General features: G+C 34.3%; 2 protein-coding genes and 1 long non-coding RNA gene across 3 annotated transcripts; all 3 read left to right on the forward strand.

The window, feature by feature from the left end:
- The first annotated feature begins 15,264 nt into the window (after positions 1-15,264).
- Positions 15,265-77,864, forward strand: LOC141298349 (AT-rich interactive domain-containing protein 5B-like). Its single transcript, XM_073828847.1, has 8 exons — positions 15,265-15,398; positions 20,353-20,594; positions 24,587-24,708; positions 29,551-29,761; positions 37,246-37,298; positions 38,837-38,934; positions 65,799-65,994; positions 74,344-77,864. The coding sequence occupies exons 1-8, from the start codon at positions 15,265-15,267 to the stop codon at positions 76,411-76,413; spliced, it is 3,126 nt and encodes a 1,041-aa protein (XP_073684948.1). The 3' UTR covers positions 76,414-77,864.
- Positions 77,865-129,385: 51,521 nt separating this feature from the next.
- Positions 129,386-132,275, forward strand: LOC141297275 (uncharacterized). Its single transcript, XR_012341347.1, has 4 exons — positions 129,386-130,109; positions 130,384-130,469; positions 130,740-130,829; positions 131,617-132,275. It is a non-coding gene; the product is annotated as an uncharacterized lncRNA (long non-coding RNA).
- Positions 132,276-140,580: 8,305 nt separating this feature from the next.
- On the forward strand, positions 140,581-141,926 carry adoa (2-aminoethanethiol (cysteamine) dioxygenase a). The gene has a single exon (XM_073828707.1). The coding sequence runs from the start codon at positions 140,811-140,813 to the stop codon at positions 141,561-141,563; it is 753 nt and encodes a 250-aa protein (XP_073684808.1). The 5' UTR covers positions 140,581-140,810; the 3' UTR covers positions 141,564-141,926.
- Positions 141,927-144,179: the final 2,253 nt, after the last annotated feature.

Consider the following 144,179-nt stretch of genomic DNA (forward strand, 5'->3'; position numbering starts at 1 on the left):
AAATGTATTGATTACTGACAGTTATATTTTAGTATCATTATATTACTATTATAGGTTTTTTTTATAATTTGACTTAATTTTTAGTTTTATATCTTCCATTTTTACATTTTTATTAATTAAGTTTTTGTTTTTTTAATTTTTATTTTGTAAATAAAAGTCTATAATGTTGTTTGCTAAACAAAAAAATAAAGTAAATAATAAATACATCTTTTTTTTAAGTTATTAAAATGCTAAAATTAAATTTAAAATGAAAAAAGAAATTTAAAATTAAAATGAAAATATATTTTCTTTTTACATTTTTAATAATGTTAAAATTAAATGTAAAATAAAAAAATAAATAAGTCTATCAATTACTATAGCTTAAGTTATATTTTAGTATCATTATATTACTATTATAGTTTTTTATAAATAATTTGAGTTAATTGTTATTTTTATATCTTCCGTTTTTATTAATTTAGTTGTGTTTTTGTCTATATCGTTGTTTGCCAAACAAAAATAAAAAATATATAAATAAATAAACACATCCATATTTTTTTTTCCTTTTTTAAAAATGCTAAACTTAAAAAATTAAAATAAAATAAAAATGAATAAAATTAAATGAAAATAAAAAAAATCATCAAATTCAGAAAAAGTCCATTATTGTTTTTTATTTTTTTTATTTTAATAAGTCTATATTGTTGTTTGCCATAAATAAATAAATCCATATTTCTTTTTTTTTTACCTTTTTAAAAATGTTAAAATTATATTTACAAAAAAAATACATGCTCTATTTTTTAAACCCAAATTGTTGTGCATTTTTTATTAATTAATATTTTGAATTTTTATTTGATGTATTCCATTTTCATTTTACGTTTTAGTTTTGTTTTTATTATTATTATTATTATTATTATTATTATTATTATTATTATTGTAATGATTGTATGTAATTTGTTTAAATTCTTATTTTAGTTTTACTTCTAGTCTTTTAGTACATCAATTGAAAATAAGAAATGTTGCTTTGCCAACTAGTTGAAATAAAATGTGAACAAATTGGAAATATTTCTTCCTAAATTTGCAACCCTATTACTCAACTCTGTCAACTCAGAGATTAATGCTTACTTTTTTGAAGATTACGTTCCTCTTTTTATTGATTTTCTGGTCATTTTTAAAGAGTTTCAGACCCTATTCTCAACCCTATTCATGGAGTTTCAGTGTCAAAATTCAGCATTCAGAGGATTTGGGTCACTCCGGATGTGTTCTTGAGTCCAAATACTGTTCCTGCAGCTCATACAGTACAACTTGGTGCTAGAAAATCAAATATTCAACTGATTTATCAAGCTGTCAGAATAAACATCTCTGTTAATAACCTATATTAAAAACCTGAAAAAATGAACCTACTGCTGTCTTACATAAGTTGGTTAAAAAAAGAAAGATTTAAAAGAGAAATGGATTGCTTTGAGTACAAGTTGAACCTTGAATGCGAACAGATGTCCATAAGTTATCTCTTAATTTAAAAAACGTTCATCTGAAAGCAGCTGCAGACTGGCGCTGCTAATTCCTAAATGAGGCTGTAATATTCCATGTGTCAGAACTGAATCGATTCCATCAAACGGTTCATCTATAGCAGGGGGCGCTGACTTCAAAGTTGCCTTAAGTTTGTGGCAAATATACACGCTCGGTCGGTATCGCGGTTGTCATGGTGAGGTTGCGGCCCGGGCTCTACGCTCGGATGTATAATGGTGATTAGCGCTTGGCTTTGGGCCAGAGTTCTTCAATCGTACACGCAGATAACAACATCTCCTTCCCATTAAAGGTCTCCCTCCATCTTCAGCATTCAGCTTTTGAAGTTGTTAATAGGTTTAGAGTTAAGAATTAATCTGTGCGTTTTAAGCGAACAGGCCTGTTTATTTTTAAATAAAGGTCGCCGCTAAACGTCACGCGCACGTTTCAGAGCGAAAGCATTTCGTAGACTATTACCCCTTACTTATCGGTTAATGAAAATCATGAGTGCTGGAAACACAATGAGAGCTTATGAAATAACCTGCTTTTGTGTTGACTGTGACAAAAAGCACACGCTGTGCTGTGTAATTTTATTCAGTGGAAATCAAAGTTTTGGAGGCAGGCAGAAGATCTTTTCTATGCGGTTCGTCTCCCTGGAAATCCCAGCCACCGTGGAATTCACAGTATATCAGCAGAAATGAACAAACTGCTGCAATTACACCAGCTTTCTCTCCATCTCTCTATATATCTATCTGTCTGTCTGTCTGTCTGTCTCCCTGTCTTTACAATCTACTACACTACACCACTTTATTAGTAGTAATAGTATTTTTAAACTGATTTGATATTTTATAATATTTAGATAATTGTAAAATATCCTCACTATATTATTGTATTATTTGTAGTATTTATTATTATTATTATTATTATTACTATTATTATTATTATTTGTTGTTGATTTTATAATATTCAGATTAATGTAAGATATTCTCATGACTGTAGTATTATTATTGTTATTATTTATTGATGGTTTATATTAATATTTTTGTACATTCTCATATATTATTATTATATTTTGTTGATATTTTATCATATTTAGATTAATATATGATGTTTTCACTACTCTATTATAATTATTGCTGTTTGTTGTTGATATTTTATCATATTTAGGTTAATATAAGATATTCTCAGTACTCTATTATTATTTGTCAATACTGTAGTAGTATTATTATTATAATTTGTTGATGTAAATAAAATATTATCACTGTTATATTATTAATATTATTATTATATTTAGTTGATATTTTATAAAATTTAGATTAATGTAAAATATTCTCACTACTGTATTATTTAATATTATTATAATTATTATTATTTGTTTATATCTTATAATATTTAGATTAATGTAAGATATTCTCAATACTGTATTTTATTATTATTATTATTATTAATATTATTTGTTGATTTTTTTATAATATTTAAATTGATGTAAAATCACTCCTGTTATTATTATAATTATATATATTATTATTATTTATTATTATGATGATGTTTTATATTTAGATTAATGTAAATATATTATTATTATTATATTTTGCTTCATAAATATTCTCACTACTATATTATTAACATTACTATTATTATTTGTTGATATTTTAACATATTTAGATTAATGTAAGTTATTCTCACTACTTTATTAATATTTGTTGATGTTTTATATTAATATTATTGTAAAATTATTATTATTATATTTTGTTACTTTATAATATTTAGCCTAATGTAAAATATTCTCTCTACTATATTATTATTATTATTATTATTATTATTATTATTATTATATTTTGTTGATATTTTATAATATTTAGATTAATGTAAACTATTCTCACTACACTATTATCATTTAGTATTATTAATATTATTATTTGTTTATTTTTTATTTTCTCTCTATTATAATTATTGTTATTATTATTATTTGTGAATATTTTATAATATTTTAAGATATTCCCAATACTGTAGTATTATTATTATTATAATTATTATTATATTATTATTATTATTGTTGTTATTATTATTATTATTATTATTATTATTATTATTATTATATTTTGTTGATATTTTCTAATGTTTAGATTCACATAAAATATTCTCACTACTCTATTATCATTTAATATTATTAATATTATTATTTGTTTATTTTTTAATATTTAATGTAAAATATTTTCACTACTCTATTATAATTATTATTAATATTATTGTCATTATTATTATTTGTTGATATTTTATAATATTTTAAGATATTCCCAATACTGTATTATTATTATTATTATTATTATTATTATTATTATTATTATTATTATTATTTTATATCAACTAATTGTATTTGTTAAATTCTCAATACTGCGTTTATTACTATTATTATTATATTTTGTTGATATTTTCTAATGTTTAGATTCACGTAAAATATGATCAGTACTATATTATTGTAGTAGTATTTATTATTATTATTATTATTATTATTATTATTATTATGTGTTGATATTTTATCATATTTAGATTAATGTAAGATATTCTCACTACTATATTATTGATTTTATTGTAACATTTTATATTTATATTTTTATAAATTTTAATTTCTCATTATTATAGTATATTGTCTGTCACAACAATATGTCAAATTGTGAATTTTTTGGGGGGATTATTTCCTTCATTTTAATTAGGTCCTACTAGTAATTAGTTAAAAAAATTAATTATTATCAAAAAACCAAGAACATAAATGACACATTGACCAGATTAAAAAAAAAAAAAAAACATTTCGCTCCACTATCCTACCCATTATCTACCCAAGAATTATTTGACAATTATATGAATATATTTCATCTCTAATTGCTCACTAACCAATCCACCCATGCCAACATGCTGCTGATCTTAGACAGAGCCGTGAATGTTTAGCATCTGGCAGACATTGTGTCATAGCGCTGCAGTGCAGGCGAACTGATACCACAACATATGAAGTGCCATCTGTAACCTGCTGCATCCCCCCGCCTCAAGACCACCTCAACTAGCCACAATCAACATACACACAAGATGGAGAGCTAGCAGGGATGCCCAGGTCCTTCATGCTTACATAAGTGGACAGATCTGTCCGTCTCTTTGTCTCTCTCTCAGACACACACACACATAAACACTAGGTGAAACACACAAGCTTCCAGCTTAAGAGAACTGTCTGCGGCACATGCTGGCCTTTTATTTTGTCCCCCAGGATGCATCTGTCAGTCGGGCCGCACTTGCGCTGTGCTGGCGGTAATGCGGTTGCATCAGCAATTCTGATGCAAATTTGCACTGCACGCTCTGCCCTCCCCACGGATATCATGCAATTTAGTTTGATGAATTTGCCACAGGATGGTGTGCTTTTTGTCATCTTTTCTCACATAGATTATTGCATTGTTGAAGCTCAAAATCTAGCTGTGAAAAATCATTTGTTTACCTTGTTTCAGATGTATGCCATAAATTAGATCATATTATATATTTATGTTTGATGTAATTTCATTTTTGATAGCAGAAAATATATGTGGAAATGATTTTGCTAGTATATAGTGGGGTGGGGGGTCGTATACATTTGAATATATGTAATATATTTGAAATATATGTGTTTCAAACACACACATAAAATATGTATGTATATTTATGCTTTTTATTTAAAGCCACTTACATGTTGTATTCAGTGCAGAAATATATACTATTATATATATACTGTGTAAATATTATACATTGTACAATGTATATTTTCAATATAAAAAACTATATATATGTAGATATAGATATAATATTTAGCATTTTATTCGTTTTTGTATATCTTATATATATGTATATATATAGAAAAAATGTGAAAAAAATTATGAAGACAAATAATTATAAAAACCTTTATTTATTTATTTTTAATAGTTTGTTATATATTTTATAATTTTAAAATGTATTTTATTTTTTTAATTTATTAAAAATGTTATTTTATTTATTACAATTAAATAAACATTTATTACAATTTAAAATTTTAATTTGATGTTATAAATTTCATGTTTAAAATATATTCAAATCTATTTGAATATGTGTGTGTGTGTGTGTGTGTGTGTGTGTGTGTGTGTGTGTGTGTGTGTGTGTGTGTGTGTGTGTGTGTGTGTGTGTGTGTGTGTGTGTGTGTGTGTGTGTGTGTTTGGAAGTTAGATAAATTTAGAGGTTTAAACAAAATGTATTTTATAATGTATTAAAAAAAATAAATAAATAAATAAATATATATATATATATATATATATATATATATATATATATATTAAAATATATTAAAATATATTATATTATATATTTTAATATATAACAATTTTATACATTTTAATTTAAAATAGTCTAAATAGCTGTTTAAACAAAAGGCGTTTTATGTTTTAATTTTATTTCCATATTATTTCTACTGTATAATTCTGTATAATATATAAAATTATATGCAGATGAGCAGCAATTCATTTAATAGCAATTTCTAGATGGCACAGATCTATTTTTGAGCTCCATCGCTCACCCCGCTTGAATTTATTCCCAGACCGCATTAAAATCCACTGCAACGTAAAGTGCTAACTATCCAATACATTAAACGTCAACACAGATGGCCAGTTCTCGGTCAAACCACAGGGCATATTAGCGTCTTCAATGGGGGGGAGCCGCGCAGAGCGAGAGAGTTAGGAAAATAAATGAGATTTATGAGAAATTGGCATGATGGTTATTACACATTCCTGCGCCAGTGTGAGCGGATCCAGTCTCAGTCTCGGGCCGGACTGTGGCGTGTCTAAATGAGGATGAAATCCAGCACAGGGAAGACACACTAAGTAAACGCCGAGGGGCCGGATCGGGTGACCACGCATCTGTTGTTCAGCAGCGACTGTTAATTTGGATATCTATAAATCCCTCTCGTAGTGTCCCGTTCCACACTTGCTGGCCCGGGGCTTGTGCCAAGACTGACCCCACTCCCACCTCCCCCACGTTAGCGGCCGTGCCAGCAGCTTTCTGGAGGAGCGCTGTCCTGCTGACGGATGCTGGCTAGATTAATGGACACTTGAATAGTCTGTAGTCTCAGCTTTTTATATTTTTGTTCACGGGGCAGTCAGATGTGAGCAGGTTGGGGTGACAGTGACCCAGAGAGCTCATCTTAGTAAGTGCAAGGGTGTACTTATTTTATTAAACCACCCCCACTTGCCCCTAAAATAGACACACGCACACTTCCACCACCCAGGAGAGTGTTACAAAAGCTTTCATGTTAAACTGTGAAGTAGGCAATAATGAGGTAAAGTGCTAAAATAATAATAATAATAATAATAATAATAATAATAATAATAATAAAATAATATTTATTTATTTACATTTTTAGTTCTTACATTAAGAATAAAATGTACGAATATTCAGGTTAGTTGGTTTGTTTGTTATTATTAATTTTATTATAATAATTATTACTATTATTATTGGTGTTGGACATTTTATAGTTAATTAGTATAAAATATTTATAATACTGTATTATTATTTTTAGCAGTAGTAGAAGTATTTATATAACAAATTAAAAATATTGCCACTGCTGTATTGTTGTTATTATTATTAAAATATAATATTTTATTTATTTGTTTGTTTGTTTGTTTGTTTTAATTGCTAGTTATTGCATAAAGTATAACATTTATGATCATTCTGGCTAGTTAGTTTGTTATTTTTATTATTATTACTGTGATTATTATTATTATTATTATTATTGTTATTATTATTATTATTATTATTGGTGTTGTGATATTTTAGAGCTAGATTAGTGTAAAATATTTTATTATTTATTTTAAATATATTATTATTAATAATATTATTTGCATTGCAACATTTTATAAAATTTTGATTATTGTAAAAGTATTGTCACTGCATTATTATTATTATTATTATTATTAAAATATAAGATTATTTATGTTTTATTTAAATTGATAGTCCATATATAAAGTAATTATATTTATATTTGTCGTGATAAATGTAATTTAGTTATATTACTTCTAATTAATTAGAATGAATTATTAATATTAACAATTTATTTATTAAATTATAATAAAATTAAATTAATAAAATTATATATATATATTTGGAAGTTTGAAAATTTTGAAGTTTAAACAAAAATGTATCTTATGTTTTAAATTATTTTTTTTATTATTTATTAAAATATTACAAATTTATTACAATACATTTTTAAAATCTAAGATTATATATATATATATATATATATATATATATATGTTTTAAAATTATCTATGATTATTGATTATATATGAAGTTTATGCAAGATGTATTTTACATTTCAATTTTGAAATACAGTATTAGTAATATTATTTATATTTGTTGTGATAAATTTAAATTAGTTATGGTAATTCTAATTTTAATTATTAAATTATGTTTTAAAATTTTTATAAAAAAAAATTAGATATAATGTGTTTGTATTTGGAAGTTTGAAAATTTGGAGATTTAATAAGTTTAGTAAATGTATTTAATGTTTCAAAATTGTGTACAAATTAATTTAAAATAATAAAATAGTATTTATTTTATTTATTAAAATAAAATAATAAAAATGTATTACAATTTTATATATATAGAGAGAGAGAGAGAGAGAGAGAGAGAGAGAGAAAGAGAGAGAGAGAGAGAGAGAGAGAGAGAGAGAGATTATTTTAGATTTTATTATATAATAATATATAATATTTTTGTTTTAATTTCCTTTTTTTCAATTTTTTTTTTTAAATGTGGAAGTTTAAGCAAGATGTATTTTACTTTTCCATTTTAGAATACAATATTATTACAGTAATAATATTTATATTTGATGTGATAAATGTAATGTTCTTATGATAATTCTCATTTTAATTATTAAATTATATATTTATAAAATTATATATATAATTATATTTAAAATTTGATTAATTTATAAAAAAAATATTTTATTTTATGTATAAAAACAATAAAATGTATTATATATATATATATATATATATATATATATATATATATATATATATATGACCTTAGATTGTAATAATATATAATAATTTTATTTATACATATACATATATTTTACTTTTTTTTTTTTTTTTTTATGTGGAAGATGCATTTCAAGTTTAAATTTTGGAATACAGTATGACCTAGGCATTCAGTTAGTTAGATCACACACTTTTTAGATCATATGTACATCATCCAATAGTTTCATATTTGATTTATCTGTATCTGTAGTAATACCATGTTTCCTCACACCCTTTAAGAATATATATTGAAGGTGTATCTATTAAGTTATTACATTATCTAATATGATGTCATGACAGGAAGGGGTTAAAGTGTTTCTGCTGGATTGGCTGTATTGACTGTTTGTGTTTTGCTCTTTCTGTGTGTGTGTGTGTGTGTGTGTGTGTGTGTGTGTGTGGTGTTAGGTAATACCTCGCAGTAACACTAGAGGGCATCTGGCTGTCCATGAGATGACTTCTCTAACATGATGTATATAAATAATTCAGCGCAAATCTCCAGTGCTGGCATTACTCTTACATCTGATCTTTTTTAATCACACAGTCTGCGCTCACAAGAGTTTTTATTGTTTAATTACGCCACCTCAGGTGGATTTCACAAAAAAAAACTGTCTGAAAAAGTGGATTGACAGGAATGTGTGAAGAAAATGAGAGAGAGAGAGAGAGAGAGAGAGAGAGAGAGAGAGAGAGAGAGAGAGAGAGAGAGAGAAACAAAATGACGTTGGATTATTTTTAGACAGAGATCAAATGGCAGTTAGTCAGAAGTTCATAACAGAAGCTGAGGCAGCATATTAGCATATAGGCATATTAGCATATTGAGAGCAGAAAAGCAGATTGCTGCTGCTGCTGCTAAGAACTGGATTAAGTTTGATTATTCTTGTTGTATTTTATCATTGTGGTTACATTGTTTTGTGAGTCGAATGTCTTGTGGCACTAAATGCTTTTAAATAAATCAGAATGGATTCATTTTTATGGTAACACTTTACAATAAGGTTCATTAGTTAACCATATTAGTTAACATGAACTAATAATGAACTGCACTTATACTGCACTTATAATCTTTGTTAATGTTAATTTCAACATTTACTAATGCATTATAAAAATTTTGTTAACATTAGTTAATGCAGTGTGAGCTAACATGAACAAACAATGAACAACTGTATTTCCGTTAACTAACGTTAATAAAGATGATTAAATACAGTAACAAATGTATTGCTCATGGTTAGTTCATGTTAGTTAATACATTAACTAATGTTTAACTAATGAACCTTATTGTAAAGTGTTACCATTTTTATTTATTTTTGGTGATGTACAAAAAACAACAGGCTTGTATCTTGACTAAACATCACTATTACAATGTGAACTAACTTCATTAAAAATGGTTGCAAAATATATCAATACCATATTCATTATTGGGTAATATTGAAGATTTGTTTGATTGGTAACAGCCAATATTAGATATACAATGTTTTTTTTTCATTTAGATATATAACAAGTAAATATAACTTAAATAACTTTACATTAAATTTTATATTGTTAAATGTAATCTTTAGCAAATCTCAAAATAAATATCCGTTTTTTTGCACTGTATAATACAATTTTGTGTTGCATAAATTCACTGCTAGCATATGAAATGATGCTTTTATTTTATGTATTTATTTATTTGCTTGTTTATTTTTATTCAGGCAAATATATATATACACAATTATATTATATATATTTATTTGAATTTGAATATATATATATATATATATATATATATATATATATATATATAATTTTGTATATTTTAAAATTTGGAAGTTTAAACAAAATGTATTTTATGTTCCAATATATATGTATGACCTTGGATTTTAAAATGTAAAAATAATTATATTTTATATATTTATTTTATTTAAATAATAATTATTTATTTTCAAATTTATATATGTATGTGTAATATGTGTGTATTATATATGTATGTAGATTATAAAATATAATAATTTTATATATTTTATTTATATTTTTATATTTATATATGTATCAGTTTTATATATTTTAAAATTTGGAAGTTTAAACAAAATGTATTTTTTGTTTCAAATTCATATATGTATGACCTTAGATTTTAAAATAGAATAATAATTATTTATTTTATTTTAATAATTATTATTTTATTTATTATTTTATTATTAATTTTAATAGTTTTTCTGTTTGAAATTTATATATATATGACCTTAGATTTTAAAATATAAAAATGTTATATATTTTATTTATATTTTTATATTTATATATGTATCAGTTTTATATATTTTAATTTTATATTTGGAAGTTTAAACAAAATGTATTTTATGTTTCAAATTCATATATGTATAGCCTTAGATTTAAAAAAATATATATTAATAATTTTATGTCTTTTATTTATATTTTTATATTTATATATGTATCAGGTTCATATATTTTAGAAATTTGGAAGTTTAAACAAAATGTATTTTCTGTTTCAAATGTATACTTGTATGACCTTAAATTTTAAAATATAATAATAATTATTTATTTTATTTTAATAATTATTATTATATTTATTGTTTGATTATTTATTTTAATAATAATTATTTTCTTGTATTTTATGTTTCAAATTTATATACAGTATGTATGACATTAGATTTTAAAATATAATAATAATTTGATGTATTTTATTTATATTTTCATATTTATCAATTTTATATTTTGATAAATTTGGAAATTTAAACAAAATGTTTTTTATGGGTTTTTTTATTAATTAATTAATTAATTTTTTCGACCATGAAAAGAATTGTCAGCTATAATTTTAATATAAAATTAATCTTTTAAAACACTAACAATTTAATACTGTTTAATGTAATCTTTATAATACATGATTATGGTGATGCCTAAATTCATGAGTTTAATTGTTTTATGATTTTTTTTTAAATTATTATTCATGTATCAGTTGACCGATATATTTCAAATATATCGGATCATATTTGGCATTTTTAAATACACCTCTAGCATTTTTTAAAATTAATTAATTAATATATTTGTTTGTTTAAACAAGCAAAATATAACAAATTTTATTTATTACTTTATAAGTTTTTAATTTATTATTTAATTTATTAGTTATTAGCCATAACATATAAAAAAATTCCCAGCTTTAACTTTAATATTCAACTTGTCCCACACCATTTGTTGTATGAACCTGAATAAAACCTCCAACCATATGAACAAGCTTTCTTCTTTCCTAACCAATCAAAGTCGATTCTCACCTGCAGAACAATAAAATGGATGAAAAATCTTTGTTAATCATTAATACAATGACCCAAGGCATATCTAAGGTTACGTAAGTGTTATAGAACATCATAGGACGTGGACTTGTTTGACTTTGGCCAATAACCAACCACCTGGAATGACCTAGCAACACCCTAGTAACACCACAAAATACCCTATTAAAGTGACAATGACTTTTTCACCTCTAAACCTAAAGATGGAGTTTGTTGTAAAGTTCTCATGATTTGGCACAGGCCGGCTGGAGTGTGTAAGGAGGGCTCAAGCTGATACAGCGTTCTCCCACAACCACACATGACATAACACCAAACACTTCAGCACAACGGCCTGATGAATAAATAACAAACACATTGTATGCAGCACCAATATGTGAGCGTGTGCCGCAGCTTTTAGTGATGTGCTGTGACTCTACCACTTGCTCCCTCTTGAATTAGCATCTGACCTTGGTGTGTGCGTCATCTACGCGCTCACACCGCATTTCCCCCCCGTGAGGGGACGTGCAGTGACATTGACTCATTGTTTGGTCCAATCTGTTTGCACTGTAAAAAAAAAAGCCTCGCAGAAGTCGCGCTGCTGCTGCTGATTCAGAGACTTCTGCTCAACACTCTCAGCGATTAAAAGATAGAAGTGTTGCCGTTTCGGTGGGGGATTTGGGAGCGCAGCATTATTTAACGAGGGCGATATCATTTATTCATCGTGTATGTTTTGCTCCTTCTGCACCTCACACTGCCATCTGCTGTATAGTGCTGAATTAAATCACACGGAGTGAGGAATTAAATCAGGCCACGAGAGAGGAAGAATAATGGGTGTTCAGCGGTTCGCAGCGACAAAACGATTACAAGTCATTTATTTTCAATGAAGTTGAGATCAAGTTTAAAAACAAAGTGGATTTTTTTAGTACCACTGTAAGGAAATCACAGAAATGATGATGTTCAAACAGGTTTCCAAAAGTGCAACCCATTTGCTATTGAGATTAGGACAATATACACTACCAGTCAAAATGCATTGCTTTTAATGCATTGTGTTTCTGGCTTTTGAAGCATCAGTGAGCGTTTGAACCTTCTGTAATAGTTGCATATGAGTCCCGCAGTTGTTCTTAGTGTGAAAAAATGGATCTCAAAATAGTACAGTTGTTGTTGAAAAGGGTTCAAATGCACAGAAATGCTGAACAACTATCACTAAATTAATAAAACACAGCTGTGGATCATCCAGGGAACAATGCAGTATTAAGAATCAAGCGTATGTAAACTTTTGAACAGGGTTACTTTTATATAAATTCAGCTGCTATTTTCTCTTGTGGACTATATGTAACATCTTTTATGTGAAATATATTATTCAGGTCAGTACTAACTGTAAGGAAATCACAAAAATGATGATTGTCAAACAGCAGTGTTGTTTTTGACAACCATCTTAGATTTAGTCTTAGTCTTAGTCTTTTGGACTAAAATGCTTCTTAGTTTTAGTCAAATTTTAGTCACTTCTATATGTGATAGTTTTAGTCCAATTTTAGTCGACGAAAAGTCAAAAAGGTTTTAGTCTAGTTTTAGTCGACGAAAAGTCAAAAAGGTTTTAGTCTAGTTTTAGTCAAAAAAAGGGAAAAAAGTAGTCTTTTAACACATTAATGTAGGTCAGTAAGTATTTTGCTGTTGGGTAGTGTCACTTATAAGTTCTGAAAATAGCAGATCTATAGTTCAACACAATGTGAGCTTCCGGATCGACTATTTTCAACAATAATTACAATAATGAAGGAATGTTTTAGAACATAAAAGACAAACAAGGATGGAATGCTAAGACGGCTTGCCATACTAGTATAGCAAAGAGTATTTAATGCTAAAACGGCTTGCCATAGCGGCAGATACGTTTTAGGTTTTGATTGGACAATGCACAATAAGCGGAAATGTCATGCATTTTAAACGTCTGACGGACCACCCACTAACATTTTCGTCTATTCTCGTCTCGTCAACGAAAACTCACACACATCTCGTCATGTTTTAGTCATCAACGAGCCATTTTTATCTCGTCATCGTCTCGTTATCGTCATGAAAAAAAGTGGCGTCAACGAAATGATTTCGTCATCGTCATCATTGACGGAAAAAAAAATGTCAAACAGGTTTCCAAAAAGCGATTGAGATTAGCACAGTATACACTACCAGTCAAAAGTTTGTACCCCCCAGCTCTTAATGCATTGTGTTTCCGGCTTTTGAAGCATCAGTGAGCATTTGAACCTTCTGTAATAGTTGCATATGAGTCCTGCAGTTGTCCTTAGTGTGAAAAAATGGATCTCAAAATAGTACAGTTGTTGTTGAAAAGGGTTCAAATACACAGAAATGCTGAAAAAAACAAATATTTTTTCTGAAGAACAGCGGGCAGTTTAACTGTTCAGGACAAACAAGGGACTCATGGACAACTGTCACCATAAAAAAAATAAAAAATACAGCTGTGGATGATCCAGGTAACACAGTATTAAGAATCAAGTGTATGTAAACTTTTGAACAGGGTCATTTTTATAAATTCAGCTACTATTTTCTCTTGTGGACTATATGTAAATGTATTTTATGTGAAATATCTTATTCAGGTCAGTACTCACTGTAAGGAAATCACAGAAATGATGATTGTCAAACAGGTTTCCAAAAAACGCAACCCATCTGCTATTTAAATTAGCACAATATACACTACCAGTCAAAAGTTTTCACCCCATGGCTTTTAATGCATTGTGTTTCCTTCTGGAGCATCAGTGAGCGTTTGAACCTTTTGTAATAGTTCCATACGAGTCCCTCTGTTGTTCTCAGTGTGAAAAGATGGATCTCATAATAGTACAGTTATTGTTAGAAAGGGTTCAAATACACAGAAATGCTGAAAAAACAAAGAATTTGTGGGACCTAAAGAATTTTTCTGAAGAACAGCAGGCAGTTTAACTGTTCAGAACAAACAAGGGACACATGAACAACTATCAGTAAACAAACAAACAAACAAACAAACAAACAAACAAACAAAGCTGCTGTGGATGACCCAGGTAACATCACAGTATTAAGAATCAAACGTATGTAAACTTTTGAATGGGGTTATTTTTATAAATTTCTTATTTAGTTCAATACTAAATAAAAAATAGCATGCATTTTGTATGATCCCTCTTATTTTGGTAAAATAATTTACATTTTGCAGATTCTGCAAGGTGTATGTAAACTTTTGAACTCAACTGTATATATAGGCTTTATATGTGCATCTAATGACCTCTAAATAGTACAGAATTTTAATTTTTGGCACAAAAAAAAGTGCCTGTACAGCTGTGAAACCACTGTATGTGTGAACAAGTGATGAAAGAGAGTCAATGGAAAAGTTCCTGTTTAACAGATTTGTTGCTGTGATTTGTGGATTATTAATATGAATGTGTCTGTCATATATGTGCTCATATAATCCAGTTACCTCACTGACGTGTGCCGGGAGGTTATGAATGGAAGTGCAGCTGGATGATGATGAAAACATAGGCGGGACTAGACTGGCAGAAGTTGGCGTACAGAATGAAGGCAGCGGGTTTCCTAGCAGCAGAGTTTATCAGATGGACGTGTGCCAGAACACACAGGTCATGTGATGAGCGTGACCTTTCAGCAGAGTCTAGCTCTTTCACAGCAGTCAGATATGTCAAACTCAATGAACATCACTGTTAATCATTGAGACTATTGCCACATTGACAGACTATGGTAGTTTATATATATATATATATAAAATTAGGACCTGTAATGTTTTTAAATAAGTCTCTTATGCTCATCAAGGCTGCATTTATTTGATCAAAAATACAGAAAAAATAGTAATATTGCAAAATGTTATTACAATTCAAATTAAAATAATGGTTTTTATGTAAAAATAAACTTTAAAATATAATTTATTCCTGTGATGCAAAGCCATCAGCCGTTACTTTAATCTTAAGTGTTACATGATCCTTCAGAGATCATTCTACTATGCTGATGTATTATTAGAATTATCAGTGGTGCCAAATATTTTTTGGAACCTGTGATTCTTTTTTCAGGATTCTTTGATGAATAACAAGTTAAAAAGAACAGCATTTATTCAAAATATAAATCTTTTCTAACAATGTAAATCTATGATATCACTTTTTATTAATTTAACACATCCTTGGTGAATAAAGGTATTAATTTATTTGAAAAAAAAAGAAAGAATAAAAATGTACTGACCCCCCAACTTTTGAACAGTTCTATTTTAAATAAATGCTGTTCTTTTTAACCTTTTATTAAACTAAGAATCCTAAAAAAAGTATCACATGTTTCAAAAAATATTCAGCAGCACATCTGTTTCCAGCGCTCAAAATAAATAAAGGAATATTAGAATGATTTTTGAATGATCACGTGACACTAATGATGCTGAAAATTCAACTTTAATTACAGATATAAATTCAATTCTAATGTATATTAATATAGAAAAACATTGTTTTACATCATAACAATATTTCACAATATTATTTTGAACACAGCATAAGAAACTTATTTAAAAAACATAATTAAAAAGAAACAGTAAAAAAAACTTTTGGATGGCAGTGTATAGATAAATACATACTTTACATACTTTATTATTTTAGAACTACAAGTTACAAATAAATGAAAATAACAAATGTTGTCTGGTTTTATTTTATATGATTCATAAGTGCACATTATACCAAAAAATACAATGCTTTCCTTTTTAAACATTTCCTGGGAATAAGAATTTTCTGAATCAAATCATATTAAGTTTATCCATCTATGAAATGGCTTTTCTGTTGATGTAACCACAAGCATGTGAGCAGGAAAATATAATAATAACCAATAATATCATAGTCCAACATTTTCCCATTCAATCAGATGTCTAAATATCAAGTAAAAATGCTAGAAAATATCAAGTAAAATTCAATTCTGCCAATTAAAATTATTAAAAACTTTTTTGTTTATTATTTTATTAAGCTATTTTTTAAAATATATAGTAGTAGTTGAGCCATGGAATGTGAGGGTGAATATTTTCCCATACTATATTGAGTATGAGTGTGTGTGTGTGTGTGTGTGTGTGTGTGTGTGTGTGTGTGTGTGTGTGTGTGTGTGTGTGTGTGTGTGTGTGTGTGTGTGTGTGTGTGTGTGTGTACCTGGTATTCATCACGTTATGGGGACCAAATGTCCCCACAAGGATAGGAATACCAGTAGATTTTGACCTTGTGGGGACATTTCTTAGGTCCCCATGAGGAAACAGGCTTATAAATCATGCACAATGAGTTTTTTTGATGAAGTAAAAGTGTGCACAATCTCCTGTGAGGGCTAGGTTTAGGTGTAGGGTAGGTGTAGGGCGATAGTAAATACGGTTTGTACAGTATGAAAACCATTATGCCTATGGAATGTCCCCTTAAAACATGTAAACCCAACATTGTGTGTGTGTGTGTGTGTGTGTGTGTGTGTGTGTGTGTTTTGAGTAGACGGGTGGACGGGTGTGGGTCTGACTTTGAATGAGACTCTCAGATACAGTTCATTTAATTTGGCTTCCTCTGAAACTTCCATCCACCGCAAATGTTTCAGGCCAAAACTCTGGAGAATCCGCAGATATGCTTCAAACGTATTGGCTCAAAGGAAAAAGCACGACCACAGGAATGCACAAGCAGATATTTGATCTGCGAGAGACCCCATAGTGCTCTGTAATGACTTTGGAAGAAGGTAGAGAAGCCCTGCTCGGCTTCAAAGCTCTGGCCACCCTTCGGCCCCCAGCACCATAGTAAATGACCTGTTAAAATCCACAGAGGGAACGCGCAGAAATTACTGGAAACAAAAGCAACCGAGTTGCGGTAATGGGCTTTTGATGTTCGTGACAATGGGAGCCGTCAGTGTATGGGGGAAACAAGAAAAGAAGATGTATAAAGAAGGGGTCAGCTGTTCCTTTGGATAGTTAGAGCTTTGGTTTACAATACAGTGACACAACTGTTTAGTGGTTAAGAATTATAGGTGTATTTAAAGCATGTAAATAATCACACACATGCAAACACACTCAATGTATATTACTTATTGACAAGGGTGTTGGACATACAGTATATATCAGTTCTAACTATAAGTTCTAATATTCTTTTTCTGGCTGTGTAGGAACACTTAACAACCAGTTATCTCAAAATGGCACATTATCACACAATCTCCCAAATATTGGCAGATTATTCAGCCTGGCTGATATTTCGGCCAATTTAGTCCCCATATTGTGTGCAAGAATAAAGGAGAGAGAGAGAGACAGATCGCAGTTGTTATGTCTCATCAGCAGGCTTAGATGGAATCTGGATTTTGGGGAAAAGTCCATGGAATTCTGTGCATTGGAGTTGGATGTAACATAAGTAAATAAAATAATAATGACAGAAATATATTACTTTTGCACAGCAGAACATACTTCTTGAAGTATAAATATTATTAAAAATATTAAAATTTTCACAATTTATCCATGTATTGATTTAAACAGTAAACTTGGCCAAAAATAAAAACAATTGTTACATGTTAATTTGGTTTGGTTTGATCTTAAAATAACTATATTACTGTATGTATATATGACCTTAGATTTAAAAAAAAATTAAACATACATTCACAACATCTGTATGTATTTATGTATATTAGAGCTGTCAAATTGATTATTCACAATTAATCACATAAAAAAAGTTAGTTTACAAGTTAGTTTATAAATGTACATGCGATTAATCGTATCCGAAATAACAGTTTGTTTTTATAATATATGTGTGAGTATTGTGTATATTTATATAAATGCACAGTGCATTCAAACGATTAATCATGATTAATCGCATCCTAAATAAAAGTTTGTTTACATAATATGTGTAAGTGCTGTGTATATGTATATGTATATATAAATACACATAGGGCTGTCAAACGATTAATTGTGATTAATCACATCCAAAATAAAAGTTTGTTTACATAATATGTGTGAGAACTGTGTATATATAAATACACATAGTGCTGTCAAACGATTAATCGCGATTAATCGCCTCCAAAATAAAAATTAGTTTACATAGTATATGTGTGAGTACTGTGTATATATAAATACACATAGCGCTGTCAAACGAATAATCACGATTAATTGCCTCCAAAATAAAAGTTAGTTTACATAATATATGTGTGAGTACTGTGTATATATAAATACACATAGCGCTGTCAAATGATTAATCGTGATTAATCGCATCGAAAAAAGTTTGTTTACATAAAATGTGTGTGAGTACTGTGTATATTTATATGTGTGTGTGTGTGTGTGTGTGTGTGTGTGTGTGTGTGTGTGTGTGTGTGTGTGTGTGTATATATATACACACACACACACATGCCTGTATGTTTAAAAAATATTTCCTTTTATTTTGGATGCATTTATTTGCGATTAATCATTTTGACAATATTATATATTATAGTATAATACAAAAAATATTTTTTTACAATTTAATCATTGATGATCAAATGATGCACTGTAAAAAGTTTTCTCCAGTTTTAACTTAAAAACTTAAGTTTAGCAGCTGCCTTAAAATGTTAAGTTAAATCATTTGTTAAGTCATTTAAACTCACAAGTTAAATCAACTAATTTTTATTGAAATAAGTTAAAATGACTTGTAGTTTTAAGCTAATTTAACTTAAAAAATGTAAGGCAGCTGCTGAACTTAGGTTTTTAAGTTAAATCTGGTGAAAACTTTTTACAGTGTGGAGGACTGCATTATTAATACTAAATAAGCATATTAGAATAATTTCTGACGGATTATGTGACACTGAAAAAATTGTCATCAAGAATAAATTCCATTTTAAAGTAAAAACAGAAAAGTTTTTTAAATGTGAAATAATGTTTTTCAAAGGTATTGGTAGTTTTTACTGTTTTACTGATTAAAACTACAAATATGCAGCCTGAACATTAGAGACTTAATTAAAAAAATTCTTACTATTCCGAAACTTTTAAAAGGTAGTATGTATATTAAATACATAATAAATCAATCCCCAATATATTATTTGTTATTTATAATATGAGAATGAGAAAAAATTAGAATGGTGTGCTCATATTAGAGAGCTCAATGCAGGATAACAAGCGTGAAGTAAAGGAGCTAATGTACTCCGGCAATCATGAGTAATACATTACTCACAGGACTGGAATTCAAATGATTGTGATGTGGGGTGGAAGCTAAAAGAGGAAGAATCGGCAAATGCGAATCCCATTTGAGTGAATTAGTCTAAGGAACAAAGGAAAAGTGACATTTAAGAGAGAAGCGGCCTCATTTCCTCAATAAACGTAAGCCTTTCCTCCGCCAAGCCCACGGATCCCTGCGCAAATGTGTTTGTCATGGCCACAGCAGCCAAGTAAACAACCTGCCTGTTGCCAAGGTGACAAAAAGGCTTCTTACATAAATGTTTATTTATGAACAAATGGACTCATTTGATGAGCCGTTTCACTGACCCCGCTGCCGCATGCGCCAAATTTGATGAAAAAAGGCGGCGCCTTGAGAGAAGAATACGCTCTTCTCCAGCTGATTAGTTAATGCTTTAGTTTCTGTTCTCAGAGTAGATCGGGTTGCCAGTCTGAGCGTTGTTGGAAGATCAAGTGTAGCGTCGTTGCTGCAGCCTTGGGCCCTGCGTAACCTTGACGATGATTTAATCATCAGCGCACGTGGAATGCAGTGGCGGCTGACCTCACTGAACCTGTGCTCGAAAGCACCTGTCCTGGTGTCAGAAGCTCCGCCTGCCTCTCGCTGCTCTGAGTTTGAACTCTCGCTTGTGCTTGTCGTTTTCCAGCTTGATGCTGGTGATGCTTTCATGGCATTCATCAGGTGCACAATGGGCTTTTAGAAACTAGAAATGTGAAACATTTGATTTTCCTTTGACCCTGAATGACTGTTCACTCGGCAGCGTGGGCATCAGGGAATATATTAGTAGACTTGATAAACTGGTAGTTTAATGTAAGTCACAAAAGAAAGTTAATACAGTTATTGCATGTTGTCTGTCAGACGGTTTTCTCTGTGCACACTCATTCAAATAAATGCACTTAATCATCCAATACATACAAATGATGTCAAAATAATGGTCTTAATGCAAGTATATACAGTATATCACAAAAGTGAGTACACCCCTCACTTTTCAGCAACCATTATAAGGGACAATACTATAGAAATGAAACTTGGATATATTTTAGAGTAGTCAATGTGCAGCTTGTATAGCAGTATAGATTTACCGTCCCCTGAAAATGACTCAACATACAGCCATTATTGTCAAAATAGCTGGCAACAAAAGTGAGTACACCCTAAGTGAACTTGTCCAAAGTGTCTATATTTTGTGTAAGCATCCATTGTTATCTGGCACTGCCTTAATCATCCTGGGCATGGAATTGACCAGAGCTGCACAGGTTGAGGATGCCCCACAGGTGTTTAATAGGGTTCAGGTCGGGAGACATACTGGGCCACCCCATCACCTTTACCTTGCCATTCCTGCCATTCCTGCCATTCCGCCTAGATTCTGGAGGGAAGGCATCATGTCCTGCTTCAGAATGTACAGTACATAATGAAATCCATGTTTCCCTCAATGAACTGCAGCTCCCCAATACCAGCAGCACTCATGCAGCCCCAGACCATGATGCTACCACGACCATGCTTGACTGTAGGCAAGACACAATTGTCCAGGGCATCGCCACACATGCTGGACACCATCTGAGCCATCTTATAGTCTCATCAGACCACAGGACATGGTTCTTTTAATTCATGCTCTTGGACAGGTTGTCTTCAGCAAACTGTTTGCAGGCTTTCTTGTGAGCCAGCTTCAGATGAGGCTTCCTTCTGGGAGGACGCCCATGCAAACCGACTTGTTGCAGTGTGCGGTGTATGGTCTGAGCACTGACAAGCTGACCTTCTACTTCTGCAACCTTTAAAGCAATGCTGGCAGCACTCATGCATCTGTTTTTTGAAGCCTTGGGAATTACCTCTCTGAGTCTGTGTGGCGAAGGGATATAGACATGTAATGCAGTCAAGACCTGCCTGGAACTACGTTCGCCATGTGTTTCCCTGAAAATAATTGAGCGTTCATTAACCAATGAGATTCACTATTAAATGGCCCCGTAGTATAAATGTAACGCCAGGCCAGCAGAAGGAGCCCTTACTCACACTGACTGTTGCTGCTCCCTCTGCTGCCTCTGTGGTAACTTCCTGTTTGTCTGCCATATAAGCAGGGCCTAAACCAAACAGGCCTTGCGAAGTATTGATTTGCTATTGCGGACTCTACTAAGCGTTTCTCTGATTTTCTTGCCTTGTTCTTGTTTTGCCACGGTTTTGTTTCTTAGTCATAGTTTTGTTTCATTGCCATAGTTTTGTTTCTTAGCCATAGTTTTACCTTGTTTCACTGTTTTGTTATTTTGCTACTTTGGACTGCTCAATTGGATTTGACCCAAGCCTGATTACTGGATTACGCTTTTGTCTTGCCTTCGTGTTACTGTCTGTTTAGATATTGACCCTGCCTGTCTGACCACGATCTATTCAATAAAGCCTGCATTTGGATCTTCAACACTTCCCTGAGTCCAGCCTTACAATAAATCATAATATTAAACTAAACTAAAAGTTAACTTTAACTTTAAATTACATATTTATATTTCTACTCCAATTAGTTTTTTGAAAATTCTAATTAGTAAAAGTAAAAATTTTAATGAATATGTTATATGGTTCATATTTTTAGAAAAACGCACCTTCAGTTCATGTTCATGTTCACAAGTAAATTTTTCTAGATGACTAACAAATTTATGGACACGATATATATATATATAGTTTAATTAAAATATTGAATAGTAAAAATAAAATATTTGATTTAAGATTTCTGTCACTCCACATTAAACAGTGCCATAACGGTATTTATTCTTTAAATATTATAAAAAAATAGACAGAATTTGAAATCTGAGACTTTGTTTTATATCAAAAGTAACAACACACAAAGCTTATTGCAATTTATTGAATAGGAGGTGAGCTGCAATGTTCCATTCATTAACTGAAAACAGGCTAGAATCGATATTGTTTTATAGAAATGGGAATCGATTAAAATTGAGAAATCAATATTTTTAGACATTCTTCAATGTTTGGTTGTACTTATTTTATTACAGACTAGCTTCAGTAAGCTTTTTATTATAGTTAGGCTAGTATTTGTTTTTGCAACATTAAGCAAAAATAACTATTTTGTAAATTAAGGCTGCAAAACGATTAGTCATGATTAATCGATTCAAAATAAAAGTTTATGTTCACATAATATGTGTGTGTGCTGTGTATATTTAATATGTATATATAAATACACACGTATATGTATATATTAAAAAAAAATATTTGTAGGTATGTATTTTTATGTAAACACTTGTATATAATTTATATTATATTATATTACATATAACTCCTTAATATTTTTCCTTAATATATACATGTATGTGTGTGTATTTAATATACATAATAAAAATATGCAGTACACAAACATATATTATGTAAACATAAACTTTTATTTTGAATCGATTAATCATGATTAATCGTTTTGCAGCCCTATTGTAAATACATTTCATAGCAATACCTAGGGCTGGGCGATATGGCAAAAAAATTTTTTTTTTTTTTTTTTTTTCAAAATGTTTGATAGCAATTTTGATTTTGACAATTTCTGACATATAACTCAGCTTTAAAATTTAAACAAGAAAGGAAACATTTTCTATTAAAAACTATTGCCTGTTTTCAGATTCTCTATTAAATGTCGAGTTGTTTCATGAAACTCTAGATGGCGCAGGTCGTTAACTCAAAATAATAATATTCACAGCTTTAAACTACTTGCCACAAGCTTGCTGCTTTACATTTTAATGGCTGGTTAGCATCCACAAGAGTATTTCGTGACGTGCTTTCAGAGTTACTCTGAAACCCTCCACCTCCCCAGCTCCACCTGTATAGATCTGCTAAGGGTCACTATATATGTTATTTGTGCTGCAGCAGTATGTCTTATTCACAGCACTATACACTGAACCTTTTATGCAGTGAAAATGGTTTTTGGATGTTAAAGTTTTTTTTTATATATATATGACTATAGATGCCAACTAGACCCTTTATTTTTAAGAGCGTAGAAAAGAAAGAAGTGGTGAAATGGCACATGCCTCATGCCAAGTGGAAAGTTGGATTATTAGGAAATATCTAACATAACACAAGTGAGCAAATAATGACAGAATTTTTATTTTTGGATGAACAAATCTTTTAAGGCTGACCCAGTTGCACCACACTCTCCGCTGTTATTTTGAGCCATGATGATGACGTATTAGTGATTTTATTCATTTGCCCTTCAGGTTCTGAATGAGCTTTCCGGTTGTTGACACATCCTGTCATTCTGTGAATTGTTTAACCATTACAATGTGTATTATCCAACATTCTTGCTTGGAGGCCAATATAATGATGAAAATGATGTGGAACTGATGATCAAGAACGCCTGTAACAGTGACAGATGGCATTTTGACCTTTTCTCAGGATAATTAAGTCCTGTAAAAATATCCAGAATGAAGGAGGATGATATATAATTTAAAGCAATGTAAGTCACTGGAATGGCTCCAGGGATCACTTGTCAAGCCGCCAATTGGTGGAACAATGCTGGTTGTAGTGTATGTGGGTCGGCCACAGACGCGGCTTATCTGTTGTCATGTTTCCCTATTTGTGCTATAGTACAGTGAGCAGACGTCAGTGGTCTTTATGGGTTGTGGGTGCACATGGCTGTCAGTCACCGCTCTAACTGTTCTTCTGCTGTCCGCAGCACCCAACCTGAAGGGCCGGCCCCGGAAGAAGAAGCTCTCTATCTCCCAGCGACGAGACTCGCATGGGCAAGGCGGTAATGCCAAAGAGACCAACGGTGTGGAGGGCAAGTCTCTTGTCAAGGTAGGCCTGTGGAAATACACAGATGTTGAAATTCTGGTCACGATAATTATTTTCATATTATGAATGAAATCTAGTCTCACATAGCCAAGCTTTCAACTATAATATAGCACAAGGTCTGGTCCAATTTATAGAAGAAGTAATACAAGAGGTGGCTGTCTAACCATCATGCACTGCAGTTTCCAGGAATGTTGTAGTAATGTGTAGAAAACAGTAGAGAAATCAGAAACTTCCCATTTTAGTCATTCAGTGGCTTATGTTAAAAAAGAACTATGAAAGCTCACTAAAATCCAAGTTTTACATTCATTTTACATTAAATACAAATATCTTAATTTATAAGTGCATTATATATAAATAAAAATTTATATTTAATTAAAAAAGTAGAAATTGATAAAATAATTAACCTGATATATAAAACATTCATATAGAAATTAGAATTTCGCTTATTTAGAATTTAGAACAAAAATTATAATACAGGTAAAAAATAATAGTTTATTATTATTATTTTAACTGCTATAAAAGAACAATATACTGGTTAAAAACACATTTTTTTAAATGAAATTTTATTTTATAATAAATTTATTTTACATAATACTGAATACATAAGAAATTAATTAATTATTAAAATAAATTAATATGCTGCTATAAAAGCTGGATAATTAGGAAAAAAATAATAATAATTTGACATTTTTCATAAATTCAGTTTTCATAAATACATGAATTAAGTAAATATTTTAATTTATAATACATTGGTATTATATATTACTAAATAAAAAAGTAAAAATACTGTAATTCATAAAATAAACTAGTATGCTGCTATATAAGCTGGACAATTTAGAACAAAAATAAATAATAAAATAATAATACCGGTAAAAATAATAGCGTATTTCTTGTGAAAGCTGCTATAAAAGAATAGTGCACTGGTTGAAACCCCTAATTTTTTCATATGTTTTCATGAATTATATAGTAATTAAATATTTTGATTTATAATAAATTGATTTTACATAATACTAAATAAAAAATAAATTAATTACTAAACTAAACGAATATACTGCTATAAAAAGCTGGATAATTTAGAACAAAAATGAATTAATAAAATAATAAAAGCTTAATTTTACAAGAGTTATCATAAATTTGTTTATAAATTAAATATTTTAATGTATAATAAATTTATTTTATACAATACTAAATAAAAACACAATTAAATAGTAAAGTAAACTAATATACTGCTGTAGAAGCAGGATAATTTAGAACGAAATTAAATTATAAAATAATAATAATAAAGGGAAAAAATAAGATTTTATTTATTTATTTATTGAAAATGACTATAAAAGAAGTCTAAAACCTTAATTTTACATATGTTTTTATAAATTAATTAAATATTTTTATTAAAAATCAATTGATATGATATAATACTAAATAAAAGGTCAAATTAATTACAAAAAACGAATATATTGCTATAGAAGCTGGATAATTTAGAACAATAATTAAATAAAATAATAATTAAGGTAAAAAATAATAGTTAATAACAGCATGCTAGTTACATTTAAAATAAATTAATTTAATTCATTCCTTTTGACAATTGCAAAACATTATTATTGTCCAATACCGACATGCTCGCAAATATATAGGTCTTTTCCATTTTTCTGCATGTCTTTCAGTGTGCATTATTATTTTTTTAGTTTTAGTTTTAGAGTAACTTAGTCTCAGTTTCAATCCATCAATCTGAAGCACTTCCCCCCTCCTCCTCTTGTTTGGCATTTAGCGTTACGGTTTCTTCAGTTTCCCATGTTTGACTAATGGGCTCCAATTGTTTTTCTTCTTGTTATTTTATCAACCTTTGCCCTTACATGTCATTTCCTGTCCATTCTCCTGCCAGCATGAGGGCAGTGTTTTATGATCTCCCTCGTCTGGATGAATATTTGTCCGGCAAAACAGCAGCTAATTCACTCCAGCTTTGTTGAGAGCCTTGAAAACATGCTGTGATCTAAACCGGCCCTGGCTGTGATATGATCTAATGTGGTTCAAGGTCTTTCAGAACACCATCAGCTGCTTTACTCAGGATGGGAATCTCAAACTCACAACCCAGTTTTACTTTAAAGAGGCATGATCATCTATGGAACACCATTGGGGTGTAAATCTTTGCTGTGCAACAAAGTAAAAATGAACTGTAATTAAAAACAAAGGGTTTTTTGTCTTAGTTGCTTTTATATGATACTCATATATATATTTATATTTGATACTCACAAAAAGCATGTTACACTGCTTCCAGGGATTGTTTAGTTCAGGTCAGCGTAACCTAATGCTTCAGCATTTCTTTCTTTGACTTCTTTTTTGTATTTGTTCACATATTCCACTGGCCTTGATAACTCCTTTTGGAAAATAAATGCTCTTGATTATCGAGAACAGATGGCTAAACAGACGTGTGTGGGCCAGCGATGACTGCAGCATGTGACAGCATGGTGGGGCTTGAAACTGTAAAACTGACTCCAGAACAGTTCTCAGACACTCACTCCTGGGTCAGAACAGCTATTTTAAGTGTTTGAGAGCTTACAGTGGTTTTGAGGAAATGCACAGCATCTATTTTTATGCCACAATCAGGATGTAAACCAGCGGTTCTTAGCTGGTGGTTTGCAGGTTTGGTTTTTTTTCTGGGGAGAAAATTGATCTGTTTTTATTTAAAAATATGTATATACTACCAGTCAAAAGTTTTTGGACAGTAGGATTTTTAATGTGTAAATGCCTGCATTTATTTGATCCAACATACAGCAAAAGCAGTAATATTTTGAAATAGTTTTACCATTTAAATGAACTGCTTTCTATTTGAATATATTTTAAAATGTAATTTATTTCTGTGATCAAAGCTAAATTTTCAGTATCATTACTCCAGTCTTAAGTGTCACATGATCCTTTAGAAATCATTCTAATATGCTGATTTGCTCTTCAAGAATTTTTTTTAATTATTATTATTATCTATATTTAAAACAGTCAAGTAAAGATCAAAAGATCAGCATTTATATGAAATAAAAACATAACTTTTGTAACATTATACATTATACATTTAAAAGGAACTGACTTGGAGTCAGTATAATTTTTTATACTGAAAGAAATTATAGAAATGAATACTTTGATGCTTTTTGCAACTATGAATTGATGCTTTAAATTGATTGTGACGATAAAGACATTTATAATGTTACAAAAGATTTCTATTTCAGATAAATGCAGTTCTTCTGAACTTTATATTCATCAGAGAAACCTGAAAAAAATTCTACTCAGCTGTTTTCAACATAATAATAATAATACATGTTTTTTGAGCAGCAAATCAGAATGTTAGAATGATTTTTGAAAGATCCTGTGACTGGAGTAATGATGCTAAAAATTCAGCTTTGAAATCACAGGAATAAATTACATTTTAAAATATATTCAAATATAAAACCGTTATTTTAAATAGTAAAAATATTTCAAAATTGTACTGTTTTCGCTGTACTTTGGATTAATTAAATGCAGGCTTGGTGAGCAGAAGAGACTTATTTAAAAAACATTAAAAATCTTACTGTCCAAAAACTTTTGACTGGTAGTGTGTAAATGTAAAAAGAAAAAAATGTGCAAACATGAATTTTCTATTCATCAAAAAATCCAGAAAAAAAAAATGTTTTATTTCCATAAAAACATTAAACAGCCCAACATTGATAATCATAAGAAATATTTCTTAAGCAGAGTGATTCTTGAAAGATCATGTGACACTGAAGATTGCTAAAATTTCAGCTTTCCAATTTCAGGAATAAATTACATTTCAAAACACATTCAGATAGAAAACAGTTGTTTGAAATTGTAATAATATTTTATAGTTTTACTGCATTTTTACTGCAAATAAATGCAACTTTGTTGAGAATAAGAGACTTTTAAAATATTTAAAACATTTACTGACCCCAAACAGTATAGCATACTTCCTAGTAGAGTCTTTAAAATCATAAATTAAAATTAAATAACCTTGAAATCTTAAATTAAGTGTTAAAAATGTTCTAACCCCAGTGGAAATTGAACAATGTTAATGTTTAAAGAAGACCTATTATGCCCTTTTTTACAAGATGTAATATAAGTCTCAGGTGTCCGCAGAATGTGTCTGTGAAGTTTCAGTTTAAAATACCTCACAGATAATTTATTAAATCATTTTAAAAAAGCCTATTTTGAGTGAAAGCAGAAACACGCTGTTTTCGTGCGTGTCTCTTTAAATGCAAATGAGCTGAATTTTCCCCGCCTGCTTTTTCAGATTAGAGCTGGGCCCTTTACAGCTTGTACCTCAGATATTCTACTAAAAAACATCAGTTTGGTTTTGATTATCATGTCTATCGTGCAGAAATCATGCATTTTAAAACATATTAGTTTAAACTTCTGATACACATTTTCAGAGCAGACACATCCAGCATGTGAGTACTAAACTAAGTTCTCTTTCGTGTCTTATTGCGCTTAAACGGTCAAATACCCACAAGTTTATTTTAAAAACACACGAGTTACAAAAACAGTCGGTGTCTGTGAAGGTAAACAGCTAGGAGAGAAATTGCATGTTTATATTAGATCTGTGTGGCAGCTGCATAATGTACAGTAAATAAATCAATACATTTATCTCCATCATATGACTTAAGCACGGAAAATGGAAAACAAGACAATAATACTGATTAAGTACTTTTTTTTGAGTGATAAAAACATGAATGAAACACCACTTTTTGAGAGCCACTGATGTAAAGATGCGTTATTTTTTTTATATTTTTCTAATGCAGTTCTGATGTTATTCGTCAAGTGTGTTTTTCAGCATTTTTAAATGTCTTTTTCCTGTGTTGTGTTTAGATAAAGGGGGAATCAAAATCAGGAGTGTCCAAGCCCAGGCACACCACTAGTGGAAGCAGTTGTAAAAAAGTGACGGCCGATGATAACCCAAAAGTGGAAACGGGTGAGGAGTGTCGTACAGATGAGCAGGCCTTCCTGGTGGCATTGTATAAGTACATGAAAGAGAGGAAAACTCCCATTGAGAGGATACCGTACCTGGGTTTCAAACAGAGTAAGTACAGCTTCTTCACCTCAAGCACTACTTTAGTGAATGACCTGAAGAAATATGTGTGTGCAACTTCCACAAAATGGATGGCATTTGAAAAGTCAAGCATGGTGGAAGTATCTGTTTCCCAAAAATGAAAATTCTGTCAGAAAGTATTATTGCAAACATGATATTCTTTCTTCCGTGAAGCACAAAAGGGTTTCTTAGGTAGAAAATGTTGCTGTTCCCATGCAAGATGGTGATTAATACAGTCTAGCTGTATACTGAAGCTCTTAGATCACATCTGCGGTCACTTGTCATGGCGAAAACCAATGGCATTTGCCATTAATTAAGATAAAATCTAATTTTATGTGTCACAGAAGAAAGAAAACAGTGGGTTTGGAAAGACATACGGGATTTTTCACATCCATTTAATTCACACTAAACACCCTGCAGTGTTCACACTGACCCAAAACAGCAAGAAATGCGTAATTTATATTTCAAAGTTGCAAAGTAGGTCAACATAATCTAAAGAAAGTACAAATACAATTATTTCCAGGCAGCTCTCCAGGTCCCTTTAATGTAACATATCCAGCTCTGACCCACTGTGCGCTGTGTGAATAAACAAGTTGCTTAATGCCCAACTCATAAACAAAGTATGTAAGCAATCTATAACCGTCCAAATGCAGAAAGCAGAGATTGTGTTATTTATAATCTTTCCCCTTGACTTTCAACACAGTTGTCAGTGAAAAACATTGAATCTATCTATCTGTCTATTTATCTATCTATCTATCTATCTATCTATCTATCTATCTATCTATCTATCTATCATGCTAGAATCATGCTAGTAACTTGCTAATAATGCTAGAAACATGTTAATCATGTTAGAAACATGATAGCAAATTGCTAATCATGCTAACAACATGTTAACAACTTGCTAATCGTGCAAGAAACATGCAACTGGGTAATCAGGCTAGAATCATGCTAGCAACTTGTTAATCAGTCAGAAATCATGCTAGCAACTTAGTAATCATGCTAGCAACATGATAATCATGCTAGAAACATGCTAGCAACTGGGTAATCATGCTAGAATCATGCTAGCAACTTGTTAATCAGTCATGGAATCATGCTAGCAACTTAGTAATCATGCTAGCAACATGATAATCATGCTAGAAACATGCTAGCAACTTGGAAATCATGCTAGAATCATGCTAGCAAATTGCTAATCATGCTAGCAACATGTTAACAACTTGCTAATCATGCAAGAAACATTCTAGCAACTGGGTAATCATGCTAGAATCATGCTAGCAACTTGTTAATCAGTCAGGAATCATGCTAGCAACTTAGTAATCATGCTAGCAACATGATAATCATGCTAGAAACATGCTAGCAACTGGGTAATCATGCTAGAATCATGCTAGCAACTTGTTAATCAGTCAGGAATCATGCTAGCAACTTAGTAATCATGCTAGCAACATGATAATCATGCTAGAAACATGCTAGCAACTTGGAAATCATGCTAGAATCATGCTAGCAAATTGCTAATCATGCTAGCAACATGTTAACAACTTGCTAATCATGCAAGAAACATTCTAGCAACTGGGTAATCATGCTAGAATCATGCTAGCAACTTGTTAATCAGTCAGGAATCATGCTAGCAACTTAGTAATCATGCTAGCAACATGATAATCATGCTAGAAACATGCTAGCAACTTGGTAATCATGCTAGAATCATGCTAGCAAATTGCTAATCATGCTAGCAACATGTTAACAACTTGCTAATCGTGCAAGAAACATTCTAGCAACTGGGTAATCATGCTAGAATCATGCTAGCAACTTGTTAATCAGTCAGGAATCATGTTAGCAACTTAGTAATCATGCTAGCAACATGATAATCATGCTAGACACATGCTAGCAACTGGGTAATCATGCTAGAATAATGCTAGCAACTTGTCAATAATGCTAGACACATGCTAGAAACATGCTAGCAACTTAGTAATCATGCTAGCAACATGATAATCATGCTAGACACATGCTAGCAACTTGGTAATCATGCTAGAATCATGCTAGCAAATTGCTAATCATGCTAGCAACATGTTAACAACTTGCTAATCGTGCAAGAAACATGCTAGCAACTGGGTAATCATGCTAGAATCATGCTAGCAACTTGTTAATCAGTCAGGAATCATGCTAGCAACTGGGTAATCATGCTAGAATAATGCTAGCAACTTGTCAATAATGCTAGACACATGCTAGAAACATGCTAGCAACTTAGTAATCATGCTAATCATGCTAGCAACATGTTAACAACTTGCTAATCGTGCAAGAAACATGCTAGCAACTGGGTAATCATGCTAGAATCATGCTAGCAACTTGTTAATCAGTCAGGAATCATGCTAGCAACTGGGTAATCATGCTAGAATAATGCTAGCAACTTGTCAATAATGCTAGACACATGCTAGACACATGCTAGCAACTTAGTAATCAGTAGGCTTCGAAAATATCTCAGTCTTATTAAAAAAGCACTGTTATCTTCATAATATATATTATCTCCATTGGAATCAACTGTAAGCAAGTATAAGCACTTAAAGCTTTGTTTCGTTTCAGTTACCATGCTGCCTTAGAAAGCAGCTGTTTCTGTAGCCAGGAAGGCGCTTCATTAAGTTATGGAATAGATGTGTTTACTGACTGTGAAGCCTATTATTTGTGTTTTATATAGAACAATCATTTACGGTTATCGTGATCAAATAGGAGCATATTTGACCTACGTCAAGATGCACACACGAGTGTAGGAGTCTCAGCGTGAGCTCAGAGAGCAGATGAGACGTACTCTGCCATGTTCTTATTCACACTAGAGACGCTCGTCACTATAAACCTTTTTTTAACCTTGTATAGTGTGACACACACTTCTTGTAGAAGATGATTCATACTTCTATGAAAGCGGTAAGGAAGTGAATCAGGCATCAATCTTCTGGCTTTAAATTGTTATGAGTTGAAAGTACGTTTTAAAGTTCTCTATCCAACAAGTGATGTTTAATGAAGTGTTAATAAAACACGTTGTGACATGAATTTAAAGGGACAGTTTACTCAATAAAAAGGAATTCTGTTAGTTTATTCACATAAAATGTACATTAAATATGGTAAACAGAAGCTTAACTCAACCAACCTCATTGGTTTTCTTACATAAAGCAAGCATGTTTGAGCATCTGTTAACCACAAAACCAGTCATAGGGGTCAATTTTTTGAAACTGATATTTATACATCAACTGAAAGCTGAGTAAATAAACTTTCCTTTGATGTAGGATGGAGCAATGTTTGTCTGAGATACAGCTATTTAATAGTCTGGAATCAGAGGGTGCAAAAAATCTAAATATTGAGAAAATCACCTTTAAAGTTGTTCAAATTAAGTTCATAATGCATATTAGAAATATAAGAAACAAAAATCATTTTGACCCATACAATGTATTGTTGGCTTTTGCTACAAATATACACATGCTACTTATGGTTTTGTGGAAAAGGGTCACATCTGATGTGCTCTGTATTTGTGCACTAATCAGTGTTTTATGTTAATAAAAGGCTAAATTAAATCTGTTTATCATCTGAAAAGACTTCAGATGATGATTTAAAAGTTAAAAAAGTTTATGGGTAAATTTTGGGTGAATTAGGGGTGAAATCTCTCAGATGTCATTAAAAATATCTTAATTTGTGTTTTAAAGATGAGTAAAAAAAAATCATGTAAGTATGAAATTATTTTCATTTTTGGGTGAACTAACTCTTCAATACATTTTATTAAATGTAATAATTATGCCTTCAGAAATGTAACAAGAGTTGGCAATAACAGCATTGATAGTTTTACAGATTAATTAAAAGCTGCTGCCTATAAAATTGAAAGCCAGCATTTCTACAATAATGTACTGTTTGATTTTTAATTGTTTACCAAGCAAACATATGGAAACAGGATTGATATTTCGACATAGTCACCTAAAGACAAAACAAGACACAAAATTAAATGAAATACAGTTAAAGTCAAAAGTTTACATATACCTTGCAGAATCTGCAAAATTATTTCACCAAAATAAGAGGGATCATACAAAACGCATGTTATTTTTTTATTTAGTACTGACCTGAATAAGATATTTCACATGAAAGACTTTTTAAATGATTCAAAGCTGTGTTTTTTTTTTTTTTTTTTTTTTTTTTTTTTACTGATAGTTGTTAATGAGTCCTTTGTTTGTCCTGAACAGTAAACATGATGCATTAAGAGCGGGGGGGGGGGGGGGGGGGCTTTTAGAATTAAAAGATTAGGGTAAATTGAACTAATTTTGTCTTCTGGAAAACATGTAAGTATTTTCTGTAGCTTCTGAAGGGCAGTACTAAATGAAAAAGATCTGATATTTAGCCAAAATAAGAAAAATGTACACATCCTCATTCCGTTGAAAAGTTTACACCCCCAGCTCTTAATGCATCATGTTTTCTTCTGAAGCCTCTGTGAACATTTGAACCTTCTGTAATAGTTGCATCAGTCCCTCAGTTGTCCTCAGCGTGAAAAGATGGATCTCAAAATCATACAGTCATTGTTGGAAAGGGTTCAAATACACACAAATTTTAAAAACCAAACAATTTGTGGGACCTGCATGATTTTTCTGAAGAACAGCGGGCAGTTTAACTGTTCAGGGGACTCATGAACAAAACAAAACACTAAACAAAAAAAAAAGAAAAAAAAAAAAAGCTGTGGATCATTCAGGTAACAACACAGTATTATGAATCAAGTGTATGTAAACCTTTGAAAGGGGTCATTTTTATAAATGCAGCTATTATTTTCTCTTGTGGACTATTATGTAGATGTCTTTTATGTGAAGTATCTTATTCAGTTCAGTACTAAATAAAAAAGAACATGCATTTTGTATGATCCCTCTTATTTTGGTAAAATAATTAACATTTTTCAGATTCTGAAAGGTGCATGTAAACTTTTGACTTCAACTGTATATATGTATACAGTATGTATATATAAATGTAAAATAAAAGAGGCTCCTCAGTACTAATAGGCACCTTTTAGAGGTAGATAAGTTACAAAGTTGTCCCTTTGAGGGTACTGTACCAGTGACAAGCTGTTGTAGCCCAGTAGTATCAGTAGTATTTGTACTATTACTGATGTATCAAAGTGTCATAGAGAAAGCAGCTCTCGGCTGTAAGTTGAATGTCATTCAGCCGACTTAAAAACAACTCGCCCCCGTACCCCGACAGTCCATCAGAAGTAGCTATTGGGAGGAGGCAAAAATCAATACGGCGAGATATGAGGACAGACAAACACCGCTCTGACAAATGCAGTGGTTTTGTGTGTGTGGCGATTGAATCTTGATTGATTAGTCCCCCGGCAGCAAAGTCCTTCATTAATTTCTGCTGTGCCTTATTCATAAATGTGGCACAGCTCTGCTTCATTAAACTGACACAAATTTATTTAGTTTCATCTTTTTTTTTTCATTCTCACTCACTCTCTAAGAGGCCCCTGCTTAGCATTAGCATTCATATGGCGAAAATTAAACGGCGGGGAATGGATTGTTGACAAGCGTTTCAAGTCATGTTTCAGTTTTAATTTGATGTTCAATTGATTGGATGAATGTGTTAGCATGGCTGTGTTCAGAATGGAATATTAGTGTGCTATATGCTGCACAGTATACACTACTGCACTCGTAAAGGGATAGTTCACGCAAAAATTAAAATTCTATCGTTAATTGCACACCGTAATGTCGTTCCAAATTTGTAAGACCTTCGTTCATCTTCAGAAGACAAATTAAGATATTTATGATGAAATCCAATAGCTCACCGACCCTCTACAGACAGCAAAGGTACTAACGTTACCACAGTCAAAGCACAGAAACATAGTAAGGACGTCGTTAAAATAGTCTACATCAGTAATTCAAGCTTACAGAACAAAAAATTTACAGATAATTTACTCACCCCCTTGTCATCTAAGATGGTCATGTCTTTCTTTCTTCAGTCGAAAAGAAATTATGTTTTTTGACAAAACATTTCAGAATTTTTCTCCATATAGTGGACTTCTATGGAGCCTCCAATCCAAAATGCAGTTTAAATGCAGCTTCGAAGGGCTCCAGTCGAGGAAGAAGGGTCTTATCTAGTAAAAAAATTGGTTATTTTCTAAAAATATTGACAGTATATATACTTTTTAACCTCAAATGCTCGTCTTGTCTAGCTCTGCGTCAACTCTGTGTATTCCAGTTCAGGAGAGTTAGGATAGGTTAAAAAACTCCCAACTCATTTTCTCCGCCAACTTCAAAATCTACTTCAAACCTCTATCGCTGTCAATCTGTCAGTTATTTTGGAAAATAACCAATCGCTTTGCTAGATAAGACCCTTCTTCCTCGGCTGGGATCATTTAGAGCCCTTGAAAGCTGCATTTAAACTGCATTTTGGAAGTCTTATGGGTTTGGAACAACATGAGGGTGAGTAATTAATAACAGAATTTGTATTTTTGGGTGAACTATACATTTAAAAATAATCATTGAAAAAACATTTTGGGTTCCCCAAAGAAACTTTCAGTAAACAGTTCTTAAAAGAACCCCCTGGAACTTGATGGAACGTTTAAAATCACTGGAACCTTTTCATTGCACAAAAGGTTCTTTACAGTGAAAAAAATGTTCTTTGGATTATTAAAACGTTCTTAACACTAAGAAAATAATGGTTCTTTGAAAGAAACAAAAATAATTCTTCAACAGCATCACTATTAAAACCTTAAACCATTTTTAGTGTCAAGAACATTTTAACACTACCAAGAACCTTTTCTGCAATGAAAAGATTCAGGATGTTACAGTTTCTACATCACAAATTCAAGTAGAGAAACTTTTTTGTACTGTATATACCGTATACTGTAGCAAATCCCAGCTGCTTGAGTGTTTAAATTATTGCAAAATGTAAAATATTGCCCAGCTCTAATCTGCTAAAGCGACTTTAAAACCTGAAGATATTATTATAAACATTAACATCATAATTTTCTGTAAAGCTGCTTTGAGATGTGTTTTGTGAAAAGCACTATACAAATAAAACTGACTTGAATTGACAGTTTTAAACAGTAGTATGTTACACTGATGTGACACAACCTCATTATTTTTGCCTGAAAGTGGCGTCTAATTATCATTTCCAAAATTAAACTGTATTTTGCCCTTTTTAAATTTAATTTAGTGTAAAACTTACCTTCTAGCAGTCGGATCAAATAATGAGTGAAATGAGATGTTAAAACCATGGCTGTAATTACTTCCAAGCATATGACCACACTTAAAATAGAGGGTCAAGTTGAAAGGTCATAGCAATGTGGGATACAGTAGTGCATACTGCACATTTTTGCATATAGCAGGTCATCCGGGTGTTTTGTGCCTGGGAAAATTCTCATAACATGCGTAGTATGCAGTAGTATGCCATCCCGAACACGGCCGATGTGAACGCTTCCCTCTGCTCTCCTGTGGAACTAATCGTCATCCTTGTTATCCTTCTTACAGTAAACCTTTGGACTATGTTTCAAGCGGCTCAGAAACTGGGAGGATACGAGGTGGTGAGTGTTTACAGAATTTGTTTAAAATCCACTGCCGTTGGCAGCCTGCTTTTTCCTTTGGCTCTGAAAGATTCCTGAAAAACAAGAGTTTCGCTTTTTTTTTTCCCCGGCCTGCCGTGTAATGTGTGTTTACTAGACTCTGGCCTGGATGCGGAACTCTCTCAGATCCAAATTTGGCCAGAGCGCTCGCAGTTGTTATAAAATCTACAAGTGGAAAACACGTGTAACCCTTTTGCGGTGGAGGAAATTGTTTGGGGCCTGTTCACTACCCATGTTGAGGCTCTTAAGGGACCATTATTGTGCAACAAGCGAACTGCGCAATAAAGGGAATTCACTTGGCAGCTTATCTGACATCTGCTCTGCGCAAGTATGGTGAAAACATTAAAGTCCTTTCTATTCGATATTTTCGGTATTCATTCATCAGCGCTGAAGCTGTTTAGATTAAGAGCAAAGAGGAAGCCACTTCTTTGCTCTTTTCATCTGGCGTATTGATACCACTGCCCGCCTTTCTCAGTCATTTTTATGTCCCCTGGCTGCTCGAGTTGCCACAGAAAGCTTGGCTTTAAATGCAGCTGACATCTGTAATGAAAATCATTGTGCAGGAGGAGCCATGATGTCATTGGAAACATTTACATCGCTCAAAAAGATCAGATTAAACTCCTCTCCCGTGGTTGAACTGTACTTGAGTGTGTTTTAATACCGCAACTGTACTCGTCTGCCTCGTACACAATGGCGGCGTTAAAACAAACAGCAGTCGACGGCTATTATGACTAAGGGAGTTTAGAGAAAGCAGCGGAGGCCACAGGGGCAATTCTATTCTCATGCTGTCAAAACTGCAAACGCTTCATTAAACGCCATAGGAGACAGCAGATGCCCTACTCAATGAGTCAAGTTAGCGAAGGAAAGTAGAGCGCATGGTCAACCGTATTTTAATTGAATTGTAGTGATTAGGTCTCCACGGACGTCAGCTCATACTGTATTCCACAACACTGTGAGAATATTGTACTTATTTGTGTTAGAACTACTCTGTGGCGACTAAATCGCACATGCATTAATTTCCCAGCACTTGATGCATGCGGTTTTCCACGGAATGCATTTTATTGAGAGAGGCAGCCATTAGCTGCGGGAAACGGCCATTAAAAATCTTTTAACCCTCGTACGGTGAATGCACTAAAGGTCTCTCATGAATATTAATCGCTGTGTATGTGAATTATGTTAATCGAGTATGTGTTTTCTTTTTTTTCTGTTGAGTTAAGAGTCCGCATACATCAATTTCATTTCAAAAACTCAATCTTATGACCTTGCATGGAACATCATGCGCTTGTGCAGTTTAATAAGTATAAAGCTTACGGTATCTGTTTAATATGCATCGAGTGACCCTCTTATTTTCATCATTCGACAATAAGCCCAACATAAATGTTGAATGCATGAATAGTGGAATGCTAATATCAGTGTTCATTTCATTTCTGCTTTATGCACACATCCATTACATGAACATCCTTGTCAGTCATAATAAGCTTTCCTCTTTCTTCTTTCAGATCACAGCGCGCCGACAGTGGAAAAATGTATATGACGAACTGGGCGGCAACCCAGGAAGCACCAGCGCCGCCACGTGCACACGAAGACACTACGAGAGGTTGGTCTCTTCAGTTTTTCATTACCCAGTGCTGATTTTGAAGAAAATCTGCGGATTTTTCTGGAATTGATTTGAATATGTTAAACGATGCTGGGTATTAATCTTCTGTTGGTAGCTGAATAAATATTTAGACAAAACATTTAATAAAAGAACAGGTGGGAGGCAGAGGATGTGTATCAATTCTGCGAAATCTGCAGATCGTTCTGTGAACTTCTGCTCTTTAGTATGCTTATGCATGATAAGATGTGCCCATTAAAAAACATGCACTGACCCTGCTGTTGATTTCATTATTTACACCCCATATTATTAGCAGCCCCACATGAAAGCTGTGCCTGCACAACTCAAAGAAAGCTCTGCAGATTCTAAACTAATGATTGTTTTTTTATATAATATTCAGAGTATTTTGTTGTCCTACTTCGGTGTTTTTTATCTCTGGTTCCCTTGACTAGGGATCCAGAACAGGAAGTGTCTTTATTACAGTGAGACACTTAATAACAGATGATTCATTTAAGGCATTGATTTGGAAAATAGCTACTACTGCAGCATTACCCTGCAGTATATTACACAAAGCGAGTGATGCACTATTTATTTATACAAAACTCAAAATCGAAAATACAGTTTATTTAATAATCAATTAATTAATGAAATGTATTTAATATTCAACAGTCAAATAAAACCTGAGTTGTATACAAACATTTGAATTGCATAAAAAGGCCTTTTTTTTACACTGTATGTGAAAATTTGGTGCAAATGTTCGGCGCGATGACACTTTTGAATTGAAGTGATAGATCCCTAAGGGGCTATTCACACCAAGTGCAATCATTTCAGCATTAAAAAGCAAGGATTTTTTTTTAATTTTGCATGTCGATTCTTTTTCTCTGTCGCTCCACGATTATAGAGAGTTTGTATTTCTGCAAGAGAACCAAACATTATTTACAGTTGAGGTCAAAAGTTAATATATACCTTGCAGAATCTGCAAAATGTTAATTATTTTACAAGATTAGAGGCATCATGCAAAATACGTTATTTTTTATTTAGTAATGACCTGAATAAGATATTTCACATAAATGACATTTACATATAGTCCACAAGAGAAAATAATAGTTAAATTTAAATAGTTAAAAAAATGACCCTGTTCAAACGATTTTAAGATCCATCTTTTCATATGTAAATATTACAGAAGGTTCAAACACTCACTGATGCTCCAGAAGGAAACGTGGTGCATTAAGAGTCGGGGAGTGAAAACATTTTTGAATTTGAAGATCAGAGTAAATTTAACTTATTTTGTCTTCTGTGAAACTTGTATCTTTTGTAACTTCTGAAGGGCAGTATTAAAAGTAAAAAAAAAATATATATATATATATATATATATATATATATATATATATATATATATATATGATATGTAGGCAAAAATAAGAAAAATGTACACATCTTCATTCTGTTCAAAAGTTTTCACCCCCTGGCTCTTAATGCATCATTTTTCCTTCTGAAGCATCAGTGAGCGTTTTGAACCTTCTGTAAAAGTTGCATATGAGTCCCTCAGTTGTCCTCAGTGTGAAAAGATGAATCTCAAAATCATACAGTCATTGTTGGAAAGGGCTCAAATACACAAAAATGCTGAAAAACCAAAGAAATTGTGGGACCTGAAGGATTTATTTCTGAAGAACAGCAGTGGGCAGTTTAACTGTTCAGGACAAACAAGGGACCCATGAACAACTATTACTAAACAAAAAAACACAGCTGTGGATCATTCAGGTAACAACACAGTATTAAGAATCAAGCGTATATGTAAACTATTATTTTCTCTTGTGGTTTATGTAAACATTTTTCATGTGAAATACCTTATTCAGGACAGTCGTAAATAAAAAATAACATGCATTTTGTATAATTCCCTCTTAATTTGTCACAATAACTAACGTTTTGCGGATTTCGCAAGGCGTATGTACACGTTTGACCTCAACTGTACCTTAATTAAATGTTACATATTGAGCAGTGGACGATGTTAAAATCATATACGAGAGAAAAGAAAAGAAATTAAAATAAAAATCATAAAAATAATGATAATACTGAAAACACAAAATAAATACAACATAGTTATTTAAATTTGAATGTATATAAGCAATTTTACTTAGATTATTAATATTTAAAAAAAATTCAAATGAAATTATTACTATAATAAATTAAATGGATACAGTTACTATCTGAGAAGTGCGATATAACTGTGTTTGTGAACGACTGTTTGAAATGCTGCAAGCAGGGCAGGTTTTGGCATGGGTTTGTTCTTATTCCGAAAGGTTTAGAGGCGGGGGAGACAGTGTTATTGTATTTGCTTTTAAAGCTATTCAATTTGACCTTTAAGGTTTGTGTGACATGTCTCTTTCTTCCGGCTGGCTCATCGAGGGGTTTAGTGGGGCCCGGGCAGGTGGAGTTGGCAGGGATTGTGTTCCTGGCATCGCTCCACCGTCAGACTTAGTGCTGAGTCAATAGCCACCAATAATGTATCTGTTCAATGAATAATAGGCTGCCAAAATCCGATGTTATAACCTTGATCAAACAGACAGGGATGTGCTGATGTGTCCTCTTGTGCAGCTGCTACCAAGAGTAATTAATTGAATTAATTTTCCCGGCAAATGAAGCCATTCTGCACGTCGTTTGCGAGTGAAAGGCCGTTTCGGCCCTGATGACGCACGGCATTATGCCCCGGCTCGTCTTCGGTTTCGTGCCTCGGGACGAGCTGCCTATTGTTCGGCTACAAGCTCTGCTCTTTGGAGCCCAACTCGAGTGGCTTTTCATGGGAGTCCTTTTGCAGGGCTACTGCCAAGTGTAGCCCCGGTCACAGATGGGAATGAAGATGTCTGAGTTTTTTTATGAGTGACCTCACTTCTGAAAAACAAGCCCAACATGCCTTGATCTTTGTGTGTGTGTGTGTGTGTGTGTGTGTGTGTGTGTGTGTGTGTTTCTTTTTTTTTACTCCTTCCCTACTTGGAGTAAAACCAAGTTCTTAAAAGATTTCTGTTAAGTACTTCCCCACCTTTTGAAGGGCAGCCGACTGAACTGACTTTGTGTGGAATTACTCATCTTAGAATGCAGTCTGCAGGCACTCTATTGGCTGAAGGAAGTCATGAATGAGGCATGAAGATGAACAGAAGTACATTCTGATCACGTGGTGCATTGCTTTAACTGCAGCCATGGCCTTTTTCTTGTAGAAAAACTAGTGCGTGCTATAAATGAAACTCAGCATTTAATGGAATAGTTGACCCTAATTTTAGTTACTCAAATCATTCCAAATTTGTATGATTTTCTTCCTCCTGTGGTGCACAAAAGGAGACATTGCAACGAATGTACCGACTGCTCTTTTCCATGTAATGAAATTGAATTGGGAATAGAATTGCCATGCTCCAGAATTAAATCCACAATAGAAGTGTTTTAAAATCAAAGCTGTGATAGCTTGAATGCTAACTATAAAAACATAACAAAAAACTGATGTTTGACAACAACAACAAAAAATTACTTTAGCCAAGCGGAAAATTGCAACATAATTTTTGATTTGACCAAACGAAACAAAAAAATTGACATTGGATGGAGAGAGAAAAAAAAGACAATTAATTAAAAATGGCCGTTAACATTATTGACATTAACAAAATTTCAGCCAAGCAGAAAATTTCAACATAATTTTTGATTTGACAAAACAAAAAACTGACGTTTGATGCAAAAATTGAAATTTAGAACTTGAATTGTATTGACCAGTGTTATTGTAATATTATTTATATACTATTATAGTTTTTATTAGTATTATTATGATTGCAAATTTTTATTATTATGTTTTATTATTTAAAATATTAACATATTTTATTAATATTTTTATTAATATTTTAACAAAGCATCAAATTTGCGGTTGACAAAAAATGTATATATATTGAAATTGATTAAAAAAATTGCCATTTACGTTAATGTAACTACAGCCAAGAAGAACACTGCTACATAACTTCTGCTATCCCGCAGAAGACTTGAAATTTAGAGCTCGAGTTGTATAGTGTTATTGTAGTATTATTTATATACTATTATAATATTATTGTTAAAATATTATATTAATTGTTATTTTTTTATTTAAAATATTAAACTATTTCATTAATATTTGTATTAATATTTTGACGTAACAAAAAAACTAAATTGACGTTTTACAGAAGAAAAGTTAACTTTTTTTGAAAAATTGCCACTGATGAACACAAAACAAAACAAGAAATTGATGTTTGATTAAATAAATATTGAGATTTATGAAAAATTTCCATTGACGTCAATGAAACTTAAGCCAAGCAGAAAATGTAGGGTTGAGTTGTATGGACCAGTGTTATTGTAGTATTATTTATATACTATTATAGTTTTTATAAATATTATTATTAAAACATTTTATTAATTACTATATTTTATTAATTAAAATATTAAAATATTGTATTAATATTTGTATTATTTTGACAAAACAAAAAAATGACGTTTGACAGAAAAAAACTATTTAATTGATGAAAAATTGCTAAGTCAGAATTGAGATAAAACCTTTCTTTTCTCAGAAATGCAAGTTTATTTCTCAGAATTGAGTGTTGTTGAGAATCTCACAATTCTAAAAAAAAAAGTCAGAATTGTAAATGTAAACTCGCAATTGCAAGAAAAAAGTCAGAATTGTGAGTTAAAAAGTTGCAATTTTTTTTTTTCATTTAGTGGTGAAAGCGGGTAAATTTTTTCTCAGAATTGTAAGATATAAACACAATTCTGACTTTTTTCTCAGAATTGTGAAATATAAACTTGCAGTTGTGAGTTATAAAGTCAGAATTGCGAGATAAAAGCTTTTTTTTCTGAGAATTGTGACTTCTCAGAAATGCATGTTTATTTTTCAGAATTGAGTTTTGCAATTTTGACTTCATAACTTCATAAGAAAAAAGTCAGAATTGTAAATGTAAACTTGCAATTGCAAGAAAAAAAGTAAAAAGTAGCAATTAACTTTTTTTATTTTTTATTTAGTGGTGAAAGCGAGTGATTTTTTCTCAGAATTGTAAGATAAAAACGTGTTAAAGTCAGAATTGCGAGATAAAAGCTTTTTTTTTTTCTCAGAATTGTGACTTCTCAGAAATGCAAGTTTATTTCTCAGAATTGAGTTTTGCAGTTTTGACTTCATAACTTGCAATTGCAAATTTATATCCCACAATTTTGAGAAAAATTTTTTTTACTCGCAATTGCAAAAAAAAAAAGGCCGAATTGTGAGTTAAAAAGTTGCAATTAACTTTTAATTTTTTTTTTTTTCAACCATGATATTTTTTTCTTTTTTGTTCCACATAAGAAATAAACTTGTAACCAAGTTTGTAACTGCACGAGTGAGCATAAATATGCAGATATTTCATTTCTGGGTGTTCTCCAACGGCTCCTAATGATATTTGCCATATTATCTGATTAGCTTTTGGCTACTATCTATGTTGTGGGGAAAGAGAAACAAATGTAGATTACAAATTAGGTCATAAAATATGACATCAATAACCTTGAGAGAGACTGCGGCATTCCAGCCCTCCCCTCTCCTCTGCTTTTTAATTATATAGGTCAGTGGCACTGATCAATCTGGCCCTGGTTATTTATTTAATCCTCCTCTTCCCAGAGAGAGATCTTTGTTCCAAAAACGTTCCGCTCGTGAATACTTCTGCAGATAACAGCATTCCCAAACCCTGTTGAGCAACTTTAGTCCCCCTTGCTGCAAGAGGGTCATTTTGTTGCTATGTGAATTTCTACTGTCCCTTTAAAAAAAACACACAGACGGTTCCTAACTGCACTCGCCGCTGCAGAACTAACCAATTCAGGATGCATGCGGATTTGCATAATGTTTGAATAATATTTGCAGTGTCATGTACAAATATTATCTTGCAATATAAAAAACTACTGATGGGTGCATTCATTGGCTTGGAAGGGAATGCCAACTTACTAGTTACTGAATATGTGAATGCATTATGCAATGAAAAACGAAAAGCAGTATTATGTTGCATATTTAATATAATTTTATAGTGCATTTATTTATCGTAAATACAATTTTGGCATGCTTACTCATTGCATGCATACAAAAAATGCCGTTATTGTGGGATTTCTAGCACAGTGCAAGATCCTCGCAGCACTAGATTATTGATTTTTGTATCCCCCCATTAGAATTAATGTTTGCTCTAAATTCAAACAAGTCACGCTTCGCAGAACTCATCCTTGAACCTCTAGCCAGTATGACAGATTTTAATGCAAGCCCTTTAAGTGGAGTTTAATGATCTGGCTTTGAAGGAAGGCTTTTTCCCAGGGAGCATTGCATCAGCTGTTTTCGTCCCCTGAGAGATGGGAGCTTCATTTGAGACTGCAGCTGTAGTAAACAATAGCAATATGCATTTATTATCCTTCGAATCATTAGCGAGAGCGCCGCATAATCCAGCAATATCGCTGCTGCGCGTTCTCTTGAATGCCAGACGATAACGATTGGGGTTCTTAGAAATGCCAATCATTGATCCGCATCTATTTATGATTAGCCGTTTATCTGTATTTACACCATTTGGCTGTATTTACCTAGTGGAAAGGAGCTGTGGTGTGACATTGTGGTTGTGGAAGCTGACAAAACCTAATTAAATCCCTGATTGATCTAATTAGTTTATCATCGCAATTTGCATGTCGATTTACAGGCTCATTTGCCCTACTGAGATTCCATCGTGTTCTTGTTTTAACGAGACAAACGCGGCAGTTCCAACCAGCACACTGTCAGCAAAAAATGTTGCTCAATGAAGATAATGCTCTGAGGTACTTCCATAAAATGCCATATTAAAAAAAATCAAACAGTATTACTCGTTCTATCGATTTGATACCAGAGGGCTGACTGGCTGAGGGCTGCTTTGTGTTTGCAGTATATGATAATGCTGTGAGTCAAAATGGCTGTCTTGGCAAGCTATGAATGTACACACAGGCTATTTATCTTAAGTGAAAGTAAACACATTAATGTCCAAATCTGTGCTTTGTGATCAGCTTAATAAACCTGACTCTGTCTGTTACGTTGATAATATGAATCTAAACACCCACTGCTCTTAATGTTTTGCTGAATAATTACTTGGAAAATCCACAGGAAGTTATTTTTAAAATATCTATTAATATATGACGCTGGACCACATAACCAGTCATAAGCATCAATTTTCTTTTAATATTGAGAACAAATAACCTTTTTTTTAAATGATGTATGGTTTGTTAGGATAGGATAATATTTAGCTGAGATACAAGTTCTTAAGATAAGTTCTTAGCAATGCATCAAAAATTAAGTTTTGATATATTTATATTGAAATTTACTAAATATCTTCATGGAACATGATCTTTACTTAATATCCTAATGATTTTTGGCGTAAAAGCAAAATCGATCATTTTGACCCATACAATGTATTTTTGGCTATTGCTACAAATTTACCCCAGCGACTTAAGACTGGTTTTGTGGTCCAGGGTCATAATTCTGAGTTATAAAGTCAGAATTCTGCGATATAAACTTGCAATTCTGAGAAATGTCAGAATTGTGTGATATAAACTTGCGATTCTGTGAACATTTTCTCCTCAGAACTGGACTTTATAACTCAGAATTGTTTATATCTCACAGTTCTGAGAAAAAAAGTCAAGAAAGAAACAAACGCGCAATTGCAAGAAAAAAAGTCATAATTTTGAGATACAAAGTTCCAATTGCGAGAAAAGTCAGAATTGCAGTGTATTTTTGGCTACTGCTACAAATATATCTTTGCTACTTAAAACTAGTCAAAAGTTTGAGATTTTTTTATGTTTTTAAAGTATTTTCTGCTCATAAAGACTGCATTTATTTGATTAAAAATACAGAAAATATTGTGAAATATTATTGCAGTTTAAAAAATTTGTTTTCTGTTTTAATGTATTTTAAAATATAATTTATTCCTGTGATGCAAAGCTGATTTTTCAGCATTATTACTGTAGTCTTCAGTGTCACACAGTCCTTCAGAAATTATTGAGCTTATTTATTATCAATGTTGGAAACAGTTGTGCTGTTTAATATTTTTTTAGAATATGTGATATTTTTAAGATTCTTTGATGAATAACATGTTAAAAAGTACAACTTTTACTCAAAATAGAAATCTTTTGTAACAATATAAACTACTGTTCAAAGTTTGGGGTCAGTATTTTTTTTCTTTCTTTCTTTGAAAGAAATTAATACTTTTATTCAGGATATGTTAAATTGATAAAAAGTGATAGTAAAGACTTTTTTCTCGCAATTCTGAACTTTTTTTTGCTATTGCGACTTTGTTTCTTGCAATTCTGACTTTTTTTCTCAGAATTTTGAGATCGCAATTCTGACTTTTCTCGCAATTGGAACTTTGTATCTCAAAATTATGACTTTTTTTCTTGCAATTGCGCGTCTGTTTCTTTCTTGACTTTCTTTCTCAGAACTGTGAGATATAAACAATTCTGAGTTATAAAGTCCAGTTCTGAGGAGAAAAAAAAGACTGATATGTTCACAGAATCGCAAGTTTATATCACACAATTCTGACATTTCTCAGAATTACAAGTTTATATCGCAGAATTCTGACTTTATAACTCAGAATTATGACCCTGGACCACAAAACCAGTCTTAAGTCGCTGGGGTAAATTTGTAGCAATAGCCAAAAATACATTGTATGGGTCAAAATTATCGATTTTTCTTTTTTGCCAAAAATCATTAGCATATTAAGTAAAGATCATGTTCCATGAAGATATTTAGTAAATTTTCTACCATAAATATATCAAAACTTGATTTTTGATTAGTAATATGCATTGCTAAGAACTTCATTTGGACAACTTTTAAGGCAATTTTCTCAATAATTAGATTTTTTTGCACCCTCAGATTCCAGGTTTTCAAATAGTTGCATCTCAGACAAACATTGTCCTATTTTAACAAACAATATATCAATGGAAAGCTTATTACTCAGCTTTCAGATGATGTAAGAATCTCAATTTTGACAAATTTACACTTATGACTGGTTTTGTGGTCCAGGGTCACAATTGTGTTTATATCCTACAATTCTAAAAAAAAAAGTCAGAATTGTAAGATAACAGGTTGCAATAACCTTTTATTTATTTTTTTATTCAGTGCCGGAAATGGGCTTCCATACTTACGCCCTCAAATATTAGAAAAGATTTCTATTTTGAATAAATTGTGTTAACTTTTTATTTTTATTTTTATTCATCAAAGAATCCTAAAAAAATATATCACAACTTCTTTCCAACATTGATGATAAATTAGCATAATAAAATTTCTGGAGGATCATGTGACACTAAAGTAATGTGACACTGGAGTAATGGCTGATGAAAATTCAGTTTTGCATAACAGAAATAAATTATAATTTAAAGTATATTAAAATAGAAAATTATTTTAAATTGCAATAATATTTCACAATATTACTGTTTTCCCTGTATGTTTAATCAAATAAATGGAACTTTGATGATCAAAAAACTTTAAAAATCTTACTTATCCCAAACTTTTGAACGGCAGTGTATATCTTTTAATATTAATGTGAATATTAACATATTTTGTGTTCAGTGGCATATTAGTTTTGCTGTAGTATCAGAATTGGTATTAACAATTGTACCAATCGTAAGATATTTGAAATTCAGTGTTTAGTTATAAGGAGCAGGACTGTGGACCAATAAGATTTAACAGTGGGTGGAGCTTCCCAGCAGATATATATATAAACAAAGTGATCAGAAACATTGACAACAAAGCAAAGTTAGTCATTTAGAAGGTGCTCAAATATGTCGCTGACGTACATTAGACATTTCTGAAGGTTTAGTCCTTTACTGCTGCACGATCAGTTTCTCTGAGTATGTATAATGTGGAGTTTAAAAGCTTTTTAAGGCTTTGTTTTGGAACAACCACCATGTTGATGTAGTTTCTTTTTCCACGCACAGCTTATTTATGCTTTATCACTTCACATTGTGCTGAGAGAATAAGTGCTGTGTTTATGTTAGGCTAAAGATTGAGCAGCGTTCAAGCTCGGGCCTCTAATTTAAAGCCTGTAAATCACTACCCAGGAATGTGGCTTTCATTTCAGCCGCATCACAGAACGAATTCCAGCAATAAAATATTTCGCAGGGAGGATGTGTCTGTACAAACGACGTACACTACAAAAACACGGCTCTCATCGCGCATTATTTAGAGCATTTAATAATTAAAGCTGGCTTTTGAACGTTAATGGGTTTTAGCCTGAAGGGAGTTAGTGAGGTAATTTCAGGTCTAAAGGCCAGGAATGACAAAAGGCCTGCTTTGGCGTTCCTTCCCCTCTCTGTTTAACTGTGTGAATCTGGATTAGTTCAAGGGTCGACTTTTCAACAAAACCTTCCAGGCGTCCTGCGAAGCTGAGGGAACAATGTCTGTTTTTTTCTCTCTCTCACACACACATACACACACACGGCCTCACATTTTTTCTCCCGGTCCGTCTCTATGATTAATTCGCTGTTTGCCCCTGCGGAGAAAAGCAGAAAAAGCACTTCAAATAATTTCCCCTTTTTAAAGGGCTAGGTTTGATCCCGGCTTGTACTGATGTGATTATGAACGTGCTGTTTTGAGGTCAGTTTTCTCGGCCGTAACCTCTATTATGTTCAATAACAGGCCTCCGGTTGTTTGTTTAACGTTTATTTGGCAACGAAACCTGCTGATCTGCCATCTAGCTCTGTGTGTCGTTTACTGCGGCTGCGGTCAGAATTTACGGTTCGTGGCATTTCGGCAAGCACTCATTAGGGCCACTTCTGTGGAAGTAAACTCAAGGCTCCATCAGACGGCTTGTTTAATAAGCAGTAATGTCGGATCCCGGGCTCGTCTCCCCAACACCAAAGCGGTGGAATGAGATGAATGAGAAAATGAAATTGTTGATGTCAACAACCATTTGTCTTAGTTATTTCGGTATGTGGCCTGAGGGGTGCCGAGCGAGATGAGAGCAGCTCTGTGTGAGCGAGAGCGCTCAAAGACAAACATGCTAAAAATAGACTTGAAACAGTTGAGGTTGTGATTCTTAGTGTAATGTTTTACTTCCTGTTTCGGGGGCCTCTTACAGCTGGGTATTACGCCATCTTGTGAGCAAGAAGCGGAAGTGCAGCATGAACAGTGCTGAGCTGGTAGAAAAACTATATTTGTCAAATGAGACCACGGTGTTGAAATAAATCTCTGGAAAAAGACGAGAAAAACATTTCAACACGTCTTTAAAAAAAAAGAAAGCCTATTAGCAGGACTGTTGTTTTTTGTGCTCAATTATTCTAAATAGGTATTCTCATACTAATCACTAGGTAATGTTTTATTTAAATTTAATACATTTATTTAATTTTTTTTATTTGTATGTATATATATATATATATATATATATATATATATATATATATATATATATATATATATATACTAATAATATAAAATATATAATATAAAAAACATGTATAAAAATAAGAATTAAAAAAATAAAAGATAATAAATGTTCAATTACAATAATAAAAATTGTTTGGAAAATGATCTCAGCTGTCATGAAAATGTCACAATGCAAAAATAAAATAAAATAAAATAATTAAAATGTCGCAATGCAGAAATGAATAAATACATTAAATAAATTAAAGGAACCGTATGTAGGATTGTGGCCAAAACTGGTACTGCAATCACTTTCAAAATACTGTAGAATGGTGTATCCCCTCTCCCTCCCCCCTGACTCCAGGTTGCCAGCTAAGCTGTAGGAATAGGCTGCTACAAGGAGCTTCCAATGGCAAGTGACGAGTCCTACACAGTAATTTTTTTTCTTCTGTTAATTATGTTTATGCTTCACGAGAGATGTTTTGCGAAGTAATTATGTATCGCAAAAATTTACAGATGGCGATTAGCCAAATATTTCGTAAAGATGTACTGTAATACCACATTTCAGTCGGAACATAGATTGTTTTCATACCCTGCTAGTGGTGCGATATAAAGCTTTTTATGAACGCATTTAGCACGGCCGACCGTGGAAAATCCACTGTGTACGGAAGCAAAGTTAGCCAAACATAGATGAATTCTCCATTTTCAGTCGTCTCCATCTTTCAAAGGCATCTCCTATACAAATCCTTGTTTTATTTCGAACTTTGTCACGACGTATTTCGGATTCATATCGAGGTCTTTTAGGTTTCGTAACGTTATACATGTTTTATCCGACACGTTCGTATAGCTGCAGCTGTAACAGAGCTGGCAACCCGGATGACGAAACTCTACTGACTTCGTGATTGGTAGATAGCTGGAGGGTGGCGCCTCAGACCAGTTGTGGGCTGCAAACTCTCACTTTTAATGACAATATCCTGGCCGGACCACTGTTGTCAGTGTTACAAGTATTTGAAATGAACATGATTTCTTAATGTCTAATGACATGTCAGGGCCATTTTATGATTAACTGGCATAAATTTCTTACATACGGTTCCTTTAAATAATGAAAATGTCACAATGCAAAAATAAATAAATGAATAAAAGTAATAAAATAAAATAAAATAATGAAAATGTCACAATGCAGAAATGAATAAATACATTAAATGAAATTAAATAATGAAAATGTCACAATGCAAAAATAAATAAATGAATAAAATAAAAATAAAATAAAATAATGAAAATGTCACAATGCCATAACTAAATAAAATAATGAAAATGTCACAATGCGAAAATAAATAAATTAATAAAATAAAATAAAATAATGAAAATGTCATAATGCAAAAATAAATAAAAGTAATAAGATAAATAAATTAAATAAATATTAAAATAAAATAATGAAAATGTCACAATAATAAATAAATAAATGAATTAAAAAAATAAAACAAAACTAAACTAAAATATGACCTATACATTCTTGACATTTCTGACAGGTTTCATAAAATAAAATAAATTAAATAAATATTAAAATAAAATAATGAAAATGTCACAATAATAAATAAATAAATGAATTAAAAAAATAAAACAAAACTAAACTAAAATATGACCTATACATTCTTGACATTTCTGACAGGTTTCATAAAATAAAATAAAACCAATATACTATAAAATAAAATGTTTTACTCTGTTATTCTAAATGGTTATTCTCATGCCAAGTACTAGGTAATATTATAATATATAATATAAAATGTATAAAATAAGAATGAAAAAGAGAAAAAAAATTAAAATGTTATAATTCAAAAATAAATACATAAAAATAATAAAATGAAAAATAATGTAAATAATAAAATAAAGAAAATGTCACAATGCAAAAAAATAAATAAATAATGAAAATGTCATAAAGCAAAAATGAATAAAATAAAATAATGAAAATGTCATAATGCAAAAATAAATAAATGAATAAAAGTACTAAAATAAAATATTAAAAAAATAATAATAAACATAATAAATGCTCAATTGAAAAGAAAAAATCTCTTTTCCCATTATAATAATGAAAAATGTTTGCAAAATGTGCTCCGTTGTCAATGGAAATGTCACAGTGAAAAAATAAAATAAAATAAAATAAAATGTCACAATGCAAAAATAAATAAATTAATTAATAAAATACAATAAAATAATGAAAATGTCATAATGCAAAAATAAATGCATTAATAAAAAAATAAATTAAATTAAATAAATAATGAAAATGTCACAATGCTTAAAATAAATAAATAAATAAATGTCGGCGCAGATAGGCGTGTGGTTAGCGCGCCGACATATAGCGCTGGTGCGCTCCGGGCGTCCCGGGTTCGAGTCCCGACTCGAGGACCTTTCCCGATCCCTACCCTAATCTCTCTCCCACTTCGCTTCCTGTCCTATCTGATCTTTCCTATCATAATAAAGGCAAAAAGGCCAAAAAATAAATCTTTAAAAAAAAAATAAATAAATAAATAAATACATTAAAATAAAATAAAATCAAATAATGAGAATGTCACAATGCAAAAATAAATAAATAAACACATTAAAATAAAATAAAATAAGCTTACATTTTTTGTACACAGCACAGTAAAAATATGACCTATACATTCTGGACATTTTTGACAGGTTTCATGTGATTCACCCGACTACTGCCTGCGTCATATTTATTTTTGTGCTGTGAAAATTTATGCACTGGAATTTCCTGGAATCAAATCACATTAATAATGATTTAATACTTGTTTAAAACCTGAAGCCACCCGTGTTTATCAAGTGTCACTTTACATAATATGATACATAGGTATATTTGTACTCGCACTGTATTTCTGATACATTCATACTCGTATTTTTTTTTTTTTAGTTGCTGTGGCAACATTGGATGTCCAAATGTTATTCTTCAAATGCAAATCTATTGGATTATGTAATGTAAATCAACAGGGCTATTTGTGCATGAGCTATTTCAGTGGGCAGAGGAAACCTGAGTATTGATTGCAGGATGTTGTTCTAATAGCAGCACCCGCTCTCACAAGAGTGCCGTGTTAAATATTAGTCATTTGCTCTACGAGTTCGAAAGAAGAGGGAAAAATATCTCCCGGCCCGAATGACTCACTCTTCAGAGAACATCTTTATATATACCGCTGATAAATGTGGAAGAAATTCAATTAGACTTTCTGTTCCCTTATAGTAACTCAGTAAGAGTTCTTTAATATCTCTGTTGTTTCTTTAAGATTACACTTTGAGACCGAAGTCTCAAACTGTTCTCAGTTTCTTAGATTGGCCATTTACCAAGATCTACAATCAAAGATTTTAATATGAACTTTCCCAGTTTGAAAAATGAAATAATTTAAAGCCAGGCTCATTGGAAAAATATGCCTGTGGCGACATTTCTGAAAAATGGTATTAGGTTGTTTCTTGCTTATTTCACAACACTTTTAAAGTGAAATCTCCACTGATTGGTGCTAAAAGGCACTCAGTTTTATCCAAAACAGATGAACGTGAATCTGGCAATGTTTTATTTCATTGGTTGCTGTACTTAATGTTACTGCTCTATCAATATTGAAAATAATGTATCTCCACTAAACCCTCTACAGCTGTTCAAAAGTTTGGCATCAGTAAGATTTTTAATGTTTTTAGGGAATTCTCTTATGCTTATCAAGGCATTTATTTGATCAAAACACAGGGGGAAAAAACTGTGAAATATTATTGTTTGATCAGATAAATGCAGCCTTGATGAGCAAAAAAAATAAATAAAACAATAAAAATCTTACTGATCCCAAACTTTTGAACAACAATGTAATAACAACAATGCAAACCTGAGATAAAAACACATCTGCTAAAACAAACATGTCATTTTAACTTAATTCTACAAGTCTTTGTGCTCTCATACAGAGCAAATACAGTGCTGTATCAGGTGGGCTACAGAGCAAGTTTATTTTACATTAGAAGAGCCATACATACGTTTTGAGGTTATAACATAGTATTGTGGAAGGAACCATGTGAAAATAAGTAGCTATTAATTGATAATCTGCCCTGTAATTATAATTGTGTCAAAGCTGAGGTGTTTTACTGCCACTCGTGTCCATTTCAGCTGGAAACTGCAGTGAATTGTATCATTCTTGCTTATTGTACAGCTCTATACTCTTACTGTACATCAACAGTTGACTCATTTATGTCTATTTTTTATTTCTCCTAAGGACGTCTAGAGACACTTAGATGAAACAAATAAATTGCAACTTTATTCTCTGAACATTTTGACTTTATTCTCGTAAACTCAAAACATTTTGACTTTATTTTTAAAACATTTAGACTTTATTCTTGCAACCTTTCGACTTTATTCTCGTAATTCCGACTTTATTCTCGAAACCTTTTAACTTTATTCTTGTGATTACGACTTTATTCTCGAAACCTTTTGACTTTATTCTCGTAATTCCGACTTTATTCTCGAAACCTTTTAACTTTATTCTTGTGATTACGACTTTATTCTCGAAACCTTTTGATTTAATTCTCGTAATTCTGACTTTATTTTTGAAACCTTTGATTTTATTCTCGAAACATTTCGACTTCATTCTGGAAACATTTTGACTTCATTCTGGATTTTTTTTTCTTTATTCTCGTAATTCCGACTTTATTCTTGAAACCTTTTAACTTTAATCTTGTGATTCCGACTTTATTCTCGAAACTTTTTGACTTTATTCTCGTAATTCTGACTTTATTTTCCAAACCTTTTGATTTTATTCTTGAAACATTTCGACTTCATTCTGGAAACATTTTGACTTTATTCTCGAAACCTTTCGACTTTATTCTTGAAACGTTTCGACTTTATTCTTGAAACCTTTTGACTTTATTCTCGTAATTCCGACTTTATTCTCGAAACCTTTTAACTTTATTCTTGTGATTACGACTTTATTCTCGAAACCTTTTGACTTTATTCTCGTAATTCCGACTTTATTCTCGAAACCTTTTAACTGTATTCTTGTGATTACGACTTTATTCTCGAAACCTTTTGACTTTATTCTCGTAATTCTGACTTTATTTTTGAAACCTTTGATTTTATTCTCGAAACATTTCGACTTCATTCTGGAAACATTTTGACTTTATTCTCGAAACATTTCGTCTCGAAAAGTTTTGACTTTATTCTCGTAATTCCGACTTTATTTTCTAAACCTTTTGATTTCATTCTCGAAACATTTCGACTTCATTCTGGAATTTTTTTTTCTTTATTCTCGCAATTCCGACTTTATTCTTGAAACCTTTTAACTTTATTCTTGTGATTCCGACTTTATTCTCGAAACTTTTTGACTTTATTCTCGTAATTCTGACTTTATTTTCCAAACCTTTTGATTTTATTCTTGAAACATTTCGACTTCATTCTGGAAACATTTTGACTTTATTCTCGAAACCTTTCGACTTTATTCTTGAAACCTTTTGACTTTATTCTCGAAACATTTCGATTTTATTCTCGAAACCTTTTGACTTTATTCTCGAAACATTTTGACTTTATTCTCGTAATTCCGACTTTATTTTTCATAACCTTTTGATTTTATTCTCGAAACATTTCGACTTCATTCTGGAAACATTTTGACTTTATTCTCGAAATATTTTGACTTTATTCTCATTATCTTACTGATCCTAAACTTTTGAACAACAATGTATAGCAAACCTGAGATAAAAAAAAATTGTCTTTTCAACTTAATTCTACAAGTCTTTTTTGTCAGCTCTTTTATCACGATTCTTGTTTGATTGGACTTTTACTTTGAGATCATAACATAGTATTGTGGAAGGAACCATGTGAAAATAAGTAGCTATTAATTGATAATCTGCCCTGTAATAATAATTTGTGTCAAAGCTGAGGAGTTTTACTGCCACTCATGTTCATTTCAGCTGGAGTGAAATGTATGTATAGGTACAGGTAGACAGAGACACATTTTTCCAATGCAACATGTTGAATAATTTGAAATAATTGTTCAATTTAAATTCTAAAATGAAATAATTTGAGCTGTATCATTCTTGTTTATTGTACAGCTCTATACTCTTACTGTACATCAACAGTTGACTCATTTATGTCTATTTTTTATTTCTCGTAAGGACGTCTAGAGACACTCAAATGAAGCATAACTGAGAACTACATTAACTCTCAGGAGCAATTTCCACTCTAGGCAGTTTCAATTCACATCACAGCTACAGCCATTATACTTAGAGTAATTCAGCTGGTAGTTGTAATGAGGTCTGTCGTACAAATTTAGAAAGGTGTCTTTTTAATACCATCCATCTGTGTGATTGCATACAGCCTTGATACTAGTCAGTGTCTAATATTGACCTCAAGTTTACTGTGATCAGACACAAGCTGGCAGGGTTTTCGGTTCCGCCCTGGTCATGTGGTTGCGGTTAAGGGCTGCAGCGAATGAAGTTGTAAGGCTGGCAAGAGTGAGGCCCTCACTGTTCCCCTATTACATGCAGAAATGCCAGTTCTCTCTATGCAGGAAAGCCCCACTGACCTCAGCACAGCTTCTTCCTGCATAATCCCACCAGCCACCGCTGCACAGGAAATTGCAAAACACAAACTGTAGATTACCTTCGTCTAATGTGTCTTCTACAGCACCCCTGTTAGGAAATAATACACCGTTCATCGTTTACATCAGCTTCCAGTAAGAGTTACATAAGCCGGGCCTCCGGTACCACGGTCACATCTGCATTTACTCTTTGGCCCACTTGATTTTTATAAGCACCTCTTTTTTCACTTATGTGGAACACATCCCTGGGCAAGGGTGGCAGGAAAAACAGCACCTCAGTGGAGCATAAATGCTGGTCTTTGTATAATTGTTGCGTTCTTTAAGTATGATTAATTTTAACGGTCCAGTGTTCTCTGAGTTGCTTGTTATGGAAATTAGTGTTATATAAGGATGGACGGGGGGGAGAGATGCTGCAACACAATCTTATTACCCACTCAGCAGACTTCCCAGCGGAGAAGAGTGCGCGCAGACAAAAGCGTACGGGCGCACCGTCGTGGTTTTCGGCAGGCTGCTATCTCTGTGATGATGCCCTTATCTGCCCACATTATACAGGAAGCTTTATTCTCCTCACGATTCGTAAAGCAATTATGCATCTGAATTAATGACGAGGAGGCAGTTTGCACCTCAAAGTCACTTTGTGACTGAATTTTTTTGTGGACAAATTAAGGTGTTCGTATTAAATGCGCCACTTTAGAAGGCTATAAAAAAGTACTTGTCTGTAAAAATGTTGTTTTCAATGGCTTGTCTGTCTATAAGATTCTTTTGAACAGGCTCAAGGTGACACATAACCCAGGTCTGGATTTCTAAAATAAATGATTCATTTGTTGAGGCAGGTTTTTAGTTGAACTTTATAGTGCTATCTGGGGTAAGTACATGTGCTCAAGGACACAAATGCTCTCCAGCAGCCCTTTTTCGCAAAAATGGAGAAGGATCTGCAACCAACAAACAGCATATCACAGTTGTAAATTGAAGTTGTAAATAAAACAGATTATTGGAGCACATTTTACAAGAAAATACTATTTCAGACTTTCTATAAATAAATCATTTATCTTTTTAAAGTGTGACATGCTGTTTTATGTAATTGTGAGAGCTACGTTTTGTCACTTTTCTATCCCAAAAATGAAAATGCTGTTATTAATTACTCACCTTCATGTCATTCCAAACCCATATGATGTTCATCTTCAGAAAACAAATTAAGATATGCATAGACAGCAATGTAACTACCATGTTCAAGTCCTAGAAAGATAAGACAAAAGACTGACATGGAACAGAAGAAATTGTTGAATAAAGTTTTTTTTTTTGTACGACGGTGTCTTAGTGCCACGTGAAAACAAGGAAAAAAGATTACGAGATAATAACGTCGTAATATTTTGAGAATGAAGTCAAAATATTTCGAGAATAAAGTTGAAATTACGAAAAATAAAGTCAAAATAGTCATATTATATAGAAATATAATATAAATATATAATTATAGAAATATAATTTTGACTTTATTCTCAAAACATTTAGACTTTATTCTCAAAATCTTTTGATATTATTCTCATAATTTCGACTTTATTCTCTAAACATTTCGACTTTATTCTCATAATTTCGACTTTATTCTTGAAACCTTTTGACTTTATTCTCAAAAAAAAAAATTTCATTCTTGAAACATTTTGATTTTATTCTCGAAACATTTCAACTTTATTCTCAAAACATTTCATCTTTATTTTTGAAACCTTTTGACTTTATTCTCGAAACATTTAGACTTTATTCTCGAAATATTTAGACTTTATTCCTAAACATTTTGACTTTATTCTCGTAATTTCGACTTTATTCTGAAAACCTTTTGATTTTATTCTTGAAACATTTCGACTTTATTCTTAAAAAATTTTGACTTTATTTTTAAAACCTTTCGACTTTATTCTTGAAATATTTCAACTGTATTCTCAAAACAAATTAAGATATGCATAGATTGCAACTTAACTACCACGTTTAAGGCCTAGAAAGATAACGCAGAAGACTGACACGGAAGAGAAGAAATTGTTGAAAGTTGTTTTTGTTTTCTTTGCACACGAAAAAGTATTCATAAAATTACATTTGTACAACGGCGTCTTAGTGCGACGTAAAACATAAAAAAAAAGTACGATTAGGAGATAATAATGCCGTAATATTTTGAGAATGAAGTCGAAATTACGAAAAAATAAAGTCAAAATAGTCAAAATTATGAAAATAAAATTTGAATATAATATAAACTTTATTTATTTATTTTAATAAAGACTTTATTCTCTAAACATTTCAACTGTATTCTCAAACCCTTTTGACATTATTCTCGTAATTCTGACTTTATTCTTGAAACCTTTCGACTTTATCACAACATTTCGACTTTATTCTCGTAATTTCAACTGTATTATCAAAACATTTTGACCTTATTCTAGAAACATTTCAACTTTATTCTCAAAACATTTCAAATTTATTCTCAAAACCTTGCCTCATAAAAATATTACAACTTTAATCTTGTAATTTTAGATCGTTTTAACTTTGCACTGAAACGACGTTGTACAGTTAGACCACTGATGCATAGACTATTTTAACAATGTCTTTTCTACCCTTCTGGGACTTGAACATAAAATTGTAATTGCATTGCTGTCTATGCAGGGTCAGAATACACTCAGATTTCATCAACAAAAACTTTATTTGTGTTTGAATATGATGTACGAAGGTTTTACAGGTTTGGAACGACATGAGGGTGAACAATTAATGACAGAGTTTTCATATTTGGGTGAACTATCCCTTTAACTTGATTAAATTATTTCCAAACTCATTGTATTCAATATCTAAATAATGCTTATTTAACGGATAAAATTCACACGCAAGATACTCATGAATAAAATCATTGTATTTCAGCCAGATTGCAGTCAGTGCGTTGCAGTCAGTGCGCTGAATAGAGGAACTAAAATAACTTGAGGAGAACTTATGATTACAGACAGCTCCAAACTGTGGCCTGGTTCGTTTTCATGACTTTGCAGCTGCTTTATAAGGGAATGCAAATGTTTTTGTGAATGTTGAGAGTTGAGTCTGATATTAAGTATATATCCGGTCATTTTTTTTTATAAGCAAGGAGGAAAAACTATAGAGTCCCATGGCCTCAGAAATGGTCTGTCTTCAGTGAAGCTTTAGACAGTTGTAATGGACTGACAAGTGAAGTCTGATGAGGAGAAAAACTCAGCATGACACTTGTACATTACTGGCAGCGGTTCTGTTCGGTTAAACTCGGGTTCACGGATGTATTCCGTCTTTGTCGAGATGTTTGGAATGGGGAAAGGAAGGGGGATGAGCCTCGTTTCCAGCCACATGAGGGGAAATAGTCTTGTAAATGGATCGCTCTTGTGGCACTTCAAGTTATTCTTTGTACTCCCACAGTGAGTACACGTTCAGACCATCAAGGAGATTTTTGGTTCATTTCCCAGCGAAATGTATCCCACCACACCATTTGTGACAAAATGGTGCATTTGCCTTTTTTTCCATTTGTTTGTTTTTATTTTGAAGGCCAGCCCTGTCAGCGGTCTTGCTCTTTTCTTGCAAAACCTACTTCCTGGCCTTGATGTGCTTTCTGTCTTGCAGCTTTTTGGGATTGAATATAATATTACCACGGAATGTAATATAAGCATTGCATATCATGTTTTTTATGACATTATTTTATACTTCGCTGCACCCAAAGTTATAGGTGACATCGAAAACAACGAAATCAGCAAAAAGCAGTAATGAGAATCAGTATATATATAAAAATTCAGACACCTTTACATTATCACAGTTTATTTGCTATAGTTTAGAAAATGGTAATAAAATACGACAAGAACTCAATAGTTATACTGTGTCAGAACTGTGTAACAAAACATCGTCAGGTCAAAGTGTCAAATCCAATTTTTGGTCCCAAATTTATATCTATTTTACTGGTAGTCCACTGTATATAGATTTTTTTTGCTATAATATGTCACAGTTTACTTTATTTTGCTATCCTCGCTTACATAAATTAACTATAGTGTCCTGCATCCATTAGTAAAAAAAAAAAAAAAAAAATTATATATATATATATATATATATGGAGTTTAAATCATTTTTGGTTTGACTGTGCGTGTGTGTGTGTGTGTGTGTGTGTGTGTGTGTGTATATAATTTTAAAATATAAAACATAGTTAAATATTGTATAATTATATTTAAAATTTTATAAATATTATATAGTTATTTTTTATTATATATTTTTATATTTTAAAATATAAAACATAGTTATTTATTGTATAATTATATTTACAATTGTATAATTATTATGTAATTATTTTTTATTATATATATATATATATATATATATATATATATATATATATACAATTTTAAAATATAAAACAATTATATATTGTATAATTATATTTAAAATTTTATAGTTATTATATAATTATTTTTTATTATATATTTTTATAGCTGTACGCGGTGAAGAAAATGCTTAGGGTTTTAAATAAAACAACTCAGAAACAGCTGAATTCAGCTCTTGATGTGTTCTGATGGGTGGACTGAATTAAATCGCTCAAATATTTTAATTTTAAAGGCGTTATTTATTTGCATTTTCCACCGATTACAAAGTGAAAGTAGGTCAGAGGATCAGCGATCTCCTGTTGAGTGGAGTGGAATTACTCCTTTAGAGGGCGCATTTTTTTCTCAGCCCATTCAAGTCTATGGGACATTTTTCCATTCGGTGAAGTGGAATTGCTCCTTTAGAGGGGGCATTTTTTCTCAGCCTATGCAAGTCTATGGGACATTTTTCATTTTCAAAAATTAATAATAAATAAACTGTAAGTCTGATCAGTCTAAAAAGCAACAAGCAACATACTGGCACTTAGGGCCCAGGGCTCCGCCGAGTTTGGGCCTTGTGGCATTAAAGCCCTAGGAGGAGTAGCGTTTGGAAAAATTTAGTCTAAGAATAATAATAATAATAATAATAATAATGTTTAAATAGCATAACAGTATGATAATTATTAAATTAAATCAAATCGCAGATATACCCATGTTAAATATGTTGTCCTTTTATATCATATAAATAAAAAACTGCATTGAATTTAGATTTTTTTCTAATCAAAACAGAAATTTCAGCAAATGTGTAGATATTTTCTCATTTCACATTTTCAGGTGGTAGATAGAATTGCAGATCACGTGTAAACAGCAAAATGATAATAATAGTGATAACAAAAGACACAAAAACGTGTTATCCAAATGAATTGCAGAACACTTACATATTGATTAGTATTCTTTGCTTTAAAAAGAACTGATTGTGACAAATATTATTATTGACATTTCACAGTCCTTGTATTTCATCAGCCACCCTAGGCTGTTTATTTGTTGTCTAAAGTATCATTATAGTATCAAAGCCAACATTCATATATCGATCCAGCCATAATTCCCCTAAGATTTGCAAGAAAAACCTTGAATGTGTAAAATTAGCAGTGTGTGTGTACATGTATCTGTATCCCTACCAATGTTAAAACTAAATCTTCATGTTTACTTAGCTCTATCTCTCTCTCATAAAGGGACATTTAATTGCATATTTCCTGTTCTTGGCATCGTGCCCTATAATGGAGTTATACTGCTGTCTATCTGCCAGCTGCTGAGCTCAATGAAAATAACAAAAATTTAAATCTCACAGACGCCCTCAACCTCCTAAAAACATTTTCCCTCCGAGGAAACACTCCATAGCCTAACTTGCAAGGAAAGATTTCCTACAGTTTTTTTTCCCCCTCTGTGAACTGAAATGGGAAGGGAACGGTGACTTTTTATTCCCATAAATGGTCATGTGCCGAGAATGAGTGAGGATATTCGTCATGATTTATTCTCTGACTTCTCACCTTGTGACGGGGGGGCTATTTCCATTCTTATCTCAACTCTCACTCACATTAAAAAAAGTACTCAGACATAAATATAGACAAAATTAAAACAGTAACATCTGAAAGCTATTTTCCCTCCAGCTAATCGAAAGAGAATATTAGGTAAATATAACGTCGCCCTTTGCACGTGGTTTAAAACTGGGTCGTCGTATGAACAGCTTAAGGACTCTTTGGGGGTTTGAAAAAAACTCCTTTAGTTGCAGACGAGAGAGATTTCAGAGGATTAGCTGTGAACAAGATAAGTCATTGTGTGCATTATTATACCTCCATTATGTAAACATGAAGTGAAACATTACAGTGGGAATCAGGTATTTGGCAGCTGCCTGCTATTTTGATTTGACTGCGAGGACCGAGCCGTTTTCCACTTTTAGCAGCTGTAACATGTTTAAACTCTTTTGGTAATGGGATCTGAAGATGAATGTTCCCTCTGGGCTCCTGCTTAGCTTTGCCTCTGGCCGGCCGCCAAACCTCAGCCGGCATAGTTTTCCCGCACAGCCCCTGTCTGAGCGTGCTCAGTGCGTCCCGCCTCTGAGAGTCCCGAACATCCCGGCGTTGAGTAAACAAACGGCTACAAACTTCTTCCCAACAGATCTTATTAAACAGGAATGAAAAAGGGAAATTGACAATAGACCAAAAATAATCACAAATAATTACAATAGAGCAGTCTGTTGCATTTAGAGGTCTGCTTTTTTGCACGAGATGCACGAGATGTGAAATGTATTTGGATTAGGACTGGCGTATTAGAGGGTGTATTTATAATTCCGCATGCCTCCAACTGTTCCCAGCCAGACTCATTAATCACATCGGACACATTATAAAAACTTCAAGCTACAGGAGTAGAAAGGCAGATCATGTTGCTGTGTACCTCCATCCCCAATAACATTCTCAACTAAATCATCATTTCAATTCTGCTGTCATCTTGGCTTTGATTTCATTAGTTTTCTTCACTCTTAGTTTTCTGGATGGTACTGATCTAACATCATGTGGAGCAGTACAAAAAAGGTATATTTTCATTAGGATTACGCATATTATTCACAATGTGTCCCCTATTTGCCTTATTATGTGTTTTTAGTCATACTCAGATGCTGATTGTCTACTAGCATTAACAGATTTTTACTTTAAACTGTCTTGGAAAATGTTACAATGGCTTAATTATTTATTGGATTTTTGCCTTTTTTATAATGCTTAATCGTGATTAATCGCATCCAAAATGAGTTTTTGCTTACATAATATATGCGTGAGTACTATGTATATTTGTTATGTATATATAAATACACACACATGCATATATTTAAGAAAAAATATTATGTTTATGTTAGTGCTGGGCAATGATTAATTGTGATTAATCGCATCCAAAATAAGTTTGTGTTTACATAACATATGTGTGAGTACTATGTATATTTGTTATGTATATATAAATACACACACATGCATATATAAAAAAAAAGGTTATGTTTATATTAGTGCTGGGCAACGATTAATCGTGATTAATCACATCCAAAATAAATGTTTTTGTGTACATAAAATATATGTGTGTGTACTGTGTATATTTATTATGTATATATAAATACACACACATGTATATATTTGAGAAAAATGTTATGTATATAACGCTATATTTTTATTAGTACTGGGCGACGATTAATCGTGATTAATCGCATCCAAAATAAGTTTGTGTTTACATAATATATATGTGTGTACTGTGTATATTTATTATGTATATATAAACACACATATGCATATATTTGAGAAAAATATTATGTACATAAGGCTATGTTTCTATTAGTGCTGGGCGACGATTAATCGTGATTAATCGCATCCAAAATAAGTTTACATAATATATGTGTGAGAACTATGTATATTTATTATGGATATATAAATACACACACATGCATATTAAAAAAAAAAGTTATGTTTATATTAGTGCTGGGCAATGATTAATTGCAATTAATCGCATCCAAAATAAACGTTTTTGTGTACATAATATATGTGTGTGTACTGTGTATAGTTATTATGTATATATAAATACACACACATACATATATTTAAGAAAAATGTTATGTTTATATTAGTGCTGGGCAATGATTAATCATGATTAATTGCATCCAAAATAAGTTTGTGTTTACATAATATATGTGTGAGTACTGTGTATATTTATTATGTATATATAAATACACACACATGCATATATTTAAGAAAAAGTTTATGTTTATATTAGTGTCGGGCAATAAATAATCATGATTAATCGCATCCAAAATATAAATTTTTGTTTAAATAATATATGTGTGAGTACTGTGTATATGTATTATGTATATATAAAGACACACACACATGCATATATTTAAGAAAAACATTATGTTTATATTAGTGCTGGGCAACGATTAATCCTTTAACAGCACTACTTTATTATATAAATTATGAGATTAATAACATGCATTTACAAAATGTACTTTTAATGCTGACGTTAAAATATGGCATTACACTCTAATTTCATTTATTTTATTTAAAAATTTAAAAATATTAAAAAGAGTGGCAAGCTATTTTAATAATTATTGTGTGAAAATTATTTGTAGTTAATTATGCACAAAAAATATTTTTTGCCTTAGCAAAACAAATTAATCATTTTATTGAAAAGGCATTAATGCAATTTCTATCACATGTGATACAGTGATTTGTTGATGGTTAAATATAAACCAGTGAGTATGTTTTAAGAAAGTATATTTGAAGCCCACTGGGTTAATAGTGTCCATATGAAGCAACTGTCATCTACTGTGAACAAAACCACATTTTAGGTAACAGCGGATCCCAGGAAGGAGATTTTTTGTTCCATGAGGTTATGCATGAGTCATTTTCAGTTTGTCTAGGATAAGAGATAAAGCCTTCAGGAAACTGTGCTATCAGTTATTATTATTAACAGTTGAGGAAGAAGACAGGAATGGTTAAAGCAACAGAAGTGCAAACAGATGATGAATCAGTCAGATTCTGCTAACCTGTATCACTTCCTCCTTTTCCTCAGGCTCATCCTACCCTATGAGAGATTTACTAAAGGAGAAGAGGACAAACCCCTTCCGCCCGTCAAGCCGCGCAAGCAGGAGGGCAGTGCCCAGGAGGGCGTTGTAAAAACAAAGATGACGGCCATGAAGCGGCCAAAGGACGAACAAAAATCAGGGCTTCGGTGTGAAAAGGACACATTGGCCAAAGTCCCAGAGCCGGTCAGTCTTTGATTGTGTCCTTGTAGGCTGTTTTAAAGCAACACACAAATTTACAGAATGCATGGTGCCAAGCACACCAATAGCACAAATAATTGTTTGTCATAACACCTCCAATGGCGCTAACGAGTTTGAACGAGAAGTGCCAAAATTGGCCGTAGGTGCATTTATTATATTTTATTTTCAAATCTCTTATGCTCACCAAGGCTGTATTTATTTGCTAAAAAAACCAACAAAAACACTAATACTGGACAATTAAAATAATGTAAAATTGTAAATTATTACAATTCAAAATTACTATTTTCTATGCTAATATATTTCAAAATATAACTTATCCTGTGACACAAATCTGCAATTTTCAAATTTCAATTTGTGCTGCTTAATATTTTTGTGGAAACCATGATTTTTTTTAGGATTCTGCGATTAATAGAAAGTTAAGAATAACAGTATTTAATGAAAAAGCAACCTTTTGTAACATTATAAATATCTTTACTTTCACTTTTAAAAAAAATTCGTAGTAATATTTTACAGTATTAATGTTTATTGTGTTTTTGTAACAAATTAATGCAGCCTTGGTGAACATAAGAATTTCTTTCAAAAACATTAAAAAATAATTATTCAAAATTGGCCTTAGGTGTGCATTACCTGTTTTATTTTATTTTACTTTTTATTTTGAAGTATCTTATGCTCACCAATGCTGAATTTATTTGCTAGAAATGGTAACAAAAATGGTAATACCATAAAATATTATTAATTGTACATATTAAGCAGCACAAAAATGATAATAATAAGAATTATATATATATATATATATATATATATATATATATATATATATTCTCTATTTTTATATATATATATATATTTTTTTTTTTTTTTTTTTTTCAGCAAATCAATGCAGGCTTGTTGAACATAAGAACTTCTTTCAAAAACATGAAAAAAAATTTTATTCTAAATTGGCCTTAGGTATGCATTACCTGCTTTATTTTATTTTATTTTATTTTATTTTATCTCTTCAAAAACAATTTATTCCAAACTTTTCAGTGAGTAATGCCAAAATTGGCCTTAGGTGCGCATTACCTATTTAATTAAAATTTGATTTAATGTAATTTTATTTTATTTTGAAGTCTCTTATGCTCACCAAGGCTGTATTTATTTGCTAAACATACAACAAAAACACTACTGTAAAATATTACAATTCAAAATAACTGTTTTCTATATTAATATATTTAAAAATCTATTTTATTCCTGTGATGCAAAGCTGAATTTTCAGCAGTCATTACTCCATATTATTGCTGCTCAGTTATTAATAATGGTCATTATTATTATCAATATTAGAAACAATTTGTGCTGCTTAATATTAATACTTTTTTGGGATTCTGTGATGAATAGAAAGTTAAGAATAACAGTATTTAATGAAACAGAAACCTTCTGTTTTGCCATCTTTGCCATCGTAGGAATAAATTACATTTAAAATTTATGTATAATATAATCAATCTTTTAAATTGTATCGTACCGTTTTATTGTAGCTTTTCAACAAATCAATACAGCCTTGGTGAGCATAAGAAGTTCTTTCAAAAACACTAAAAAAATAATTATTCCAAACTTTTCACCAGTAGTTTATATTCCTGTCAGTGTGCCAAATTTCTAACAATGGTTTCTTAGGGCTGTCATAGAGTTCAGTGCAGAAAATGCAGAATAATAATGCAGATACAATGTGTGTCTGGTCCCGGAAAAGTTGGCTGGAAGAGCAACCATGACAGACCACTTCAGGCTGGATGCCTTTCCTCTCCTGAACAAATAAGCTGTCACAGACGTGTGAGAATAGCGCTGTCAGGAGCAGCTGGTTTTAACATAATTATTTGGGCTGATTTGGAAGCTCTGACCGCCGCACTACAGCATGGAAATCAAATGCTATTTGTCTGCCTGACTGACTGCAGGTGATTTATACGCTGTGCCCGATTCTGTTATTTTCGGCGAATCTCTGGACTGCAGAGCACGAGGTTTCCCCCCAGTTCCATTTTCCATAAGCTCCCTCTGAGTTTTGTTCACAAATCAAATTGAAAGAGATGAATTGTGGGGGAAATCATGACAGTGCTCCCTTTTTTTTTAATCGACAAGATGTTTTGTGCACAGAGCAGCTGCGGTGGAAATGTTTTCCTATCACGTCTTAGAAACCAACGCATGCCACGGTTTTGTTCTTATAGAAACCGTGTGCTTATTTTTATCCCTGAAAGCCAATAAATCCATGCTGATTTGCAAATGTCTCTCCAGTTAAGCGTAAATATGAAAAAAGGAGAGCGCGGCCGTGGAAGGGAATGAAAATTGAGTTATTATTTTCACATGAATAAGCAAATGATTACAGAGAAGATGAAAGGGCTGTTTGAAAATTTCTCTGGAATTGTCAAATTTAGACACATTTCAAAGCCGTTACACGGTCCGTATTCATTTTCTACCGCACATGAAATGAGTAATAGGTTATAGTGTGGAAACAAAAAGGGCTGTTGTAGGTTCTTTTCCAGCTGCATGCCTAGCTCATCTGTCTGGTATGTTGTGTAATTTGAAAGGCCTCTCCAGATAATTGATTGTACATTGTACAAGGCAGAAAACGAAAATGGAATTCTCTGTTTGAAGCAGAGCCGATATGACAAGACCAAACCGCCGAAAAGAGGAAAAAACACTTAAAGTAGAGTTATAGATCTACGAGAGGAAATTTGGAGAGAGAAAGATGCTGGGAGTTGTCTCGGGGGCCGGCATGTCAGCGGAGTATAATCAGGGCATGTACAAATATAGGCGCGCGGCTCTGCTAAGAATCAGAGCATTGTAAGCGCTGTTAAATCAGTCCCTCCTCAGGCACCAAATACAATCAAGGCTATTGAATGACGCGCACAAAGCCAACGGGCGGTCATGCTGCGTTACAGCTGGCTAATTTTGCCTGCTAGTCACTGGCTGCTTGTGGCCTCAAAAACATTCCTGTTAACTTGTACAAGTGTCCAAAGAGCAATAGAGAGAGCGACCCTGCAGGTCAAAGGTCTCCATCCACACCACGTTTTTAGAGGTGTCTTCTCAAATGGCAGCTTAGAAAGAGACTCAGCTTACTGAAAACCTCACAAATCAGTACCAATTTTGCTACCCCAGCTGAAATGTATGCTGCATTCAAGTGTATTTATAAAAAATTATATGTGACCCTGGACCACAAAACCAGTCTTAAGTAGCACGGATATATTTGTAGCAATAGCCAAAAATACACTGTATGGGTCAAAATGATAGATTTTTCTTTTATGCCAAAAATTATTAGGATATTAAGTAAAGATCATGTTCCATGAAGATATTTTGTAAATTTCTTTCCATAAATATATTGAAGCTTAATTTTTCTTTAGTAATATGCATTGCTAAGAACCTCATTTGGACAAGGCGATTTTCTCAATATTTAGATTTTTTGCACCCTCAGATTTTAGATTTTCAAGTAGTTGTATCTCAAACATTGTCCTATCTTAACAACAAAGCATATTAATTCAGCTTTTTGAGATGAATAAATCTCAATTTTAAAAAAAAGTGACACTTATGACTGGTTTTGTGGTCCATGGTCACACATATTAATATAATTATTAATAAAATAAATAAGAGAAAATTTGTTGCTTGAAATAAACATTAACAAAAAAATTAAGTATTAAAACTTAAAAAATTACTCAAATTAAAACTTAAAATTCTGTAAAACTATATGGAGATTCTAAAAAAAATAGACATAATAACTAATAAAACTGACTAACATTTCTAGAACTTTGAATAAAATTAAAATGAAAATAGAACATACAAAAATAAAACTAATTTAAAATATTTTAAAAATATAGTAGTACCTAGGGGTGGGTGATACAACCAAAATCTTATATCATGATATGATTCATTTTATTTCACGGTAACAATAGATATCACTATATGGTTATTTTTGGATAAATAGGGTATTTATGATATCAAAATTTTTGTTTGCATAGTTCTTGTCACTAGTATCAATATCACAAAAACTAATACTAGCCTAAATTAATTACAAGCAATAGAACAAATAAAGAAATGCTACATACATTGTATAAAGTAATCAAATGTATAAAAACACTTCATATTCTTCACTGTGTAAATTAAATATATATTTCTTCTTACTATAGTTATAAAAATGAATTAGTCAAGAGCAGTAAGAGATTTTCTCTCTTTTGTTGTTTGGTTAACATGAACGACAGACAGCAGGAATATTAGAATGCTGTCACTTTAAGAGCTGCCCGCATCCAATATACTGTTACACGTGTGTTTTCTTTCTTAGCTGTTTGCTTTCACTTAGGACCTAAATTACTGTGTTTATGAGGATACTTGCATAGAGGGGCATTTTGACACATAATAGTGTGTGTATTTAACCAGTGCCTATAAAGCGAGAAAAAAAAAATTAATAATAATATTCTCGTGCTCTATGATCTCTCAAACAGTGCACAAAAATAGCAGACTGAGTTCTCTTTTACTGCTGATTACATTTTAACAGCTTAAAAACACTTGTTTTTAAACCGCAATGCTTAAAATCATGTGCAAACGTTAAGTTTTCGTGACCACAAAGCATATCATTGTCATGTGTAACCATGATAGACCGGTTAATCATGTCTACCAGTATATCGCCCACCCTTAGTAGTACGTTAATTATTTATTGTATAAAAACGATGATGATAATAATAATATTGAGCAATAAGCATTGTTTTAGGTAACTGTTCAAGACCAGAAAATAGTAATAGGTAATAAATTAATAATGAAAGAACCTAATTACAAACAACAAAATTTAAAAAAATATAAGCAATACAACAAATATTCAACAAGTATTCAAGAAAATCACTCTGAATAAAGTCGTGAAATGTAAAATAAAGCTATATATTCTATATATATAGTCTGTATATTTTGGGCAATGTCTTCAATGACTGCACAGCATTGTAACACATGAATACCGACATTACACTGTCAGAGTTTGACATAATACACAACGACAGGTCTATTAGGCTGCATTTATACTGCAAAACCTAATGCACAGATCCGGTATTGGCACGTCTGATTTTCCTTCTGTCCTGTCTGTTTACATTCACTTGAAATAACCAACTGTGTTTACATTAATACCTCGCCAAGCATTAAAGACAAGAAGAGCATTTGACTATTCATGTGTGCAGCTGCTTTTCACACAATGTTTTTATTTTACTATCAACTTAAAGGGACAGTTCTCCCAAAAAAATTAAATCCTGTCATTAATTACTAACCCTCATGCTATTCCAAACCTGTAAGACCTTCATTCATCTTCAGAACCCAAATTAGATATTTTTGATGAAATCTGAACACAACTGACACGTTCAAGGCCCAGAAAGGTAGTAAGAACACTGCTAAAATAGTGCAAAGAAAACAAAAATAACAACTTTATTCAACCATTTCCTCTGTTCTGCATTAGTCTCTGCCGCACGTTCACGAGAGTACCACTACGCATGTGTTATTATTTTTGTTTATTTGCACACAAAAAGTATTCTAGTAGCTTCATAGCATTACAGTTGGACAACTGATGTCACATGGACTATTTTAACAGTGTCCTTACTATCTTTCTGGGCCTTGAAAATGGTAGTTGCATTGCTGTCTATGCACGGTCAAGCTCTCGGATTTTATCAAAAATATCTTAATTTGTGTTCAGAAGACGAACGAAGGTCTTACAGATGAATTAGTAATTAATGACAGAAGTTTCACTTTTGGGTGAACTATCCCTTTGACATTAACATTTAGGGCCCACAGTATAAGTACTATATACTAAATTGTCAGATAGTATATCAAGGCAATCATGCTACTTTCAAGCCTACAAAAACAAGCCGGGACAAGCTATTTGTCTCGGCGCTGTGTAATGTGATGTATGAACATGCGATTATTCACGTGCAGTTGCACATTCATCAGGGTTGAGTGAGGAAATGGAGTGAAAGAGATGAGCCAGCCTTTTATTTGGCACCAGCTGATGTCAAACATCTGTGCGTCTCTGCCTCCAACACTGATAATGAATGGATGGGCGGTGCACGCCTCTCCTCTGCACCGCTGTCGCCACTCTGAAGTTCCGGAAAGCATCTGCTCATTAGAGACATGTGAAGTTTGTCCAAAGTGCAAAACTTGCATCATGCTCTGGATCACGGGGAAGGCAGCAGGTGTCGGCTGTCTCTTTTATGCAATCGTGCTGACTCTGTTTTCTGCTCTCATTGAAGCAGACTGCATTTAGAGGATTTTGGCATTGATTTGTTCAGCTCTGAAATGATGCAAAGCTTACACAGGCTAATCTTTTATCTCATTTGTGTTAAAAAACAGAGAGAAGAGATATTTGCACTGGGAAAGCATTGGGGTATCAGCTTTAAGCCTGCAGCTCAGATCCTAGTGTGCATAAGCGCAAGGTCATCTGTTGATACACACTTATGCGCATCTTGAAAAAGACTTTGATGTTGGCCATTAGCATGTAGATGCTGTTCTCACAGCATTCTTCAGCAAGTTTGTGTGTAGGGTTTTTGCTGCACTTAGAAAGTTTTCTCAAACTCTTAAAATCAAATCAGAACATCTAGAACTAACTTAAGTACCACCTAGTCACGGTGTTCCCACCATTAAGCAGACTGACATCTCTTTGTAGGCAATTATCTGTGGGTTTATTGAGTTTAGCTTACCTGTTGAGATGAAACTCCTCAATCGGTGTTTCAACTGAAACCCAAACATTACACTACATTCCTCCACTATGTAAAAGCAGGTCTTTTTGGCAAGTCTTTGATTTTGGCTTGCACTTCTATAACCAAATCTGAATTTATTGTGTTTTTAATACATCAGCAGTGGTCCCAAAATGACTAAACACCCTCTGGGCACAACCTGCTACAGAAGCCATGGCCCAAACTTTCACTTGGTTGAGCTGGAAAGAGAGTGTTTTGTATACTCTAGGTTTACACGTTTGAGGAAGATAAACCTAAGATTGGTATACTGAAGGTTTACAATCCAAGACAGAAATCTTAAAGTCCAATTCAAACACATGAATAAAAAATACATTTTGAAATTTGATCTCAAAATCTCTCCTGTCTAAAAGCAGTTAGAATTCCTCTGTCTGACTGGTTATAATATCAACAACATGCTCGAAAGTGAATGCTGAATCCAAAAGCAGACTACTCTTAAAGCATTCATGAAATCAAGGACCTTGAAACTCACTTTGAGATAAAAACAGAATAATATCATGCCTTTTCATCAGTCATCTCAGTTTTCACCCTTCTCTTTTCACCTATTCACATTCTGGACTGCGGACGTGTAGGCTATGCATTAGAGCTATATTAAAACTGAGTTTAAATAACGTTTTATTAAAAAAAAAAAAAAAAAAGGAAACGTTGATATCAAAAGTTGCAGTGAGTATAGTGTATGTCAGTATTTGCCAGGTCTTGCTGTAAGAAGATGTTTCCCAAATCTTCGACCAAAGTATTTACAAGTTCTCAAACACATCTTTAGGGGACATATGGTTACATGTGGTTTGCCACCGCAAGGACAATTAGCTGTCCTTCCTGTTTCCCTGTAGCACTGTCTTAGGCATTTTACATTATGGACACGTTTGCGGTACTTATGCCTCCCTGCAGCAGGACTATGGCATGTTCACGCAGGTGATCAGTAACCCTGGGCATCTATCGTCTGGTGTTTTTCAAAATCAGTAGAAAGGTCTTTTTTTAAGGATCAGTTTACTTGCAGAATAATAATTTCCTGATAATTTACTCACCCCCATGTTATCCAAGATATTCATGTCTTTCTTTCTGCAGTCGAAAAGAAATTAAGGTTTCTGAGGAAAACTATTCAGAATTTTTCTTCATATAGTGGACTTCATTGAGAGAGACCCAACGGAATGAAGGGTCAAACTGCATTTTCAGTGCAGCTTCAAAGGGCTCTACGCAATCTCATCTGAAGAATAAGGTTTAAGTAACAAAACGATTGGTAATTTTCTAAAAAGAAATTAAAATGTATTTATGAAAGGTCTCTTGTGATGTAGGCAGAAGGACCATCCCAGTTTTTACAAAGTGAATGTCCAAAGAAAGTCAAACACCTTTCAAAAAAAGGGTAAAACGATTACTAAAAGGTCAGATAATTTTAAGGTTGAAGGTTTTCGCCCTACCCTACCTTTTTTAACCAGAGAACACAGATGAAGAACTAACCAAGCATGTTACACGTTTTAATATTGTATCACCAACCTGACTTAACTAATGTGTGGGTGCAAGTGTGTTAGCATGAGAAGCAATGTATGCTTGTCCAGTTTCTCTGTGTAATTCTGCCATTAAGTATGTTTCTGTGTGTCTTTAGGGGATGGAGGACATGGAACAGCTACAGGAGAAGCTGTTGGAGAAGCAGGATAGCCAACAGTACCAGGCTCTAACCCAGAAGGACAGAGAAGCAGAGAGTCCTCTTTCCGAAGATGAAGGTTTAGTGATCAAGGATGAAGATCAACCTATGCTCCATAACACATACGAGCATGCAAATGGGAATGTGTTACCCTCACTTACACAAGATTGTGCACCACTCAAATCAGAGGATTGTGATGTGTTTCCTGTTGCTGCCATGCCGCTGCACCATGGTCATCCTCGCCCCAACTCTCACACACCAGAGCAATGGCAGCATGGGATCCTGGAATACAAGGTGCCTCCGGGTGCAATAGTAAACATTGAACAGTCTAGGCCAAAAGATGGCCAAAACCAGGTGGGAATGGTGCTACCGACCCTAAAGCAGAAACCACTCACATCTCCAGAAATCCCACCTGAAAGGGCTGAGCCCCCTAAAAAGGAAGAAGCATGCTTCAATTTTAATCCCCTCCTTTACCCTAGGGGTAATCCTGGCATCATGTCCCCGTTAGCTAAGAAGAAGATGCTGTCCCAAGTCAGTGGAACAGGACTGCGTAATAATTACCCATATGGACCGCCACCTCCGTTAGTCAGTAGGAGGTTGTCCAGCAGTAGTACAGAAGGGTTGTCTTCTGGACAGCAGAGCTCCCAGGCTTCTTCCGCCACAGAGACCGTGATCAAACGCCCCTCAGTTATCCAGCATGCTCAAAGTTTCAAGACCAGAAGTTGTGAGGACAGGAGGTGCTCAACAGAGGGCTCTCAGAAAGAAGGGTGTAGTGAGGGAGAACCAATATCCCAGCCACAACCTACCCCGATAAGAGAGCCATACCTCATGAGGGCCGACCCCCATTCCAGCATGGACAAATCTGCTGAGATGCCTCGTCCTGGCCAGGCTCCCAGCTTCCTGAGTGACTTTTACTCCTCACCTCACCTACACAATCTCAGCAGGCAAACCGAGCACCACCTGAGCAAGGAGCAGATAAGCAAGTATCTTAGCAGAGACGTTTACCCTCGGGACTGTGAGACCGCCCAGGGCTTTCCCCCAAGCCAGCATCCCGACAACGTGGGATTGAATTACAGTGCCCGGCTAAGTCAGAAAGAAAAGGGACCTCCTGCAGAAAGGGTAACAGAGGAGCAACCAACTGATTTGAGTCTCCCCAAATCCTCTCCACACAAACTGCCTCTTTCCACATCCTCTCTCTGTGGCATCCCACATCCCACAATACAACAGGACATTAAGAACTCCTCTCTCTTTCAAGGAGGCAACACTCAGAGCTCAAGCATAGATTACCATCCCAGGGCCTGTCGTGTTCCTCCCATGACCGTGTCCTTATCTAAAAAGGTATCCGAATCTCACTCGAAGATTCTGGAGAAAGCACACAACGGCCGAGGAGAGGAAACCTTGGGTTATAAGATCGACGAGATGTCTCGGCCCATTCTGAGCACCAAGAACAGCCCACAGAATATCTGCACTGCACGGCCGCTAAAAAGGACCCTTGAGGATTTGGAAAACGGACCGTCGGAGAAGAAGATCCGGGCTGTGACACCCTTGCACTGCTCGACACAAAGAGATGGTCCGGGGAAACCTAGGACGCCAGAAGCAGACGGCGAGTCCATGAAGCCGGCAGAACCCGCTCACACAGCACACATCAGCAGTTACACATCGGAGGGCCACAAGGTCCCCTTACACTCCCACCTGTTCCAAGGGCTGTATCCAGGGACATTTGTATCTCAGGTCCAGGACATGTGTGAAAGCTTGGGCTCCCACGTTACCCCAAGTTACTCCCATCCACTGCAGTACTTGAAGAACCAGGCTGTTCTGTCACCACTCATGCCCCCCTTCGCTATTCATTCCTTAATGATGCAAAGACAGTTCCTGGCTGCCAATCCCGCCCACATTTACAGGCACCAAGTGGGCACCTCATACGGGGACATTCTGCACCCTGGCCTCTACCCCATGTCGGCCCTTCACCCTCAGCCAGCTTTCAGTCCCCCTCAACTCTCTTCAGTGCACCCCAGCACTAAACTTTCCTAGGTGACGCAGTCTGATATTCCCCAGCCCGTGCTTAACTTAGACTTGATGCTGCCCCGAAAAACCCATCAAGCATGGTCACACTATGTATCCAACGAATAGCAGTGTTTTATAAACGCTTTAACACGGGAGCAGTTCTTTCTGTTATTTACCTTCTTGCCACTCAAGTTTATGATTTGCACATTTCTTTGAACAGGGGCCAACTGGGCTGATTGTGGCTCGTTCTCACCTCACTGTTTGAAAGTGTCAGTTGGCTTGTTTTGAAAACACGTTGCCTTGGCACAGGTGCCCAAGCGGAGATGGGCGCGATGTCCACGGAGGCATCCAAAGGAAAGTCGAGTGACAAATCGGTGCAATGCAACAGTGCTATTTCAGTCCATTCTGAGAGCTCTATTGTCTGAAACACTATGATACGATAACGCGAGAGCTGCCTGGGTAAATGTTGGACCTTTTCACATTACTCTTGACTGTTCGTTTTTTTGTTGCTGTTGTTGTTATTTTTTAAAACTGTAACAGTGCGGTAGTTTTCTATGTTTATTTTTCAATCCTACAAGGGTTAAGCAATGAGATATCACATTTGATAAAGACGCAAAAAAGAGACCCGAGTATTGCAGTTTGGTGTGTTACACGGTTACATGTAAATAAAACAAACTAAGCTTTCCTTGAAGGAATCTTAAACGTCAGTGATACAATGTGAGGTAGGCTTCACAAGCTTCTTTGACCACTGTCTGCCAGCCTCCCTTTCAGCTCCTCTCACACCCGGCCAAACTCGCTCCTGATCACCAGAGCAATGTGGAATGTGTTTGTCAAATGTAGGACTGAGGTGCTTGTACATAACCTTCACAAACTGAACGCATTTTGTATCATGTTCACTCGCTACTGTAAATTCTGATTGCTCTGAACTGCGGGGCTAAAGAGCGACTTTGGACGGTGAGAGGATAAAACGCAGGACTACTTAAGTGTCAGAAAGTGAGTTTTGTATTTGCTGGTGTACACTTGTGATTGCTTACTCAGAGGACTTTTTATCAGGAGATTCAACTGAAATTTAAAACTATGTTTGGGGAAAACACATTTTAGGAGCACTCAGATAAGCCCACACAGGCTTTTCCATCAGTTTTCTGTTTAAGGATAGCTAACAGTTAAAGTTTTAGATATCGTTTGAACTTTAGGTCTGTAAGTGCTGGCAGCAGTCAGATTTGCGTCTGTATTAAATGAAGTGTAACACTTGCCAGAAAAGAGGTTTTAATTTAAAAAGCATGATTTCTTTGCACAAAAGATTTTGGGAAAGTACCAAGAAAATTTGAAAAGCAACACAGTACTGCTAGGGGTAATCAATTATATGTTTCTTTTTCTTCTTCTTCTTCTTTTTTTTTTTTTTTTTTTTTTTTTGATGTATTAGTAGTAGAAACTAAACTTCAAGAAATGTATTTACTCCAACGACGTTTGGAGTAACACTCAAGGTTGCTATGTAACATTTTGTAATGAGTAATAAACAGTTTTATAACTTAACAGAACAGCTCATCCACGCATGTTTTTATAATATTTGCAAAGACACTATTTTTTTTTACAAAAATACTACCTGCCTTAAAGGTATAGTTCACCCAAAATATGAAAATCTGTCATTATTTTTTTACCATCAGTGTTGGAGTAATGTGAGTTATGTAATCAGATTACTTTTTTCAAGTAACTAGTAAAGCAATGCATTAGTTTTTAATTTACAAGAAAATATATGAGTTACTTTTTTAAATAAGTAACGCCAGTTACTTTGTTTTCCAATGTATTGAATGACAGCTCTTTTGTGGCCATGTGTAAACATGATGTTACTGTAGTTCTGGACTAGATTATTTGTCTTACTCGCACAAAAACAGATTCAGTATTCCTCAAAAAACAGTGAAATGCAAAATTATAATATGACGCAAACCTGCAATAATTAAATATGCTAAATAACGCGAATGTGACCATGGACCACAAAACCAGTCATTTATAAAATTGAGATTTATACACCATCAGAAAGCTGAATAAATAAGATTTCCACTGATGGAATCTGAGGGTGCAAAAAAATCTAAATACTCAAAAAATCGCCTTCAGAGTTGTCCAAATGAAGTCCTTAGCAATGCATATTACTAATCAAAAATTATGTTTTGATATTTTTACGGTAGGAAATGTACTTTACTTAATATCCTAATGATTTTGGCATAAAAGAAAAATTGATCATTTTGACCCTTACAATGTATTTTGGCTATTGCTACAAATATTCCAATGCTACTTAAGACTGGTTTTGTGGTTCAAGGTCACAAATATCCTTAATGTATTTAATCCAATTTTATTAACTAATGTCTTTGCTGCTGACCTTTGTTGATCCAATATAATAATACTAATAAGCAAAAATTACTTTAGATAATCCACCATTCATTCTTCATTTTTTTATTGCTGAAACACAAAAGTAACATAACGCATTACTTTCCTCAAATCTTTCACCGTATTGACAAAACTGTTGTATTTTGCAATTAGGGCTTAAAAGGAAAAAGATTTTCTTACAATATTGGTACAGAATAGGTTTGAGTAAATGATGATAGACTTTTTGGCTAAACTAAAGAAGTGTGTACATTCCTCAAAATATCTCATTTTACACATTATTCAACTTAGGGCCTAATTTATGATTAAAATTAACATTTTTGGCTGAACTACTCCTTTAAAGGAGAAGTTCACTTCCAGAACAAAAAATTACAAATAATTTGCTCACCCCCTTGTCCTCAAAGATCCAATTTCATGTCTTTCTCTTTTCAGTCGTAAAGGAATTATGTTTTTTGAGGAAAACATTTTAGGATTTCTCTCCATATAGTGGACTTCTATGGTGCCCCCGAATTTGAACTTCCAAAATGCTGTTAAAACGCAGCTTCAAAGGGCTCTAAACGATCCCAGCCGAGGAATAAGGGTCTTATCTAGCATTACGATCAGTTATTTTCTAAAAAAAAAAAAAAAAAGAAAGAAAGAAAATTCATATACTTTTTAACCTCAAATGCTCGTCTTGTCACGCTCTGCTCTCCTCCAACTTCAAAATCGTCCCACATCACTGCAGAAGTACCAACCCAGTGTTTACAAAGTGAACATGCAAAGATCAAATGCCCTTTACAAAAAAAGGTAAAACAGCAATGTAGGACGATTTTGAAGTTGGAGAAGAAAATGAGATGGGAGTTTTTCGACATACCTTAACTGTCATGAACCGGAGTACACCGGAGTTCACGCAGAGCTAGACAACATGAGCATTTGAGGTTAAAACGTATATAAATTGTAATTAAAAAAAAAAAAAAATAACCGATCGTTTCGCTAGATAAGACTTCTTCTTCGGCTGGGATCACAGCCATTTGAAGCAGCATTTAAACTGCATTTTGGAAGTTCAAACTCCTGGGCACCATAGAAATTCAGTATATGGATAGAAATCCTGAAATGTTTTCCTCAAAAGCATAATTTCTTCACGATTAAAGAGACAAAAACATGAACATCTTGGATGACAAGGGGTTGAGTAAATTATCTGTAAGTTTTTGTTCTGAAAGTGAACTACTCCTTTAAATGGACCACAAAAGCAGTCACAAGGGTCAATTTTTTGAAACTGAAAGTTATACATCGTCTGAAAGCTTTATAAATAAGCTTTCCATTGATGTATGGCTTGTTAGGCTAGACAACTATTTGAAAATCTGGAATCTGAGGGTGCAAAAAAAATAAATATTGAGAAAATCGCCTTTAAAATTGTCCAGATAAAGTTCTTAGCAATGCATATTACTAATCAAAAATTAAGTTTTGATATATTTTACAAAATATCTTCATGCAACATGATCTTTACTTAATATCCTTGCATAAATATGACGCAAACCTCATATTTATGCAGGGGGGGAAAAATCAATAAAGAAAAATCGATCATTTTGACCTATACAATGTATTGTTGGCTACAAATATACCCATGCTACTTATGACTAACTTTGTGGTCCAGGGTCACATATAGGGAAAAAAAGTCTGTACTTTCTTTAAAGTGTCTAATTTTACACATTATTCATCTTGGGGCTTAAATGGTGATTAAAATACATTTTAGGCTGAACTACTACTTTAAATGAATGCAATCACTAAGCCTATTTCTCTGCCCTACTTTGCATACTTTATGCCATAACCATTGGCTAGAAGAAAAGAATGTAGCATACTGGATATAACTATGAATTAAACTTTGTTTAAGAAACAATTTGTTATATGTGACCCTGGACCACAAAACCAGTCTTAAGTCGCTGGGGTATATTTGTAGCAATAGCCAAAAATACATCGTATGGGTCAAAATTATTGATTTTTCTTTTATGCCAAAAATCATTAGGAAATTAAGTAAAGATCATGTTCCATGAAGATTTTTTGTAAAATTCCTACTATAAATATATCAAAATGTAATTTTTAATTAGTAATATGCATTGTTAAGAACTTAATTTGGAGAACTTTAAAGGTGATTTTCTCAGTATTTTGATTTTTTTTTTTACACCCTCAGATTCCAGATTTTCAAATAGATGTATCTCGGCCAAATATTGTCCTATCCCAACAAACCATATATCAATAGAAAGTTTATTTACTGAGCTTTCATATGTTGTATACATCTCAGTTTTGTAAAATTTTACCTTATGACTGGTTTTGTGGTCCAGGGTCACATATATGTACTGATAAAACTTTTTTAACTGTTTATCTATAGCGCAGCTATAAAAAATTTCACACTGCCCTACAGTACTCAAGTGCACATTGAAAAGACACTGTACCAGGACACATCTGCTCTAGTTTACCCTGTTCATTATAATTGTAATGAGCACTGGGAATTTTGTGGCCCCATAATTAGACTGTTTGTCAAGAGCACTTAAAGTGTCTCTTTCAGTGTAAGTCTGTCACAGCCAGCTGCACGTTGGAGGTTAGAGTTCAAACTTGACTGTTCAGACTTCTAAAAATCTGGCCTAAATCTTTTAGCTGCTGCAGGAATGCAGTTTTGCCGCCTTGCTGTTAGGTTAAACACTGGTCCGTTTAAAGCCTCTCCCGCTGTGTTTTACCACATGATAGGTATATATAGCATGCTGTGGTTAAAATAGAAAAAAAATTATATTTCATGATGCATTTTAATAGATGTCACTGTAGTCCCACAGCTGGGCTTTGCTTACAAAAGAGTCATAGGATTAAATACCATCAAGTTGACCGTGGCACTGCAAAACTTTTTGTACCACTTAAAACACTTGCTAATAAATATTTTTAGGAGAGCAAGCTCACCATGAAACAACTGCAGTTCATTAAGATATAAAATACACTCCAAATGTTTTCCAGGCTTTTAATACCCCCTCTAGTGGTTGAATTAAAAATAAGGTGAAAACGGCAACAACATAATTACAGACTGCCATGTGGAAATTTGGCTTTGTGGAGTCCAGGGAAAAACGTCTCAACACCATTTTAAATCTGAATTATATTACTCGTGACTACATGTGCTGGTGACAAGTTATTTGTTTAATGACGCTGTGACCAACTTCCGTTTGGGAATGTAGGTTAAAATTTGGTCTTGGGGAGCGAAAAAAACAAGTATGATTATAAGAACAGCGCTGGTCTCCTCAGCCCCAAACCACCACGTGAGGCAACGTGCCATTAAGTGTTTCTCAAACTCACTCAGACACAGTCGCCTGTTGACTCAGAAAGAAAGGGCATCTGACGCCATCTCGGTTTCCTGCCTTTGAATGTTTCTGTGATTAAAATACACATTTGGTGCAAAATGTGGAAAGCCTTGGCTGTACCGCAAATTGTTTCCACACTGGAACATTTACATTTATATACACGTCCTATTGAACTGTAAATAACTTGATACACTTATTTTTATTGTGTTTCTACCCAACCTAAAAAACGACAACAAATAGCTGACATCTGACTTTTTTTTTACCAGTTGCATTTGTTCTACATTACACATTTGATTATTTGATTGTTTACGTTTAAAGTTCATTCTACAACAAATAATTGTTCTTATGGTTCACTCCAGACTGAGGCTTTATAAAATTGGAAATCTTTGGAACGCTTCATTTAATCTAATCAGAGAATGTGCTGGAAAAATTGCTAACCCAAGAGGCGTCAGTCTACACAACTGAACCATGAAAACAGAAATAAATCATTTTAAATAAATCCTTTGCACATAAACCTATGTACACATGTGCATAAATGACTTGTGCATGGTCAGGCTCACCAGTAAAGTGCATAGACTGAGAAAATGTGTATAGTAGAATGTCAAATAAGAATTCAATAAACAAAGAATCATCAGTTTGATGCATATCGTCTGCAGCACCCTGGCCTGGAGCACCGCTGAGTTTGAGTAGAGCGCCCCCTGCCTGCCACATGAAAACACTCTCAGCTACAACTCTTCTTCAAAGTAAATTATTTTTGCAGTACTTTGCTTAAATTCGCTTGTTGAATGACAACCATTTAACCGATTCTCAGCTGATTTAGCTTCACTGTAAACCTTGACAAAACCTGTTGTAGACTCTGTTATACCTCTGCAATTGGGGCTATGAGTTAATTTGTCACAATTACCTGTGATTGCAGTGACACGAGGCTAAAATTTGTGCCTTATCAGTATTTAACCAGCCCAATGGACAATAACTACAGTGCTGTGCAGAATGGAGGCAGTTCATTGTTTGCTTGTCCCGATGGCACAGCTGTTTGTGTGAGCTCTACCCTCAGCAGCTGTGCTCTGGTAATCTGCTGGCCTGTGCATTATACAGCCAACTATTCATCTGTTCTGCCCACTACAATACACTGCTTCATTTCGCAGTTGTCTTTACAGATTTTTAAACCTTGTAAATCATATATTCATAAGGTGCAGTTGAGGTCAAAAGTTTACATACACCTTGCAGAATTTGCAAAATATTAATTATTTTAGCAAAATAAGAGGGATTATACAAAATGCATGTTATTTTTTATTTAGTACTGACCTGAATAAGATATTTCACATAAGATACATGTACATATAGTCCACAAGAGAAAATATTAGTTAGAATTTATCAAAAATGACCCTGTTCAGAAGTTTACATACACTTGGTTCTTAATACTGTGTTGTTACCTGAATGATCCACAGCTGTGTTGTTTTTTTAGTTGTTTATCAATCCCATGTTTGTCCTGAACAGTTAAACTGCCCGCTGTTCTTCAGAAAAAAACCTTCTTGTCCCACAAATTCTTTGTTTTTTTAGCATTTTTGTGTATTTGAATTCTTTCCAACAATCACTGTATGATTTTGAGATCTAACTTTTTTGACACTGAGGACAAATGAGGGACTCACAGAAAGTTCAAATGAAAGAAAGTTTGATGTGTGCATTTTTCTTATTTTGCCTAATATCTTTTTTTTTTTTTTTTTTTTTTAGTACTTACGTTTCCCAGAAGAGAAAATAAGTTAAATTTACCCTAATCTTCACCCCAACCCCAGCTCTTAATGCATTGTGTTTCTTTCTGAAGCATCAGTGAGTGTTTGAACCTTCTGTAATAGTTGCATATGATGCCCTCAGTTGTCCTCAATGTGAAAAGATGGATCTCAAAAATAATACAGTCTTAGTTGGAAAGAGTTCAAATACACAAAAATGCTGAAAAACCAAATAATTTGTGGGAGCTGAAGGATTTTTTGAAGAAAAGTGGGCAGTTTTACGGTGGCCGAGAGAACTCAACGCACTGCAACTTAAGAAAGCACATGCAAACAGAAAAAAACGACAACAAATTAAGAAAACATCTTCATCAGTTTGACAACACAGGCGCTGCAAATTCTCACAACACAACCAAACTCAGAAACGTGCTGCCAACACACGAACGCGCTGCAAACACAGGAACACGCTGCAAACACAGGAACGCGCTGCAAACACAGGAACGCGCTGCAAACACAGGAACGCGCTGCAAACACAGGAACACGCTGCAAACACAGGAACGCGCTGCAAACACAGGAACGCGCTGCAAACACACGAACACGCTGCAAACACACGAACACGCTGCAAACACACGAACGCGCTGCAAACACACGAACACGCTGCAAATACACAAACTTGCTGCAAATACACGAACGCGCTGCAAACACAGGAACGCGCTGCAAACATAGGAACGCGTTGCAAACACACGAACACGCTGCAAATACACAAACTTACTGCAAATACACGAACGCGCTGCAAACACAGGAACGCGCTGCAAACACACGAACGTGCTGCAAACACAGGAACGCGCTGCAAACACACGAACACGCTGCAAACACACGAACGCGCTGCAAACACACGAACACGCTGCAAACACAGGAACGCGCTGCAAACACACGAACACGCTGCAAACACAGGAACGTGCTGCAAACACAGGAACGCGCTGCAAACACAGGAACGCGCTGCAAACACACGAACGTGCTGCAAACACACGAACACACTGCAAACACAGGAATGCGCTGCAAACACACGAACGCGCTGCAAACACAGGAACGCGCTGCAAACACAGGAACGCGCTGCAAACACAGGAACGCGCTGCAAACACACGAACGCTCTGCAAACACAGGAACGCGCTGCAAACACAGGAACGCGCTGCAAACACAGGAACGCGCTGCAAACAAAGGAACGCGCTGCAAACACACGAACGCGCTGCAAACACAGGAACGCGCTGCAAACACACGAACACGCTGCAAACACAGGAACGCGCTGCAAACACAGGAACGCGCTGCAAACACAGGAACGCGCTGCAAACACACGAACGTGCTGCAAACACAGGAACGCGCTGCAAACACAGGAACGCGCTGCAAACACACGAACGCGCTGCAAACACAGGAACGCGCTGCAAACACACGAACGTGCTGCAAACACACGAACACGCTGCAAACACACGAACGCGCTGCAAACACACGAACGCGCTGCAAACACAGGAACGCGCTGCAAACACACGAACGTGCTGCAAACACACGAACACGCTGCAAACACAGGAACGCGCTGCAAACACACGAACACGCTTCAAATACACAAACTTGCTGCAAATACACGAACGCACTGCAAACACAGGAACGCGCTGCAAACACAGGAACGCGCTGCGAACACACGAACGCGCTAGAAATACACGAACGCGCTGCAAATACACGAACTTGCTGCAAATACACGAACGCGCTGCAAACACAGGAACGCGCTGCAAACACAGGAATGCGCTGCAAACACAGGAACGCGCTGCAAACACAGGAACGCGCTGCGAACACACGAACGCGCTAGAAATACACGAACGCGCTGCAAATACACGAACTTGCTGCAAATACACGAACGCGCTGCAAACACAGGAACGCGCTGCAAACACACGAACGCGCTGCAAACACAGGAACGCGCTGCGAACACACGAACGCGCTGCAAACACAGGAACGCGCTGCGAACACACGAACGCGCTGCAAACACACGAACGCGCTGCAAACACAGGAACGCGCTGCGAACACACGAACGCGCTGCAAACACAGGAACGCGCTGCAAACACACGAACGCGCTGCAAACACACGAACGCGCTGCAAATACACGAACTTGCTGCAAATACACGAACTTGCTGCAAATACACGAACGCGCTGCAAAAACACGAACGCGCTGCAAATACACGAACTTGCTGCAAATACACGAACGCGCTGCAAACACAGGAACGCGCTTTGGTCCCTGCTATTTGCAGCGTTCGTGTGTTGGCAGCACGTTTCTGAGTTTGGTTGTGTTGTGAGAATTTGCAGCGCATTTCTGTATTTGTGTTTGCGTTGCGAGGATTTGCAGCGCCTGTGTTGTCAAACTGATGAAAATGTTTTCTTAATTTGTTGTCGTTTTTTTCTGTTTGCATGTGTTTTCTTAAGTTGCAGTGCGTTGAGCTCTCTCAGCCACTGTACAGTTTAACTGTTCAGGACAAACAAAGGACTCATGAACAACTATTACTAAACAAAAAAAAAAAAAAAAAAAAAACACAGCTGTGGATCATTCAGGTAACAACACAGTATTAAGAATCAAGTGTATGTGAACTTTTGAACAGGGTAATTTTTTTTCATTCATTTTTTCAATTCAACTATTATTTTCTCTTGTAAACATTTTGTATGTAAAATATCTTATTCAGGTCAGTACTAAATAAAAAATAACATGCATTTTGTACGATCCCTTTTATTTTATTTTCAAATAACTAACATTTTGCAGATTCTGCAAGGTGTATGTAAACTTTTGACCTCAATTGTATGCTTTTTAAGCTTTGTTTAGTTGCAACTCATAATGATGAGTGTATCTTATATATTTTTGGATATAATGATAGTTAGCTAAACTGTAAACAGATTCTGTCAATAAACTAGAGAGAATTATTGGCTGCCCAATATCTAACCTTCTCATAGCAATCCAAAATAGACTTCTAAGGGTAATTACCATCATATTGCACTGGACAATACAGTGAAATATTGTGTATATGGGGAAATAGAACACCATGGGAAGTGTATAAGAAAAATTACAAAAGGTCCCAAAATCGAACCTTGCATAACCTCATATAGGTCACTGGGGCCTAGGCAGAAGTTCCCAGTGTTAACAGGCAACATTCTAGTTTTGATATTGTCATAAACAATATTAATTTATTTCTTTATAAAGTCCATAAAAATGCCATGTGTAAGGATGTAAAAAGCAGCACTGCAACTTTAAGGAAACATTTTAGAGTAAGATTCTATTTGTAAACATAAGCTGACATGAACTAACACACTGGAAAAAAATGCTTTTCTTACTTTTTTGTCTTGTTTCCAGCCAAAATATATAAAAATTCTTAAATCAAGAAGGATTTTCTAGCATGTTTCAAGTGTGTTTTGCTTGAAACAAGCAAAATATTCTGCCAATGGGGTAAGAAAAATAATCTTGTTTTCTGTTTGAAATAATATTTTTTGCTTACCCCATTGGCAGATTATTTTGCTTGTTCTAAGCAAAAAACAACTTAATTTTGACTTGTTTTTTTCTGAAAACAAGAAAATAATTTTTACTTGTCTAGAAAATCCTTCTTGATTTAAAGATTGTTAGACATTTTGGCTGGAAACAATACAAAAAATCTAAGCAAGAAAAGCATTTTTTGCAGTGCAATGAATAATAATAATAGCTGTAACACATGCAATGCTCATTATTAATGTTGGTGTTACCATTATTAAAAAATATATATCAATGGACACTTTTTATGTAGTGTCACTGGCGAACTATTATCGGTTAAATTTAAAAATACGAGAGTTAAAACATCTTTCTCTATGGACCGCATATTATGACCATTGTGGTCTGTACTGAACATGCTCTCCAACATGATTAAATCATATAACCAAGCAATGTTGGGACTGCTTTTGAAATACTCCATTCTCACTCCATTGGTTTGGCTTATAAAAGAAACTACTTATGAATCTGTCTGAGTTCTCCAAATATTGACTCAGATCAACCACAGGAAAACCACCAGTCAAAAAGTGACCAAGGAAAAAAATAACCTCTTTGTAAACGCTCTTTTGCACAAAATGCTAAAAAGAAGATTAATTCTATAATGGAGAATTCGAGGACAACAGAAAACAGATTTTGAAATTTACTTTTCTTAATCTTATTTATTAGCACGTACTTCCTTTGTGATTTGTTTTGAAATATGAATCATCATGTTGTGTTTATCAGAATAATCGAGCCCTTTGAGGCCCTAACTCATAAAACTCCCATACAATCCTTTCTCTCTTGTTCTTTAAATGATTGTTTTGACATATTTTGATTTTAATCTGATTTGATTATTAGATTAGTAATACATGATTGCTCTCAATTTCCCTTATTTCTTAAGGATGTATAATGTTAATGCAACAAAAGTTAATCACCTGCATTATTGATGACATTCAGTCAGCAATGAAAAGAAATAACCCTCTGGCAAAATCACTAAAATTCATATTTTAAAACATCTTTCAAGAAAAAAAAAAAAAAACATCAGGAAGGCAAAATGAAGTCCTGTGTTTAGTTTTAACATGGTCTTGAATCGAACCAATGCTGCATGATTGATGCTGGTAAAATATTTATCCCATAAAAGAAACAATTCTGCACAGATGGGTATATACTGTAGTGAGCCAGCGGTTTTCAACCTTGGGTCAAAGTCAAAATGTTAACTGCTCTGCCCAGCTGCTGAAATGTGGCTCTGTTGGAGGATGTATGTGTGTAGAAAGTCTCACTTTATACTGCTACTTTATGAAAAGCAGAATCTTTATAAGCCACAGCTCATGACAGATCTACCAATCCACTTCTTTCTTTGACAGGAGACACAACATAAATCCACACTGCTATAAACATCTAAGCCAAGCCAATATTCAGGAAAGTGTTTCTCGTACAACAATGTTACTAACCAATTAGTCACGACTGTTTCCCAAAACTGTAGTAACATGGTCACACCTCCATTTGAGCCACGTTAGTTCAACAACATAGGTCTGTCGTTAATGACCTCGCATGCAGGTGGTGGAGTAATTACTTAATAACTGATTCAAGATCTTCAAGATAGCGCTGTAAAGAACATGGCACCTAATGACTACTACAGTCGTGGCCAAAAGTTTTGAGAATGACACAAATACTAGTTTTCACAAAGTTTGCTGCTAAACTGCTTTTAGATCTTTGTTTCAGTTGTTTATGTGATGTACTGAAATATAATTACAAGCACTTCATACATTTCAAAGGCTTTTATCGACAATTACATGACATTTATGCAAAGAGTCAGTATTTGCAGTGTTGGCCCTTCTTTTTCAGGACCTCTGCAATTCGACTGGGCATGCTCTCAATCAACTCCTGGGCCAAATCCTGACTGATAGCAACCCATTCTTTCATAATCACTTCTTGGAGTTTGTCAGAATTAGTGGGTTTTTGTTTGTCCACCCGCCTCTTGAGGATTGACCACAAGTTTTAAGATCTGGGGAGTTTCCAGGCCATGGACCCAAAATGTCAACGTTTTGGTCCCCGAGCCACTTAGTTATCACTTTTGCCTTATGGCACGGTGCTCCATTGTGCTGGAAAATGCACGTTTTATGGTTTTATGTGACGTTGGTTTTGTATGTCACCACAGTTCTGACTTTTGTCCGTTGAGTGACACAATAAGTCTAATGCTCTGTGACATTTTTAAATAATGTACCATCTGCACTACACCTCAACCTACCCGATAGTATGAACAAAAGCGAATGTGACGTAAAAACGCAATCGCAAACATGTCGTTTTAGCTTCAGTTTTAGATTCTTGATCACTCATCATTGTGAGTCTCTCATTGTTTTTCGCAAGATTCGAACCCAAGGATTCCGCATCCTAAATCCAATTCGAATTCCATGCCTTATTGGTACATATTTCACGTTCCCACAGGTAGGTTTTGTCGTGAGATCATTTTGCTTTTCAGGTTTGTGCTTTGCTTTTGTCATACTCCAGGGTTCCATTACGCATTTATGCACATACACAGTCTTCAAAAATGGTGCTGATTGTTGACACACTAAAACATATAAATTGAAACATATGCATATTCAAATAAAATGAACGATAATGAATGTACTGCATGTTAGCTTGGTAGAGCTGTAGTTCTAACCATGTAAGTTTGCAATGCTTTCTGTACTTCTGGTCATGTGATTTCAACAGACTAGAAGACTGATAGGTCTTGAGATTGAAATTTCTCAGTCATTTATTTACCGTTCAAAAGTTTTCTTTTTAAAGAAATCAATACTTTTATTCAGCATGAGTGACCAAAGTGACAGTAAAGATCTTTACATTATTACAAAGGCATTATATTAACAAAACTGTTCTTTTGAACTTTTTATTCATCAGAATGCTGAAAAAAATATACCACAAAAAATATTAAGCAGCACAGTGGTTTTCAACATTTATAAAATTAGGAAGTTTCATGGGCCCCGAATCAATATACTCTGTAAATATATATATATATATATATATATATATATATATATATATATTGTAAGTTGTGAATAAAGATTATTGTAGAACATTTTACAAAAATAGGAACACCATAGGAACTGTCAATCAGAAAAAAATATATATACAGTATAGTTGAAGTCAAAAGTGTATACATCATGCGGAATCGGCAAAATGTTCATTATTTTACTAGAATATGAGGGATCATACAAAATGAATGTTATTTTTTATTTAGTACTTACCTGAATAAGATATTTGACATAAAAGACGTTCACATATAGTCCACAACAGAAAATAATAGTTAATTTTTTTTTAAATGACCTCGTTCAAAAGTTTACATACACTTGATTCTTAATACTGTGTTGTTACCCGACTGATCCATGTTTTGTTTTTGTTTTTTTTGTGATAGTTGTTCATGAGTCCCTTGTTTGTCCTGAACAGTTAAACTACCTGCTGTTCTTCAGAAAAATCCTTCAGGTCCCACAAATTCTTTGCTTTTTAGTAATTTTGTGAATTTGAACCCTTTCCAACAATGATTGTATGATTTTGAGGTCCATCTCCAGTGAGGACAACTGAAGGACTCATATGCAACTATTACAGAAGGTTCAAACTCTCACTGATGCTTCAGAAGGAAACACGAGGCATTAAGGGCAGGGGCTGAAAACTTTTGAACAGAATGTGTACATTTTTCTTATTTGCCTCAATATCATATTTATTTCATTTAGCACTGCCCTTCAGAAGCTACAGAAGATAATTACATTTCCTAGAAGACAAAATAAGTTTATTATTTACCCAATTTACCCTGATCTTCAAATTCAAAAAGTTTTCACCCCCGGCTCTTAATGCATCGTGTTTCTGAAGAAACTTCAACTGTGCGTGTATAATTAATTGTGAAAGTTAGCCATTTCTGAGTGAAAATTGTACACCACATTTGTTTCAGTGTATTACAATGATTTCTGAATGATCATGTGACAAGGAAAATTCTGCTTTGCCATCATAGGAATAAATGGCATTTTATAATATATTCAAATTGTAAACAGTTGTTTACATTTGTAATAATAGCCTTGGTGAGCATGAGATACTTTTTTACAATTTTACTTTTGAATAGTAGTTAAAGCACATGTTAAAGCACATTTGAATAAAGTCATTATTTTTGTTTTCTTTATTCTTGTAGCTTCATAAAATTAAGGTTGAACCACTGATGTCACATGGACTGTTTTAACAATGTCCTTACTGCCTTACTGGGCCATGAATGTGATAGTTGCATTGCTGTCTATGATTTCATCAAAAATATATTTGAATAAATTTGTGTTCCTAAGAAGAACAAAGGTTTTACAGAGTTGGAACAACATGAGAGTGAGTAATCAATGACAGAATTTTCATTTTTGGGTGAACTATCTCTGTAAGCAGAATATGACTTCCAGTACAGAACACTTTTTAAATGTATAGAGGTTTGTGGCTTCATGCAGACTCTGACTATGCGGAGCAGTCCGACTATGGAGTTGTTTTGAATCATTAGGAAAAGCCCAGAGGAGGACAGAGTGAGGAGGCCAGAGGGAGATGCTCAGAGGCAGAGCTGAATTAATGACGCTTCCTCGGAGGAGGCTCAGGTACAGTGAGGAGTAATTAAGCAAGCTTTAGGAGATGCATTCATCAGTGTGCATCTTACCTGCTGATTCAGGATTCGTCACCAGTCTGCCTGATGAGAGAAATGACAACAGGAGCCATGACTTCCTGCAAACCTGCCTGCCTGAGGGGAAAGAAGATTGATGTTTATAATCACAAGATAGATACAGTGAGATTTGTCAAATGAAACAGTACACTCTTTTTTGATTGCATTAGATTTACTTAAAAATTACATTACATTAAAATTAAAATTACATAAAAATCATTACAACTCAAAATCCAGAAAACAAGACAACAAAATTTCAGGGGGAAAAAAACACTTTTCATTTCATTGTTAAAGTTTTATGAATACAACTGATGATTATTTTGACAATCAAAATTGAATTAAAACATTACAACCAGAAAATTAAAAAACACAGAAAACACTGAATTTGTGGGGGGAATAAAGCAGATTTCAAAGGACTCTAACTAATGTGATTTTTCATTTGAGAAGGCTCAGTGCAATTCACAGATCAAAAGACCATTGAACATTGTCTGACTTCCTTTCCTGACTCATTGATTTTTAAACAGTGCTGTACTGTCAAACAGAACAGAAGACATGAACTTTGGTTTTGATCATGATTCCCTTGACATCCGTTAACCTTGTTCCTTTACATCCTGTCTTTCTTTTTCTTATATAGCCCCGTTTTCTCCCAAAGTGCTACTACACAATGCATTTTATGATATACAAAATGCTCATTATTAAATTTGGGGTTATAGTTAGGCAATATTCTTATTTTGTACCAGGCTTACTTGTAAAGTATTAAGTCAAGTACATTTAATTTCTAGAGCGCTTTTCATAATGCACATTATTTATATATTTATTATGTATTATTTACTTGTGGTACAGAACTAATTAAATATCAGAGTTTATTATTCACATAAATAATTCATAATTATTCCAGCTCCAGCTTTTGATGTTTATGAAGGTTTTTCAGGACATTCTAGATCTGCAGTCTGCTAGAATGTAATCTAAAGCAGATGAACTTGTTTTTTGCCATGCATTTGAGTGCCTTCATCTTTCAATGCACAGAGCAAAATGTCATACAAGTCTATTCCTTTTAAGTAATCCAGTATTCAGTTGTTTCTATATGTAGCCACTATCACAACTGACCCACTAATCCAGCGTTGTCTGCTCCAGTGAGTCTGTATTAAAGCTGTCTTTCATGGCGTCAGTATTTTGTCCTGTCCTGTTCTGTTTTCCCAGTGTTTTTCCCCCTCTGTTTCTAGTTTATATGGTTTAATCCTTGTTCTCCCCCTTTTGGTTTAGTCCTTTTGGTTTGATCATGCCCATATTTGTATTTCCCCCTCGTCATCCTGTTATCTCGTTTGTAACCCCGCCCTGTCTTTTGTGTATTTAAGTCTGTGTCTGCTCACTACCCTTTGTCCGTCGTTAATGTTACTAATGTTACATGTTCTTGTTTTATGCTCCTGGCTTTTGTTTGTTTGTAATTATATTCAGTGTTTCATTTAATAAACTTTATTTATTTCATTTACTCCGGTTCTCCATCTTCATCTCCACTCCTCAACCCAGCCAGACTGTGACACATGGTTTGTTTTGCTGAGCTTATATTCTTCCCCAGCAACAAGAGCAGACAAAACACAAAGCCACTCCAAGAATATATAACTACTGTCTTAGACATATTGAAAACCTGACCATTAGAAAGTACATCTTGCTCTGGTCTCTCCTGTACACTGCAGTGGTTAAATCCTGCTGTTTAACTGAACTTCTAAATAACGTTTCTGATCAGGGTTCAGCTAAAGAGACCGGTATGGACTGGACCGGTACAGGAAAAGCCAAAGCAGAGTAATATATTACTAATCTAAGTTAAAGGTCAGGTGGAGCGTGTCAATCATAAAATAACAGGAATATATAAACAGCTGCTTAACTCTCTTGACCCTGTTCAGACAAATGCTCAGGCTAAATACTACAAAGTGTAACATTGCTTTTACACAACAGTTTTGTTAATAAGTTAATGAGTAACTTACATTTTAGGCACAATATTTATATTTACAGTTCGTATCGCCAAAAGAAATGCTTCTAAAAGCGACAGCAGAACCGTTTGATTTCTGAATGATTCAGTGTTTTGAATGAATCATTTGAGTGAATGATTCTAACTCATTCAACCTTGCGTGAAAACTGCATATGAATGTTTTTGTCACGTATCTGGTCTATCCTGTCATCATGAACTCTTGCACCACACTTCATGGACTTCATTCCCCACAAGCCACTGCTCTAATCACTGCATCCACCTGCTCTCACTTTACTGATTACTGCTCACAGCTGCACCTCATCACACTGTCTGCATTTAAGCCACTCACACACACAGCCACCTTGCGAAGTCTTACCGTTCCCTATGGTCGTAATTCCGAGCGTTTTCCCTTGTGTTGGTTTCTCTGTGTATGACTCTGGACTGTGTACCCCGTTGACGATTCCTGCTACCTGCCATTGCGACCATTGCCTGTGTATCGAACTGTTTCCTGGATTTCCTACGTTGTTCCTGTTTTCCTGGTGATTATTCCTGCCTGTTGACTATTCTCAATAAATGCTGCAAATGGATCCGCACGTCTCTGACCCTCCTTGTGACAGTTTTCACTAATAAATCATGATTCATCAATATTTTAATGCGCTAGTTGCGTTATAACTCTAATCAGTCAAAATTCGTACATTTGTATTAATATTTGATTCAGCATTTTACATTTAATTTAAGAAAACTTTTTTAATTGATTTCTTAGCTACTGCATAAACATTTAAATGCATGAAAATATGCAATTTTGAAGGTGTTGTTTTGCATTTCCATCCTGACCAAAACATGATGGAACAACCTTATTATTTTAGTACTTTATCATTCTAGCATTCTTTTTCATCCAGTTTTAGTGGTCTCTACTGTTAATAACATATGAATAAGTCATTTATAAAAATGTACAGATGGTTTCACAAGCTTTTAACAAAAAAAAAGCTGAAGACAAATATAGTATAATGTATTGTATTATTTGCGTTCTGACATACAGTTTACATACAGAATCTGCAAAATGTTAATAATTTTAACAAAATAAGAAGGATCATACAAAATGCATGTTAGTTTTTATTTAGCACTGACCTGAATAAGATATTTCACATAAAAGACATTTACATATACAGTAGTCCACAAAGGGAAATTATAGTTGAATTTACAAAAATGACCATGTTCAAAAGTTTCAAACGCTCACTGATGCTTCAGAAGGAAACACGATGCAAAATTTTAAACGGAATGAGCTCTTAATGCATTGTGTTTCCTTCTGGAGCATCAGGGACCATTTGAACCTTTTATAATAGTTGCATGAGTCCCTCAGTTGTTCTCATTGTAAAAAGATGGATCTCAAAATCATACAGTAATTCCTAGAAAGGGTTACAATACACAAAAATACTGAAAAACCAAAGAATTTTTGGGACCTGAAGAATTTTTCTGAAGAACAGTGTCACAACTATCAACTATCACAAAAATAAAACAAACAAAAAAAAAAACAGCTGTGGATCTTTCCTATAACAACAGTATTAAGAATCAAGTGTATGTAAACTTTTGAACGGGGACATTTTTATAAATTTAACTATTATTTTCTCTTGTGGACTATATGTAAAAGTCTTTTATGAGTTAAATATCTTATTCTAAATAAAAAATGACATGCATTTTGTTTGATTCCTCTTATTTTTGTCAAATATTTGACATTAGATTCTGCAAGGTGTATGTAAACTTTTGACAACTGTAAATGCATAAAATTGTAAAATTTGTTGTGCATTTCCATCCTGACCAAAACATGATGGGACATATAAAGTAATAAGTGGTTATGAACCTTATCATTCTAGTACTTTATCATTCTACCATTCTTTTTCATCCAGTTTTAGTGGTCTCTACTGTTAATATCATATGAAAAATTAGAAGAAAGAAAAAAAAAAGAAAAAAGCATAATGGTTTGTATAATTAAGATCTATATTTGTATGTGCATTCTGAGATACTCCCAGTGATATGCGGGATAACCATGTCTTATTGCCTGCCAAACTGATAAAACAATTTTATCTCAACAGCTAAATCATCTGTGGTGCCTACTAGAAATCTGTTGTAAATCAAACACTGAACTGAATTTAATCAGTGCAAACATTCTCCCAATAGAACACACACACTTACAGGAAATACCAAAGCATGATGGGTCAAATTGGATGTATACATTGTTTGACTCACTCAGGAAAACCATCTCAAATTCATTATAAACTGCAAAACACAACAAATGGCAAATTAAACTATTGTGAATCATATTGTAAGTGCTTATGTTGCTGAATATATATGTATATATATATATATATATATATATATATATATATATATATATATATATATATATATATATATATATGCATGTATGTGAAGTGTAAGGCACCTCTCAGCTGTGCCCTTTCAAATGCTGTTTTCACTCAACATGTCACATCAGTCATATCTAAGAAAGTAATGTTTTTCTCTTACAAGCTATCCCAATATCTGGTGATCTGTACAGAAAAAATGTTCTGCCGTTGTAAATTTTCCATGAGCATAATGCCGCATGCTCACAGAGGGGTAATGTGGGAAGACATATGGATCCAATCAGGAGAGAGGTCCCTTGGGGGTCTGCGCATGCTCAGGGCCGCTGCAACAAAGGCACTGTCCCACATGTTTGAAATGGAACATAGGAAATCTGAGACTGTGAAATGTGTAGGAATGGATCATGCTTCTCTCCAGGCATGAATAACGTCACGCCCCACTCTTCTTTGAAATGGAAATATTACCCACAATCCTCGGGAGTTGATTATAGTATATCCGCAGCACTGTCTGGTTAGTTGTTTTCGATCCGGACAAATTCCATTTTTGAATAATGAATAACATGACAGATAACGTAAAAAAAAAAAAAAAAAATTCAAAGATATTTCTGATAAATAGCCTATATTTCTGATAAAATCTATCAAGTTTTTAACTACTGGATATGTGTTGCACCACTAGGTGGTGTTAGTTACTTATTTAAAACAACTGCTTATCTACAATCTGTGCAGTTGTGACTAATTTTCATCAACAAAAACATTTCCTACACATTTCACAGGGCACAGGGCCCTGTGTAACTAAAACACTAAAACTGAATAAAAACGTAAAACAGTGTAATTACAGTTATTTTGTTTGGGGTTTGCCGTTTTGAATCTAACATGTGTTTTAGGGAACTGTCTTTGTTGATTACTTTGGACTTTGGAAATTGTGAGACAGCCAAAAACCAAACACACTTATTCCTCATTATTACATTTCCCTTTTATCTGGGCCTCGTTCTGGCCATAAACTCAGTGTTTTATATTACAAACAGACAGATTTACAATTTTTAAATTTCATTTAAATATCTTTTTTAATTTAGTTAGTTTTTGAGGTTTTCATTGGAACGTTTGATCATGTGAAATTCATTAAATTTAATCTCACAATCCTTCTCGAAAATGACAAATGTTTGCAATGTATTTCTTGATGCTGACAATGTCGTTTTCTGAATGGATGGGTGTGCATGAGCCAAAAGGGTGTCCGTGTGTTTTCAGGTGGGCTCAGATGTATGAACAGGCCTGTGTGAAGCGCTGGCAGCCAGCGGAAGGAACTTTTACTCACCACATTGCTCTTTTACAAGGCTTCTCACTTCAGGACAGGCCATGAAGTGCTTTCCCACACTGTACGCCACAATGTCAGCCTTCATAACGCCTGTCTTTGATTGGAGATGAGAAGGACACCGAATTTCGTAGATGGTAAGGTACATTCCTGTCTGTTCCTAAAGGTTGTGTACCTCTCACACCGGGTCACTCTCAAAGATCGAGATTTCCAAACGCTGGCGACAAAGAGGCCATAACTGCGCCGCAGTAGAGCTGGGGAATAAATGAAGAAGTCTTAACAGAAATGCCATTGAGTTAGAGTGCCTGGAAATGTCACAATGCAATAAGAGTGTTTGTTATTTGTGGTCTTTCATACAGGCTTGGCAGCACATCTGAGGGAACCTTGGAAAGCATCTAGATCTGAGCCTCTTGCAGTAATGGCCCTCTTCAATGCGGTGTCTGCCTCTTTATACCCCCAAGTCTCCATCATTGTTCATTGTTTTCTCAGAAGTTAGTTGTGTCTATATGGCACAGTCTGGCATTGCAGAATGTGTGCCTATTCGTATTATTACCCTTCATAGAAAAGTTGTAAAAAATGTGACTAAATGTACCGGGAATTTTCTAGTTTGACTTTTCATAGGTGTTATTTTTTCATAGCCATATTTTGAATTAATGCATTTTATTGTGTTTTGGTACTGATAATTTTATGCCTTTTGGGCCTTTTTTTTGCACTGCATGTTCGTATTTATAAAGCCTATATTCTATGTGCTAAACTATTGTGGTTTGAATATAAGTGATTTACTTACCAGAATAACACCCATGCATTTGGGTTTGTGGATGGCGTTGCAACTTTCTTGCGTAGGTTTTTGCCTCCTAGACATGTTTTCTGTGGCTCCTTATGGAATCAATCTACTTCCCATTGTGGGTAAATTAACCACTAAGCAGCGAAAGACCTAAAGCAAAAGGCAGAAGTTGATTTTTATATGACAGCCACAGGAATGTCATTTCACTTCGTTGACACAGTTCACATGAAGAACTGTCGAATTTGGGTTGTTTTATGAGTGGATTCCAGAAAGTGCTGTATATTCCATTGATATTAAATATAAACATAACCCACTTTAAATGATACTTGCTGAGTAGAGGTGTTTTTTAAGGAATGAGACTTAAAGGAATAGTTCAGTTCCAGAACAAAAATTTTCAGATGATGTACTCAAACCCCATCCAAGATGTTCATGCCTTTCTTTCTTTAGTCGTAAAGAAATTGTGTTTTTTGAGGAAAACTTTTCAGGAATTATCTCCATATAGTGGACTTCAATGGTGCCCCCGAGTTTGAACTTCCAAAATGCAGTTTAAATGCAGCTTCAAAGGGCTCTAAATGATCCCAGCCGAGGAATAAGGGTGTTATCTAGCAAAGCGATCTGTCATTTTCTAAAAAAAATATAAAAAATTTCTATACTTTTTAACCTCAAATGCTCATCTTGGTTAGGGTAGGTCGAAAAACTCCCATTTCATTTTCTCATTTTCACAGAGTATGCATGCACATGGCAGAGAGCTAAACAAGACGAGCATTTGAGGTTAAAAAGTACTTTTTTTTTTTTTACAAAATGACCGTTTCGCTAGATAAGACCCTTATTCCTCGGCTGAGATTGTTTAGAGCCATTTTAAGCTGCATTTAAACTGCATTTTGGACGTTCAAACTGCAGTGAGTACATTTTTGTTCTGTAAGTGAACTAATCTTTTAAATAAATTAAAGAAATCAAATTTGCTGAAACTGTACTTACCTTTAAACCTTTCAAGATGTAGATAAGTTTCTTCATCTGACTAGATTTAGAGAAATTTAGCATTACATCACTTGCTCACCAACGGATCCTATGCAGTGAATGGGTGCCGTCAGAATGCGAGTCCAAACAGCTGATAAAAAACATCATAATAATCCACAAGTAATCCACTCTTTCAATCAATATTTTGGCAAAGTGAATATCTTTGTGTTCGTAAGAATACAAATCCATCATAAAGGTGTTTTAACTTTAAACCATGATAAAAATTGGGCCCATAATCCATAAAAACTTTTTCCTCCAGTAAAAATTTTTATTGCCTTTTGTCCTCTCACATCAAAATCCACCAAATTATTTGTTTAGAAATGTTTTCAGACTGTTTTTGCTTGTAAACGATGCACGATTTGTGCATATTTCTCTCCCGATTCAGACACAATGTTTTTTTTTTTTCACTGGAGAAAGCAATATTATGGATAGAGGACTCATATTTTAGCCAGAAGCAATGATTTGAGGTTACAAAACTTAATTAATGATGGATTTTTTTCTTACAAACATGCAGCTTTCCGCTTTATCTGTTCCAATGAAGAGACAAACTCATCTGCATCTTGGATGGCCTTAGGGTGAGCAAATTTAAATTTGGTGGTAAACTATTACTTTTTTCCCTGCAGATAATAAAACAGGCTAAAAAAAAAGCTTGTGCTGAAGAGGCACATGACTCATATCTAGTGACCACATTGTTATAGAGACTTGAAGTGGACTAGTAAACAATCACCTAGCAACCACTTTACCACTCATTGCAGCAAGTATAAATATAGTATACAGTAGTATTGTATCAATAAAGTCATTATTACCTGCTCTCCAAAAATATGGTATGCCTCAGTTCTCAAAGCTATTTGCATCAGTTTTTGCATAATTTAAATTCGCCTGTGCAACATTCAAATTTAGTTTTGTTTTGAAGCTATAAAACTTTTCATACTCCACTTACTTACACTTACTTGCTGTGATGTTAACTAGAAACTTGTCAATACATTCATCAGTGCACTTAACCATATTTAAAAGCAAAAGAATTAATTATGAAATTTCATGTGAAGATACTTAAATGGGTCAACTAAACACTCTAAAAGTACTGCATTTAAATTCAATTTAACTATAATATAATTAACTATAAATATAAATCATTTTCATTTAATTGTAAATAACATGCGATTTTAGTTGTCTGAAAACGACATTTGTTTACATTTCAGTATATTATTTTAAAGTATGTTATTACAGCAATAACTACTATTTAGAGCAGAAGATGATTAAAACCAGGACGAAGAAATCTGTGTGACCTATGTAAAGCACTCTTTTAATTTATGGTTAAATTTTACTTTTTCCTTAAAAAGGACATTTTTGTCCAGACATAACATTTGTCCAGATATGACAATCATTTACACAGTTTTGATTTTTTTAAAGACGTATTTTATGCAAAAAACAAAAAAAACAAAACAAAAAAAAAAACAGTAATATTGTAAAATATTATATCAATGTAAAATAACAGTTTTCTATGTAAATATATCTTAAAAGGTAATTTATTCCTGTGATGCAAAGCTGAATTTTCAGCATCATTACTTCAGTCTTGATGCTTTCCAATATAAACTACCATTTAAAAGTTTGTGGTCAGTACATTTTTATTCTTTCTTTTTTTGAAAGAAAATAATTTTATTCAAGGATATGTTAAATTAATAAAAAAGTGATAGCAACAAGTGATAGTTCCAAATAAATATTAAGCAGCACAACTGTTTCTAACATTGATAATAAAGGTAATAAATCAGCATATTAGAATGATTTTTGAAAGATCATGTGACACTGAAGACTGGAGTAATGGCTGACGAAAATTCAGCTTTGCACCTCAGAATTAAATTATATTTTAAAATATATTAAAATGGAAAACCATTATTTTAAACTGTAATAATATTTCACAATATTATTGCTTTTTATGTATTTTTTAACAAGTAAATACAGCCTTGATAAACAAAAGAAAATTCTTTAAAAAACAACAAAAACTTTTGAACAGCAGTGTATATTGTTTGCATTACATTAATAAAAATATGGGGGTAAATGTGTCAGGAAATTATTTGTAATAGTCCTAAAAATAGGTTCCATTTGTCTTTTTTATTCATTCTTTTTAATATGACTCAGGCGTCAGAGTCACTCAATGATGTAAGAAACCACAGTGTGAATAGGCATCAAGATCAAATGTATTGGCTGTTATAACAAGATGACCTCAGTGACCACAAACAGACCAGACAAATCAGCTTTGACATCATTTCTGGTACACAAAAAATCCACTGTGTGCATTCATGCACATTATGATAATGCTTTGGAGAAATGTAATTTCCTCCAATTTCTTAAACAGCCACTAGGTGTCATCCTATAAACACAGATACTGTGAACAACTTCAGAATGCTTTCTATAAAGCAGAGCGTTGTGTCTACACACATTTTGTCCACCCACAGTTCCCTGTTGGAAGACCCATTCTGATAATATATTTGCTGTATTTGTCTATAATGAGGCTGAAGCTTATTTTTGTCTGCACTAATGCGAGGGCAGTCTTCATGCTCACACACTATAATTAATTATTCTTGATCTAAATGATCATTGTGGTGGCTCATGATTCATTTTCCCCAGTAAAGGTGAAAATGAGACAGAATCCTTCTTTGCATTCTGCATTTTAATCCTAAAGCCCTCATGAAAAAGCTGGACACGTGTTGTTTTTATTTTGTAACTACCTGCTGTTATAGTCCATATATAGATGTGGACGGTAGTCTAATAAAATAGCATTTTAGTTAACAAAAACTTGTAAGCACTTATAAATATTGATCCGGAGAATTATTTTTGGGTCATTCTTTGTAGATAAGAAAACTGCATTTTAAAATATGAATCATGTGGTAGTCTCAAAGCTAAAAAAACTCGAACTAAACATCACAAAACTTAATTAACTTAATAAGTAAATGCCAAATCATTGTGGAGGTGTAAGTTACACTCAGTCCATCATAGTCTTGCTGTTCTTACATTATGAACCATTTCCTCTTTCATTACAGATTTAATTCTTTATACCAAAGGTGAGGTAATAGGAATTTCAAACAGAGTAATTCGTTTTCACAAAGCAGGCCTACTTTTCCTCATCTGCCCTTCACAAAAGCAGGAACACACACACGTGTCCTGTCCATATTGTCTGTCCCTGAGAGTGTGAAGCATGTGACGAGAGTCTTTTCACCCAGCTGAAGTCATCAACGGGTGAAGTTAGCAATTGCAATAACATTAATGATCAAGAAAGGAAGAGGGAACAAAATGAACGGTTGTTCTGAAATTTGTATTAAGTTAAAGGTTGTATCAGCGATTTCTAGCCTAAAACATAAAGTGTCAATTTCAGCTGACCTTTCTTCACGATCCGCTCGCTGCCTGCCCCATAAATTGTTTGTGAAAAAAACGCGTCTCTCTGGTCAGCCTAGGGTCCGAGATATGCCAAAAAAACAATCGGCACTACCAACCTTTCCACAGATAAACAAACAGTGTTCCAACCAATCAGCGTCAGGGGTTTGGGTGTTGTGGACTTTCCTACTGGTGCAGGGATGTGAGGGAGGCGGAGCGAAAGTCCACAACACCAAACCCCTGACGCTGATTGGTTGGAACACTGTTTGTTTATCTGTGGAAAGGTTGGTAGTGCCGATTGTTTTTTTGGCATATCTCGGACCCTAGGCTGACCAGAGAGACGCATTTTTTTCACAGACAATTTATGGGGCAGGCAGCGAGCGGATCGTGAAGAAAGGTCAGCTGAAATTGACACTTTATGTTTCAGGCTAGAAATCGCTGATACAACCTTTAACCATATGTTCCATGTTCTGTGTTTGTTATATGAGTGTGATTTAAAAGACTTTTATCAATTTACATCGTTATAACAAGTCACATTACCTATAACCTTCCACTACTTGCCATCATATCATGTCCATATTATGTTATTAATTATAACAAACATTTACAGACAATGTACTCACCCCGTTGTCATCCAAGATGTTCATGTCTTTCTTTCTTCAGTTGATAAGAATTTTTTTTTTTTTTTTTTTTTTTGAGGTAAACATTTCAGGGTTTTTTTTATCCATATAGTGGTCTTCTATGGTGGCCGCGAGTTTAAACTTCTTCCAAAAGAAACGATCAGTTATTTTATTAAAAAATGTACAATTTATATACTTTTTTAACTCAAATGCTCGTCCTGTCTAGCTCTGCATGAACTCTGTGTATTCCGGTTCATGATAGTTAGGGAAGGTCGAAAAACTCCCATCTAATTTTCTCCTCCAACTTCAAAATTGTCCTACGTCGCTGCAGAAGTACCAACTCAGTGTTTACAAAGTAAACATGCAAAGAAGATAGGAATGCACCGAAATTAAATTTCTTGGCCGAAGCCGAACAAAATTAAACAGTGGGCCGATTACCGTTTTTTCGTGTTTTTTTCCCCCTGTGTATTTTGCTAATTTTTTGCACCATTGCATAAATTAAATAACCAAAATGAGCTTTTTACTGTTTTGTCTTGCTTTTCAAAAAAATAAATAAATACATCTATTACAAAACATATTAAAAAATTACAATTACAAAAATGTTTACTTAACACTGAATATTTTTAACATTCTAGTAGACATTATAGCCTACCAACAGAGCACAATTGAACTTAAAATTAATAAGTTAGTAAAATAATATTCTTTGGCCATTTTTAAGACCCCCTTCTTGAATCAGGCATGTGTTTTTTAATGTACAAATAAATGCAGCCTTGCTGAGCAAAGGAGAATGTTATAATAAATGTATTAATAGAGCTGTTGTAATGATTATGATCATTATTTTTGTTACTTTTTTATTTTATTTTACAGAAAAACAGTAAAAATTACAATGCTAACATTTATGAATGTTGACTTTTATTTTGGCGGAAACCCACAAGAAGACCTCAGTATTACTTTTTGCTGACAGCAGCAGATTTATGAATGATTCTCATTCCTAGCGCTTTGGACTTTAAACCCTGGCTAACGAGGTTGTGCAGAGCTGTCAGAATACATACAATTCCTGCGTGTTTTAGTCAACATAACGTTCTGTAGTTTATTTACTAATGGTTTAAGGCAATTTCACGATTTCAGTCATCATACAGTAACCAGCAACAACCAGCTCTTTCTTTTCTCATCAAAGACATGCAATGCAGTTCTAAACAGTCTCTCACTGTCGGTGCTTGTAATGATTTTGCTTGTAATTACATTTTTTAATGCTTCCACACTGCTGACATGTTTGCTGCATCAGTGCGCGCCTCTATTTGATCGTGTCACGTCATTGTTTGGTATAATTTATTTGGCCTTTTGCTATTTTCATCTGAATAATTTCAGTTGCCAAACATTCGGTGCATCCCTAAAAAAAGATCAAACACTCCTTACAAAAAAATGTAAAACAGCGATGTAGGATGATTTTGACGTTGGAGGGGAAAATGAGATGGGAATTTTTTTTTGACATTTCCTAACTGCCTTGAACCAGAATACACAGAGTACATGCAGAGCTAGACAAGACGAGCATTTGAGGTTAAAAAAATAAATGATATTTTTGCTAGATAAGTCCCTTCTTCCTCAGCTTTGTTTGTTTAGAGCCCTTTGAATTTAAACTCCATTTTGGAAGTTCAAACTCAGGGGGAACCATAGAAGTCCATTATATGGAGAGAAATCCTGAAATGTTTTTCTCAAAAAACATAATTTCTTTACGACTAAAGAAAGAAAGACATGAACATTTTGGATGACAACAGGATAAGTAAATTATCTGTAAATTTTTAGAAGTGAACTTCTCCTTTAAAAGGCTAATTTTGAAATACAACATTGGTCCACAGTTTTTTTTTTTTTTTTGTCAGTTATATAGTTTGTAAATAATGACAATTTGAAATTTTGTATGAACTATTTAAGGTAAAGCCAGTTCACTAATGATCAGAGTTTAATTCTATGCATCATGATGATCCACTCTCTTATATCTGATTCACTAATAGTTAACGATTCTCTTTAAAATCTTCTCATGAGAGCCAACATTTAGGTGGGTTACATTTACAAGTGTCCTCCTAACTTCTGGCACCATTCTCACAACCATCATTGCCATATTTTTAGGGCTCCATCATGCCAAGTGGACACTTCAGCTGTGTCCCATGCTGAGAAGTTTTCGCCAGGTCGTAGAGAGAGCCCATTTCATCTCTGAAGAGGATCTTGGGTAATTAGCATTAGTGTGCCTAATTGGAGGTGAACCAGTGCAAAAAAGGCCAACCTTCGTCATATGGCTGCTGCCAAAATGTCCTAAGTACCCACTGAAGCCTGTAAGATAAGTGGCCTGGCAGTGTTTCCATATCACTGTTTTAATGGCACATACTTGATGAGCATGTGAACTACTAGCTAATGATACGGCCTTATATGACGCAACTGAAACAGCAGAAATCTGCTTATATGCTATAGTGTTTGAACAAGCCTTAGTATTTCAGCTTGTGTCTGTTTATTTTTATTTTTTTTACATTAACAATGTAATCAATATTTTATTTATTAAAGCCAAGTATGAATCTCATCAAATGTTTTTTAAAAGACTACTCCACTTACAAAATAAAAAGTTCCTGATAATTTACTCACCCCCATGCCAAAATGTTTCTTTCTTTCTTCAATCGCAAAGAAATTAAGTTTATTGAGGAATACATTACAGAATTTTTCTCCATATAGTGGACTTCAATGGTGCTCAACGGATTGAAGGTTAAAAATGCAGTTTCAGTGCAGCTTCAAAGGGCTCTACACGATCCCAGCTGAACAAGGGTCTTATCTTGCGAAACAATTTACAATTGATATACTTTTTTTTACCTCAAATGCTAGTGTATAGTAGGATGATTTTAAAGTTGTGATCAGAGGCTTTCGACATACCATAAACTGTGTTGAACCAGAGTATGCATAAGCATCGCAGAGCTAGACAAGACAAGCATTTGTGGTTAAAAAGTGTAAATATAATATTTTTTTTAAAGGAAAATGACCGATCGTTTTGCTATAAGACCTTTGTTCCTCAGCTGGGATCGTTTCGAGCCCTTTGAAGCTGCATTTAAACTGCATTATTAACCTTCAATTCGTTGAGCACCATTAAAGTCCACTAAATGGAGAAAAATCCTGAAATATTTTCCTCAAAAAAACATAATTTCTTTACGACTGAGGAAAGAAAGACATGAATATCTTATATGACATGGGGGTGAGTAAATCATAAGGAAATTTTTAGCATTTTACATTATTCCAAAATAGTAACTCTAGGCAGTTTTTGAATTTTTGAATCATCAGTCATCAAAGCTCGGAAAATATTGGTCACAGACACAGATATTTACTTTAAATTATTTCACCCAGCAGGTTACTCGATTAAAACCCCCACATGTCATGATTTTATGCCATTTTAAGTATTATTTTAATGTAACAAAGTGGTTATATGTAAGTGTGTAAGTCCGTTAACGCCATTATTGTTCATTCGGACTGATTTACGAACGTGGAACACATGAACACAAAGAGAGATTTATCTCATGAACCAATCACAGCCATTCATAATCATAACCAGTAACATACAGTACTGCATTTCCAAAATAAATAATATAATATCCAAAATAAATAAATAAAAACTTGACGAAGGAAATATTCATGATTATACGTGTTACATTCGTTTGTTTGCTCCAGCTATTATAGACTTGACATAAATTAACTTTTTTATTTGGAAACATCTACTTTCTGCTTTATATTTATAGTCTTTCTGCAATGAGAGCCTAACTGAATACTTGTCTGCTCTGAAGTTGGCCTAAACAGTTGTAAATATGTCATTTAGCAAAACAGACTGGATGTACTGTGGCTGTTTTACAGTAAGCAGCTTCCTGTGGAGCTCATGATATGTGACGCCTGTTCTTGACATTTTTAATGTTACTAACCCTTCTGAAAAAAACAGCTAAAACCAGCTCAGGCTTGTTGGCTGGTCGTAGCTGGTTTTAGCTGGTCTCCCAGCCTAGCCAGGCTAGTCAGGCTGGTTTAAGCTGATGGTTTTTCAGCCCGAACAGCCTGGCCAGGCTGAGAAAGTGGCCAAAACCCCTCTAAAACCAGCCTGCTGACCAGCTATGACCAGCTAAAACCATGCTGGTTGACCAGCTAAAACCAGCCAACCAGCCTAGGCTGGTTTTAGCTGTTTTTTTTTTTTCACCAGGGAAAACTGTGAACGTTTTTGATTCAAGAATTTTTTGTATAATGTGGACCTAACTGTTTGATAAATGTTCACATCTGGTGCAGGTAATGTCTCGGCATGATTAGCATCTTTGTTTCTGCTTCACATACATGATGCACTTTTCTCCACTATACTGGCAGCATTTCAAATAAGCACACTGTCATTGTATAATATTCTGTGATCTATTGCTTTTGCTTTATTTGAGCAGCAGTTTTCCTCTGTTTTCCTCTAGCTAATCCACAATAAACAGCCATGTAAACAGACAAGCGTCTGACACAAAGGCACTGTGCCAAGGTAAATAAATGGCCTGAGATGTGGCGTGCTTTCTGACAGAAGGGTCAAATCTGCCCCTCGCCCTTAGAGACGCAGAGCACGAAAGTCCAGAGAGGCTGACCATTAGACATGCACACTTTATATGAAATGTGTGATGTTGTTAGTACTTTATTAGAGTCCACCAAATAAGGAAAATTCTGTCATTAATTACTCACCCTCATGTCGTTCCAAACCCATAAGACCTTCATAAGACCTGGAGCTCTCTGAACCTTCATAGACAGCAAGGTTCGAACCACATTCAAGGCACAAAATATCTTAATTTGTGTTCAGAAAATGAACAAAGATTCTTACAGGTTTGGAACCACAGGGTGAGTAATTAATGACAGAATTAGCATTTTTGCGTGAACTATCCCTTTAATAAAGTACTAAGAACTAACAACTTCACATGTACTATTGTAGTTTTTGAGTCATATTTCTGACTCAAGGCACTGAGATTAGTCATTTAGTGTTAAATCTTTAGTCTTTAGTCTGAAAAACTTGGCGTGGAGCAGCTTGATGAAACACATCTACTCCATGCGGACCTCAGCAGCACTCCTCCCCCCCCCCCCCCCCCCCCCACCCCCATTACAACAATGTAATAGAAAAGTTCAGAATGTGCTCAGAAAACGTGTTGTTTTCCAATACAAGGCTGACTGGAAAATGTATCTTTGCCTACAATTTTGTACAACAAAATTTTTGCAGTTTTCTAGTGGCAGTAAAACACCAACAACTTTTCTTGATTAATAAAGATTTATGTTCATGTGGTTTCTTGCATAAAACTATACTATGCCCTCAAAACACTTTTACCATAGTGCATTATTTGTAAACTAATGCATTTTGACATTTACATTGCATAACCAGCTCCATATATATGGATTTTCTGAAATAGTAAACTTGCTCAGTAGCGCACCCCGTAGAGTAATGAACTTGAAATGTGGAGCACTCGTTTATGAGTCCTGTGAGAAATGAGTCACAACAACATGTGGAACCAAGTTAAAATGACATGGTTGCTTCAGAAAATGTGTTATCTCACATTTGCTTTTGTTAACACTGTGGGTTAGGTTTAGGGTGTAGCGTAGGTGGTATGTGTCACTCACCAAATATTTTATTTCCGAACTTCTATGATGCGTACAACTCATTGTAATAAAACAATTAATGTAATAAAACATGGCTAGATTCACATTCTTCTGTTTCGAATAACTGAATAGGCTTTTAGCACCACTCACTGGACATTTCACTTGTAGAAATGTTGAACAGGTACATTTTTGTCTTTTCAATGAGTCTGAGTTAAATTATTTACTAAATGTGAATGAAAGGTTGTCCCTGTTGATAGAACCAGCATATGATGGTTAGGTAGATTTTGATGCTGGTATGCTGGTTTAAGCTGGTCCTTAGCTGGTTTATGTTGGTTCTTTGCTGGTTTAAGCTGGTCCTTAGCTGGTTTATGTTGGTCCTTTGCTGGTTTAAGCTGGTCCTTAGCTGGTTTATGTTGGTCCTTTGCTGGTTTATGCTGGTCTTTGACCAGCAAAGGACCAGCATAAACCAGCAAAGGACCAGCATAAACCAGCTAAGGACCAGCATTAACCAGCAAAAGACAAGCATAAACCAGCTATAGACCAGCATAAACCAGCAAAGGACCAGCATAAACCAGCAAAGGACCAGCATAAACCAGCTAAGGACCAGCATTAACCAGCAAAAGACCAGCATAAACCAGCATCCCAGCATCGAAACCTACCTAACCAGCTGTTTTTTCAACAGGGGTGCGTTCGGTTAATTCAACATGTATTCAAATTTATCTGTCACTTGGTGATTCGCTAGTAATAAAGTACTTACTGTAGCTGATTTGTTCTATTTGTTGTATCTGCGTTTGCAAAATTTACTAGTTACTTTTTATGGTGTGTTGGTTTTAGGTCTAAAAACATGTCACTTTTTTTCTCACAGCTAAGAAAATCTTTCAAAAGTTTCATAATGCACCAACTATGCCATCACGTACTGTTAGCATCGCAGCTCAATCATTATGCAAGAGGTCTGATGAGATTTCTGAGGCAAATTAGAAAGAACGCCGCCTATGCTTGTCTTCTACGAAACCGAAAAATGTGGAAGACAAATGACAGTGTTTGAGAAAGAAACAAATGAAGAACTTTGCGGAAAGAAATCACCTCGGGGACAGCAGTAGTCAGCCGCTATGAAACAGCCCTGTTTCCTGCATATACCCAGTGGACTAAGAGGACACGTCTGGGGTGGGACAGCATATTCTCTCACACTGTTTCTTAACACAGCTGTCATGCTAAAGCGTTAGACGTATAGCCTTGACTGAATCTCTGGGTTAATTTATGGTTTACATATTTTCATGACTTCTCCTTGCATAGGCCAATAAGACCCTTACAATACCTTTACAATGCATTATTAGTAGTGCTTTAAGTGAAGCACCACCATCACTATTGTTCATACAAAGTGATATATTGTTCATATATTAAACACAGTTTTTTTTTTTTACTTTAAACAGGCCTAAAACATTTCTACAAGTGCACAGTGCAGGCTTAAATTACTATTTGAAATATTTCTAAATAATTCCATATTGAACTGACATCATACATTTTATGCTTGAAAGGTGTTAGGTAGAATTTAGGGGGGTTTCATGCTGGTAATTTTGCTCTAGTAAAATAAAGCAAGTCGTTTATAGGAAGTACTGTGTATTGTAAGTATGTCTTATAGACTAATGTTGTCAAGCATGTCAATTGCATCCTGTTTAAAAATTGAATTAAGAGTTTTGTTTTGTTTTGCTTTCGCCACAGGGTAACACAACATTGTGATATAGTATCCCCAATGACAGAGCAAATAGGCTTACAAACGGTCTCAGAAGACTTGAGAAAACAACACTCATATATCAAACTCCCATTTGGGGGAGGATCAAACCATTTTGTCATGGAAAAAAAAGTCAGCCTCCCTCCACTGCCCTGCGCGCCCACCTCCACACTAAAGAAACCGTGGCCTGATGAATGGGGCTACTTTCAGTACTGTAGAGGTCTAAGGTGGAACGAACACTCATCTTAATACAATGACCAAACTCCATCAGAAACATAGAAAGTCACTTTGCCTGAGATAGATGCCACAGTTAGTCTTGCTACAAGCAGTTTCCACCTCACTGACTTAATGCTCGGGCCTGATGAATGTGAAGACAATTCAAACTTCAGATGTTTACAAGGTGGCGAGGAGGGTTTTTGTCTCAAGCTTACTGTGAACTAAATGTAGGACATAGTTTGAAGAACTATAATTTGAATTTAAATGTGACCCTGGACAAACCCAGTCATAAGGGTCAATTTTTCGAAATTGAGATTTATACATCATCTGAAAGCTGAAAAAAGCTATTTATGTTAGGATAAGACAATATTTTAGCCGAGATACAACTATATGAAAATCTGGAATCTGAAAGTGCAAGAAAAATCGAAATATTGAGAAAATCACCTACAAATAAAGTTCTTAGCAATGAAAATTACTAATCAAAAATTAAGTTTGGATATAATTACAATAGATAATTTCAGAATATATTCATGGAACATGATCTTTCTAGTACAAAAATCTAAACAATGGTTGTCACTCAGTTTCAAAAGTCTTGTTTAATTTTTTTATTTATTTTTTATTTTTTTGACATATTAGAGTCAAAAGTTTTTAAAGAAGGAATTTTGGGTATCTCATTTTGTATTAAATACTTAGAACAGTTTTTTGGGAAATAAAATGTTGTATCAAATCAAGCAAATGATATATGAACAAAACCCTCTGTAAAAACCTTCAGAATATACACAGGAATAAAAATGTAAAGTTTGGTGTGTGTAAGTGTTACTGAAGTGGATATTTATGTCACGTGAAGGATGAGAGATGGGTCCAAATTTGCAGGGAAGGTGAATATTTATTAAATAAATAATAAACAAACAAACAAATAACAAACAAAACAAACCCAAGGCCAACACGGCACAACACGACTAGAATCCAATATCAGAACACAGAGAACACACACAAAGACAATGCAGCCAGAATGGGTAGTGGGAAATGAGAGTTCTTATAGACCAGATAATAGTGAGCAGGTGTGAGTGTAATCAGTGCTAATGACAAGACAGGAGAGAACAATCAGGGAAGTGCAGTGCAAGGGGAACAGCGACCTCAGGTGGCTGAGGGAAGCCCCAAAGCCCAGATCATGACAGTACCCCCTCTCTAGGGAACGGCTTCCAGACGTTCCCAAAACAAAAATTCTGGAGGGAGGAGGAACAGTGGAAGGTACATCGGGGGGAGGGATGGTGGGCCAGGCCCGTGCAGCGGAGGAACGTGAACTGGCCTCGCCACCAGAGGAATGTCCGCGGGCACCGCCGCGTCCGGAAAAGAGAGAGCGGTCACCGCCGCGTCCGGAACAGAGAGAGCGGTCACCGCCGCGTCCGGAACAGAGAGAGCGGTCACCGCCGCGTCAGGAACAGAGAGCGCGGTCACCGCAGCGTCCGGAACAGAGAGCGCTGTCACCGCCGCGTCAGGAACAGAGAGCGCGGTCACCGCCGCGTGCGGAACAGAGAGCGCTGTCACCGCCGCGTCAGGAACAGAGAGCGCGGTCACCGCCGCGTCCGGAACAGGGAGCGCGGTCACCGCCGCGTCCGGAACAGAGAGCGCGGTCACCGCCGCGTCGGAACAGAGAGAGCGGTCACCGCCGCGTCCGGAACAGAGAGCGTGGTCACCGCCGCGTCCGGAACAGAGAGCGCAGTCACCGCCGCGTCAGGAACAGAGAGCGCGGTCACCGCAGCGTCCGGAACAGAGAGCGCTGTCACCGCCGCGTCAGGAACAGAGAGCGCGGTCACCGCCACGTGCGGAACAGAGAGCGCTGTCACCGCCGCGTCAGGAACAGAGAGCGCGGTCACCGCCGCGTCCGGAACAGAGAGCGCGGTCACCGCCGCGTCCGGAACAGAGAGCGCGGTCACCGCCGCGTCGGAACAGAGAGAGCGGTCACCGCCGCGTCCGGAACAGAGAGCGTGGTCACCGCCGCGTCCGGAACAGAGAGCGCGGTCACCGCCGCGTCCGGAACAGAGAGAGCGGTCACCGCCGCGTCCGGAACAGAGAGAGCGGTCACCGCCGCGTCCGGAACAGAGAGAGCGGTCACCGCCGCGTCCGGAACAGAGAGCGCGGTCACCGCCGCGTCCGGAACAGAGAGCGCGGTCACCGCCGCGTCCGGAACAGAGAGCGCGGTCACCGCCGCGTGCGGAACAGAGAGCGCTGTCACCGCCGCGTCAGGAACAGAGAGCGCGGTCACCGCCGCGTCCGGAACAGAGAGCGCGGTCACCGCCGCGTCCGGAACAGAGAGCGCGGTCACCGCCGCATCGGAACAGAGAGAGCGGTCACCGCCGCGTCCGGAACAGAGAGCGTGGTCACCGCCGCGTCCGGAACAGAGAGCGCGGTCACTGCCGCGTCAGGAACAGAGAGAGCGGTCACCGCCGCGTCCGGAACAGAGAGAGCGGTCACCGCCGCGTCAGGAACAGAGAGATGGGTCCAAATTTGCAGGGAAGGTGAATATTTATTAAATAAACAACAAACAAACAAACAAACAAATAACAAACAAAACAAACCCAAGGCCGACACGGCACAACACGACTAGAATCCAATATCAGGAACACAGAGAACACACACAAAGACAATGCAGCCAGAATGGGTAGTGGGAAATGAGAGTTCTTATAGACCAGATAATAGTGAGCAGGTGTGAGTGTAATCAGTGCTAATGACAAGTCAGGAGTGAACAATCAGGGAAGTGCAGTGCAAGGGGAACAGCGACCTCAGGTGGCTGAGGGAAGCCCCACAGCCCAGATCATGACAATTTATGGCTCAGTATAAGAAAAAACTCATTTTGAGAAAATGGCCTTTAAAAATATGGGTCACACTTTATATTAGGTGGCCTTAATTATTATGTACTTAAAGTACAATGTACTTAATGTGGTCATATTGCATTGCAAAACACTTTTGCTTCTATTAAGGTGGGATATGGGTAAGGTTAGGGGCAGGTTTGGTGGTATGAGTAGGTTTCAGGGTGGGTTAGGGTGTAAGGGTTGGTTCAACAGTGGTAATTACAGAAATTAATTACAAATGTAATTACATATAGGTTTTTAAAAATATATAAATCCAATGTAAAAACATGTATGTACACAATAAGTACACTGTACCAAATTATTAATTTAAATGTAAGTACATAGTTGTTAAGGCCACCTAATGTAAAGTGGGTCCAAAATATGTATTGTAATTGAAATCTATTTACACAAAAAGTGCTAAAAAGTGTCTTTTGGATGTTTTCTTTCCACTAATCTGAAGGGGAAAAAAACACTTTATGAAAAACCAAAAAGCCTGAAATCTCAAACTTGACAGGTGCAAGAAAAACAGTGTTTTTGCCTGCAAGTCTCCCCTTAAGACTGGTTTTGCGGTCCAGGGTCACAAATGTAAGGAAACATAATTAAAGTAAATTTGTATGTATGTATGTATCTCAACTTTTAAAATGTAATAAATAAAAACACTTTTGTACACAAGGGTAGAAGAACACATTTCCCAGAATTGATTACCTATGTTGAATTTCTTTGAATTACACTTCTGTAATTTCCAAATACCCGATTCAGCTTTCTGTAGGGTTTGGCCAATTCACACGTATGAATTGAAGGGGATTTAATGCTTTAATTCTGAGTTTCAGGAAAAAAACATGCCATTTCGAAAATTAACTGCTAAGTAAAATATGAAGGTGACTAAAAGGTGACATAAGTCATCCTAAATATATGAATGATTTCAAATCATGCATTTTTAAAAGAGAAAATCAGCCTTATGGGACATTTTTCATTTGTGATGGCAAGTGGTATCCCTCTACTTTAAAGAAACAATGAATCATAAAATATTTGCATATTTGGATTCATTTATCTGAGTTTGAGAGATTTCATGTGTAACAAAATTACATGTGTAACAAAAAATATGCCATGTTTCTGCAATACATCAAAGAGATATGCTTAACGCTTGTATGTTCACAATTTAAATGAATTGTTTGAAGAACATGTTATTATATTTTTGGAAAAAATTCTGACCACCACCTTCATGGTGTTTTCATAATGGATGCCTGCCCTCTAAGAAAAGGGGGAAGTGTAAATGTTATTGTTGGTCATGGTTGATCTGAGGGGTGCATGGTGAGTACATTCTTTCTAATTATTTTAAATGTAAATTTAGATACATTTCTGGAAATTTTATGTGCCACACTTTATTAGAGTCTTTGGTGTGATGCTGATATCAAATTTGACATACGTAAATCTAAATTTTGATAAATGTAATCTTGTTAATCTTTCCGAAATGTTCTATGATCTTGAAACTCACCATGCCGGTCCCAAATAAAATAAAATAAATAGTCTGTGGTGTTACTGTCTTTCTTAGTAGAAATAGTGGAAACACCACAGACATAGGAAGTTAGCACCAATATTTGACTAAAATTAATTTAAAATCAAAACGCCCTTAAAAGAATAGTTTGCCTAAAAATGATAATTGGCTGAAAATAAATGTACTCACTCTCAAGCCATTCAAGATGAGTTTCTTTCTTCTAACAGATCGGATTCTGAGAAATTTAGCATTAAGTCACTTTCTCACTAATGGATCCTCTGCAGTGAATGGGTGCCGTCAGAATGAGAGCCCAAACAGCTGATTAAAACATCATAATAATCCACAAATAATCCACATGTAATATGGTGACGTGCTGGACGGACGAGACGAGAAACAAGATTACAATAAACACTATCTTTTAATATATACTTAGAATCACAGGCAGGAACATCCACACACGAACACATAGAACGATTAAAGACCGACATTGAACTCAAGAACCAAACAGACTTATAAAGACAGACTAATTACTAAACACAGGTGACGGTGATGACACAGATGATGGGGCTAAACCAAAATGACACAGATCCACAGGGGGAGACAATGGGAGAAACCAAAGACATAAACTGACATAACTATGACATTACGCCCCCCTCCGCAAAGGCGCGTCCTCGCGCCGTATAAAACAGAAAACAGACTAGAGGGGCAGCAAAACTGAAAAACAGAGTCCATGGAGGAGGCTTAGGTGGAGGACGCAACCCCGGGAGGGGGACCAAAACAAGAGTCCAAGGGTTAGACAAGACAGTCCAGAGGGGCGACGACGGAGGGAGGAGCCAGGGAGGACATGGGTGGGGCATAAGGCAGGAGGAACCGAGCCAGACCGCAGCCATGATGACGGCCCACTGTGGAGCCGACGGAGGGAGGAACCATGGTGGATGAAGGCGTGCCGACTCCATGGGGCCGACCGACAGAGGCGGAGCAGATGGATAAGGAGCCCGAGGCGAAGATGGAGAGCCGATGATCCGGGGTGACGCCGAGGATCCGGAGGGCCAAGGTGGAGCAGGCTCTGGCGCCCGAGGCGGAGGCGGAGTCCCGGAGATCCGCGGCGGAGCCGGAGCGACAGAGGATGGAGGCTGTGCCCGCAGGAAGGAGGAGTCCCAAGGAGCCGGTGGGACGGCGCGACGAGGCACAGCCGGAGGAGCAGAGTCCTGAGGAGCCGATGGGGTGACGACTGACCAGGGCGGAGCCGGAAAGACGATGGAGCCCGGTGGAGCTGGTGGATCGATGGGCGACGGTGAAGAGGAGGGCGTCGAGAGCCGTGGTGGAACCGCGGGGTCGAAGGGCCGAGGCGGAGTCCAGGACTCGGAGGCTGGAGGCGGAGCTGAGGAATCCTCCAGCCGAGACGCCGATGGAAGCTGGCAGTCCCACGGCGAGCCCACTGCACAGGTGGTGGGCTGAGGGTGAGCTGGGGGACTGACTGCTGACCTGGAAGACTTAGGGCGGCTGGGCGGAACCAGCGGGGACTCAGGACGGCTGGGCGGAACCAGCGGGGACTCAGGACGGCTGGGCGGAACCAGCGGGGACCAGGCAGATTCAGACAGACGAGGGCAGGTGGGAGGGAAGTCTATGCAGGTCAGTGGCTCAGAGAAAAAGTCAATTAAGTCATATGAGTTGTCTTGGGCAAGATCCGAGAAGAAGTCTATTAAATCCCCAGAATTGGATCCAAGCTCACCCTCAGTGGTGGTGCAGTGGGCAGGGCTCTCTGTAGCCCTCTCTTGCTCCACGTCATACTCCACCGTCGCGGATGTTGATGCCGGCTCTCGCACCTGGTCAGATGGGTCAGGCTCTGTCGCTCTCGGCTCTGGCACTCCATCTGCGGTGGGCTCAGGCTGTAACTCCGCATGTCGGGGTGATGTTTGGCTGGGTTCTGGGTCGTGAGTGGGGTTGACGTCCTCCTCGATGACGCCGACAGTCCAAGAAGAGTGGCAGGACGCCAACACCCACTCGATGTAGTCCGGCAGGCTCTCTTGAGGACCCTCCCCGGATAGCAGCGCCTTGGTGGTGGGATTCAGTCCTACGTGATAGTAGATGCATAGGCTGCTATCCGGGAAGTGGGAATGTTCTGCCAGGGAGATGAACTCACGTGTATGGTCCTCAAGAGAGCGTTCCTCCTGCCTCAGGAGGATGAGACGAACAGTAGGGTCCATGATCAAACAATAAAAAACAAAACACTGAGGAAAAAAGACGGAAAATAAACGCAGGGGAAAGTGCCGGGTAAACTTTTTCGGTCGGTCTTTCTGTAATATGGTGACGTGCTGGACGGACGAGACGAGAAACAAGATTACAATAAACACTATCTTTTAATATATACTTAGAATCACAGGCAGGAACAAGCAGGAACATCCACACACGAACACATAGAACGATTAAAGACCGACATTGAACTCAAGAACCAAACAGACTTATAAAGACAGACTAATTACTAAACACAGGTGACGGTGATGACACAGATGATGGGGCTAAACCAAAATGACACAGATCCACAGGGGGAGACAATGGGAGAAACCAAAGACATAAACTGACATAACTATGACACCACATGACTCCATTCAATCAATCACTGTCTTGTTAAGTGAAAAGCTTAATGTTTGTAAGAAACAAATCCATCATTAAGGTATTTTAACTTTAACTTTAAAGGTACATAGAATGGAAAACTGCATTTACCTTGGCATAGTTGAATAATACCAGTTCTGTACATGGACGTGACATACCGTGAGTCTTAAACACCATCGTTTCCTCCTTCTTATATAAATCTGGTGTTTGCAAAAGACCACTGAAAAAGAGGCCAATTCCAACATAACACAGACTATGACGTTATAGTCCGGATCATTCATAGTCACGCCCCCAACATTTGCATCGCCCAATCATCACAAGTTCTGCAGCTAGGCTTTTGTGAAAAAACAAAGTGAGGACAATAGCGAAAATGGCAGATCACGTAAATAAATGTTACATTCCAGGTTGTGCAGGGGATGTTAAGTGCAGGGATGGGTTGGTGTTTGTACGTAAAACAAATAAGGCATTCTAATAAAATAAGGCGAGCCACTAAAGAGACATGGTTAGCTTCTTGCTAGTGGTAGCCTGTTACATTGCAGTACATAAAATATCACTTACCACATAAAGAGAGTATAGAGAGATGACTGTCGATGGTGAATGATTTGCAGATCCTGATCACCGCTGACAGCATCTAAACTTGTCAAATGTGCTAAGTACTGCCGCTGTAGTTTAACATTATACAGAGCATATGCGATCACAAATCTCAAAAGTGAAAGTAAAAAGTTATTGTGCATTCAAAACGGCAGTTTCAATGCCCCGCATATTAATAGTGGCTCGAGCTCCGTAATTAATTATTTTCCTCCATGTGTTTCCTTCCTGCTGTGTGAGAGCTAAATGAGCCACTCAGTGAAACAGCCAATCAGAGCAGAGCTCATCATTATTATTCATGAACCTTCCAAATAAGGTAATAACAGACCATTTCATTCTAGGGACAAATCCTAGGGTTGTAAATGGACTTGTAAAACCGTTTCTGAAGCATTTTTGCCCTTACCTATGCCATATACCTTCAATGTAGATATCAGAGAACAATTTAAAATATTGTATCAATGCATTCTGTGGCACCTTTAAGTCCATAATCCATAATATCTCTTCCCTCAGTGAAAAAGTCCATCTGCTGCTATCCTCTCACATTCAAATCCACTAACATATTTGTTTTGGACTGTTTATGTTTGTAAATAGCACTTGATCTGTGCATATTTCTCTCCTGATTCAAGCAACATGACTTTTTCACTTGAGAAAGCAATATTGTGGATAGAGGCCTCATATTTTAGCGGAAGCAACGTCGTAATGCTAAATCTGATGCATTGATTTTTATTTAACAACATTGATTGAAAGACTGGAGTCGTATGGAATACTTGTGGATTATTGTTGTTTTTTTATTAGCTGTTTCAACTTTCATTCCGACAGCACCCATTTACTGCAGAGGATTCATTAGTGAGTAATGCTAAATTTTTACAAATCTTTTTATATTAAAGGGTTAGTCTACCCAAAAATGAAAATTCTGTCATTAATGACTCTCATGTCATTCCAAACCCGTAAGACCTTAGTTAATCTTCAGAACACAAATTAAGATATTTTTGTTGAAATTAAGAGCTTTTTGACGCTGCATAGACAGCAATGCAACTGAAACGCTCAAGGCCCAGAATGGTAGTTATAAAGCTACGAGAATACTTTTTGTGCACGCAAAATACAAAAATAAGAACTTTATTCAACAAATTATGGTTGAACCACTGATGTCACATTGACAATTTTAAAATGCCCATACCTTTCTGGGCTGTTTGAATGTTTCGGCTGTGATGCGGTTGAAAAGCTCTCAGATTTCATTAAAAATATCTTAATTTGTGTTCCAAAGATAATCAAAAGTCTAACAGGTTTGGAGCAACATGGGGGGTTAAGTTAATGACTGAATTTTCATTTTTGGGTGAACTAGCCTTTTAAACTAAATTTGTAATTTGTGTCAATACATTTTATGGTAAAAATAAAAAAAAAGCTATTTTTACTACTTCTGCCTCTAAAGATTATAGGAACCAGCTAGAATAACCTATAATAGCCACAACACCTTAGCATTAATGAGTACACACAAACACCAATAATGTCTTCAGTAAACTTACCAGTGTTGAGTGTTACAGTTCCCCATCGGAGCATTGGGCAAAAGGTTAACAAGTTACTTCTGCTCTCAAAGGTTGAGTCTGTTTGTTCCAGTGTATAATATGAATCTTTCTTTGTTTGATTTCATTTGCATCCTTTTGCACCTACCATTAGTCACTCGTCACCTTTTATATAAAACAACCCTGTTAATTTTAGGTAAATGTGCAAGGGCATACAAAGTCTTAAAGGGCAAATTTTGACCTTTCATAGAAAGGATTTTGGCAGACTCGTTTCATATCCTTATTTTGAGCTCTGTGGATTCCCCTAACAGACCTGAGGCTTTGTACTGAGATCTTCACCCCTGCACTAACCTCTAGAGTAAGATAGGCTCTATCTATCTCACTTTCTCTCTTTTCATTTGAGTCGTAGGGGGGGAAGAATATGCTTGTTCCACAATACTATTTTTACAGATGTTTGTGTGCAGAGCTTCTGCATTGTGTGACATCAAATGAAAGAAGTGAAAACTCAGCACAAATAGTTGTGAAACGATACAGTCTGGCTTCACAACCGTAATTGCGTGTCTATGGATAGAACACACTATGACAGTTGACATAAAGACTGAAAATGTCATTTCTTTAAAAGGCTAATTCTTGTTGTCTCCTCATGCATATTAGCATCATGACAGAATGTACACTACCAGTTTTTTAAAATGTTTTTGAAAGAAGTCCCTTCTGCAAACCAAGCCTGCATTTATGATCCAAAATACAGCAAAAACAGTACAATTTTGAAATATTTTTACCATTTTAAAGAACTCTTTTCTATTTGGATATATTTTAAAATATAATTTATTCCTGTGATTTCAAAGCTGAATTTTTAGCATCATTACTCCTTCAGAAATCATTCTAATATTCTGATTTGCTGCTCAAAAATGTTTATTATTATGATGATGATTTTTAGATTTCTTTAATGAATAGAAAGTTCTGACGAACAGCATTTATCTGAAAAAGAATTGTTTTGTAACATTATAAATGTCTTTATTATCACTTTTGATCAGTTTAAAGCATCCTTGCTAAATAAAAGTATTATTTCTATAAATAATGGTATGGTGCATTCATCAAAGAATCCTGAAAAGATATACTAAACTGTTTTAAATATTGATAATAATATAAGCAGTAATAAATGTTTCTTGAAGAGCAAATCAGCATATTAGAATGATTTCTGAAGGATCATATGACACTAAAACCCGGAGTAATGATGCTGAAAAATCAGCTTTGCATCAAAGGAATAAATTACATTTTAAAATATATTTAAATAGAAAACAATTAATTTAAATAGTAAAATATATTTCAGAGACTTCATAAAAAAACAATAAAAATCTTACTATTCAAAAACCTTTGATTGGTGGTAACTGAATAGGAATGTAAATCAGATTAATGTATATGAATATTTAATCAAATTTTTCATATAAATCAATAATCATGTCCATTTATTTCTTAATTAATTAAAAAAATTTAAGAAGCAACATAATGAGAAGGATTATGTCGGCCATACACTACCAAAAGTTATGTATGAAGAGTTAAATATTAATTAAATATGATTCATTTTTAAAGAAGGCTACATTTATTTGATTAAAATACAGTAAAAACAGTAATATTGTAAAATATTTTTGCTATTTTAAATAAATGTTTTCTATTTGAATATATTTTAAAATGTAATTTATTCCTGTGATGCAAAGCTGAATTTTCAGCATCATTACTCCAGTCTTCAGTGTCACATAATCCTACAGAAATCATTCTAATATGTTGACTTTCAAAAACAATATTCCTTTTTTTTTTTGACCCATAGTGAGTTTATCGTTCAATAATGATTGATGGCCTGTACATTACATCTTAAAAAGAACCATTATTATTAAACAAAACATTTACAGAAACATTTACAGAAACAATGAACCCTTGCAGGGTGGATTCAACTGAATGATTAGACAACATAAATTATATTTTAGGCAATCCTCAAATATGCAGTGATACATGTTCACATACACTGCCACTCAAGACTTTGAAATCAGTAAGATTTTTAGTGTTTTTTAAAAACATTTCTTATGCTCATCAAGGCTGCATTTATTTAATCATAAATTATTATTTTCAATTTAAAATAACTGTTTAAGAAAACGGTTAAAAAGAACAGTATTTATTTAAAATAGAAAGGTTTTCTAACAATATACACGACTGTTCAAAAGTTGGGGGTCAATAAATTTGTATTTTTTTCTTTTTTGAAAGAAATCAATACTTTTATTTACCAAGAATGTGTTAAATTAATAAAAAAGTGATAGCATAGATTTACATTGTAAGAAAAGATTTATATTTTGAATAAATGCTGTTCTTTTAAACTTGTTATTAATCAAAGAGAAATATTTGGCAGCACAACTGTTTCCAACATTGATAATTCTATTAATAAATCCGAATGATTTCTGAAGGATCTTGTGACTTAAGACTGGAGTAATAGCTGATGAAATTTCAGCTTTGCATCACAGAAATAAATTATGTTTTAAAGTATATTAAAATAAAAATCGTTATTTTATATTGTAATAACATTTCGCAATATTACTGTTTTATTCAGTATTTTTGATCAATAAATGCAGTCTTGATCAGCATAAAAAAAATCTTTAAAAACATTAAAGTCTTTTGAGCGGCAGTGTATGTATAATATTTAGCAATCGCCATCTGATACTGTAAGTGTTTTATAATGTAGACCCTCATGTAGAGAGATTGACAGATGGGTGTTGCATTATAAACTAATTGCTCAAATGATCAAACCAGCCGCATGAGTAAACCTGCTTTTGAATTTCATTCCAGCGAAAGTTTAAATGCAAGTCCTTGTTTTTAGACCGGTATTAATGCGTCTCTTTAGCAAAGACAGGAAATGATTCATCCCTGCAACCTTTTCTTCATGAGGGATTTGTGCCACTATTATTATTAATATTTCGTGCATAGTAAAACCTCAGCATTTTGATTAGAGTCACGAAGCACGGCCTGTTACATTGTCAGCTCCCTGGTAAACATCCATTATTTCTTTCCACACACTCACACGTACTCACTCTGACTCTCACACACTCAGAGGATCGACAGCTCTGTCAGAAGGAGGAAGTCAAATCTCACAAGCTGACATGTCACTGTACATCCTCCATTCCATCCCGAGAGTTTTCCCAACCTGGGATATAACTACAATGAAGGGAAATGCAAGGAATGCCTCTCAATGTCATGGAGGAATCAGCGGCTCTGAGCGGCTGTCACCTCTGAGCTCTGGATGGAAGGCCACTGGCGAGGGCAGCGTGCCCAGCAGACGTGAACCGCCAACTGGATGAGGTACCTCATACGAAGGGCCCGCTTCAATCTTGATCCTCAACAATAACAGGGGGACAGGACAAGGCCATCAGTCTCCATTACGGAGACACTGTTTTCTCTCAAATTACCCTCTCTGTCGTGTTCTCCGCAGCATCTATAGGAGCGGCTGTCTCGTGCATCATTTCGCTCACAAAGCTTGAAAGCCCCCTGGAGGGGAGAGAGAGCTTCTTCCTGCCCCGCTGGCCCCTCCTCGCATGTCCGTCCACCTTGACAGGGACAGTCTCTGCCGACAAGGGGGGAAATTAGCATAGCAATGGAGACCCTCTTAGGCCTGACAGGGGCGGATATTGTAAGTGACTCTGCGGCCGCCCACCCCCCGGCCTCATTTCTACCCCGACGGCAACTCAGACCCTTTTAACAAGTCCCGGATGAAAGCGGGACTGCCGACTCACCTTAAAGACCTACCTATAGGTCAGAAAACGAGCAGGTGAGGTATCAGGTGACCAGCATAAGGTGTTTGAAGGCTATGCATTTCTCAATGAAAACAAACACAGAGAAGAGGAAATCAGCGGCGTCACTTTGACGTAACCAATGCAGATGGATCAACACGTAGTTGAAAACATCCTATGAACGTGATGACGCAGGTGCTTGGATTCTGTGTGTTTATATTTTGTCTCAATAGCTGCTCTTTTCACTCATCCACCAAGAACAGCACTTCAGTGCATTTATAATAAGGAGATAATATTATCATCTCCATATGAGTGATCTCTTTTGAATGATATCATGTTATTATATGCATTAATATCACGAAGCAATACACTTGAAATTGCCAACGTGATTTTCCACTGATATAAGTACAAAAATGCAGTTGTTTTGGATTTATCATGTCATTCTGTTTAAATGGGTCATTATCATATTCAAGTCTGAATAAAGCTTTGTTCAACAAAAATGAGATTTGGGACTGACAATTAAGTTACATTTAAATCTTTTCCATTACAGAAGTACATATTTGTCAAAAAAAAGTACCGAAAACAGAAAACTGTAAACCAATTCTCGTATAAACTATACAAAATGTGGTACAAAAAAATCATACATAAATACAAACTTTCATATTTACAAAGATGCATACATGCAAAAGTCTGGTATCAGTAAGATTTTTTATGGTTTTTGAAAGAGGTTTCTTATGCTCATCAAAGTTCCATTTATTTGATTTAAAACACCAAAAATGAATATTATAAAATAGTATTATAGAAGAAAACCCCCCTTTTGGGACATTTATTTTTTTAAGAGTGTACTTAAAATGATACTGAGGATACGGACACAAGAAAAAACACAGAAAAAAAGGAATATTCTAAAATATTATTGTAATTTAAAATTCAGTAAAGCTGAATTTTCATCAACCATTATTTCAGTCTTTAGTGTCACACAATCTTTCAGAAATCATTTTAATACACCGATTTATTATCAGTGTTTTTTTTTTTTTTTGGAACCTGTGATACTTTATTTAGGATCTTTGATGAATAAAAAGAGCAGCATTTATTGAAAATGTAAATCTTTTCTAACAATATATGTCTTTATCACTTTTTTATCTATTTAACACATCCTTGCTGAATAAGTATTAATTTCTTTCAAAGAAAGAAAGAAAAAACATTACTGACCCTAAACTTTAAACGGTAGTGTATATTGTTGAAAAAGATTTCTATTTTAAATAAATGCTGTTCTTTTGAAATGTTTTATTCATCAAAAAATCTTGAGAAATGTATCACAGGTTCCAAAAAAAAAAAAAAAAAAAATATATATATATATATATATATATACAACAACAATAATAATAATAATAATAATAATAATAATAATAATAATAATAATAATAATAATAATAATAATAAGCAGCACAACTGTTTTCAACTTTTATAATAAATCAGCATATTAGAATGTTTTCTAAAGGATCATGTGACACTGATGGCTGAAGTAATGACGCTATAAATTCAGCTTTGCATCAAAGGAATAAATTCTATCCTTAAGTATATTAAAATAGAAAACCAGTATTTTAAATTGCAATAATATTTTACAATATTGCTGTTTTTTCTGTATTTTTAAACAAATAAACACAGCCTTAATGAGCAGAAAAGACTATCAATGAAAATTGTTCTGATCCCAAACTTTTGAACGGCAGTGTACATGCTTTTTAACATAACAGAAGGTTGTTGTTTTTTTTCCAGTATTTTTTCAAATGTAATTTATTCCTGTGAAACAAAGCTGAATATTTAGCATCATTACTCCAGTCTTCAGTGTCATATTTCAGAAATTATTCTATTATGCTGATTTGCTGCTCAAGAAACAGTTTCCATTATTATAAATGTTGAAAACAATCATGCTGCTTCATATTTTCTGTGGAAACCTGTACTCTTTTCAAGATTCTGAATTTAAAGTTCAAGAATTAAAAAAAACCAACAATTATATAACATTATATAAATGTCTTTACTGTCACTTTTAATCAGTTTAATGCTTCCTTGCTGAATAAAAGTCTTAATAATCAACAGCTCTGTTCACCCCCATCCTTGTGTAAGGGTGAAATATCTGCTATCTGTCTTCATATGACTGAGCTGTATACAGGTATACTCTTCTTGATGTCACATGACCTCCGTATTAACCTCTCGATTAATGCCCTCTGTATCTCTCTGAACAAGACTTTCCCAATTGTTTCTCCTGTAGAAGCATCAACTCAGTGAACCAGCAAGTGTTGGTTCACATCTTATCTAGCAGAGCCCTCATCAGCCCTCATCCTTCCTACTTCAGAGTGTATTTGGGACCTGTCTCAAATCACAAACCAAGCATGAAAGACAGCGAACGACTTCAGTGATATATAGTGTCACTGTTATTGTCAGGACCTGTTGCCCAAAACCCACAGCTTCTGTAAATAGTTCCATTTTAGACAATGACAGCATTAGTTGTAGTTGATGTCTGATTTTCTTTTGTGTCGTGTGTGTGTGTCTGTTCACAAAACATTTTTCCCATTTTTCCATTTTTTTTTTTTACAAAAAAGGAAACAATAGCTAAGTATACAAGTTCATATCTATGCGTCAATACTGGATGGAAATTAGAAGAATGCAGACTTTAGTAGTATCACAGGATGCAGGGTGTTGGGGGGGGGGGGGGGGTGTTCAATTGTTGAACTTTTTTTCAGTTTAATAGTCAAAACTGTTTTTCTCATTATGAGTCAATGACCCTTGATCATCAGACAGCAGTGACAAAGTTTCTGACCCTTGTCACTGTGAAAATTCTTTGCCATTGAGATTTACAATCAAATAGACATTTTTTAGCAGACAGATGTCCCAGATATGCAGATTGCACATGAAAATACATTAAAGAAATTTGATACATTGAAGGTTCTTTCCCAGCCAACAAAAATGTTTAAAACATGTTGCTAACGTTCCCACTATGTTTTGAAAGTTCCCATTAGGTTATGAATACACTATTTTTATTGTTCTTTGAATATTCTGAAACAAGTAGTAACATTTTAAAAAATGAAAATGTGTAGAGTTCCATGAACAATGTGTTAATAATGTTACTATGTTAAAATTTTGGGAACATTATTTAAGTATTTTACAAATAAGCTTAGATTTCAAAAAAGAAAGCCATTTAATAATTTTAGTGTTTACACATTTTTGTTTTGGTTAGTTTAAGGTTTGTGGTGCTAAAATGGTTGAGAAATGTTGATATTTCCTTGTGAAAAATAAGTGCACTTATTTGTATAGAGGGTGCAACTGTATACTTCAAATCTTAAAAGTACAATTTTAAAAATTGCAATATAAGGCCATTTAAGTGTACTTTCATTACTACATTCTAAAAAATGCTGGGTTAAAAACAACCCAACTTGGGTTATTTGGCAACCCAGCACTGTGTAAATATTGAACAGAACACATGCTGGGTTATTTTGACCCAGCTGTTTTACCCAACATGCTGGGTTGTTTTATTTAAGTCAACTATTGTTTAAAAATGATGATATTACTGGCTTAAAATGCTGGAAATTCAAAATCACACACAGAATTATAAAAGCAACAGCAATAATGAAAAGATGAACATTTATTATTAAGTAAGAACACCCATGGACAAAAATTTAAGACAAATTGAATTTATTAGGGTGAATACAGCATAGTTTACACTATTACATACCATTAACAATCATTTCTAAAATAAAAAATTTAACATTTGAAGGTAGCATTTTAATTTAAGTGTATTTAAAGGGGTCATGTGATGTTGCTAAAAAGAGCATTGTTTTGTGTATTTGTTGTAATGCAATGTGTTTATGCAGTTTGAGGTTCAAAAAGCATATTATTTTCCACATACTGTACATTATTGTTGCTCCTTTCTGCCCCGAGGTGTTCTCTGATTGGCTAGCTATCCGGTGCATTGTGATTGGCTGAATACCTCAAGCATGTGATGGAAATGTTACGCCCCTTTACATGCAGTTTCTCTGCATGACGAGACAAAAACAATAAATCCCATTATAAATGAGGCATTTGTTGCATCCAGTGGGGACATATCTACTGATTATAATGATTCATACAGCCTTTTTTTACACATTGCGTTATGCGTAAACATAACATCATGTCTGCATTTTCGATCGTAAAACGATCTACACTGCTCAAAACTCACATTTGAATAATCTGTACTGAATTCTTTAATCCGGTGGAAATGCAAAGCTGCGAGTTTCTAGGCTGATAAGATTAGGAACTACACTCCCATTCCATCGTAATGGTCAAGGAAGTTTGCTGCCGTAACATGGCCTAAGCAGGCGGAGTATTATCAGAAATGAGTTCCCAGCTAGTTTAGCATTTGCACATGTGCTGCGTGGTATTACTGCTCCTGCTTCAGCCTTATTACGGCAGCAAACTTCCTTGACTATTACGCCGGAATGGAAGTGTAGTTCCTAATCTTATCAGCCTAGAAAATTGAAGCTTTGCATTTCCATCGGTCTTAGTACACGATATAACTACAGAAGAGTCAAGTTTTAAATAGGACAAATATCGAAACTCGTTGATCATTTTTGAACGTGATGCTATTGGTCTAATAGGATTCAATGGTCTATGCTAAGCTATGCTAAAAGTGATATCACCAGAACAGGAGAACGGCTGAATGGATTTCAAAACGGTAAAAATCAACTTATTAACTCGGGGGGAGTTGGAGAATGAGCCTATTTCCAAAAAAAGTGGAGTGTTCCTTAAAGTATAACTACCCAGCACCTGGGTAAAAACAAACAAACAAACAAAAAAAACTAATAAATTGACCCAACAAGCTGAACCCAGCTTTTGGGTTAAAAAAAAATAACCCATCATTTTTAGTTCATGTATCTCAAAGGGATAGTTCACCCAAAAATGAAAATTCTGTTATTAATTATTCACCCTCATATCGTTCCAAACCCGTAAGACTTTCATCTTCAGAACACAAATTAAGATATTTTGATTAAATCTGAAAGCTCTCTGACTCTCCATAGACAGCAAGGATCTTACACATTCAAGGTCCAAAAAGGTACAAAGAACACTGACAAAATAGTCCGTAATTTTATGAAGCTGATCAAAACACGTGCAGATCAAAGCATGCGCATGCCTCATGGTACTCTCGAAAATGACGCTATATGTTGCGTTGCGTAAAGACTTTATAAATAAAATAAAATACAAACCTATACAAACCTTATACAACTTATATCTTCTGGACGCTATATGTTGTGTTGCGTAAAGACTTTATAAATAAAATAAAATACAAACCTTATACAACTTTTATTTCACTGAAGAACCGCTTTCTCCTGTAGAGGATGCAGAAAGCTCACACTCTGACTGTAACTTAGAGCATGAGCTTTCTGGGTTTTTTTCGTCAGAGACAGGTTCAACCCAGGATTTGGGTTAAAAAAGAACTACCCAGAACCTACACTGTAACCGATTTTTGTAATTTGAACAGTATTTTACTGTAATATCTACAGTAAGATACTGTAAAATGTATATACAGTATTTTACTGTAAACTGCAAAGGATTATGGGAAAATATATGATCACTATTGTAATTATCCACTACTGTAAATCCGTTTACAGTAAACTACTGTAAATTTACAGTAGTGAACTTGCCCGCGAAAAATTGACCAATGGCAAGGGCGATTTTTTTTCTCTCCTGCTGAGAGGAAGTGGCGGTAAAAAGGACAAAAGGAGAAATGTTGCACCAATAACTTGACAAAAAGGTTAGTATATTATTTCTGTTTTATGAAAAACTGAACAATTTTAAGATGTTTTCACTTGTTAACAGCAAACTAACAATATTCATCGTGTTTTGCATGTCGGTAGCCTTTTTTTCTGACTGACGGCCGGGGCGCCGCCATAACGGTGAAAACATGGACTGGTGAGTAACTTAAGGTGACATATATTAGTCGAAATAAACTTTAGTGAAACCGAGAAACGCGTTTGTATATTGTGCTGCCCTTTAATGCAAGTTAGCTCGTCTGACGAGCCCTTAACGTTACTCAAGCTTAACGGCGAACTGAGGTGAAATACTGAGGTAACGTAAAGTGCGTTAAGCAACACCGCTTTTTCTGTGGAGATTTTAAATAGTATTTTCAAGCCCTTCTTTTGCTTGTTATTTTCAAGTTTCTGGTCTGGATGTCGTCTGTAACGTCGGAGGTGTATTTTGGATCTTCTTCTTGTGAATGACTGCCATAGTATCGACGATAACATGAACTGGTAAGCTAATAATGTCCATAAGCCGAAGTTGACAAACTCAACGTTAGTCACAGAGCAGCATAATATCTTTTCAACGCTGCTTCTTTATAGCTGGCAAGGTAATTCTCTTCAAATGATGTTTAAGTAAGAAATGTGTGTATCAATGTCGTATGTAACTTTATAGACGGTCCCTAAATTCAGTGACAGACGTGACATAAACAGCGCGCTAACATGAAACACTGAGGTAAAGCTGAAACACCGCGGTTAAGTGCTTCTTTTGTGTTTTATTTTCAAGTTTGTGGTCTCGTGGTCATGTCGTCTGCATCAGAGGTGTATTGGAGTCTTTTCTGGTGATTGCCGTCGTCGCAGTGCAAACAACAGGTAACGTTAAGCTTTTGCTTTCGTCAACTTAACTAATGTTAACGTTACTAAATTAGCCACAGGCTGCTGTTCTCCACTGACTCACAGAACGGGTTAACATTTTAAAGAGAGTAACGGGCTAGCAATATATTAATATAGCAAGTTTTGCTAATAAATATTATAAATGTTTATTTTATTAAAAATGTAAATTGTATTACTGTACAGTAGTTGTCTTTTCTGATCATAAACTATAGTAACACTAAAAGGGTGTTGTGACACTGTCTGTTACAGGAGATTTCTCCAAGCACTAACTGGATGCTGACCATCAAGGGCAGAATCATCATACAGCCAGCTGTCCATTTTACAGACATGCAGAATAAGGTAACCTAAAACATATTTTGTTTTACATTGCATTTACATTCATGCATTTTTCAGATGCTTTTATCCTAAGCAAGTTATATTGTATTTAAAGTACACATTTGTAAGGTATTTATTTCCTGGGAATGTTTTTTATTACCATCAAGATTGAGTTTGCATGCGCATTAAAATTATTTCTATTAAACCAGCATTTAAACAGCAAAATGCAGCTGCTTCAGGTATCTTTAACTTACTGTAACCTTTAAATTCATAATAGCAATCTTACTGTCTGTCAATTTAGATTATTGTTACTGTAAAGCAACAAATATAGATTTTTAATCATAGTAGGCCTATTATATGCACAGACTTTCTAGGAAACACACACCTGTTTAGAATGTTTATATGAACAGATTGGTTAGCATTTAGCATGGTCTGTGGCAGACTTTACTAAGTGTCAGGGCAACAAAATTCAATAAACAAGAATGTAATATTAAGTGATTTAAATCAAGAAGAAAATATTGTCTTTTTGCTCCATTTAGTAAAAACGGTTCTTAACAAAGCCATGTTGTGCATCTCTGCACACAGCAGTGTTTCATTACTGAATGAATTTACCTTTTTTAAACACCTAGAATCAGTGACTTACTGACCCATTCATAAAATTCTTTATAAAAAAATTCAAGAAAAAGTTTCTTCAGTTTTTTTTCTTACTACTGCGTTCGTATGTAGTATATAATTTTTTTTTAAATGCATACAGCACCAAGTTTGACAGTTGAGGCAAATTCTTTAAACACTGTTTTTCTTGTGCTTGCAGGTTCGTTCAGACAGTCAACCTTTGTGGCAGCAAATGCATTGACAGTCACAGATCAGATGGACTTCTGGAAAGAGGGTGCAAACAGCAAGCATCAGCCTGAATCCCATTCTGCCGTTTCTCATCAGAGAGCTTGTCAACTTTGACTCAAAACTACTAAAATTTAACACAACACAAACACATTTTTACTGTATGATTTTATTTTATTTACACTACCAGACAAAGCTTTTGAACAGTAAGATTTTAAATGTTTTTAAAGAAGGTCTCTTCTGCTCACTAAGCCTGCATTCATTTGATCCAAAGTACAGCAAAAACAATACACTTTTGAACCATTTTTATTATTTAAAATAACTGTTTTCTTTTTGAATATATTTTAAAATGTAATTTATTGCTGTGATCAAAGCTTAATTTTTAGCATCATTACTGCAGTCACATAATCCTTCAGAAATCATTCTAATAATTTGATTTTCTGCTCAAAAACTATTATTATGATGTTGCTGAAATTATTATAATGCTAAAAACAGTGGAGTACATTTTTTTCAGGTTTCTTTGATGAATAGAAAGTTCAGATAAACAGCATTTATCTGAAACAGAAATAGTTTCTAACATTATGAATGTCTTTATTATCACTTTTGATCAATTTAAATCATCCTTGCAGGGTTTCCGCGGGGTCTTAAAAAGTCTTAAAAAGTCTAAAATTTAAAAATCTAATTTTTAGGCCTTAAAAAGTCTTAAATTCGCTGTTCTAGGTCTTAAATAATTTCACACAGGTCTTATTTTTCCGATGTCCATGTAGCGCTACCTCTAAAGCTCATTTAAATTCTCTTTTTGTTGTTTCCGTGGTGTTGTAGTTCTTTATTTCACTATTCCAAATATAATTTGCTGTATTTAAACTACAAATGAGACCAACATGCAATAGCCAATCAGCTTTCTGTTATTGGCGCGAGTCTCTCTCGGATTGTACCGCAGAAGTAAAATGGATTTAACTTTTTAGCTTTGGGGAAGTGCAAGTTTAGCGATACTTAGCTTGAAAAAACTGAATATAAGTTAGGGCTTGGCTAAGGCCAGTTGCTAACACCTGAAGTTTTTTTTCTCCCCCTGCGGAAGTTAACTTACTGCATCTTCAGACAGAATCGCAGTAGCGACACAGAACACAGGTCAAACTACCCTTTTCTGTATATAATGTTCTCAATAATAATAATAAATATAGGTCGAGCTAGCTGACCGCCAGCCTTGGAGATACTTTTAAAATGTTTTTTTTTTTTTTTCCCCTTGCTGGACCGAACAAACCGCCTGATTAAAACTGAAGTGACAAAAACAACTAACGTTAGCGAAGCATCGAAAGGCAAGAAAGATTCATATTTTAATACATTCAACGTAAACAGAAATTGATAATGGATAGTGTATTTCTGGTCTATTTGTGACATACTTTAAAACTAATGAATGTAACAGCTCTCTAAAGAAACACACTGAGGTAAAAACTTAAAATGTATAGTTTATTTATAACATGATATAGTTCAGTAATATACCAAGTGAGCTTTTTGCTGAATATTCTCACAATTACAAATGTTACATTAATTTTAGCTCAACAAACAAGTAGTTAGTCAAGTAGTTGCTTACATATTAGACAAAATATTTTCACTGTTTTGTTCTTTTTCACCAACGAAAATAGTTCCAAACAAGGATCGCAGCAGAAGTATTCTCCTATCAACGTTTTGCTCTGATTCAGCGTTATGCTCGAATCAGTTGAAATAACTCGCTCATGAAGTGACTTATCGCCACCTGCTGGTAGTTTAGTGTGTTTAAAAGTATGCCTCCACACCCAACATTTCTAATTTATATATTTATAAATCAATAAATGTATTTAAAACATTAATCTCACTTTTAATTTTGCAGTGCAAATTATGTAATCTCACTGCTAACAGCCATTTAGAATTTATTGATAAATTCATAAAATAAATTTCAAAGGTAATGCATACATTTCAAAAGTAAAAAAAAGGCCTTTATAAAGGTAAATCAAATATGCAGATTTAAGATGTAAAAGCTAATAGAGCACTGATGAAAATATTGCTTCAAAATTTTTTTTTTTTTTTTTACATCAGATATTTCTAGTGGTACTTTTATGGGGATATTTTGTGTGGAATAGTATCTGCTGATATGAAAAGTTCACTGTATATCGTAGAAATAAATGTAATTTATGACAGCCATGAAATTGTGTTTTACTTTTTACATTAAACACATTTAATATTACATGTATGCATGTAATATAATATCTATTTCATTACAGGTTTAGGTCTTAAATTTCATATAAGTTGGTATTAAAAAGGTCTTAAAAAGTCTTAAATTTCACTTGTTCATATCTGCAGAAACCCTGCCTTGCTAAATAATATCTTTCTATTCATCAAAGAATCCTGAAAAATCTAAAAATTAAATAAAATGTTTATCAGCATACTAGAATGATTTCTGAAGGATCATGTGATACTGAAGACGAGTAATGATGCTGAAAATTCAGCTTTGATCAAAGGAATAAATTAAATTTGGATCAAATTAATGCAGGCTTGGTAAGCAGAAGAGAATTCTTTAAAAAAATCTTAGTGTTCAAAAACTTATGACTGGTAGTGTACTTACTTATTTTTGCTTTTCAGTATGTGTATGTTTGCCATGATACAAAGTCTCTGTACTTTTAAAAAGAAAATGTTCAACAATTAAAAAGAATATTATCAGAACTAATGCTTATGAGTTATTGTGATTTTTATGGGGTTGGGGTGGTAAAAATCTTGAATTACAGTGCTGTAGGTTAATTGGATTGTTTTTACAGGTAAAAAATTTTTAAAATAAATGAAAATAAACTCTATAGTACTGATACTGTAATTGAAAATACAGTAAAAATACTGTAATTGAAGATACAGTAAAAACACTGTAAATGAAATTACAGTAAAAATACTGTAAATGAAATTACAGTAAATACCTTTTAGTACTGTAAATGCACTTACAGTAATAATACTGTAAACATTTTTACAGTAACTTACTGGCATCCAGCTGCCAGTAAGTTACTGTAAAATTTACAGCAAACTTTTTACAGTGTAGGAATAAACATTAAAAACAACCCAAGAAAATGACCTGACAGATTTTACACAGCACTTGGGTTATAAAAATAATCCAGCATTTTTAGTGTATGTTAAAGGGATAGTTCACCCAAAAATGAAAATTCTGTCATTAATTACTCATCCTCATGTCATTCCAAACCTGTAAGACTTTCATCTTCAGAACATAAATTAAGATATTTTTGATGAAGTCCATAGACAGCAAGGGTCTACGTTCAAGGTCCAGAAAAGTAGTAAGGACATCGATAAAATAGTCCATGTGACATCAGTGATTCAACCTTAATTTTATGAAGCTATACGTGCAGATCAAACCACACGCATATGTCATAGTTCTCTTGAAAATGGCGCTAGAGTGGAGAAGAATTGTGGAATAAAGTTGTTATTTTAGTTTTTTGCACACAAAAAGTATTATCATAGCTTCATAAAATTACAGTTGAACCACTGATGTCACATGGACTATTTTCTCAATGTTTTTGGCACCTTTCTGGACTCTAAACTTGGTAGGACCCTTGCTGTCAATGGAGGGTCAGAAAGCTCTCAGCTTTCATCAAAAATATCTTAATTTGTGTTCCGAAGACGAACACAGGTCTTACAGGTTTGGAATGACATGAAGGTGAGTAATTAATGACAGACTTTTAATTTTTCAGTGAACTGTCCCTTTAATTGTGAGAACATGTTTAAAGGCCAGATAACTCTGAAGAGGAACACAAAAAGTTCTTTGGATTTTTAAAATATATTCTTTTAAGAACTGTTTACTAAAAGGTTCTTTAGGGATGCAAAAATGGTCATCACAGTAAAAACCCCTTTTATGGGACGTGTGCTTAGTGTACTTAAAATGATACTGAGGATAGTATAAATCGGACACAAGAGACAATATACAAATGACAAATAATTCCAACGTGATTATTCCGTGTTGCACTGTGGCTGGTGTAAATGTGACACACATGTGAAAACATGTTCGGCTTTTGATCTGGTGAATCAGCTGTGTAGCTAGAATCTTATTTAATAAAGCAATGACGAAGAATGCTTACGCATGTGCTGCCTGCATGACAGCCCCTCATTCACAGAATACACACATAATCAAAGCGATGCATTAAACAGGAGTGATCCTTCTCCATGTAAAGAACAACAACATTTTCATTGGCCTTTGTCTCTTAGCCATGCAGATATTTTCCAAAGAGCCAAAAACATGAATTTTTATGATCTGAGGGGAATAGCTGGCATATCTAAAAACAGTAACTGCTTCAGTATCCTCAAGAAATCAATGGAGTCTCATTTGTGAAGGCATAAAAGACTCACCACTGACAAAGGCATGCATGTACCACCAATCATAACAGAACAGACGGCAGATTGAGCACAACAATGGGGACGTTCACCACAAGATGTCGGAGCAATTAGAAAGTCTTATTGTCCTCTGCTCTGCTCATTCAGGATTCTTGGCTGGAATTACCAGAGATGCATGAACTCCATTCTATCTGACCTCTATGCAATGTTAGTCATGCACATTTTAAGCATCGGCGAATAATGTTGCCTTTATCTGCCCTGGACTCTTGCTGCTGAGAATGATTGCATCTCGCTTGGAAAAACTTGCTTATTCTGAGCTAATGTACACATACAAGTCGACTGAATTATGTATAACAGTAAAGGGATTGTGAAAGAACTATGTAAGCCCAGAGAGGTTTCTCTACACACTTTAAGAGCTGAATTCATATCTGAAGGCTTTGTTGATTCATTCGACTCGAGTTGAAATGGACTCGAATGTTTTGACCTTTTGACCCAAATCACAAAAGTCCAAACCACATAACCATTAACTAAATATTTATATTGGTAAATAAAACAAGTCTACAGTAACAAAAATCAGAAATATGCCAAAATGATTAAATATTATAACAATGCACTTTTTTATAATCTTCTAAAGATATTTTGCCACTTGTCTGCAGAAGTCATTTACTGTGTGTTGATTATTAATGAATTTGGAAAGTTTGAAAGACAAATAAACTTTTTTTAAGAAAAGGATGTCATGTGTCACCCACATTATTGAGTGTTTTTAGTTTTATAAATGAATGACTGACAATGGGCACTTTAATAATATTAGTGGTAATGTTAAATGGTAATATTAGTTTTGTTTTAATTTGTTTAAAAGGTCTAAAATGGTTGAGAAATGTTAGTATTTTCTTTGTGAAAAAGATGTGCACTTAATTTGTATTGATGTTGCTGTAGTGTACTTCAAATTCATTAGGATATTTTTAAAAATTGTACTTGCAAATAAAATAATTTTACTTTAATAAAAAGTCACTTATGCCTACATATAGATACTTAAAAGTAAAAGAGACTAATTGCATTTCATATAAAGTTAAACTATAATACATTTACAGCCACTTCACAGACCAGACTTAAGCCTAGTCCTAGACTAAAATGTAAATCTGAGCTGTTTCAGCTCAAAGAAACTTGCTATGTTGAAAGCTATGTTTAGAAAAAAAGCACAATATCTTGGCAACGCTTCAGTTAAAGGTGTTGATATTTTTTACTTTAAAATAAAAAGTCAAATATTTATCAGGCTTAAAGTTGAATTAATTGATGAAAAGACAGAAGTTCTCTTAGGACAGACAGTGTTTTAAACTTTATCACATTTGTTAACTGTATATATTTGACCCAGTTTGTCTATAACAGAGTTGACAGATTTTTCTGTTCGTACTTTGATTTTCAGAATAATTTTTAAAAATCTTACAAGTTTAAGATCAGCAAATATTGAAAATATTAAATTTGAAGTGTGTTCTATGAAAATAAAAAAGTTTAACATAAAAAGAAAATCCTATTTTTTGTTTTCTTTTTCTATTTGAAATGTACCCGCAATTCTAGAATGACCCGTATATAAACACAAAATACTGCTTAAAAACAACCCTCTGGGTGAAATATGGACAAACTCAGCAACTGGGTTATTTTGAGCCAGCGGTTTGGTTAGATGTCTAACCCAGCCTTCTGGGTAGTTTCATTTAATTCAACTATTGCTTAAAAATTACTATATTTCTTGCTTAAACACAAAATAGGTTGGAAATTGGCATTTATTCATATGTTCAATAAATGAACATTTATTAATAAGTTGAATAAATAATAGTTAATGTAAATGTAAATGCCTTATTAATAAATATTATAAATATTCACCCTTTGATTATAGTAATTATGTGTCTGATTTTTGATTTACAACCTTTTTTGAGTTCATTTTAAGCCAGCCATATAAATCATGGATTAAGCTTATATTTCTTTGAAATATTTTGTGATCAGCCATAGACCTAGAGTGTACAGCAATAATAGAATCAATTCATTTCTAGTAACTTATTTCAATTGAGTTCTGCTTAACCTAATTAGCTTTTGAGTTTACATCACAAATATATATTGAGTTGAAATAACTTTTAAAAATATTTGAGTTAAATTAACTCATTTAACGAATTTCACTGTTAGGTTTTACACTGTATAGTTTTTTTTTTTTTTTTTAATAGCTGAGTTATGAGTTACCCAGAAGGTTGGGTTAAACCTTCAACCCAACTGCTGGGTTAAAACAACCCAATTGCTGGGTTGGTCCATATTTCAGCCAGCGCTGGGTTCTTTTTAACTCAGCATTTTTTAGAGTGTTTTAATAAATGTTCACCTTTTGATTATTGTTGATGCCTTCAGTAATTATGTAGTTAAATAAAACTACCCAGAAGGTTGGGTCAAACATTTAACTCAACCACTAGGTCAAAACAACTTAATCGCTTGGTTTGTTCATATTTCACCCAGCACTGGGTTGCATTTTTTAAGTATGCTGAAGTTACTTCTTTCCAAAAGGGTACACACTATGTTCCCTGAGATTTAATCAAAGATCTTGCCTTAAAGACAGTGATGATGGAACGATCTCCCTGTGTCTGATCTTAACATCCTGGTCATTGAGAGAGGATCTAATTGAATTACCCAAACGGAAGTGGTATTTGGATGTACTTGCTCTTTGAGTAAATGAGCGGGCCTCATTATTTCTCAAGAGGACGGTCTTTGTGGTGCTCATGCACAAAGGTACATGTCCTGAGTATGCACTTCACTGACTCAGTGCTACGCTCTGTCCATACACACTTCCGGTCCTCTCGCTATCAACACAGACCTGACAAAAGATAATGAATGACTAGCTTGAATTACAAAGGTGTAAAGGTTTGAGATAAACTGGATGTACCCTGAGATTATAGTGTATATATATATATATATATATATATATATATATATATATATACTACCAGTCAAAAGTTTTTGAACAGTAAAATTTATTTTAAAGAAGTCTTTTCTGCTCACCAAGCCTGCATTTATTTGATCCAAAGTACAGTAAAAGCAGTACAATTTTGAAATATTTTTACTACTTAAAAAAACAGTTTTCTATTTCAATATATTTTAAAATTTAATTTATTCCTGTGATTTCAACACTAAATTTTTAGCACCATTACTCCAGTCAACTGATCCTTCAGAAATCATTCTAATATTCTGATTTGCTGCTCAAAAAACATTTATTCTTATTATTATGTTGAAAACAGCTGAGTAGATTTTTTTTCAGGTTTCCTTGATGAATAGAATAGATGAAATCTGCAATAGAAATCTTTTTTAACATTATAAATGTGTTTATCATTACTTTTGATCAATTTAAAACATCCTTGTTGAATAAAAGTATTAATTTCTATAATTTCTTTTCCAAAAGAATGAAAAAAATTATACTGGTTCCAAGCTTTTGAATGGGATAGTGTATCAAGTTACAAAAGCTTTTCATTTCAGATAAATGCTGATGTTTGGATCTTTCAATTTATTAAAGAATCCTGAAAAAGAAAATGTACTCAACTGTTTTTAGTATTTATAATAATAATAATAATATTATTATTATTATTATTATTATTATTATTATTATTATTATTATTATTATTATTAATAATAATAATAATAATAATAATAATATTATTTCTTGAACAGCAAATAAGCATATTATAATTATTTTTTGAAGAATCATGTGACACTGAAGACTGGAGTGAATGCGCTAAAAATCTAGCTTTGATCACAGGAATAAATTACATTTTAAAATATATTCAAATAGACAGCATGTTTTTAAACAGTAAAAATATGTCACAATATTACAGATTTTGCTGTATTTTGGATCAAATAAATGCAGGCTGCTTGGTGAGCGGAAAAGACTTTAAAAAACATAAAAAATCTTACTGTTCAAAAACTTTTGACTGATAGTGTATATTACATATTAATATAATTAATTAGGCTATGCATTGATGTTGGTATAGTCTTATAATGTAATGATGCATTGTGTCCGTTTTTTTTCTTTACTATTGTTTATTTAGCCAACATTTTATGTTTAACATTTATTTCGAAAAGTTACAAATTTCTTTAAAAAAAAAATAAAAACAGCTGTAATACAGTTTCACGAAAAAAATCACTTCAGAGATCAATCCTGCATGGATAATAAATGACATGCGATGATGATGTTGGTAGGGTGGTGATGAGTTGTTGTGGTCCAGGGTGGCTGTGGGGGAAGGGACAGAGTTGAATGGCCCAACGGGCCTCCCACCCCTCATACTCACTAGAGAGGGACAAAAGTGTGGGAGTTGCTGGGTGTTGTAGTTCTATTGCCTTGCTAAACTGTGCATTTATTAAAACCAACCTCAGGTTTGCCAAATAAACATATTTACTTTAGTGCCAGAGTGTGTTGATAGAACTTATCTTAATATGTTCGGATATTTCTCGATTATTATAAGAACTAGTTTTCTACTCATGAGCGGAAAAGAACTACAAGTTCCAAACGCTTCCTATGTGTTTGCGCATGCGCAGTAGTCGCGGACGTGTAGATCTGATAGCCATGAATGGGGTGGTCGAGACGCGGGTTTGTGGATTTTACTCAGATGCAAAAATTAATGTTTGCACCTCAATGGAGTTATTTTTATCATAACTTTCAACACAAATACACTCGACTGCTTTAAATGCTTCACGGGAGACAATCTCGTCCGGCGTAATAGCTATTTTGTGGTCGTCGCTTGGCTCGAAGCAAATCACGGTTTCGTTTGCTTTCTGCTATTAAACATGCCGAGGAACAACAAGACCTCGCTGATCCAGAAGATAGCGAGCCAGGCTTATGTGACCTTCACAAACAGCTCTACCTCCGCTATTGGAGATAATAAGGCGTTTTTAGAGCAGCAGGCAGAGTTGGTCACCCTGCTGTCCGACATCAGGGCTGCGGATCTGAAGATTGCGCCACCGAAGAAAGTCTCCATATCCTCCCCACAGTCCTCAGCTGTCCCTCCAGTCACATACATGCACATCTGTGAGACCGATGTCTTCAGCATGGGAGTGTTTCTGCTCAAATCGGGGGCTTCCATCCCTCTGCACGACCATCCCGGGATGAATGGCGTGCTGAAGGTCCTGTATGGCAAGGTCAATATAAGGTGTTATGACAAGTTGGATAAAGCTGAGAGTGAAACTGAGAGGCAGTTTGATCCACCGCTGTTGCCTTTCCAGGGAGATGATGTGAGGAGAGCCATGCTCAGGTCCTCCGAACAGTTTTCTCATCAGAGTGGCCCTTGCATCTTGACTCCTCTCAAAGACAACCTTCATGAGATTGATGCAGTGGATGGACCAGCTGCTTTTCTTGATATACTGGCACCGCCGTATGACCCTGACAATGGGAGAGATTGTCACTACTACAAAGTTTTACAAACTGCTGGCAAAAAGTCAGAGCAGAGCGGAGAAGACGAAGCCTGGCTTTTAGAGATACCCCAGCCGGATGATTTCTGGTGTGGGGGTGAGCCGTACCCCGGTCCTGAAGTTTCGGTGTAGACTGTAGAGAAACGAACACTGGAATGACCCATGATCCGTCCATATTCTAACTCAGATGTGTACAAATTAGTTTTTGTTTTGTTTTTTCTTAAGACTTCAAACATGATTTTAAATGTCCATTCCAAACCTATCTACATCAATTTGTGGCCTTGCTTGTGAATAATGAATGTATACATGCTTGAAAAGCATTTACTCTTGTATAAGTGCACACTATATATCTATATTAAATACTTGTTTAATTTATTTAAAAACAAAAACATATACAAACACTAATTCTTATGTACTGTTTATATTTTTACCTTTAAAGACAAAATGTTCATAAATCATTTTTTCTTGTATTAAAAAAAAAACATTTTGTGTGAATCATGTGAAAGGTTACTTTTTAGTTATTCACTTATTTTTATTTATTGCTCATAGATCAGTTTCATTTGATTCCAGCTTCTAAAAATATTTATAAATATATAAAAATATGTATATAATAACTTATTTAGATATACATTTTATAATAACATTTAACTTAAATATGTTTATTTATATATATATATATATATGGGGGCAGCCGTGGCCTAATGGTGAGGGAGTTGGGCTTGTAACCCAAAGGTTGCCGATTAGATTCCCACACCGGCAGGGTTTGAAGGTGCGGATTGTGAATGAACAGCGCTCTTTCCACCTTCAATACCATGACTGAAGTGCCCTTCAAAGTGACTTTATATATATTTATATATATATATATATATTACAGCTTCAAAGCGATTAGTCGAATTAATCGATTCAAAATAAAAGTTTGTTTGCATACTATATGTGTGTGTACTGTGTATGTTTATTATGTATGTATGTATAAATGCACACACATATGTATATATTTAAAAAAATATTTGTATGTAAACACTTGTATGTAATTTATATTATATATACATAACAAATATACACAGTACACACACATATAGTATGCAAACATAAACTAATTTTGAATCGATTAATTGCATCTAATCATTTTGCAGCTCTAATATACACTACCAAAAAGTTTTTGAACAGATTTTTAATGTTTTTAAAGAAGTCTCTTCTGCTCACCAAGCCTGCATTTCTTTGATCCAACGTACAGCAAAAACTGTAAAATACTGAAATATATTTACTATTTAAAATAACTGTTTTCTATTTGAAAATATTTTAAAATGTCATTTATTTCTGTGATTTCAAAACTGGATTATTAGCGTCATTACTCCAGTCACATGATCCTTCAGATATCATTCTAATATTTTGATTGGCTGCTCAAAAACATTTATTATGATGTTAAAAACAGCTGAGTAGAATTTGTTTAAGTTTCTTTGAAAGAACAGCATTTATCTGAATTTTAAATAAAAGTATTAATTTATTCCAAGCTTTTAAAATATATTCAAATAGAAAGCAGCTTTTTTAAATAGTAAAAAGTATTTCACAATATTACTGTTTTTGCTGTATTTTGGATCAAATAAATGCAGGCTTGGTGAGCAGAAGAGAATTCTTTAAAAAGATAAACATAAGGTATTTTTAGTTATTTATTATAGGTTAATTTATAAGATCTTAACATTGTTATTTGGTATTTGCTATTGATTTTATGTAATTATTTACATAAAACTGAACATGTTATCCACTGCATATGGGAAACAATAAGTGAGTAGAGGAAAGTGGGAAGCTTAAAATTCTTATCTTCTCATCTTTAATGTGCGTATAATTTGTGTTGTTTAGTTTTGTTATCACTAACAATTAACGATTCTGTTGATAACAAATAGCTTGTGTCGCAAACTGGAGTGAAATCTGTTGAAAAGTCAGACTTTCACTGTGAATGTTTACAGACATATTAATGTCTGTGGCGTCATGATTCCCACACATTGGTAAACAGATGTCTGTAACGTTAACGTAGGAGGCAGCCTAAAAGTAATAACATGACCTTTTTTTTTTTTTTTGGCAAATAAGTTTTATTGAACCAACCAATTAAATTGAAGCATTTCCAAAATCCACAGTTAATTTTTCTTACATGCACAAATTGAATAAGAACTCAACACACATTATTAGGCTGAATCTCTCTTCCCCAACCTGTTAATATTAAACATCAAAAAATACGGTAGCATTAATGCAAAACTTTAATTATGGTTCACTGTATTAAGGAGTAGAATTTCTATGAAGGTTACAAATTAAAGATTCCCATATCTGCAAAATGAATTGTCCAATGCCTTTCAAAAAGTATTTAGTTTGTTCCAGATGTAGGGTAGATGTCAGCTCCTCTAGCCATAGTTAAACAGAATAGGAGTCAATCATTTTCCAGAACAGTGTAACAGCTTTTCAGGCTATATTTAAGGAGTTCATTATGAACATTATTCAAAGAGTACACTCTTGAAAATAAAAGTTTTTTATTGGCATCAATGGTTCCATGAAGAACCTTGAACATCCATAGAACCTTTCAAATCCAGAAGAGGTTCTTTAGATTTTTAAAATGTACATCAAACTGGTTCTTTTAAGAACTGTTCACTGAAAGGTTCTTTGGGGAACCAAAAATGGTTCTGTGCATCACTGCAAAAACACCTTTTGGAACCTTTATTTTTAAGACTGTATGTAATCACCAGCACTGGGTCTACACTA

The sequence above is a fragment of the Garra rufa genome, chromosome 22 (assembly GCF_049309525.1).
Source record: "Garra rufa chromosome 22, GarRuf1.0, whole genome shotgun sequence".
In the NCBI taxonomy this organism is placed as follows: Eukaryota; Metazoa; Chordata; class Actinopteri; order Cypriniformes; family Cyprinidae; genus Garra; species Garra rufa.

What these genes read in the sequence shown, in the direction of transcription:
- LOC141298349 (XM_073828847.1), top strand. Translation starts at nt 15,265, where the DNA reads ATGGAAGTGCAGCTGGATGATGATGAAAACATAGGCGGGACTAGACTG. An exon ending in TGCCAGAACACACAGGTCAT is followed by an intron (nt 15,399 to 20,352) that starts GTGATGAGCGTG and finishes TTCTGTTCTCAG; the next exon opens with AGTAGATCGGGTTGCCAGTC. An exon ending in AGGGCAAGTCTCTTGTCAAG is followed by an intron (nt 24,709 to 29,550) that starts GTAGGCCTGTGG and finishes TGTTGTGTTTAG; the next exon opens with ATAAAGGGGGAATCAAAATC.
- adoa (XM_073828707.1), top strand. Translation starts at nt 140,811, where the DNA reads ATGCCGAGGAACAACAAGACCTCGCTGATCCAGAAGATAGCGAGCCAG.